Source organism: Aythya marila (genome assembly GCF_965140915.1).
Source record: "Aythya marila genome assembly, chromosome: 3".
NCBI lineage: Eukaryota > Metazoa > Chordata > Aves > Anseriformes > Anatidae > Aythya > Aythya marila.
Window position 1 is genome coordinate 102,339,274 of NC_139044.1, and position 144,179 is coordinate 102,483,452.

General features: G+C 40.4%; 3 protein-coding genes across 6 annotated transcripts; 2 read left to right on the plus strand and 1 right to left on the minus strand.

Moving 5' to 3' along the window:
- Positions 1 to 22,002: 22,002 nt before the first annotated feature.
- CMPK2 (cytidine/uridine monophosphate kinase 2) lies at positions 22,003 to 28,198 on the minus strand (the record flags this gene model as incomplete). The annotated part of the gene is made up of 5 exons (XM_082756194.1): positions 22,003 to 23,224; positions 24,999 to 25,232; positions 26,879 to 27,080; positions 27,857 to 27,971; positions 28,109 to 28,198. The coding sequence occupies 5 exons, from the start codon at positions 28,196 to 28,198 to the stop codon at positions 23,104 to 23,106; spliced, it is 762 nt and encodes a 253-aa protein (XP_082612320.1). The 3' UTR covers positions 22,003 to 23,103.
- A 5,842-nt stretch (positions 28,199 to 34,040) lies between these two features.
- RSAD2 (radical S-adenosyl methionine domain containing 2) lies at positions 34,041 to 42,430 on the plus strand. Its single transcript, XM_082755718.1, has 6 exons — positions 34,041 to 34,494; positions 34,687 to 34,848; positions 35,293 to 35,522; positions 36,502 to 36,651; positions 38,636 to 38,668; positions 39,199 to 42,430. The coding sequence occupies exons 1-6, from the start codon at positions 34,125 to 34,127 to the stop codon at positions 39,361 to 39,363; spliced, it is 1,110 nt and encodes a 369-aa protein (XP_082611844.1). The 5' UTR covers positions 34,041 to 34,124; the 3' UTR covers positions 39,364 to 42,430.
- Positions 42,431 to 43,697: 1,267 nt separating this feature from the next.
- RNF144A (ring finger protein 144A) lies at positions 43,698 to 106,374 on the plus strand. 4 transcript variants are annotated; one of them, XM_082756143.1, is made up of 10 exons: positions 43,698 to 43,877; positions 59,269 to 59,358; positions 63,212 to 63,293; positions 79,793 to 79,938; positions 97,701 to 97,805; positions 98,006 to 98,066; positions 99,059 to 99,266; positions 100,976 to 101,123; positions 102,349 to 102,438; positions 104,952 to 106,374. In XM_082756143.1, exons 4-10 carry the CDS (start codon positions 79,804 to 79,806, stop codon positions 105,081 to 105,083), a joined length of 879 nt encoding a protein of 292 aa, XP_082612269.1. In that variant the 5' UTR covers positions 43,698 to 43,877; positions 59,269 to 59,358; positions 63,212 to 63,293; positions 79,793 to 79,803; the 3' UTR covers positions 105,084 to 106,374. The 4 variants fall into 4 exon arrangements, with proteins under 4 accessions (XP_082612269.1, XP_082612268.1, XP_082612270.1 ...); XM_082756142.1 differs by lacking the exon at positions 63,212 to 63,293 and having other exon boundaries at positions 43,699 to 43,877; XM_082756145.1 differs by lacking the exons at positions 43,698 to 43,877; positions 59,269 to 59,358 and adding an exon at positions 62,180 to 62,196.
- Positions 106,375 to 144,179: the final 37,805 nt, after the last annotated feature.

Genomic DNA, 144,179 nt, shown 5'->3' on the forward strand with positions numbered 1-144,179 from the left:
TTGCTTTCAAGGCTAACAACAAACAAGATGAGGGGAGAGATAAAGAGGACAAAGACTAAACTATCTTTTTCCTTAAGAGCTCGCCATGCAAGCAGCAAAATGTCAAGACGAATTGGATGAAATAGTAGAGTAAACTCCAATATGAACAATACATCTTTTGAAAAGAAAGGCTGCCAGATAGCCTGAAAATGTTCCTTGGCTAGATTACCTCTTCCCCAGCAAAACTCATGAAATCATCACACTAAGCAATCACAGATAAAAATGATAGGGTAATTATGAAGGTTTGAGCCATAATACTTGAACTTGGCAAAAAAGCAATATAAAAGCTCCCCATTCATTAGTGTTACTAGGTTTCAGTTTGTGCTGAAAATCTATGATATTTTAAGTAGCCTGGAAGCATAACTCAGCTTAGAGAGCAATTTCTGCAGGAGCATACAATGCCAGAAGAGGAGAGTGTGTGATAGCTTCTCTGCCAGTCTAACTGGAGCTGGGGGATGGGGGATGGGAGGGGGCTAGAAGAGGTATTACCACCTCAACGTTGTTAAGAAGGTTTTGGGGAATGTGTCCTGATAATCTGGAGAAAGAAAGCAAGTTTTATATGAAGGCGACCTTCAGAAAAATGTAAATAGAATATTATCACTGACCTCTGCCTACAAAAGCCAGAGAGAGCTGTGCTCCTGGGGGAAGGGAGAGGGGTCACAGCTACAGATCCAGGTGCTGCCCATATGTCTTAGTATTCTGATTTTAGTGAAACTATATAACACTGATGCCTTTTTTAACCCCCTGTGTTTTGCTTGGTTGTTTTGTTCTTGTTACCATTTTTTTGTTGATTTTTGGTTGACTGGTTTGCTTTGTTATATTTTTGCAAGGGCTTGCACAGGTGTGTACAGCTGCAGATGTCACCCAGCAGAGCATACGAACACACTCATGTATTCTGGTTGCAAATGAAATAAGTTTACCAGCCTCCTGGGTGAAAGATTCAGGAGCAGGGGGGAACTTCACACAGTAAAGTCTTTAGTCATCTGAACAGTAGTACACCAAAAGCTTCATGCTACAAGATGGGGAGAGGAAAAGTTCATTCACAGAGGGAGAGGCTGAAACATGCAAAACACAACCTCAGCTGCAAGATATCTTTAAAATATATTGGCAGTATATGGATGATATCAATGTGGGCACATGTAGAGTTAAACCCAACACCCAGAGCTATATAATGAATTTAACATCCTGTTCCTAAAACAAAGGGTCTCTAAGCATCACTTCCTCTGTAGCTGGAAACCAGTCCTTTGTAGGAGAGCAACCTGCAGGTTGGTGGGGTGGGGATCCCCTAACTTGCCTGGGTTTACAAAACACTATAAGACACCTCCACCGTTCCAAGGGGTTACAGACATATCTTCTCCCTAATCTCTCCACCCTACTCAAGACAATTCAATAATGCCATGCCTCAGAGGGCAGCAGAGAGGCAGCAGGATGATAATACTCCTGTCCTGTACTGCAGCAAGTGAAATACTCCAGACCCTCACAATTGAGGCTGTAATTCCATTGAGGGTTTCTGGTGACATTAGCCAACCCCTCAAGTCTTCCCCATGATGGAATTAGAGACCTGCTATGGTCTGTGGGATAGACATCAATGCTGATGTCATTAGCATCAGCTCTGGTTCTGCCTGAAAAGGCTGAAGCACTGAAAAGCAGCTTCTAAAACTAAGAGCTATATGAAATAATGTTTTAATAGCAAGCCAAAGAGCTTTGTAACACAGCTGAGCTGTAGCTTTCAAAACAGCAGTAGCTGAAAGATATAACAATATGCCAAGAAATCTGTTCTGTTGTTTACTTCGTATGTTACAACTTGCAACCTCCCTGCTTTTCACCTTGCTTGCACCAATAACTAAAGGAACCTCACTGAAGGCAGTGGAATGACATTGTATAAACCCAGCTGATGTGAAGTCAAGATCCACCTTTAAATATATTATTTAAATTATTTAATACATAGTTTAAAGATATTACTATTCATAGGGCAGCTACCAGACAATGGTGGAAGTCACCGTTACCCAAGGGGAGGCTCTGTGCTTGGAGCTGTGTTTGCACACAGCTTCGCCTTCCACAGAAGGCTGCCTAACTGGTTTCTGCACTTTGTCATCTTAAGTGGCCTAAAAATATGCTGACAATAAAAGCTTTTTTTTGACAGTTGTGTAGAGGCCTCTAGTGGGGAGATAAACAGAGGGTGGAGGTTGTCCAACCCCTCCTCCTCTGCCCAGCGCTATACTCCACCCAAACCAGCAGAGCCAAAAATGTGTCCACTGCAGAACCTTTCCCTTATTTTTGAAAGTTAATCTCCTCCAGAACTGGATTACCACTGGCTAATCCCTTTAACCACAGGCACATAATGTTGGAAATGGATAACTTGCTTAGAAACCTGCTCTGAGCACACACATTTAAGGCACATACACGGCCTTTTGGCTGCTCAGCTTCACGCCTGTCAGAGCAAACACTGCCTGCTACTATTTGCTGGCTCCTGCCTTGCTTAAGAGGCCTGTCATACCCTTCCTATATATATTATAGAGGTCTTTTTACAGAGCTGTTGTGCGCTACCCTCCACATTACGCTGGAGCTGTGCTATTCCACCTCCTGCCTGCTTGGAATGTGCTGTATGTTTTAGTTGGAGGGCTGTAGCAAAGGTTTTACATGAGCGGTTTCTGCTCATTACACAGGCCTGCCACCCTATTAAACAGATAGATGCTGCATTTTGCACTGCGCTGGGGTCTTCTGCAGCAGTCTGTCTGCTGTGTCCCACACGCCGCCGCCTTTTATTTACACTTCAAAACACCTGTCTGGTGTCATGCACGCTGCACAAAAATTAAAATTACAGCCTAGCACCAGAAATATGCTAAATATTTCTGCCTCGTTGATACTGCACAGGAATGAGTATGAGGGAGAAGGGAGAAAAAACATTATTATTTCATTTAGGAAGTATACAGAGAATCAGAGCTTTTTGATTAGTACAGTGAAGCATAAAGGTGACTTATAGGACAGGAGTAATAATGCATCTTGGCTGTTGAGTCAGCACCAAGCAGGGGGGCATCTATGCTGCTTTTTATTCTGAGCATCACCAGTGTTTGTTCCACAGTCAGACAGTATCTGGGATATTGATGAAGTATAGGTAGCAATACTAGTTATGGTCTAATCATGGAGCTGGAAGACAGCTTCTGAACATATAATTACTTTTACAGAAAATCATCCATGCATCCATGCTAAATTATCATATAAAAAGGAATATTATTAATATTCTGTAATAGCACAGAGAGCAGGGTGATAGTGAAATAGTATATCCCAATCCTCACATTAAAGACTAATCTCATGCTGCATTGTGATTCAGGAGGTGAAGTCAGAGGCAGTTAAAGGCAATCCTACCCACCTCAAAACCATGGCAGTTGAAACTTGCTTGATATAGGATGGAAGGGGCCTTTTAATTTTTCAGCAGAAGTAAACCTCAAATGTACAGATTCTTCTTGTAGAACAGCTATTGCATTTGCCTGCAGAGTCCCCACAATACCAAATTCTAATCATATATGTATTTTTAGTACCTATGATGCCTAGAAAATCATTCTGAGTTATCTATGATGACTGTAATGTTTGGAGCTGGTACACAAAGATTCCTTGTCATAACAGGGAATCAGCCCCTGTCTAAAAATCACTAATAATGTAGAGCAAAGGCATATTTCTTTTTGTTATTTTAATAATGACCAGAGCTGGCTTAATCAATTAGGAAGAGTTGTTAGATTCACAGCTTTCTATGACGTTGGAAATACAGAAGTGACAGTATGCCAGTATGCCATATGTGCATCACTTCTGTCTCCAAGGCATAACAGGGAAACAATTTATCACTATAGTGCACCCAACATGTCCCCATCTATCAGCCAGCCCCTTTATCATATGTTTGTGCCTCCATTTCAACAGCAGGTACGAAATGACATATTTGTATTTACTACTGCACGGTTCTGCTGAGGCAGCTTCTCAAAAGCCTTTGTACCATGAAACCTAATTTTTCATGAGAAAGGACTTAAAAAAATGCAAAAATGTCGTACCAAAGTAGAGGTCGGCCTCAGACTGGCTGCTGTCAGCAGAAAACCAAGGCCTAGGTAGACTGTTTTGGAAACAGTTCAGATGCTCAGCAACATCTAGCCTACAACCAGTGTGTGAGCCTCACCCGCTGCATTTCCAAGGAGACAGCTGGTGAGTGAGGAAATCCAACAGCCTGCAGAGCTTTGGAGATGTTGATGCTGCCCTTCTGTGCACATCAGCCAGAGTACCCTGAGGCTGGTCCCTGTCTTGGGACGGCTAACTACATGTAGCAGTGACATTGTTTTAGTCCTGTCAAACTGAGAAGTATTTTCCATGCTGAAGATTTGTTGTTTTATTTATGATGCTGTAATGCCTTACTGTCATGAAATGGCACAATATGGGCTGTAGATTCACTGGAGCAGAGAACAGAAGCTATCTTCACCTATTAAGATAAAGGCTTAAAGTATTGCTAATTCCTTAAAATAGTTCTTAACGAAGGTAACTGAATCTTTCCAAGACATTCTCTTCCAGTCTTTGAAACGGGGCTAAATCTCAATGCTGTAATGACTAGAAAGTAGTCAGATCTCTCTGATGACAGAAAGTGCATAGGTGTTTCAATTTAATCATGTAGAGAATCTTCTACATGTTTTAAATCTTCCCCCTCTCCATTTCCTATGAAATTCAAGTGCGCTTTCCGTAATTGAAAGACTTGACGGTGATGTCAGATTTATAAATCTGGATTTTAAATTAGACAAATTAGCTTGCCTAGGACAATACAAAGCACATTCTTAGTCCGCCTGGCACAGGATGTGTGAACACCCACCCTTTGTGTCCCAAAGTGTTGAATTCAGATCTCTTTCATAGGCCTTTTGGGATTAAACCTTGGGGCAGAGAGTACTACCACAGAATATGCTACAGGTCTCAGCTATACCTGCATGTTCAGCTGGTACCAGACAACCTATGCACTGTCCTGGAAATGTTGAAAGAACTAATACTGATGTCTCTGAGTCTAGGTGTGTACTCAGTTTCCACAATGAGAATGGATGACTCAAGAAGCTGTGAGTCCCAGTGTACCTTTCCAGAAACCAATATTTGTCATTTACAACCAGCAACTCACAGGCTTTGCAAAGGTTCCTAAACCATATCTGTTTGCTTGAGATATCAAAAGGCATAGACAGCTCTCATTTAAACGACAGCAACACCTGAATGAAGTCACTGCCTCAGCTCCTTCAGTAGTTGCATGTGCTCACTGCAAGCTGGACTGAACATGCATGGAGGGCCAAAATCTCTTGTATGAAGTTTCTCCTGGAGAAACGCTGCTTATCTATGCACAAACAATTTTCCTTCTTCAACTATAAATGATAACACTATATTACCCTTTAAGAGCTTTGAACCCAAGCGTGATGTCATCTTGCATTTAGCTTCATAATACATGAAAACTGAAGTGAAAGATTCATCACAAGCTTTTTTAATACAAGTGTGGTGGTTTTACCCAGCTGGGCAGCTGAGCTTCACCACAAGCACTCTCTCACTCCCCCTCCTCAAAGGAAAAGGGAGGGAAAATTCAATGAAAAGGGCTCAAGGATTGAGATAAGACAAACAAATATCGTCACAGGCAAAACAGACTCAGCATAAGGACATTAGAGAAATTCATTACCTGTTACTAACAAGCTAGAGAAATGAGAAGCAAAGAAAACAAACTAAAAACACCTTTCCCCCATCCACCCTCTTCCACTTCCTTCTCCCAAGCAGCACAGGGGAACGAGGAATGTGGGCTGCACTCAGTCCCTGATGCTTCATCTCCTCCATGCCTTCACAGTCATTCTCTGCCTCTGCTCCACGTGGGATCCCTCCCACGGGATGCTGTCCTTCCCCAACTGATCCTGTGGGGGCTGTCCACAGGCAGCAGCTCTTCAAGAACTGCTCCCACACGGCTCCGTACCACAGGGTCCATCCCCCAGGAGCAAACTGCTCCAGCACAGGTCCCCCACGGATGGCAGCTCCCCCCAGACCCCCTGCTCCTGCAGGGGCTCCTCTCCACGGGCTGCAGCTCCAACCCAGGGCCTGCTCCTGTGGGGGCTCTCCATGGGCCGCAGTCTCCTCCAGGCCACATCCACCTGCTCCACCAGGGGCTCCTCCATGGACTGCAGCATGGAGATCCGCTCCATGTGGGACCCATGGGCTGCAGGGGGACAGCCTGCTCCACCAAGGGCCTCTCCACAGGCCGCACAGGAACTGTTGCTATGTGTCTGGAGCATGTCCTTCCCTCCTGCACTGACCTTGGAGGCTGCAGGGCTGGTTCTCACTCCTCACTCTCCCAGCTGCAGTTGCACAGCAGTTGCTTTCCCTTCCTTCACTCTGCTGCTCCAGAGGCCCAGCCAGCTTTGTGCCCTGGCTCAGCTCTGGGCAGCGACAGATCCATTTTGGAGACGGCTGAAACTGGCCTTATCTAACACGGGGCAGCTTCTGGATTCCACACAGAGGCCACCCCTGCAGCCTCCCTGCTACCAAAACCTTGCCATGTAAATCCACTACAACAAGGAGTTCATGGTTTTAAATTAATGAATTTCAAATAAGTAGACCTGGAATTCCTGGTAAGGAATTGGAACATCATGCCATGTCTATTATATTTTCACTGTAACAAATCAAAATTATTTAAAATTACTATGGTGGCACAAGGAACAGCTGACTGAGAAAGGGAGGATACCACTGCTTAAGAGAAGTGTATGCTGCACAAAACTCAGGCTTTTGACACAGTCCTGCACAACATCCTAATCTCTAAACTGGAAAGATATGGATTTTAAAGGTGGACCATCTGGTGTGTAAGGAATTGGCTCAGTGGCCAGGCCCAGAGAGTAGTGGTCAATGGCTCTGTGTCCAGGTGGAGGACAATGATGAGTGGTGTCCCTCAGGGGTCTGTCTTGGGAACAATGCTTTTTTAATATCTTCATCAATGACATAGATGATGGGATTGAGTGTACTCTCAGCAAATTTGCAGATGACACCAAGCTGAGTGATGCAGTTGATACCAAAGAAGGAAGAGATGCCATTCAAAGGGACCTGGATAGGCTGGAGAAGTGAACCCACGTGAACTGCATGAGGTTCAACAAGTCCAAGTGCAAGGTGTTGCACCTGGGTCGGGGCAATCCCAGCCATGAGTATAGACTGAGAGAACACATTGAGAACAGCCATGCAGAGAAGGACATGGGGGTTCTGGTGAAGGAAAGGCTCAACATGAGCCAGCAGTGTGTGCTTGCAATCCAGAAAGCCAACTGCATCCTGGGATGCATCAACAGAGGAGTGGCCAGTAGGTTGAGGGAGGTCATTGTCCCCCTCTACTCTGCCCTTGTGAGGCCCCACATGGAGTGCTGCATCCAAGTCTGGGACCCCAGAACAAGAAAGATGTGGACCTTTTAAAGCAAGTCCAGAGGAGGGCCACAAAAATGATCAGAGGGCTGGAGTACCTCTCCTATGAAGAAAGGCTGAGAGAGCTGGGGATGTTCAGCCTGGAGAAGGGAAGGCTCCAGGGAGACCTCACTGCAGCTTTTCAATGCTTAAAGGGGTCTTATAAAGAAGAAGAGCTCTTTACTTGGGTAGATAGTGATAGGACAAGGGGGAATGATCTTAAACTAAATGAATAGGTTTAGATTAGACATTAGGAATAAATTATTCACAGTAAGAGTAGTGAGGCACTGGGACAGGTTGCCCAGAGAAGCTGTGGATGCCCCATCCCTGGAGTTGTTCAAGGTCAGATTGGATGAAGCCCTGGACAACCTGATCTAGTGGATGGTGGGGTTGGGGGGTGAGGGGTGTGTGTGTGTGGATCTCTAAGGTCCTTCCCAACCCAAGCCATTCTATGATTCCATGATTCTATGAACTCTGTCTCATTCACTTGTATTGGCCATCAGTTTTTTCTGTGGTGGAGCAGAAGACTGCCCAATTGAGAAAAGGGCATTTTAAAAGCAAACAAACAAACAAAAAAAATGTAAATCTTTTATTTAGAATATTTGATTATGCAGTCAGAGAGTGCATTGAAGGGAGCACACCATTGAGCATTCAGATGAAGTCAACCTGGCCAATCCAACTTTTTTTTTTTTTTTTTTTTTTTTTGCTTTTAAGTGAGACAAGTGAAAGAATATACAAGCGCAAGAGCAGCAGGATGAGAATGTGCGCTTTTTCTCTCTCAGAGCTTCCAGAATACACTCACACCAGAGAGTACTGGGGCTTTGTGATTAATTGTGCATTGACACATCAAACTGCTTGTTGCAGTGAGTTTGTAACAAAGGGACATTTCAGTTCTCAGGCCACTCCATGTTTCTCAAAAGTGAATTTCCTTGGGGCCAAATTGTGGTGCAACTTCCATAGCCACATAAGGGAACAACGGGAGTCAGACACCCCATAAAAATTATACTGTGAGTAGCTGCTAGAGCAGGGCATTTGGTGACTCAGCTTGCCTTGCAGTCTGCTGCTGGGGCAATGTAACATTATCCAGCCCTTTGCATGGGTCTCACAGCAAAGCCACAGTTTAGCCTTCAAAGAATAAATCTCCATCGTTATATTATGCCTGAACTGTCAGCATTGACATGCCGATGGTTAGTTTTAGAAGTTACGTTGTGTTGCTGGTTAGTATAATGGCCAAGCATGGGTAAAGTGGGAATTCAGCATACTGCAGCAGGATATTTATAATTTAACATAGTCTTTCAAGGCATCTCAGCCATATGGGCAAAATTCAGTGTTGCTGGTGGTGGCAGAGTGGTGGCAGAGCCTGGGGTGGGGTGGGGGAGAGGAGAAGTGGAAAAGAAGCCAGAAAGTTTGAAGCGGGAGAAGTTCCCATGAAGATTAGCTAAGAGGGTGTTGAAGGAAAAAGGGTGCAAGAAAAGGGAAGACAGAAAAGAGCTAGAGATGGAAATGCTTTCTTTTTCTGCTACTGCTGAGATGGGACCGGGGGCAGTAATTCTCTCTGGATGGGAGCAGCACATGCCTTGAAGTAGTAACCATCCCATATCCTTCTGCATGAAGTCTGGGCTTGAGGCAATTTTAATATGCTCTGCCTCATATTTCTAGCTGTCCCAAACAGCTTGAGCTTGGAGTACCACCTCATCCCTTTCCTCTGCCAGCCCCAGGAGCAACAGGGGCAAAGACACATTTCATATGCAACACAGTGCCAATGGGAATGGCCACTTAGGAGGTTTCAATCCATGTGTTTGTTGCAAAATTTCCATCTTGCTTAATGGTTGTGCTTACCTCAGCACAGCATTTGCTCTGTGTGTGAGCCTGCAAAGGCATGCAGCATTCCAGCAGGAACAAGGAAGGGTTAACAGCCTGACCAGGGGTATGCACAGTTGCAGGTTCAAACGAACCCTTGCAGACATTGTATTCCACTGTTTGCACAGGGCTCATTTTCCACTGCACTCATACCCCCGCTCACACATGCACAAGCATACATCTACACACACAAGGACTCCTCTAAGAAGATTACAGTAACCAGCAGTTATAATTTTACTTAAGCTTTTATGACGTTTTTAATTAAAAAGGCTTTAGTGCTTTTCTAGCATGACATTTGATTGCACTCAAGATAATGCACCCTTGCCGATTCTGGCAGCAAAAAGCTTTTAGAAAATATATGAAATATTTTTATAAGGAATTCTGCCTGATCTGTCTTCAATGAAAGATATAATGATTTCAAACCATATGTATTCTTTGGAGTAAAAACAACATATGCCAGAGCAAGATATCTGAAGAAAATCACCCTGTCCAAACTACTGTCCATTCAAAACTGTGTTTTCATTCACGTTGCCTAAGTTCAGGGTTAGGTTTCCTATGGGAATTTACTCAAATATATTGCACCATTTTAATGTACTGATTCAAATAAAACCTGCTCCAAGCTGCTTCTTGCCTGAGGAAAAAGCAGTGTCTGATGTGTTTGTTGTCTGTACCATTTTAATTTCTTTGAATTAATCCTGATTTTCAACTCAAGCAGAATCACAGATCAACACTCCAAAGAAGCTGTCAGATTATGCTTTATTATTACTTTTATCAATATTAATATTTGTATTCCTTTGATTTATTTGTATGTAGTCTGCTATCCAGTTTGGTCAGCAATAATCACACTTTGCTTAAACGTGGTACCTTGGTAATCTGTTACACTGAGCTCTCTTGCTACGCTCATCTCAAGACTTATGCAAATCTGAAAGCAGAACTGCTGTTACTAAGGACCACACACACTTTGATAAGACAGATGAATTTTGAAGATCAAAGAACAAAATTCTAGCCCCACTGAAGTCATTTGGAGGCAGCCATTGACAACAGCTCCCAGATCTTCCTCAAACTAAGTGATCTCTTAGACAAATAAATGATTTTTTTTTCCCCAACCCATCAAAGTTTGTAGTATTTCAAACTGTTTCTACTCCAACTGAAACTGATTTCTATTTTTGAGAGTTGAATCTGAAGGAGAAAAACAAATAAACAAACAAAAAACAACACCTTATTAGATCAAGCCAAGATGCCCATTTTGATTAAATTAAAACCATTTTTTCAGTTTTTATAAATAAATAAATAAATAAATAAATCTGTATATATTGTGCTGAAAGACGTTGACATTCTTTTATTGTCTTTTTCACAATAAAGTTTCAGCAGAACATTCCTGCAGGAATTTTCGGTCTTGAGAAACAATCACATCAATTTAAGGATGAATTTGTAAGTGGCTCCATCAGGATAGTATGCAAGTTCTTTCCAAATGGATTTTTCCTGGTAACATCCTTATGAAATAAATAGTTCTCACTGTTCTCCTCCCATGGATGATGGCACAAATATTTACATCACAAATTTTTCCTCATTTGTCAAATCCCAATTTGAAATGCCAAGCCTTATTTATTTATTTATTTATTTGGTCAGACAGTGTTGTTTTAAACACTTTATTTTTCATAGGGCACTTTATTTTTTCTGAGCATAATTTTCAGTGACTCTAATTGTCTGTGTCTTTGCAAGGGCTGGGGAGAGAATTTCTATCCTCCATCCAGGATTTTCAGTCAGAGGGCAAGATTGGGCATAATTTCCCCCTTTAACAACCCGACCAACCTTCCTATGGCTATAAGCTTTTGTTTTTTTATAGTGATTCAAGGGTCTTTTTCAATGAGGTTTGCTAAAACCCCATCTAGATACATTTTAAGAATACCATTATCTTGTGTTGTGAGTGAGGCAGGTGTGCAGAGAAGTGTTTCCTTGGACTGAAGGTGGTGAGTCCTGTCTCATACACCAGCAGCTTGGGCCTCCAGCAAAAACAAGTTCTTCCCCCTCACTCCATACAAAGACTGGCAACAGCCAAAAGTGGTCCTCTGTTGTGTGCATTTGAGTATATAGCTCCTTGATTTTGATCCTTACACTGGTATCATGGAGCTCTTCTTTTAACCACACAGTGATCCTGTTGGTGAGCTCTGCTCAGCTTCATCAGACCATGCTTACCATATAATCATAGAAACATTTAGGTTGGAAAAGAGTTCTAGGATCACCAAATCCAACTGTTAACCTAACACTGCCGATTCTACCACTAAACTATGTCCCTAAGCACCATGTCACCACTTTTTGAAATACCCCTGGGGATGGTGACTCATCTACTTCCCTGGGCAGCCTGTTTCAATACTGTTCAACCCTTTCAGTGGATAATTTTTTTCCCAATATCCAACCTAAACGTCCCCTGGTGAAACTTGAGGCCATTTTCTCTTGTCCTATCATTTGTTGCTTGGAAGAAGACCAGTCCCCACCTCTCTATCTCTACCACCTCTAAAGGAGGCTTTGAGGTAGTTGTAGAGAGCGATAAGGTCTCCCCAAGCCTCCTTTTCTCTAGGCTAATAAACTCCAGCTCCCTCAGAAGCTTCTCATAAGGCTTGTTCTCTAGACTCTTAACCAGCTTTGTTGCCCTTCTTTGGACAAGCATTGGGGACTTTTAGCACACTTCTCCTGATCTGCAGTGAATTGAAAGGCTCCATTGACTTAGAAAGAAGGAGCAAGGCTTATGATCTGTCCAGATGTTGATAGCTTTTGATTAGTGAAAGATATGGCATGTTTCTGACATCTGGTCAAGAGTGGCCAATGGCTCGGGTTTCCACTGTGTTGCAAATCCTGGAGATGTTGCAGTCCTTTAAAGAAATGGTGGCTGAAAATTTATAAGGGGGAAGCAGCCTGCCTTTTCCTGCTTGCCATGATAGGGTATCAGCACACTATATGCAGTGAAGCGGTGGTTTACCTGGATGCTTTGTTAACGAATTTCTGAAACCATTCACCCTGAAGCAAGCACTATGCAGAAGATACTTAAGTCAGGAACATTGGCAAGGTTATGAGAAACTAAAAATGGAGTCTTGACAGAATTCAGGCAGCTTTTGCTATAAGTATTGGTACTTATACTGTTTAGAAGAGGCATGGACCTACAGAGTAGGTACAATTTTTGAGGCATCACAACCAATTTTTCAACAGTAAATTTTTCCCCTCTGATTTTTCCCCTCAAATCAAAATTAAATACAGCAACGTGTGGCACTAACATGTTATGTCCACAATGCATTTTTCTGTAATTTGTTTAGCACTATTAGTTCATATGACTCCTTCCATTACTTGTGGCCTGAAATATATCAGGAGAAGAAGGGGGAGGAATTCCTACTGACTTGAAAGAGATTTTTAGGACCAGCATATTAAGGAGTGCAGTCCCCTTTTTCTTAATGGCTCAATTTGGTTCAAAGAATGCTTCAAGGCATTTAAAAATGCTTTAAAAGCAGCAGGTTCTCAACTACATATGTCAAGTTGCAGCCAGGAGTGAAATTTTATAGCCCATTGAAAAATAAGATTGTATTATGGAAAAATCTGGCACGCCCTTAATTATTGCAGCCTGAACAGACCCATTACAATAAAGCAAACTGATAAAATTCAGGAGGCACAGAAGACACTTCTGTAATAGGAAGCTGGATCAATGTGGTGTCTGCATTGCTGCAGAGCTCTGGAAATCTTGACTTTTTAATCAGAATCCCTGGCTTGTAACCTTGGTGGCACCCCTTCTGTACAGCTGCATGGGAAACCAGCCTGGGATTTATTTGATCAAAAAAATAGCATAATTTAAAATAATAATAATAATAAAAATATAGTTATTTTATGCTCATTATAACAAAGACAGTGAACTCCAGGTACTTTCAACACAGAAGCTTCTTACCCTCTTTAGTGGATTGAACATCTTCAGTTTCTCTGTGAGGGAAAGAAGTTGCAATGCATTTATTTCAGATGTACAGGGCGATTGGGGAATATGGGACAATGTATTGTCCCATAGACAATGTCCATAGACAATGGTATTATTTAGATGTTTCACTTCTGCAGTTTTTGTGAGTATTAGTTACATAATTATCTTTGGTTTTGGTGCCCACAGCTGCACAAGAGAATAGCGATAGAAAAGTCAAACTGCTTCAGCAGTTGTAAGGGTAAAGTATTGTGTTTATATCCTGTAAGATGAACTGACGGTTATCTTAATAACCTTATTTCATATTCCCTTTTTACTTTTGTCTTAGAGGGGTAGCAGAAAGGTACATATATAAGCCACATCTTTGTGTCATGTGGCAGCTTAGGCAGTTTAGCCAGTGTTCTCTATAAAAAGAAATCAAGAATTGAATATATATATATAACCACGTGTATCAAAATGGCTTTAAGCTGTCTTTTTGTTTTCTACATTTTAACACAACCTCATACCTTCTGAGCTAAATCCCCCTGTTCTTCTTTATGCTTCACGTGTTTATGTCACCCGAATGCTGACTCTGCTTACCCGGAGGTGTAACCTCCCCTTACATCCCAAATCTCTTTATTTAGTGCTCTCGCTCCCTCTCGTGGCTGTTTGTTATCTATACACCGCCTCTCAAGGATGGGTTGCGGGACAACTGCAAAAGACATCGAGACAGCATTCCTCTAATGCACTGCAGATTTCCCTTTATACGTGAGCATCTGATACACTGGGTTAATAGAAGAAGTAAAAGAAAGGAAACTTAAAAGAAAAGGAGCTGGCATCTCAGCAGCTTTAGGCATACAAACAGAGTAGGGTGGGTGGGTCAGAGCCAGCCTCCTGATCTGCAGCACTTCTCCTTTTGATGGAATTTCTGGCACAGTTCATTGTGAAATCAGCCCGCCTGCACCCCGCATGCTAGATCTGCTCCCTATGTGGGAAAATCTGGGCAAGCATCAGGAAGTTCTGCGAGGTTCCCTCAAGGCAGCTTCCAGCAGATTGTTTTGTCAGATGTTGGCCACCCTGCAGATAAGGCCCCAGGGCCTCCAGATCTCTAAGGGAGGCTGCCAAAAAAACAGAGTCACCTCCCCTGAGTCGCTGGGACTCTGCTTTGCCTTCCCATCTCGAGCTGCGCTGGGGGCACTCTGCTCCTTCATCTCCCTTTGGACCCCCAAAAGAGATTTCATGGTGCAGGGGTCTATCTTGGGTGAAATTCACTTCAAAAATTTAAACTAAAAATATTTTTTCCAGAGGTCAAAAAAAAAAAAAGAGGATCTTAATGTCAAGAGGCATAACTCTTTTCTGTACAAGACTCTGCACAGAGCACCAGGGACGTCAATAGGTCATGTGCACGGACAGACAGCACTTGGTGGAAAAAAACGTGCAACTTGAGATTTCTGCTTCTGTCTGGGATGAGCAAGCAGACCCTACAAAAGAAAATGCTTCACAAAATAAATGAGATCTGTCTAAAGTAAATGCTGCTCCTTCAATGACCTTTTATGCTCTGACACAGATTATAAGGACAGAGAGGTCTTTTGAAGTTCCTCCAAATAATTCACATACGACAATGTTGCTTTAGATATTTGATTCTTCTTACAGAAGCGCATGAAAATAATTATATCTGGAGGCTGTAAACCTCTTTCACCTCCTGAAGCAGGGTGAGCTACTTTTTCACCTCTGACCAATGTACAGGCCCCGCTGCTCTGTGCCTCAGGGTGCGTGCAGCTCCTGTGAAAGAGCAGGGGCTCAGTGCACAGGCTCTCCACATCTTAGTTTTAGATTCCAAATCCACCATGTGGATCCCATTAATCCCATGCTGAGAAAGAATAGCAAAGCTCAGAGTGGTAATCTGTAGTGGGCCTAAACCAAAATCCCCAGCTGAGGCTGCCACGAGCTCTGAAGGAGTTCAGACCCATTTCCAGGCTTCTGTGACTTACCCCAGTGCTGCATATTGAGCATGCAGCACTGATGCCATCTGCACCCCAGAGGATGAAAGCAAACCACAAAGTTGCTGATGCACCAGCTGTGCTGGATTTACTGAGGCTGGATTCAAGGCATTCCCTATCATAGGAGGCCATAACAATGGCATGGTTAGATGCAACAGGCATTATTTGATTTTCTCCTGCTAAGTGCAAGTGCCTGCCTATTTCCTCCTGGATCCTGTAAACCAAAGCAAAGTAAGGGTTCATATTTTCTAAGAAGCTGTTTCTGTGTGGGGTGGGAACTAGAATTCAGGGTTTGATGACAGAAAACCTTCAGTCAAACCTTCGCTTTGGCCATTTCTTTAGTCCTTTTTATGTCAGTACCTCCAGTTCTGCTGATATTTTCTGCTCCTTAACCTGGCAGTGGGAAATGCTAAAATCACTCACCCCTTCAATTTTCCCTGCAGGATATGAACCAACACCAATATACTCATTTCTCTCTTGATAAATACAGCTGCTGAGGAAGAGAACAAAACAAAAACAAACTCTCAAACAGAGAGGTGAAACAATGGTGAGAACAAGTCCCCCACAAAGATTTCAAGACTTCTGTGGTTTTATGGATACAGACCCTTTCTGACCCCCTCAGAACTTCACCCTTTATAGTCCTGGGTGAAGGCAGGGTGAAGCATATATGCATGACAAGTTGAGCTTCAGAAGCTTCTTGGACAGTTTCTTGGGCTTCTAGAAAGCTTAGTCTAAACACTCTCCCATCCCTACTGCTGATGTTTTCTAAAAATTGATCAATGCAGCGTGTTTTGCTATCTGTTTGCCACAGATGAAGTCAGAACTCTGAATGAGGTTCTTGTATTTTGCATGCATAGCATAAACTTTGATCAAGGAACTCGTTACAGCAGTTATGCACAGCATTAGGATTTCCAAAAGCACCAAAAAGGAAAGACTGAGCAGAAGACCCATGTCAAATCATGCTTCATATCAGATGCATTACTCGTGTCTGCCCAGGAGCACTTTGTCTCCCTTCATTGGAAGACTTCTGCTGTTGTCCTCTACCCTACCCCAGAGGCTTTCTGCAGCCTCCTGGGTTTGTGTTTGATCAGACTTCTGAGGCATGTGCAGCATCCCAGGGCTGTGCTCAGGGTGAACCAGGGACTGTTGCAGCTGGTGAATCTGAAGATTCAAGCAGCTGCACATCATTCTGCTCCCCTTCTCCAGGACAGTACTTCAGCTGCTCTTTTATTTTTCCCTGAAAAGAACTGCCTGAAGAACTTCTTTGGAACAGATGAGGGTAGCAGACGTTGTCCCACACATGGTCCCTTTTGAATGTTGTGAAGTCATCCTGAAAAAATACCCCACTGACACCCAGGCAATGCCTCTGGAGGCTTATGTGAATGACACGTTTTAACCCAGCAGACTCAGATTTATAGGAAAAACTTTGTCAAAAGCCAAGCAATTTCTTTTTAAGATCAAACACTTTGGGAAAGCGAGTCTATTTTGGATGATTGCTGGCAATACAACATATAGGTGCTTCCTCTGTATTGCAGCTGCAGATTAACAAGTTTTAATTTCCTATGCAGAGCCCACATTCAGATCATTTCCTAGCTGCCTGCTCAGTGAAACTCACGCACATAAAAAGGAGAGGCTGTTTACAGCACCTTGAGAGCAGTTTGTTGCCCACATGATACATCCTCCAAGGGAGGCAGCTGTGACTGTAAAGCAGATGAACTCTGGAGCTGAACTCCTTGCTGTGTTACAGGCATCATGTGGGAATGCTGCTGGGAGCTGAGGAGTTGTGCTGCTACAGGGAGGCTGAGTCAGACCCAGCTAAAGGACTCTGATCCCAAACACCACAGTTAAACCCAATGGCGCTGTAGAAGCTGAGAACTGCAAATTAAAGCTAACTGCAAAAGTGCTTTCTCTTCCCTAAAAGAGCTTGTATTCCACTTACCAAACAAATGTCATGTGGATAATGTAAAAGCAGAGAAAAATACCTATTGTTTGGACAATACACAGAAAAATAATATATGAACTATGTTATTAAGGCATGTCTATATTGCTCTTATGAGAACAGACACACTTACATAATCAGCTCCAATAAATATTATTGTAGAGTGAGAAAGCTCAGATGAAAATATTAGCACAGAGACATTTTCACCAACTTGGCACAAAAGCATTGCATACCATTTCTTTATTTGGAAGGTAGTGAGGCCCTGGAATAGGTCGCCCAGAGAAGCTGTGGATGCCCCATCGCTGCAAGTGATTGAAGCCAGGCTGGATGGGGCTTTGGGCAACCTGGTCTGGTGGGAGGTGTCCCTGTCCACCAAATCATTCTGTGATTGTACAATTCTATGATTCTAGAGTGAAAACTGAAAATAGCCTTAAGGAGTTTGAGCATTTCTTTTTTTTTTTTCTTTTTTTTTGGAGGGGCAAGATGGTTATCAAGGGTGTCTGAAGCCTATGTTGTGTGTCTTATGCCAGCACTTTGGATTGTGTGAAGGAATGGGAGATTTCTGGAAGCTGTAGTCAGGGACTGAAGCATTTACTCTGAAAGCTCACAACCTGGGAATGAGGGATACATGCACCTAAATACAGACCAAGCTGCACAAATAGCAGCAGCACAGTATTTTCTGTGTATCAGTACATCAAGATCTCTTTGAGGTGATGTTCATTAATGTTGTGTGTGGTTACTCAGCACTCCGACCTAACGCCAGCCTGACAAATACCATTAGAGTTAAGAAAGCTTTGTATTTGGAACTGCTCCTCTAGGAGAGTATTGTATCACTAACAAATGCCTCAGAGACGCTGGCCCAGAAGAATTCCAGCTGTGGGAGGAGGTCTAGGTCCTCTGCAGAAGTTCTACCTTTTTTTCCTCTTAAGAAAATATATGCCCACCTGATCACAGCATCTTTCACAAAATAAATAAATAAATAAATAAATAAACAAAATAAAAATAAAAATAAAAAACACCCTCAAAGATGAAGCAGATGTGCAGGCTGCACTAACTTGCACAGCACAGCTGGCCCTGAGCAGGGGCCAGGCTGCAGGAGGACTAAGTGACCCTGCTAGAGTTCATCCTGTACCTGCCGCGTGCTTAAATAAGGGCTTTATCTAGCTGTCACTTTTCATAAGCAATGAGTTTGCGGACACGGGAATATTTTTCTTCATATTTCCCCTGCTTCGGAGTACATGACATGCACTGTCTCTGTAGCTGAATGGAAGGTCACGACTGACCAGCTGGTAATACCAAATGCTGGTTTACACTAATGACAGGGTATTCTAGCTTTTGTTTCACATTACAATGACTGCATATTTACATAAACCCTACATCTGTTTAGTTAAATTAAGCCAGAGGGTGATGATCTTTGTCTTTACAAAAGAGCTGATTTAATTTTATTGAACATAGTTTTCCATTTAAAAGATCAAAGTCAGCACAGCCCCCTGCAGCAACAACTCCATCTTGTGCGCTTTTTCAAATATTCAGATTAAGAAAATAGGGGAACTGGGACTGGAAAAGCTAATGAATTTTAACAGACAGCTAGTGATGTTTCATTTCTTAAATAATAATAATAATAATAAAAATAAATAAATACTGTCTTTGAGGCTTTTGTATATCTTGGACTTGAAGTGAGACATTTTTCCTTCCATCAAAGTCCCCTGGAGTATGCTGACTCTCCTGCCTCCAGGAATTGATAGGGGAGGTGGCATGCACATTTTTAGGCAAATTTCTAGAAGCTGGTAATGAAATGGAGAGAACACACAAGATATGGAACAGAGAAGAAAACCTAGTGAAAAATTGGCCTTACATCTCACGGTTACCACCTGCAGAAACAGAAGAATATGGACCATGCTATAGCATGTTCAAAGTTAGCCCTCAGTCTGGAGACTTAAGAACAGGACCCAAACTCTGCTTTGGCTCCTAGGAAACCTGTCCGCTCCACTTGCAACATGCAAAGATGCATGTTGCAACTACATTGCTTTACGTAATGCCTCTATGTTAGCATTTCAGCTTGGATCAGGAACTTGCATTTTAAGCGTTTTTCCTGACCCCTTCTCACCACACTTTGCTTCATGCCATGTAAGAGTCCTTGTGTCTGTGAACTGGGCTCCATCCAGACAAAGCTAAACCAAAAGATCTGGTACAGGAGTATACTTACAATACTTTTTAATGTGAGATATGACCAGATTAGAGCTGTTCTGAAACAAATCCCTGAAATGCTTGTAGGGCACACACTAGATTTTCTGCACCAGCTCCTCTCCTACTTGTTCCATGCCACCTGCGCAGCCCAAACAGGCTGCATCGCCGCTTTCTAACCCTCACACTGCTTAAAAGGGTGAATAGTGCCATTTTAGGCACCATATGGTATCCCTGCAGGCCTCCAGCTGTCACTCTACAGATGAACAGCTCACCCTAGTGTCTTGTGTCTTATCTGGCAGCCCTCCACAGACATCTCAGATTCCTTAGGGAGACTAAACTGGCCCCGGCTGTCTGTGGTTAGGTAACTGAGTATCACTTTATCTGTGTATTTGATTGTTCCTAGACAGAAAAAAAAAAAAAAAAAAAGGTAAATGAGATAATGAGATTAAAAATGAAAAAAAAAAAAAAGTGCTTGAAATACTACAGTGAGTTCTACACAGCACAATACAATGTCTTGCAGAAATCTCTCATATAACACTCTTGGAGATTTTTTTAGTAACTAAGAAACACAAAAAGTTTAAGTTGGGTCAATGAAAGTATTGTTTTGTACTTCAGGAAACATCTGCACTTTGCAAATAGAGTTTATTTTTCAGTAAGAGCAGGATTCACTGACTTTAAAGCATTACTGAGTAGCCTGAAATTAAGTTTGTGCATGTGTGTTTTACAAGTCCAACACCCCAGATGCTCTGAGGTCTGTAGTATTGAGATATTTTTCAGTGTCATGTCTTAAATCTAGGTCTATACTAGTAAATTAACAAATTGTTAAATTTAAAAAATTGTTAAATTTACTAGTAATAAAACAAACAAGCCTCCCTAGCCCTAGGAATCACAGCCTTCTGTACTCAGAAATGCCTGGCCTCCAGAACAGTTTGGCCACAGGTAAATGGGGATGCTCGAGGGTGACAGAACAGGGGCCAGGGCTATGTCATGGGCTGATCTCCCAGTCTTATACATATCACACTCCAAAGATGCAGAAAAACCATTTTATCTATGAAGACTTAGCCTAAATTCCTTGTTCTTCATGGAATTATTTGGAGCCTCAGATCTTTAAGCACTGAAACCAAACTCCTGATCCCTCGTGGCCATTAAATTTCCTAGCAAAGCAGTTTGTTACTCATGAAGCAGATGAAACTCTTGCTTGGCATGATTGTCACGTTAAAGGAGACTTAGGGTCAAACACCTGCCTGTTTCAGAGCCCTGCTAAGGGCTATCACCAAGACAGTTTCACAAAATTGAAAGCATGTGCAGTCCAACACTTGTTTCAGAGCCCTGCTAAAGACTTTCACTGAGATGGTTTCACAAAGTCGAATGTATTTAATAAGGCGATAGACATAACAGATTCGGAACTGTCGTTGGTAAGTACACTTACTGCAACAACACCAATATATGATAACAGTGCTAGCAAAATGCTGTCCTGGATATTCCTCACCAAAGGGTGAAGGCATGGAGCTTACCAAGAAGGTGTCTCTGTCTTGGTGAAGGAGAAGGAGCACAGCCTGTCGATTGCCTCCTCTAGGTTTCAAATTATTTTTTTTCTTCCCCCCAGTCTTCTATTTTCCTCACACTATTTTTTTTTTTTTTTTTGCTAACACTAACTTTTTTTTCCTTTTTCTTTTTTACGCTAACTCTTAACACTCTTTTATATCCTAACCTTATCTATTCCCTTCCTGGGGTGATGTTTAGCATGATAGGGTGAAGATCAAGTACTATAGTCATATATGTTTAGCATGTATGCTAAACTTTAAGCTCATTATCATATTCAGATAAGTTAATTTTAATATTCTTTTTACACTTAATGAAGCAAAAGGTTTTACTAGAGGAGAGTAGCCCTTGAGAACAGAAGTTCTGCCACCAAAACATGGCAATCCAGCCAACACAAGACTCCTTCCTTGAGCAGCCTCTCACACCAAGCCTGAAGACTTCCATCCACAAACTTTGTGTCAGAGATAAACATAAACAAGCTGCTCAACTCCCCTTTGCCCAAGCCTAGAGGTTATCAGTGAGGCTAAGAAGCCCAGCTCCTCTCCATAACATTATGCTTGGCATTCCTCAGGCTAAGTGATCTCTTACCCGGAAAAGCTAAGGCTACAAAATGTTTAGGGCAGGCATCTTATTGGTACACTAGTCATCCATGTGTAGTGATGCCTTCTAGATGTGGATTTCCTCTAGATGTATATTTCCTTTATACAGAACTGAATAACTGTATGCTTCATAATATTTCTAAAATAAGTGTATCACCTACAACTATCACAGAATCACGGAATCATCTAGGTTGGAAGAGACCTCCAAGATCACCGAGTCCAACCTCTGACCTAACACTAACAAGTTCTCCACTAAACCATATCACCAAGCTCTAAATCTAAACTATGTATTTCTGTGTAAGCACATAAAATCCCAAAGCTATACAAATAACACACCAAATGCAGCAGCATATATTACCAGTATGTATAAATTTATATTAGCAGCATATACTCACAAATATCAAACACTGCATGAATAAAATGTATTTAAATTAAGATCATTGTTTTTTTAAGATTTTCTTTGTACCACCTTCCATATAGAGACTGGATATAGTGAATGAAATACTGAGATGGATTCATTGATAATTGCACTTGCTCAGTGGAAGAAAGTAAGCATAAACAGTGTTTTAAATCAAATTGCATTTTAGTTGTGTTCTTTCTGGAACTGCAGTTCATTTCTGACCTCCCAAAGGCTTATCCATATGTTTTGTTTTATACTTAGGAGCAATAGTGAAACAAATGTATATAAAAGTAAGCTTTTGCAGAGCTGAAGACTTGCTGGTATCTTGTTTTCACAGTCAACATGTGGGGAAAAAAATGGAGTGAAAAGGCACAATTGTTCTCATAGCTCCAATTCTCTGCATTTTTTCATTTAACATTCCCTCAAAAGAACAAAAACTCACCTTAATAAACCTCTTAATAGGATAGAGAAACTGTTTTGTTGAAAAAAAATATTTGAACAATCATTTATAAAGTGTTTTTAATCTGTTCCTAACATGTCAGAATGCTTTTTCCTTTCAAAATGAATTGATATTTCCTTTGCATATATTGAAAAGCTTGGACTTTATTCCTTTGAGTCCAAGATGCTTAGAAGCCCTTATTTATGAGACAATTTTTTCAGGATGACTACAGCAGCAGGTGCTCATCTGCTAGTCCAGTAAGTAGCACTGGAATGATCCTAGAAGTTGTGATCATTTTATTGCTTTACTGCTGGATTACCTTTCAGCCTCTACTTGAGCATCTACTGCTCCTGCTGCAATCCAATGAATCCTGGTATGCAGTGAAGGCAGGAGCAGGTTCTCATCGTGATGATGGTGCAACCCAATAGAACCTTGAAAAGCCAGTGTCAGAAAGCCCTCTCATGTACTTCCTACAAGACCATGATATTTTTGTGGCTTTACTGAGAATGTTTAACAATGTGTGAGTGCTACTTTGCTTTATGCAGAAAAGTACAGTAGATATCAGTGAAACAGATAATCTCCCCAGATTATTGTAGACAGAAGAAATAAAAGGTTCTGTGAAGAAGTAAAGATGGAAGAAATAAGAGGTCCTTCTGTGGAACAAAATATATCACAGTGCATTTTCAGCTAGCAGATGCAGAGAGGTAATAAAAAGTATCTTTTAGGTGCTAGGAGAGAAAAGTTACTTTCACAAGGCACAGTGTTTTTTAATTAGTTGCAGCACTGTCTTGAGAACCTCTTCCTTTGAGGGGTTGGCATCGACCTCTTGGCACGCAGGATTCATCATCCTTCTGTACGACTCTTCAATTCTAAAAACAAAACAGGAGAAATAAAACTACAAATTGCAGGGATTAGTCATCAGTCTCAGAAGTGTCAGCACTTCAGAGACATGGGGAAAAAAAAAAAAAAAAAAAAAAAAAAAAGAAAAGTGAAGCTAAGAATGAAATCTACTGCAAAGAGCAATAAACCATTAGCAACTGTAACAATGAGAATCCCAAAGTGTAAAGTTTCCTTGACAATGACCAGACCCCTATTGATATTCGTATGACATGACATTAAAGTATTTCTTTTTTTATGGCTTAGCACTGGAAACTGTCCACTATCACAGTACAGTGGGCAGCCTGCTTCTAACCCCTGAGTTAATTTATTTGGAGCCCTCTAAGGTGTCTTTGTACTATATGGCATTGCACTGTGTACACGTGCTCACTGACTGATCTCAGCTTTGAGTCACCAGAGAACAAGAGACAGATTACAGGGTTCACACATCATTTAACACTTTAGTCTGATTAACTCTGCTAACCAGATGAATACTGGGATGAAATACAGGATGAAATCCTCCTTGCTTAGACTAGAGGCCTTCTCATAATGCAGCACTCTTCCACTTTTAGTCTGAGGATGTGAATGGGGGTATGAATATCATTTTCTCTGTTCCCACAAGAATTAATAATGTCAAACATTCAGGCTGTAAGTCGTAAGACAAATCAAGCAAGACTCTGAATGTTCTCACATCCAGGTTGACATAATTAACAAAAAGAAATAACCAAAGGCTTTCTGGAGAGAATAAGCAATAGAATTAAAATGTGAAAGATCCTTAAATGTCAACGTGTTCACTTAGTTCACCCATCCTTATGCAGGTCCTACTGTGTGAACTGAATATCTGAACAGAGCTTCTGTCAAAATGAAGCCATAGATTTTTATTAAATATATCAACACCAGAAATGTTGAAGCCCTACAGGTAGGTCTCAGCTTTGAGATTTGTAGATATGGACACCTACATTCAGGCGTTTATATGGAGGTTTTTACTTGAGCACTAGGTATTCAAGATCCCACTGTAGATAATGGTGACCTCATTGATACATTTGGTGGTGCCTAGATAGCAATTCAGCTCACTGAAGTCGGATACCTAGGGCATAATTCAGATGCCTAAAAACATGTATTGAATACTGCTTGAGATGTCCTGGACTATGTCATTTAGCTTCCAGTTGCTGGTCCAGAAAGGGTCCACAGGTGGTGTGTCATACCTGTTAACCTCATGAAAATGCCTCAGAGTATCAAATGGCTCTAGTTATTTATGTTTAGATCACCAGGTGTCTAGCAGGTGTGCAGCTGAATCACTCTGACAGTTGCATTGACTGTGTTGTCTATACTGGGACCTGAGACACTTAGCATGACTAAGGATATCTACAACAGGAGACCTAAATTTTGTTCATTTAGCCTAGACCTGAATTCTGGGCTTTTCTGGAGTATATTGATTTCTTGTTTCTCAGTTCTAGAACTTCTAGGTCTCCATCCTTCACCCTTCATGGGTGAGAAAGGTGTTACAACACAAGCAAGTAGCAAAATACGAGTATTTGACTCTAATCTCCTTTGCAAAGTGAAATTATTCACATGTAGCTGTCAAATACTTTCAATCAGAAATGACAAAATTTACCCTTCTTGTCAGCTATGAATCTTTTTTTTTTTTTAAAAAAAAAAGTTAAACATAGGGGAATCCTTGTCACAGTAATGTAAGCAGAACATATTGCTGCAGATTCCACAGGAACCAAGGTTGCCTCTATCCTCTTATTCCTCGTTAATGTATACCTTTGGCGAAACAAGCTGTTAGCTTCCATCTCAGCCTCCTCCTTTGTTTTGTCCAGCCCTCGATGCTCAAGTCTCCGGGCTCGCTCCTCAGGGCTAACAGTCAGCAGAAGAACAAGATCAGGTTTAAGCAGATCTTCAGGCCACTGATACACCCCATCTTGAACTGGTGGAAGATTTTGGACATTCCCATTTATTTCAGTGGCTATTGTATAAGCAGCTGTGCTATGCCAGTATCTGCCAAGAAAATACAGAATGGAAAGAGACATTTTAGAAAGGACACTAATTCTTCAATAATACAGAAGGCAGGTAGCAATATAATCACAAGTGCAAAAGTGACTATGTAGGTGGAACTATGAGTTGAAGGCTATTGTCAGGACCAATTCTGTGCCAGCCATTACTTCTTAAAATAGCAATACTACTAATAATAGTCAGACTTACTGTGAATTAAGATTTAAAAGGTATGACAGGACTTACACGTTAGGCAAAGTGCTCCAGATACTCCCATCAAAAGAAAGTGTTCTTGTATAATGAGAGAGACCAAAAGGACAGTTGCATTATATGTCCAAATCCAGTACTCAGAGTCCACTTTTTTTGTGGTTCCCATCCTGCTTTATGCCACATATTTAGCAGAGAGCACGCAGTCTTTAACCACACGTGAATGAAGACATGTTTTATTAATGGCTACATATTTCACATGAAATTAACATTCCCGCCACTACAAGGCACTGTATTATATATACTGTAGTGGTTTTGAAGTGGGCTAAAAATAGCATTCACAGATACACAAACAAATTCTCTGTGTGTGCATGGGGCAGGGAGGTTATAGTACATCTATTGAAACAAGCCTGGAGTTTCAAAGTACATCTAGATATTCCTTATTAAGAGTAATACTGAAAGCTGTGTACACAGTGAACACAATAAAAGACACAAATAAAACAAAAAAGGGGGAAGTAGACTTCTGGCTTTACATCCACAAAAAGTAAGTCAACTTAAAATTTGGTCACTCTGAACCACTCAGACAAGATCAACAGCCCTCAAAGCCCAGCTGTGGTGCAGGTTGTACGGGCCATGACTCCATTCCTGACTGAATATACACTTGTCTTGTGTGCCAAAAACAGTTATGAGAATTGGGGTCCACAATATAAAAAGTTTGTAAAGATACCCAGAAGTGTCCAGAGGAGGACAACAGAGCTGGTAACTGGGCTGGAAGTGAGGCTGAGGACACTTGAAGAGTCTGGAGAAGAGGAGGCTGAGAGGTGGCCTCACTGCTCTCTGCAACTACCTGAGGAGGGGAAGCTCAGAGGGAGGTGCAGGTTCTCTGGGAACTGATGACAGGATGCATGGAAATGGCACAGAGCTGTGCCTGGAAAGGGTCAGAAAAGGTATTAAGAAAAATTTCTTTACAATGAGGGTGGTCAAACACCGGAACAAGCTTCCTAGAGAGGTGGTTGACACCCCATGCCCATCAGTTTTCAGAAGGCATTTGGACTATGCCCTCATTAATATGCTTTAACTTTTGTGTAGCCCTGAAGTGCTCAGGCAGTTGGACTTGATGGTTTTTGAAGGTTCCTTCCAACTGAACTATTGTATTGTATTGTATTGTATTGTATTGTATTGTATTGTATTGTATTCTATGCCATGCCATGCCATGCCATGCCATGCCATGGCATTCCTTCCCATTCCTTTCTATTCCATTCCCTTCCATTCCATTCCATTCCATTCCATTCCATTCCATTCCATTCCATTCCATTCCACTGACTTAAATTCCTCACGTCATTTAGTATACATATTATTCTTCAGAAGACTTAATATTTATACAACTAACTTTAAAAAACAACAACAACAAAGAAGATATAAGAGGTCTTCTTATATATACAAACCTGTCTACTATCACAGGTGCCTGAGTCGATGCTTTTGCTATTTCTGAAGCAAGGATGTAGTTGCCCGCAGCATAAAATGCCCTTCTAATGGGTGTTGGCTCATCATCAAATATCGTCCTCCACTGGCTGATGCAAGCTGGTGGAGACCTTAACAGAACAGCATCCAGGGCATCCTTAACAGCCTGGGTTACAGTGGTTTTGCCTGCATTTCATTTACAGAAGGAAACATTTGTTATATTATACATTAGATACAACTGGCTTTTAAAACTGAAAAGTGATCTGATTTTTTCACTTGGAGTATATGTTCTGACCCCCGGCCATGAAACCTGAGTATCTTGTGATAAGGTTTTCAGTGGAAAATGATTACAATGCTGGTTCAAAGATTATGACTCCACTTCCTACTCCTGGGTGTTCCTCCCCTCCCTCTTGCCAGTTCTCTATCTTCACTCCTTTAAATGAGTTATGAATAGCAATCTCTCTATATACACTTTTACAGTATTTTTCTAGGAGACAGTCGATGTGGATATTGCCAATACTTGCTTTTCAAAAGGTATTTTCTGTTCTCTTTAACTGAAAATGAAGAAAACAAAGTTATTCAGAGACAACTCGTATTTCTCCCAGAGACAAACTGCTGACACTTTCCCCGACTGCCATTATTTTAGTTCCACCAATTTAGTTTACTCACCAGTAAAAACATGCTTTATAATCTGCATGAGAAATAAATCTAATTTCCAGTATGACACACTTTGTGTTCTTTCATTATATATACAAGGAATTCAACCATCAAATGAAAATTAGTGCATATTGCTAAATACTTCACAAGTAAGAAAAGTCTGGTATCTATAACAACTAAGTACAGATGTCACGAGTTTCCAGGACTTTTTGACATTTTAAGCATTGGGGGGGGGTGAGAGTCACAGCAGTTGCTCTTCCCAACAACTTCTCAGCTATGTCTCTTCACTCCCACTGCTCTCCTACCTGTGGCATCCAGCCCTTCAAAAACCACGATGGGGAAATCTCCCTTGCACTGCTGCTTGGTGCACTTCTCCAGGATGGTGAGCACCTCTCTGGCCTCTGGGATCCGTGCAGCACACTGCAAGGAGAGACCAAAACCTTGGCACCCATACACCTATACACCGTGCCGGCTGCTCTAGCCGATCCCTGTGAAATCGGGGGGGGGGGGGGGGGGGGGGGGGGAACAATACCGCAGCCCCCCCAGTGGGTGCTCACCTCCCGCAGGCGGTCACAGACAGCAGGGAGAGCGGCAGGCAGGGCACAGCGGAGGGCATCCTGTGGTCCCCGGCCGCAGCTCCGCAGCATCACTGCTCACAGCCTGGGAGCAAAGCCAATGTGTTTGAGAGAAGGCAGAGAGAAACGAGAAACGAAACTTACTCCACCAACCGGGAAGGCACATGTCATTGGGGAAAAGCAAACACTGAGGCTCAGGGAGGCTGTTCCTCCGCTGCTCCCTCCCCCAGAAGTTGGAGAGTCACCGGAGCACTCCCCATGGGAAATCGCTCTGTGCAGGCTGTCCGTGGATGGGGTGAAAGTGAAAGGAAAAATAAACAAACAAACAAATAAATAAATAAGATGGTGACAAATAGTTGTTTATACATTTTGTGACAGCTGCTGTGAGTGATGCAGTCCAAAATGTGGATTTCACATTTTGCAAATGTGTAACTTGAAAAGCAGGAAAAGTTGCAGCTCTGCAGAATCCCACTTCTCCCTTTCAATAACTGGAAAAGTGCCACCTATGTGATAAGCATGTTATATGACCTTAAGCTTTTCATGCATCTCCTGAAAGAATACAGAAGAGATGCTCACTCTGCAAGAGATTCCTCAGAAACTCAACGTCTTCCTCTGGTCAGCTCAAAGCACATTGCACAAATATTTGTTTAGAATAGTTCTGCAGGGGAAGGGCTGGGCCAGCGGAGGAACTGGGAATACAGCTGTGGAGGTTCTTCAACTGTAGCAGTAGGTGCCTGAACTGGCTCTTGTCAAGGTGAAACGTGCCCTTTTTCACATAAGCAAACTCCTGTGTTGTTCCACGTCACGCAGATACACGGAAGCTGCTGGGCACAGATGCCAAAAGACACAGGGCAATGCAATAAACCAATAGATGGTAATTTTAATAACATAACAGTACGCACTACTGAGTCAGATTAGTGCTTGTTCTAGACCAATATTTTGTCTCCAGCATTGGTAGAATGACACGCTGCACATAACCCTGGCTTCTCTGTGGTCTGTCTCATGCTCCTCTAGCATCCACAGTCACCAGATAAGGAATGTTAGACAGCAAATCTTTACTTCTTCCTTTTAGCACCAATTTATGAACCCTCACTCTATAAATCTGTCTAAATACATTTGTGACACCACAATGGAGTCCACCTCCACAAAACCCTGTGGTCTCCAATTTCAGCAGTGTACATCCCATGGTGAAAAAAAAAAAAAAAAAAAACAACTTTCTCTTATCTGTTTAAAACTCATATCCCACTTGTTTCAGCAAGTGCCCCCTTCTGATGAAATTGCTGGCTTTGGTAAATAACAGTTCAACACTCTGGTCAACAGTTCAATGACCTTCATGATTTTGTAAGGCTCACTCAGATGTCCCCTTCAGCTTTAGCATGTCTGAAGTGAGAGCCCCCTGAGCTGCTCCATCCCCCTGATCATTTTGGTTACAAGGATAACTTCTTTAACACCATGAGGTCCTGCTGAGATGTGGAGACCTGACCTGTACCACTGCTCAAGTTATAGCTGATATATGTGCAAAGTTTTCACTGAACAGTGAAGTAAGGCCATCTCTCTTGTTCTCAGTACTTTTCCAGATAGTACTAAGTTTTTGTTGATTTTTTGAGCTGCTGCCTTCCACAGAGCCAATGATTTCAGAAGGCTAACTGCAGTGACTCTGAGATCTCTCTCTGGAAATCTAAGTGCCACTACTGAGCACAGCACTATGTAAATATGGTTTTGATTAGTTTTTCTTGCATGCATTGTGTTACATTTCTCTACACAGAAGATTATCTGCCCCAGTTTTGTTAATTCAGTTTTATGAGGGCTAGTTGGCTTGCAGCCAAGTTTCAGTTGAAAAGCTGACCTTATTACTCACTGACCTATCAGGTTTCTTATTCTTATGTTTTCCTGGTTTCCTGATGCCACTGTTGCCTTTCTCTAAGGAGTAAATGGGAAACGTTTACTATCGTTTTCTGTTTTCCCCTCCCACTGCCTTGCTCTGATCCTGTTTACAGGCATTCCTGAGCCAAGTAGCTGGAATTTCTTTTCTTATTTATAGCGTGCTTATGAGATCACCTGTAATAGGTGTGACTTCTGCCCTACTGGCTATTTACTTAAAACTTTACTTCGTGAAAGATTCTAGGCATTTCCCACCAAATTATGCAGAAACAGTTCAGGTAAAAATAGAGGAGAGCTGAGTTGCCTTTCATCTGCAAGACAGATCTTTGTATTAAAAGTGAGTGTAGAGAGTATAAATCTGTTCTGAAATTAAAATATATTAAGTACTTTTTGGTTTCTTCAAGAGGAATTTATCATTTTTGTCTTCTGTATAATAGGAAATGATGTTGCTGAAGAGCAAATGTGCTAAACATTTGTGAAAAGCACTGTTCTCCTGGAATCTCTTCACATCTTTGAGGGCCCAGAATGCTTACTTGTAGCTACAGCTGTTTTTGTGTAGAGCAACCTTTAAAGGGCTAATAAAGAGGGCAAATAAAGGGCATTAGGGCAAATAAAGCCCTATAAAGGGCTCTTCAGTAAAGCTAAAAGTCTGGGGATAAGATCTTAAGAGTACAGAAGTTAGTAAAGTGTCAGGCCAGAGACCCTGCTCTCCTGCCCATGACAATGGACAAGCCCAGATGTTCGGAGAAGAGTGTGGAAAGGACACAGAATGATCCTTCGCCTAGCTTCCTTTGCCGCTGTTAGAAGCCATCTGTTCTTGTACTTTCTGAGCTGTAGATCATGTACACACCATATTGTATTAAGGGCCTGTGGTGGACCTCTTACAAATGTTCCTGCTCTGTATCTATAATTATATGGTGTGTTTCATAACTTGATTGCATGTGGGCTATAACTTCTACTTGGTAATTTCAGTGGGAACCCCTCAGCTTCATGCACCCCAGGGACAGATGAGTCACTCTAAGTACAAGTCCTTGACCAAATCCCATTTATGGTATGGCAGATATAACATGGAGATCATTTCCAGCTGGGAGTGGAGCAGCAAGCAAAACAGTTACCAAGTGCTAAAAACTCCAGATGCCATTGCATGACTTGCCTGCTTGTCCTTGGATTATTTCTTGTCACGTCGTGCCTCACAGGTGACGTAGTAATGGCTCCTCCTTACATCAGGTGGAGAAGCCACATATTAAAATATTATTTATATTGCTGCTGCATGTCAGCAATTTGCTTTCCCTAAGAAGATACTCTTTTGCTAGAAATGTGAACTAGCCACACTGGAGAAAGAAATCACTGTGTTTGATTAAATAAAAAATAAACAAACAAATAAAAAAGATAAATAATAGGTTATTATTTTAAAGTTTTCTTTTCTAGCAAGTAGGGACTACTGTTGCATTATTCATGTTTATCCGGATGGAAAAGCCACTAATACGATCATTTCTGTAAAATTATATGTATGTTGAAAACATATTTTTGATGCAAATTCAATGAACTGAAACATTACAGTACTGGGATTGCAATCTCCCATGCCCCCCAGGAGGCATGTCCAGGTCTGGGCTTAGTTTGCAGTCACAATTACACATGGGCTTTACAGGTAGTGCAGAGAGTGTAATCTGAAAACATACTCAGCTGAGGAAAAAATAGAGCTTTTATAATTGCCATTGACTAAGAAAGCATAGAGAAAATTATGAAGAACAGGAAGTCTTAAGTATGCTTGAGTGTTAAGCTCTCCATACTTTTTGTTCCTTGAAACAGAGATCCTCTCTTTCAAAAAAACACACTGTTCAAAGATGGTCACATGTAAGTGTACTGGTTCAATGAGCAATACTCTGACATACTCTTGGAGTCATTTTGTATCAGGTTTAAGTCTTGGGTTGAGCCAAATTGGTAATCAGCAAGGATTTTAACAGATTTTGGAAATTAAATATCTTGAAGTTTATAAGTTTATTTGTCTATCCAGCTGAGGCAGTAGGCAACAAACCCAGGAGAAAGTCTGCAGTAGGTCTAAGTCACTCTGCCAGCTTCATGGCTATCCAGTCAATATTCTGTGCAGAAGGCCAAAGAAGTTTCTGAGACAAGTGATAATTTTCCACCTGCAATGAGATCTCTATCTGAAGCTAAACACAGAGAATAGGAATTCGGTGGCGTAATGTACAGATACACAAATACATGTATACACACAGACACAACACACAGAATATTTTCTGAGATGCACAACTGGAAGTCTTGTCTTTGAGATCTTATACCTACCACAAGTATTTTCAGTGAGATTTTCAACTCAAAGGGGGGAGAAAGTTATACTCCCTATAGCTGCATTGGCCCAACATGACATGAACAAAAGTTAGAAATGAGCGAGGAATTTGAATTGGGGACAGAGAAGATACAAAATGGGAGAAAGTTCCTAACATGAAGCAGAATGGATATATAAGTGATAGGGGAGCAGAAGGTACCAGAAAAGCCTGCTTTCATCCTTAAGCTTGTGCCTTACACAAACCTGAAGGACCCTGAAGGGCACATAGATCATTCCTCCTGTGGGTAACTCATGGAATTAGTCTCTACTGATAAACTCTGAGACAATTTTGGAAAGTCTCAGGAGTTGAGATGTTTCCCATCATGCTGCAACCATCCATTTGTGAGGTGGCATTTTTGAGTCTAGATGCAGCAAGAAGCCTCCCTTAGTGGCATGGTTTGGTTCAAGCAAGGATCAGCTGACAGAGAAACTGAATACTGGCTGAAGGGGAAAACCTGAAGCCATGTTATGGTCTGGACATTAATGGGATTGTAGATTAGCTCTAGGAAAGCAAAGGAAAGGTGATGAAAAATTATGGATAGTGTGTAACAGTACTCATTAACATACAGGAAACATTTTTATTCACAAGTAGGTATTGTTTCCCATTAGAAATGGGAAACAAGATTAAGCTAGTTCTTCAACCCTTTTCTCAAGAGGAAAAAAAAGAAGTCAATATAAATACAAGACTGTTGTGCTATGTTACTTTTCTGGCCAGTAAATGGACAGGGGATTGAAGCTCTAATTTAAGTTTGCTAGACCCATCATGGAGCTGGTAAATGCTGGGATTCAAGTGTGAATCAAGTGGGATTCAAGTGTACCTTGGCAGAACTGGTGACACTAAACTGGTGATGCAAAAAAAAAGGACAGCCTGACTGAGGGAGACACAGGGAGTGTTGTGTAGGGGCTGTGCTGTAGGATGCTGTTACATACAGGTGATGTGATGTAGGTTGCTCCTCTTTTGGTAATTAGCTGTTGTACCACCAAGGACTCAAAGAAGGTGGGAATTAGCTACTTGGCCCTGCTCTCTCCTGATCCTATTAATTTGGGGCACTTATTTGCCCCTAGACTGTGCTACCACAGGCAGCTGCCATGTTTTCTGCTACTAAAGCTAACCTTATATTCAACATGGTGTAGTAGCTTTCCTGGAGGTGCTTTAGGCAGTATAGGAGACCAAGAATTAAGTCACTTTCCAGTATTTTCTTTTCACGATTCTGCAGAAGTCATCGGACTCCCTAACCTTGACTGCTCTGCACTGCAAACCTCTTTAAGCCTCCCAGAGCTCACGGCCCTGGGCTGAGAAGGATGCGACACAGTTTGGCAAGCACAGCTTTCACCCTGCTTCCCAAGCCTCACATCCTGACCCACTGGAAGAGCACAGTGCTACTGAGAACACTCACATCAGGGGGTCCTTGGGCGCTAGAAGTGCCCCAACCTCCAACGGGGGGGCAGCTGCCACACCAGGGCAGGAGGTGCTTTCGGTGAAGCGGCTCTGGGCGGAGGGTTCGTGGGCTGGGAGAAGCAAAGCAAGAAGTGGCTCGGTGCCAAGTTTCCGTTCAGTGGGAAAGGAAAGCGAAACCCAGCGCTTCCCCGAGGCACGGCACGGTACGGCACGGCACTGCGGGGCGGGACAGGATGGGGCTTTTAAGAGAGGAGCTCCGGGCTCCTCGCTGCAGGTTGCGAGCCGAGGCAAACCGGGTCGAACCGAGCCTGATCGAGCCGAGCTGAGCCGTACTGAACCTACCCCAGCCGAGCCGAGCCGAGCTGAGCCGAGCCATGCATCTGGGCGTGCTGCTCCGCCTGCCGCTGGCGCTGTCACGGGCGGTGCTGGCGGCGCTGCGAGGACGGCTGGGCGCCCTGTGCTGGAGCCTGGCGCCTCTGTCCCTGCACCTGCCCCTGCCCCTATCCCTGCCCCTGTCCCTTCCAGGCTGGCGACGGGGACCGGTCCCCAGCCCCTCGGCCCCACCGGCCCCCCACCGGCAGCGGGAGCAGCGGGACGAGGCAGCCCCGACGCCCACCAGCGTCAATTACCACTTCACCAGGCAGTGCAACTATAAGTGCGGTTTCTGCTTCCACACCGCCAAGACCTCCTTCGTGCTGCCTCTGGAGGAGGCCAAGCGGGGGCTGGAGATGCTCAAGGAGGCTGGTGAGCCTTGGGGGGACAACTGGGACAGCTGGGGAGGGATGTGCAGTCACCGTAATCAGGACCAAGTGGTGTCCGAGAAGTTATCCCTGTAACTGTCATGCTCAGGGTCCCTCTTAATATCGGGCACCGTGTTGGAAGGGAGCACTCAACAGGCAGTCAGGCTCACAGCAACTTTCTTTGGTCCTTTTCTAGGAATGGAGAAAATCAATTTCTCAGGAGGAGAACCGTTTCTTCAGGACAGAGGTGAATTTGTAGGCCAGCTGGTCCAGTTCTGCAAGGAGGAGCTGAAGCTGCCAAGTGTCAGCATCGTTAGCAACGGCAGCCTGATTAGAGAGCGGTGGTTCAAGAAGTACGGTAAGAGAAAATCACTGCACAGGAGTGCTGGTGTGGTTTGGGAGCCTTGTTGGGGCAGCCTCATGGAAAGATGGGAGTCTTGATGTCAGTGCAAGCAGGAGATGGTTTGTTTGTAGTTCATTGACAGTACCTGCAAACCTAGAGTAACTACCAGTGAAATATTGTTAATTACATGATCTAAACAGATTCAGTCTGTTATATTGCCTCTCTGGTATAATACTGGAATAAAATAATAGCTCAGAACATCACCATAGTGCTGGAAAGGAGAGGGCATGCATTTTGAAGATGCCACTGCTGTGGCTTTTGCGGTTCATGTGATGATTTGACAGAACTGTACTTGGGTGGCACTTGGTGACAGATTACAAGGAAGTGAAAATGGGTAGACTCCTGACAACTTTCAGCTAAAGAACTGACTATTAATCCATTTTTAAAACTTGTTTTCAGGTAAATATTTGGACATTCTGGCAATTTCATGTGATAGTTTTAATGAGGAGGTCAATGTTTTAATTGGGCGTGGTCAAGGAAAGAAGAACCACGTGGAAAATCTGCATAAACTGAGACAGTGGTGCCGAGAGTATGCTGTTGCTTTCAAAATAAATTCTGTGATCAACAGATTTAATGTTGAGGAAGATATGAATGAGCAGATCACAGCTCTCAACCCTGTGCGCTGGAAGGTAAGAAAGTGGCATGTAGTGTAGGTTTCGTGTTCAGAGAAAGATAAGGAAGAAGTGAATTTCTGGAGTTCTCTGCACCTCTTACAACCTCAGGCAGATCTCCAGCTCCAGCTTGGGGTGGTGTTAGTGGACTTCTTCTCAGTATTGCATGGTGTTGAAATGGGTTATCACTCTTTCTGTACTTAAATGGGGTCCAATATGTCAAGAATATCTTCTGCTATGACATTTACACTTAGTTTCTCACTATTTGCTTCAGGGAAACAGGTGTACACATGATTTTCCAGGAAAACAAACAAACAAAGAAAAACATTGAAAGTGAAATTGTGGTCCTACTAAAGGACTGTAAAGAAAATATGGTATACATTTTAACATTCTATCAAGCTTCTGTCCTACATTTTTTTTCCCCTGGGGTTTCAGAGTGTGTTGATGGCTAAGGCACCTTTTTCTTCAAAGTCTCATCTGTATGACTTGTCATGTAGAAGGAAGCCATTCAGTAGACAAACTGTTTCATTTCTGGGGAGTTCTATATTTTCTGCAATTATCTGAAGATAGCTGAATTTACAGCACTCAATCAAGTTAAAGTCATAAAGGATACAGATTGACTTGATAGTCTGCAAGGCACATAGTACTTATGACATTTATGATATAGCCATACTAATTTAGGTTCAATCAGAAGTTTGTTTGGGCTTTGATTATCAGTGCCCTTATTAAGAGCAAAGCAGTTAAGATTTCTGGGGAAATCTGGTTAGAAGCCATGACTGTGTAATTACATTTAGAACTATGAGATGGTAATTTGCTAAAAATAAATCTGTGCTGTATCCTTTGCATAGGATTCACTTAATCACAGTTTCTATCAGTGTGGTTGCAGTTACAGAAAAATGAAAGACATTGATACTGATGGTATTTGTAATGATGGCAGTCTGTTATTCTCAAGGCAAGTAAAGTCCTAGAATCTTACCAAGGTACTCTTTGCCTTCAGGTGTTCCAGTGCCTGCTCATTGAAGGGGAGAACAGTGGTGATGATGCCCTGAGAGAAGCAGAGAAATTTGTTATCAGCGATGAAGACTTTGAGCAATTTCTGGATCGCCACAGAGATATCTCCTGTTTGGTACCAGAATCTAATCAGAAGGTAAAATTGAGACTGTCCTGTCATAACTTTATTTTGTGGTTAGCTAGAAAGATTTCATGGAAATTAACACTTTTCCTATTAGTATTGGGTTAGAAGAGGTACAATACAATGTAGCATCTGATTTTGTTACAGTGGAAGCCAAGATTTTTTATTTCCTTTAAGATTTTTTATTGAGCATGATGTTACTAATAGAAGAGTAAAAATTCTTTGATCCCAGTCCTGTGGAAGCCAATGAAAATTCTGTCACAGTGTCTTGTGGCCCTCTGAGTTAGGTGGATGTAGAAAGTATCAGCACAAAAACAGTAGAAACTTTATTTTCCACGACTGAGTTGTGAACTCTAAGCAATATCTAAAACCTCTGGAATCTTCCCCACCATGGCACATGAGTCTGATAAGGTTGAATGACAATGTAAACACAGTTTGTACCGTGTGCATATTTTCCTAATAGAGTTTCATCATGACGTTATGCAGTGTCATTGACCCACATGAAGTAAAGAGATCATCCCATTCAATGCTATATTGGGTATTGAGGAATGAGAACTGGTATTTTTGCCTGACATATCTTACTAGTAATTCTTTCCGCAATAAAGCTGCATTTATAACATTGTCTATCCGAATTCCTTTGGACTCTTTATTCACAAGGAAACTCCTTGCACTACTGCATTGCTCAGCATTCAGCTTGCTGAGCTGCCATCTAGGTTAAATCAGCTGCAGTAAAAGACTTCAGTGCCTAAGGGTGGATTCCAGAACCTTTTTTAGATGTCTACAGACCCTATACAAGGCAGGAGGAAAGTTAAAAATTCACTGTTCCAAAGGTTTATGAACTAAATAAATAGTAAGTTTAGCCAATTTAGGGAATGCCTTGAGTCTCCGATCTCTTTCCTTTTCCTCTCCAAAGATTAAGACTCTTCATACAGAGCTTGCTTCCTCATGTATAGAGAGCTCAAGCGAACAGTTTGGGTTGTCTTAGTACATAATACCCTTGTGGGTATTATGTACTCCTTTCAGAGGAAAGACATCTCTGCTGACCTTAGCCTCAGTGAATAACTTGAGCAGTAAGAAGGTGTCTGAACTGTAAGACTAGGCTGTCATGGGATACTTCTCCAGTCTTCCTGGTGAAGTGCCACTCAGCTGCAAAAAGTTCCAGATTAGCTGATTAGTCATAGAAGGTAAAAGTAAGAGAGAACTGGCGAAGGAGAAGCTGTTCAGACATAACCTAGAACTTTCTGCTTTTTAAAATGTATTTTCCATTTAAGAAGTCCTACAAAGAAAAAGTAGACATCCTTCAATAAGTTTGGCTCTCTTTTCATGTAGTAGAAGATTCTGTGCTTCTCATTTCCATCAATCCTGTGTAGAAGATAGACACCAAATTGATCAAACAGATTTCTTGCCTTGCACAACAACAAACTCCACTAATTCAGAGAATATTTTTTCTTGGGGTGGTAGGGGAAGCAAGTAGGAGATGCCCAGTTAGCTGAGCAAATATGTCTTATTTCTGCTCTTGGTCTATTTCCTGGTGCAAATCTGAGAGCTTTTTGATTTGGGAGATTACTACTAATACATGTTTGTCTGCTGGGTCGATAAATAAATACCCTCACTAAAATAGTCATGTCATTTGTTTGGCAAATAACTTAATCATTCCAGTATGCAAAATAATGTAATTACTGCTGACGTTGAAGTTAAGAGCAAACTTGAACATTATTTAGAACACCTTTATCTAGTTGGGCACCCACATTTAAATTTGATGTTTAAGACGTCATATTCAAATAATTGCTGTTTTGTTCCTGTGTTGAGACATGCTAGTAATCCTGTTACTTATTCTTGTAAATTTGATCCAGGCTCACTGAAATAAGTAGGAAGACACTACCTGGTTCAAAGATTTGGATCAGGCTTTGAAAGAGTAATTGTTTGTCTTGTCCTTGACTTTCTCAAGAGTGGAATTTTCATTTGTATATTAATTTGTTCTTATTTTGATATATTACAGATGAGGGATTCATACCTCATTTTGGACGAATACGTAAGTCTTTGTTTGATACTTGATATTTGCATGCTGACACATGCCCATGTGTACTACAGTTATAACCAATTTAATTTTCTCTGCATTTCGTAAAATAATGTTTACCATGTAGTACAAGGAATACATGTCATTTCTTCCCACAAACATATTGAGTACTGAATATAAGACTGACCTAAGGAGGAGCTGACATCAGGTTGCATGCATAATCTTGTGAATCTTAAAGTATAGATGTGTCATTGCTGCTTTCCTGTAATGTAAAATATAAAACTTGTCCTGAAAGTTAAGTTTCATAGAGCCTACTTATTTTACACGTAACTGAAGAACAAGCATTTAATCTTCAGGGTGTTTGGTATGGCTTTGTTCCCACTAAGATGTGTCAATGCATCTAACCATGAGCCTCTGAGCCGTCTAAGAACTGTTAATACGTTCACATTGGTTTTTGAGGGATTACAATGCAAGTTGTTTAATTCCATAGAAAAATTAAGCTTGTACAAATTAACTTTCTAACATCTTACCTATTGATTTTACAGATGCGTTTTCTAAACTGTAGAAATGGACGGAAAGAGCCTTCCAACTCTATCCTGGATGTTGGTGTAGAAGCAGCTATAAAATTCAGTGGATTTGATGAAAAGATGTTCCTAAAACGAGGAGGAAAGTATGTGTGGAGTAAAGCAGACATGAAACTGGACTGGTAACTCAATACACTGAGTTGTTACAGGTGCATTCTGTAATGAAAATATGTGTGTACATGTGTATATGTGTATATGTATATAATGTTATTAAGTACAATATGGTAAATTATACAGACTGATGTTCAGTGCAATCCTACATTTGAAAGTGTTAAATGTTTTTAGGATGTAGATTTTTTTCTTATCTATTGTTGGGTTGAACATTATCAACTACCTACAGTGTTTTCATATAAATAGATCTCTGAAATCTACTTACTGTTCCGTTGTATGAAGGACTTAAGGGCAAACTGTTAAGATACTGACACACAGGAAACAGTGTTAAGATAATAGATAAGGTGTGCTGGCAGGAAAACAAACCACAATTAAAACTTACAAAAATGTATAAAAATCTGCAGTTCATGATAAACAGCTGTAATGACTGGCAAGTGGAAACCCCTATCTGGAAATGTTTTCTGAGTAGGTCGTTATGGAAAGGTTGTTGCAGTTCCTCACTACCTCACAAGAGGGCTAACTGGTAGGCCTTTGGAAGCAGCCCTTTTTCAGAAGTAATAGAAGGTCAGAATCTAGTTACCATTTTCTATAATAAACAATATATTTAGAAGGAAATCAAGATTAAAAAAAATGACAGTTTTCATGCTTAAAGACTGAACTGTAAAAGCATCTGTTGTTTTTCTCCCTCTCCTCCATATACACATATGTTTTTTGCAAAAATGTTGGGAGATGTAATTTTCTCTGAAAACATTTTTTTTAGTCACGAGAGATTATTACATTTTTCCTAAAACTTGAAAGTCAATTTCACTCGATAACGAGCAACTTCTTATTTCACATTGGCAATGACCTTACTTCTAACAAATATTTACAGGGGAAAGGATGTTTGCATTTTATTCATAACTTCCTCCATTTTCCTTTTATCTGCAAATATTGATTTATTATTCTTTATCAGCCTCATACATACAGTTCTGTTGAAGACCTCCTCTGAAATGAATGAATAATATGTAAGATACTTCAGATGTATCTTCTCTTGAATACTGGCACTGTTACTCTCATGCTTTTTATTTTGCTAAGGCATGGTGTTGCAAACAACATATATCATGTACCTTTCTTTTAAAGGTTGCTTGGTTTTAACTGTTGGCTTGATTGCCAACACACAGATATTAAGTGAACCTAACTGGGCTTTCTGATAGCTATCTGTGATTTGAAGAGATGGCAGCACCAACATAAAATAGAATATAGTTTTAAAAACCTACACAGGCAATAATTAAATATGCTGCCTGATTTCTTGGTCTTCTGACAATTTTATAGCATTATAATTACAGTTTTTCAAATGTATCTTGTCCTACCCCTCTAGAGTTCTGTATGAAGGGCACAGGAATGAACATTGCAGAAAAGAGAAGTGAGCTGGAACTACTCATTCTTACTGTCTGCTGAACTTGATACCTAGACTCACATGTTTAAATATTTGCAGTTCAGCATGCATTTAATGTACAGTGTAGAGAAAATTACACTTTCTTTTCTTTTCCTGATTGTGTTGGTATTTTTAAAGGTTTTTTCAAGATAAATGTTTTGTATTCACCTAATACACCTTCAAAGTTGAAAGGGAAAGCACTTAAAATAGGAGCTGCTACTTCTGAGTAGAAAATGGTGCAATCTCTGAAAATGCAATGAAAATGTTTCAGTTTATAATTCCTTCAGTTTCTATTTTTACTGTCCTGACTGTAAATATACTATCTCAATGGTGCTCTTTTGTCTTTTTTGCATTTCACAAAATAATCACGACACTTCCAATACGTTTTAGTATTTTTTTTCTTGTATTAATACTAAGTGACATTTTAAATGTGGCCCACACACATTAACCCCACAGTCTTTTGGCAGCTGTTTCGCTGACCTCAGTTGGAGTTTTGCCTGAGTAGCAACTACAGGCAGCACAAATTTGTGTAACTGTGGTGGTTGACTTCCTCTGTGTTCCCATTGCTCAAACGTTAAGTCTAGCATCTTCCTCAGCACTAACGCTGCATGATAGAAAAGAAGTATTTTCCTTTGCTGCTGGCTCAGTTCCAGCCCAAGGAAAGATTTAGTGCATCAATGTAGCACTAAATCTACCAGCTTGCTGCTTCTGCAGAAAATGCCAGCTGTATCGCAGCACACAGATGCGAGGCGCACAAACTCCCATTCAGAGCCAGAAATCCTGCCATTCTTCCCTGTGCATTTTTCCCTGTAAATGGCTATTGTTGTGATGCAAGAGATCCTCTGTGCCTGAGGAGGAAGCTGCAAGATAAACAGAAAGGAGCTGAAAACGTGAAAATGCAGTGAATGGTTTAAATGTTAAGACGTTGAAGATGGCTTTTATCATAAGGCTCCTATTTCTTATTTCTTAAAATTTTAAGGATTTTACATTGCCTCTTGCTACCATGTGTAATTAAGGAAATGTTTCTGCTCTGTATGATACTGTTTTCCAAAGAAAATGCCAGTTGTGTACATTGCAAATGAAGAATTTGACTAAAACAATTTGACAACACATTGAACTTAATAGATAGCTATTGGTATTTTAATATGCAAAATTTGTTTTTGTGTAAAAATAAAAATAAAAAAATGGCTGCAGCTTGATTAACCTATATGTATATATTATAATCTGTAAACATAGTTCATGTTGGACTAAAAATTGATTTGAGGCTTTTATTCTGTACTTGGGCCTAACTTTCAGCACAGGACTAGAGGAATAATACTGAATTCAATAGGGCTACTCCCAGACTAAAAGATTACATACAGTGTGACCCTGAAGAGTCAGGATTTAAAGTTAAATCCTGTAAACACAGATATGCTTGATTGTATTTTCATGTGTAATCCCGTAGTACTAGCATTATGGAGCTGTTTATATTTTTAAAATTCGTAGAGATGAAAGTTTGGGAGAATGAATTGATTCAGTAAAGAAGTGAACGTATACATGTATATACCTTGAGTAATGAATAAAACTGTCATTTAAGATGCATTTTACAATGCCCACCTTTTCAATGTGAAAGAAGCTTAATGCATTTGAATGCTGATATGAATTTTTGAATTATACTGCCACATAACTTGTGCTAAGTATTTTATATGAATATGTTGCACATTGCAATAAATGTTTCTGTTTTCTTAAGTTTGTCTATAATTTCTTTCTTAAAAAAAAAAAAAAAATACAACCCAGAGCCACAATAGCTGAATGTATGACTGCATTCACACGAGAGCTGTAATTCAGGATGAAGCCTGTATTTAGCACTGGGGTCTGCTTGCACAGCGCCAATGGCAGCATCTAGGCCGCAGTGGAGAACAATGGTGGTGATTCTCCTCGTGATGAAAAGCATTCGTTATGTGCCTGAGTGGACTGTGCCGTGTTGGGGGAAGAGAATTAAAATACATTGTGCTGTTCAGACAACAGCCATTACAAAAGCCACAACTGTCCATAAATATCCTGGGAGAAACAGATTGTCTTCTCTCATGGTAAATAAGAGAGAAAACCTTGTCAGGATGGAGGAGTAAAGACAAGAGGCTTCTCAGGCTCATCTCCCTGTCTTTGGGTTGTGCTATGAACTGTTGTACCAGGCAACCCAAAAAGGCACTTTCAGCAGTAATTTATTGTGTGTGTGTTGGAAGCTTAGCATTTTTTCCATCTTGCTTTTGCCTTTTTTCTCCACATTCTAATGTCGGGCAGGTGCCTGGGCGTAGAGCCACAGCCAGATGCTGTTCCCCACCCCAATTCCTAACCCCAGGGGTGTCGTGCTGCTGCCCTCACCCCTCGCTCAGGGGAGGGTAAAGTCTGTGTGGCACTAAGTCAGCCAGACACCTGCAGACCATCTCTTCAGCTCAGTGCTTTTCCTTTGTGCCTCCATGCTTTACAGAAGAAAGCCGTGCTAAGTGCATAAACGAACGAACAGGAAAGCAGCTGTTCATTTATTTATTTATTTATTTTGGTAAATAATGCTTGCAAAAACAGCAGCTTGCCAACCATCCGTGACCATCATGGTTTCCTTCCTTTCCTCTCAAGCAAGGCTGAAACCTTTCCCTTGTAAACCCCGCGGAGGTTTGTACATCTCTCCTTGACGCGAGCTGGGACAATCTGAGCCGCGACCAAGGGGGCCATGAGGGAAGGGCATGAGGGAAGGACAGCGGCTCGGCACGGCCCGGCACGGCTCCCAACACCTCCGGGAACTCTCTGCCGGCTGCCAAGCGGGGAAACCCCCGGTATCCCCGCGGCCTCCGGGCCGGGAAGCGCCTGCCGGGGCCGCCAGGGGTCGCCGCAGCGGGGCGGCCGCTTCAAAGCGGGCGGGCGGCAGCAAATGGCGCCCGCCCCCGCCCCACCCCGCTCCACCTCACGCCGGAGAAAAGCCCGGGAGCGGCGCTCGCCTCACGCACCGAGGGGGAGACCATGCCTGGGGTGGCGGCGGTGGAGGAGGTGGTGGCGGCTCTGGTGGCGGTGCCCGGCCGCGGCTCCACGGGATAGCGCCGCGCACCTCGCCACCCTTCCCGGCCGAGGCTGGAGCGGCGCGGTAAGGGCGAGGCTGGGGGTGCTGCGGGGTGCCCCGCGTGGGTGTGTGGGGTCGGCGTGTGGGGTCCCCGCTCTTCCCACGTCCCTCACATCCCTTTATCTAGAGGGATCTGCCCGATCCTCCTCCGAGGCCTCCTCCGAGGGGGCGACGGGGACGCGGCGTCGCGGCCCTGCCCGGGTGCCCCGGTGTCGCCGGGGGCTGGCTGCGGGACGAGCGCTGCGATCCGGAGGCGGCAGCCGCCCGCTGGATAGTCGCGATAAATCGCGGGCTGCGACAGAGGGAGGGCTGCCGGCAGCGGTGCGGCTTCCAGGTGACGAAAGGAGTTCCTTGCACTTGTCTATTTTCTGTGCTGCGATTTACAGAAATGAGCTAAACCTCCGTGGGGCAGCCCGTGCCCTTGGGACGCGACAGCCGCTCTGGGAGAGGGTTTAAAAAAAAAAAAACAACAAAACACACCCCAAAACCAGCCAAGCAAAGCGGCACGTGGATTGACATCCACAGCCTGTGTTCTCAGGAGATGAAGTGTGCTATTTGGGGGAAGATTGTGGTGTTTGGGTCTCCGGGGTGAAGAAGTAGGAGTTGGAGGTGTCTTCTCTGGCTTGTAATTTTTCCTTCGTTCACTGCAATTAAGAGATGCTATTGATATAAATACATATTTTTGAGGTGTCAGAAGAAACAATATGCATGATAAGGGTGCTGTCCCTTCAGCCAGTTCTCAGTGTCCCTTGAAACCAGCATTATTTTCGTGAAATATCAGGCCCTGTATCACTTTCTTTTTATATCTTCTAAAGAAGTGGAACAGGGAGGGCAGGCTGGTGGGAGAAGATGCAAGCTGTTTGCGTTTCCCCCGTGTTCTTGGAAATGCTCTCATTCCTCCCCTAGAACAAATTATTCTGTGTTCTACAATAAGGGTGATTTATAAATAGATCCGTTTGTTTGTATTGTTCATGGTGTAGCCAAACAACTGTTTATGTTGTGAAATGGGATTGCTTCATTGCACATTAGTTTATCAGTGCTGACCCAGAAGTGGCTGCAGCTGAAGTTGCAACGTTCTTGTCCAGTGCTACTGGAAATTACATCAGTTCCAGCTGTCTGGTGATAAAACTTGTGGTTGCTGCCCTTTTCTTTGCCTTTGTGTATTTTCTTTGTGGATCTGACTTCTAGTGAAGGGTGTGGTGGGGAGAAGGAGGGAGTGTGGGGATGCTCAGGGCAGATTTGTGCCTTTAAAGAAAGTGCTTTGTTCGTACCTCGAAGGATCTTTACAGCATAGGAGAATTTGGATGACTATCTCGTGATAATGTTAGGCAGTCAGTCAAACTGGACTGACTTGAAGTTTGTTACATACAGAACAGAAGCAAGATTAAATGAAAAGGGTAGGGAGGGGAAAATTTCCTTTTGCTTATGAGGTACTTGAATAAGATACTATATTTTTCCCCTCGGGATGAAGTTCTGTTCTTTCACTCCTCCTTTCCCTGGCCATCATGTCTCATTATCCTCTCGTGCAATTGAAGTATTGGTCATGATGGGAAGAAACCATCTGTGCTTGAAATAAGAGTACGATGTTTCAATCTGATTTAACTTCTTTGATTGAGATGTCCTTTAGGTAGAATAGAGTTGATTTTTGTCCTTTCTGAATCACCTTGATTCCTATTCTAGGAGCTGCTAGAGCAAATCATGTGTTTATTGTGTACAAGCTATTGTAGACTTTTGCCCTTGAAGCATAGTCTAGTTTTGAGTAGTCTTCATTACAGTCTGGACTTCACACATTTTGGCATTTTAAAGTGATAGTTGGGGGAGGGGGGCAAGGGGAGAGGAAGAGGTGTCTGTTTAACTGTTTTTGTTTTTAACACTTTTTTCAAGAAATACATTCCATGTCTTTGTTACATTTTGTGTATTTTTTTTTTTAAATTTTATTTTTCAAATAACTTCTGACAACTTTCCTTTCAGTTAAGCCAAAAGGACAGGACTGCTGACTTAACCATGAGTTTTGGCTGCAGTGCCATACTGAGGGTATGAATGGCTTCAGTGTATCTGCTGTATTTACAAGAATGCTCTCATAGGCTGGCAGAAAACTGTTGTTTGCCCTTCCTGTGCTGATTCAGGGTAAAATAACAACTCCAGTCATCCTGTAGCTTGGTCTGTGTGTGTAGACCCTTTCTGCCCCAGAGAGCTGGTGTAGCAGGGGAGTCAGAACGTGTTAGTTTCTTGTCATGTTTCCTGTGGAGTTGTATTGATAGGCAGCTGTAAGTAGCCTGTGGTTTGATTACGAGATTTGCCTTTAACTGCATGTCTTTTCTTATATCTTGAGGTACAAAAAGGAAATGCAAAACTGTTACAAAGCAACTCACCACTCAGTTTGGTTTGGTAATTTTGCTATGCACAGCTTAGGCTGTGGTCAGCTCTTCTAAAAAGAAGACAAGATCCCTTCCTATTTGCCCCTGAGGAAAGGAGCTCATAACATTCATCTTTCATTTTCCTTTTGAAGGAGATGAGACAATAAGATAATAAAGATATATATTTTCTCCTAGTTCTGATGCCTGTGCAGAGCTGTTGGAAATACTTCTGCTTCTCTGTGGGAATGATTTTCTGTTTTTTAGCTTCTAGTGGGAATGATTTTCTCTTTTATGATCTACATTCTTTGCATCGCATCAGAAATGCTTACAGTTCTTCTGCATGTGCAGTCAGTAGATACTCGAGCTGACTGCTCTTAAAAGTTGGTTTTCAAATAGCTTGATTGTGTGCTGAGGGTGATATTTTGGGGTGGCACTGCAAGTGGACTTCCTCAAAAAAATGAAGAAAATGAGGAACAGAGAAAGTGAAACAATGCCTGGTACTTCCTATTTACTGTGAGAAAGCAAGTCTTAATCAGATGGTTCTAGTATTGCCAAGACAATGGTATTTCTTTTCTGTAGGATCACTTCCAGTGTTTCAAAGAATAGCAAGTGGGCAGCAGCTTGTTACATTGCGAGACTTGGCTATGTTATCTTCCAAGTACCAATATGTGAGTTTAATGACGCTACATCCTGTTCATGCCGAATGGAAACAATTCAAGGTGGAAGAGGTGGACTAAAGCTTACCTCATACTACCTTTACCCACCACATACATGTAATATCCAAAGGATCATCCAAAAGACTTGGGGGTGAAGATGGGCCTTTCAGGTTGTGTGGAAAATCAGATTCTGACTCTGTATACTCAGGCATGAGTTCTCTATTGCTGTACACAAGTGCTCAGTTTTGTTTGCACTGATCACAGCTTTGCTGCTGAGCACCTGGGTTTGGAGCCTTTGCATTTGCTTTTGAATTTCAGTTGAGAAATTCTGCTGATGATCCAGTTTCTGGAGTGTGTGTGTACATTTTTATATATATATATATATATATATATATACACTTTTCCCCTTGAATTTCTCTAAACAGTGTCTGGAAGGGGGCTGATCTGGCAGAGCTGTCAACGGCAACTGAACACTGTCCCGCCCCCTCTAGCTTTCCCAAATCACTGCTTATCCTGATCTCTGGTGCCTTTCTCTTGTGCAGCACTTTGCCCTTGAGGTATGTCCCCTCTAGATTTGGATATGCTGATCACAAAGCTTTAGTTTTGCTGACCAATGCAGGCTGGGAGCAGTCTCCTCCTGTGGCTGTTGTTGGTACATGCAAACCATGACAGCCCCCTGGTCCTGGTGGGGTGGCAGTTGTGGCGAGGTCAGCGAGGCTGTGCAGAGTACCTCTCCTTGCCCAAATGTCCCCTTTTGTTGGGGTGACAGACAGGGTTGTGAGGAGAGTGGCTGCCTCAGCAGGGTGGTGAGTGGAGATACCATAGTCTCCTTCATAGCTACCCCAATGTAGCTGCCAGGGCAGGGAACTGAACTGTACCTGAGCCAACACACCTTTGAGCTTGTTTGTGTATAGTTCCTAGGAACTGATGAAACAAATTCAATACAGCACTCTGTGAACTTGGTTACACTGCTATGAAGGTGTTCACATCTCAATTGCCTTAAGAAATATGGGCCTGATGTCTTAAGTAATGTTCATGCCCTCTTGGGAGGAAAATAAATGTTATTTAAATCTTTTTTTTTTTTTCTACTGCTACTTAAAGAAGGAGTTTTCTCTTAATTTCTTTAAACTGATGTTGAGAAATTCATGCATCCAGACAGAATCAGAGCAGTGCCCTGTGATTTGGGTGGCTAGGCTTACATCTTCAGTAAGAGCAATGAAAATTCAAGACCAAGCAATTATGCATTGACTGCAATATATTAGCCTGTCTTTCTAAGAAAATAGATATTATGTATAACTTCCTCTGTGAATGTCTGTCTTTCACTGTAGCTCTTAATAACTTTTTAAACCTTTTTACTAATTCCAGTTACATTTGCAAGACAGGTAGAAGCATATCTCCAGTGAAGCCACCAGTTGTCTGACAGTAGGCAGCTTGGGCAGATGGAGAGATCCCTGCAGAAGGAGAGGCTGCAGCCTGAACTCTTCCCACCACCTTGACACACGTGCCTAGGAAACTGGATTTTGCTGGCTCAGTTCCTTAGAAAATAACTTATGTTATACTGCTGCTTTATTTTTACTTTATCTCAAATCAAACTATTACTTCCTCTTTGGATATTTTAAATATGGAAGAAGAGCAGGAATTTAATTTCAGTGTTTAGCCCCAGATTACTTCATAATACTGCAGAAAGTGCATGATGGAGGGGATGGGACTACAACCCCACCTTTTTCTTAATTTTATTAAAATGTACTTCAGATATTGTGCTTCTCATAATGTTAATTCCTTTTTGTTAAAATAGCTATTTTAACTTGCTTCCTCCTTTTGTTAGTGTTTTTTTTTGTTTGTTTGTTTTGTTTTGTTTTTGTTTTTTTTTTCTTTTCAGTAATGATTCATTAGAGACCCAGAAGCTTCAAGGATTTTTGTAGCTGTTTTGTATAAGGACTGTTCCCAGAATGGAGCATGTTGTGTGACAGGACACAAACTGATATAGTTCAGCTTTATTTCCTTATTTCTCATTTGTATTTGTTTTGTGTAAATATGGTCTGTTTATGCTGATCTCTTTTGCTCACTGGTACCTGTTAAATACTTTTTCTTGTCTTCTGTTTCTTTCTTCGTGGTAGCTTGATTAATGTTATGTCATCTTCCTTCACATACAATGTATTTATTGCCATGTGTTTGGAACCTAGAGGAGAAAACATCTACACATGCTTTTTTCAGATTAATAATGCATTACTTCTACCTTTGTGTGCTGTCCTTTCTTAACTTTGTGGGGAAAAGTGCTGACCAAAATACACATTGAGGATATGTTTAAGACGTGTATGATTTGTCAAGAGCCAATCCATATTCAGTTTTTGGAGAGAGGAGAAAACTAACATGCATACACGCAAAAAATGCAACCCTTCTTTTAATAAACCTTTTTCATTTTTTTTATTCCTTATGCTCTTTGTATTTCTGCTGTATGTTGACATCTTAGATCTTGAAGTTTGCAGGTGATGTTTCGCTCTGCTGTAAATTAGTAGGTCATGTTTACGTCAGTGATTGTTCCGTATTTGTAGCTTTCTAGCAAAGATGTAGTGGGAATGTTCACTAGGTTTCACTCACAGCAGCAGGAAAGCTGGGAGTGGTAGGATGGCCACGGTCACTGCTGCAGGATGCTTGTGCCATCTCCTACGAGGTGTTTGCACTCACAGCATCCTGAGGTCTGGCCTGGGCTGATCCTCAGACCAGACTCACCATCTGTGCAGACAGGCACGCGTGCAGGACTGCCTGGGAAGGTATGGGAGGGCTCCTGATGGATCAGGGTGACACCAAGCAGCTTAGCCACTGGGGTAAGCAGGTCAGGAGCCTGCTGGGCTCCAGCTTGCTCCTGAGGCCGCCGCTGGGGTCAGAGCCTTCATGCCACGGGTAGGCTGCAGGTGGAATAAAGCAGGCAACTCTTCTTGCTGACTGCTGAGAGGTGAAACCTCCGAAAGGCATTAAGCACAGTATGATGGTGACCTTTGTAGTTACTGCATACCGACACCAACCACTTCCTAAGGGTGCGGCATGCGTTATCTCATCTCCAGCTCAGATTGTAAACAGTTACAAGCCTAGAAGTTCATGCTCTTCATCCGCTTATGTTCACCTGTAAGGTGTAAGTTTATCTCAGGGTTTCAAGCTAGCTTGTTTATCTTCTAAGTGACATGACAATCGGTGGCCTTGGGGAATGTTATGCTGGGCGTGTTTGTGCTGTGTTTCTTGCACTAAGCAATGCTGCTGAGCCTGGCAACTGTCCATGCTGTTGTTGGCTCCAGTATGTTTGTTTGGTCCTACCCTGTACTTTGGAGCTATATGACTGCGAGGGAGCCCATCTCCACCGTGTGATTTCGTCCTTGTCTCTGCTGCAGTTCCTCATCTCTGCTGCTTGCCTGAGCAAAAGGCACCAGGACTTGGCTGGCATCAAATGGCTGCACTTCCTGAGTATCAGACTTGGTGGTATTCTGAGTATGTAGTGCCCCACACTTACCTCCTTTCTTCCATGATGTGATATCCTGCTGGAACAGCAGTCTTAGACATGGGCTTTGTATAGATTTGTGTCTGAAAATCCATTCCCAAGTACTTCAATGGCTATTATTTGGGGTGAAGTATGTAATTCTTGCTTGTTTTCCCGTGCCCTCTGCATCTGTGCAGAGGCACGTTAGTAGGATGATAACCCACTTTTCTTTCATCTTTTGTTTCAGGTTGACATCGTTTGAAAAATCTGACTTGAGAGGGAGCAGCAATCTAGTTCTAGCTTCAGTTCACGTTGGATATTTAGTTTAAAATCAGGTTATGACAAATCCTTAGACGACTCATAAATCCGAAAAGTGTGATAGTCTTTTTAGCAAACTGTCAGTTAGTGCTAAATATTTTCACCAGTCATTTCACATTTCCATTAGCTCCTTAAACAGCTGAGGTTCACAGATTTGAATGGAATATAATGTTTATGGCTGTGTTCACTGCCTTTCAATTTAGACTACTGCTTTGAAGCTTTATTGTAGTTTGAGGTGGAAGTGTTTTCAGAAAGTTGATCATGTGTTTGATTTCTGTTGTCTGAAAAGATCTGCATGGCTTGTTTTTTCCCTCGTCCCCCTCCATAATTCTACTATACTGGTCTCCAGACCAACACTGGCCTGTTTGTTATCTTTCATTGGTGGAAATTGTCCCATTTGAATGGGATGGGTTGGTGTAGCTGTAAATATCAAAGGAACAGGAATTAAAGAATCATGGAGTATCCGGGGTTGGAAGAGGCCCTAAGGATCATCGAGTCCAACTCCTGGGTCTGCTCAGGACCACCCAAAATCAAACCACGTGTCTGAGAGCATTGTCCAAATGCTCCTTGAACTCTGTCAGGCTCAGTGCCGTGACCACTGCCCTAGGGAGCCTGTCTCAGTGCCCAACCACCCTCTGAGTGCAGACCCTTTCCCTAACACCATCCTGACCCTCCCCTGTCCCAGCTCCATGCCATTCCCTCGGGTCCTGTCGCTGTCCCCAGAGAGCAGAGCTCAGCGCCTGCCCCTCCGCTCCCCTCGTGAGGGAGCTGCAGGCCGCCATGAGGCCTCCCCTCAGCCTGCTCTGCTGTGGGATGAACAAACCCAGGGACCTAAGCTGCTCCTCTCTAGACCCTTCACCATCTTTGTAGCCTTTCTTTGGATGCTCTCTAATGGCTTTATGTCCCTCTGATACTGCGGTGCCTGAAACTGCACGCAGTGCTCGAGGTGAGGGCTCAGCAGTGCAGACTGGGAGAGTTGAGGCTGAGGAAGGGTTGAGCCATCACGTCCACTCATCGTGCCAATAAAAGCGTTATACTTTTTCTGGTAAGCAAACCTGCAGCTTCAGGAGGGATCACTGGAAGGCAGCAGGGGCACTTGGGATTCCTGCTTTTTCCTCTCACCTTTCCTCATACAGCTTCAGTTCTCACCCCTCGAGGCTGACCTGCTCTTTTCATTGAAATAACTGCGTATTTTTCAGTGTGATACCATAAAATTCTAATCTTCAAGTGTGAAAGAAGGACAAAGATGGTGCTCTTCTCTCGTCTTTCTGAGTAACAACTTTTGTGCTGCCCTAGACAGTGTTAACTAGAACTATCCCTCGGAGAGGGCCGGAGTAAACCAGTATGTGGATGTGCACATCTGTATGTTCTATCAAAGTCACCTTAATTAACATGAAAATCCACTTCTAAATATTTAGGGAGCTTTCATATGTGACTTCTTTAACGTGTGACATGGGAATTGTCCGCTACTATTGTTTGATGGTTTTGAAGAACTTGGAATATTCAGGGTTTGATGTGAAAGAGGAAATTCTGTCTCAAATTCTTTGCAGTGAAAGTAACTTAGGGGAAGTAGGCTTAGAAAAATGATGCAGTCCTGCCTGTGCAATCTTAAATGAGGACATGAGATATAGGCACATCATATTTTAATGCATGTACAAATGCTTAAGAGGGCTTCAATAGCTCTGTCTTCTGTGGTGCATCATGATATGCTTAGGGATTCTAAGTGTGTCAAGTTGACTTTTTCTTTAATTTAGGTGGCTTATGCCATTTATAATTAATATAGACCTACGATGTTGAGAACTCTGCAGGGATCAGAGATTGTTTTGTGATTTGCCTGAGATTTTTTTTCAAAATACAATGTTCTCATATTTCTCTAAAACTCTCTGTAAGTTTGCTTTTAATAATAGTAATAATAAACCACTTCAATTTCTTTTCTTCTAATCAGCACTCATTCAGTACATTGAAACAAATAAAAAGAGGATATATTTTAAATAAGGATAGTTTGCATGAATTATTTCCTAAAAGAAGTACTTGTTGGTTTTTAATGTTGCTATTTCCTATGGATGTTAACAGTTAACTAATTTAATGGAACTGTAAAAGAAAACAAGATGTGAGCTGCTCAGAAAAGAAGAATGCAAATACAGTTAAATAAAGTGGTTGTTCTCTGAATGCAGTATGCTTAGGCAGGTGTAATCTATTCTGGGTATGTACCACATATGCAAAGCACATAAATACAAAAAGTGGCTTCGGGGCAGTCTGTCTCAAAACAAACGAGTGTTGGGCATCTGGTGCTACACATTAAAAGTTCGTATACTTGAAGATGTAAAGACTTGAGTAGATGTAAATGAGTGAGCAGTGCTGTACGGCAGGCAAGACTGGAGTTAGTTCAGAGCCTTCTTGGATCGTCTGTTGTTAGCAGTGGAGCAGTCGGCCTGAATGAGGGCCTTTATTGCCATGGAGTTATGAATTACAGCATTGCATACCATGCTCAAAATGAGTAACAGCGTACACAGAGAAGGGGCTGTGTACTCTGTATACAGAGCTGTATTTTCCTTACCAGTGGTTCTTGTTCAGATCATTGCCATCTTCTTTTACACTCTCTCCCTTTCCCTGTGTTCTCTTGAGTCTTTGTCTGTGTAGGGGGGTTTAGCTTTTGTTTGCTTGGTTTTTAGGCTAAATATTAAATTTGAGACAGAAAATTAGAAGATAAATTCCATATCTAACTCCTTTTACCATCAAAGGACCATTATTCTCTCAACTGATACAGTGCCTCTAGTAAGTGTACTGATACAACAGACATGGGAAGAGCAACGACAGTCACTGTACAGTTTTCATCCTATAGCTGTGGGGGGAGTACCCCCAACAAAATACCACTGCTGTAGGGAATGTGTATTTGGGGATAACACTGTGCCACCAACTTCTTGCCTCCCTTGTTTTGGCAGTGCAGCTTCACTGCCAGTCCAGTTCTGTCCACATAGCTGTAGGCTACGTGGAATGCAGTTGTACTCCTGGTAAAATCCCATAGTATGTGAACAGTTTGAGATCCAAGAGAAATTACTTCATATATTTCTGTTCACCTAGTCAGTTTCGTGTGCTCAAGTTTTGAGACAGACTGTAAGTGCTTCAGGGCTGCAGAAATATGAATCTATGGTATTCAAAAATTTCCTTCATAAAGTATCCTACTGAATAACAGTAGTATTGTGTTATATATTTCAAAGTGTCTGAGATGAGTAGCAGTCCCTCAGTGACTGGTTGTCGAAATGAGGTTAGGTTAAATCTGTGCAGAATTTTAGGTCAGCTTGAGGCTGCCCTTAAACAGTGGTTTAAGTGAATAATAGCTTTGAGGAGTATTTGCAAATGGAGGAAGAAAAAAATTGCTTTATGTTCTCATACATGTCTGAAGGATGGTTAGAAATTTTCCAAAACTCAGCCTTTTTCTGCTTAATACCACTTGGTACTTCCATCCAGATCGTAGTCAAATTATTTTAATATTTATTCTTAAAAAGCTAGACTACCAAGCCATGTGGGAAATGCAAGTTTTTCACCACATTGTATTGCAAATGTTTAAAGTGACATGCCTGCATCTTCCTTTTTATAAGAATCTATACAATATCTCTTCAACTTAACTAAATTTAAAGAGCATTTGGAGGGATTACAAAACCTTCTACGGTACAATAAATATGCAATGCTGATTTCATTATGTTAACAGTAGCTTTTAAATGTTTGTTCTTCACTGGAGGGAAAAATAAATATAGGGGAGACATCTTCCGTTCCAACTTCTTAATGAGCAGGTGTGCAGGGGGAGTTGTCTTCTCATGAAGGCTTAATTGTGTGTGCTTTCCTATTGCACATATGGTAAACCTGGTAGTTAAATACAAGTTAAGACCACCTCTTCTTATGAGTCTAAAATGACAAGGCTTCTTTTGTAAGTGCATCCAGGAGTTAGCTGAGTACTAATAGCTGTCACATTCAAAGCAGACCTGGTAATTAAATCTTCTGGTCTATCATGTTGGAAATTTATTACTCTTCCCTGTTTTCAGCACACAATATCTCATGTATTGGTGTGAATAGATCTATTAAAACAGCTTCTTTCACTACTTTGAGCACTTCTATCTTCGTGAAATTACATCGCTGCTTTCTGGAAGAAGCTTGCTAAAAGCTTCCCACGTGGGCTCTGATAAGAAAGCATCTTATTGTCATGAATCAGCTAGATGAATAACTGTTCAGCTGTGGTAATCTGAGTGATATTTTCCAAGAGAGAATGATGTGGAATTTGTATGGGGTAAAACAGAAGGGAAGAAAGGGAGGATTGTAGCAGGTGGGTGGCTTCAGACGCTGCTCTTGGGAGGCCATGGGAATTTCACTTCTTGACTTGAAGGACACACTGACACTGAAAACTCCTATATTTTTTCTGTTTATTAAATTGTACAGTTGCATCCTGTTTACATGTTTCAAGATGTAACTCCTCTAGCACAGGGATCACAGGATTTGGGTTTGGTTGTGGCACTGTGCACAGCCGTGGTCACACCCTGTGACCAATGCATTGTTCCCCGGCTCCTCCACTGCCTAAGGGGGCGATTGCTGCCAAGGGGGTCTCATCTTCACCCTGCAATTCTTACCTTATTGACAGTATATGGCTGCACAAAAGCAGCCTCCTGACAACATTAAGGAAGCCAGTGAGGTTATTATGTTTTGCATAATCACACATTGTCCCCACCATAAGTAAAAGTGAGAATCGAAAGCTGAAATTGTGCATATAAACTGTCACATTTCATACTCTTTCCCACGTGTCCCTAAGCTTTTGTCCTTGGACCCTGCGGCTACCAGGCCATGAGCTGTATCATCAATTCTGACAGAGTGGAGTGGAGGGAGATGAGTTTCACGGCCGTTCATGCCTCCTGGCTACTCTTGGCTGACACAAAAAACAGATGAACCATGGGCTGTCACACAAATATAGAGCAGATCCCACAGCCTTTCTTTCTGCATCTGTCACTGGTCCTGTGCTGAGCCTGACACAGGTTTTCTAATTCTGCCTGTCAGCTTGTGGCTTTGTACAATGGAGCTTTCTTGTTAAGAGAGGCATTACAGCATGTCAGCGAAAACACACTGGGTGAATGGAGCAGCAGCTGACTGGGAAATATTAACAAGTAGATGTCTGCGGGAAATAAACTGGGAATGAAGATGCTCCAGAAGGACTGGGCCTAGACCAGACAGCATTTCACAATTTCATCTTTTTTAAGAAGAAGCCAATTATGCTGATTACCAGTCTGTTGTTCCCAGATTTCAAAGATAACTAAGCAGCCACAGAAACAGATTTATTTTTAATGAGTGAAACCAAATGTAGGTATGCAGGATGTTGCTGAATGCAGTCAAATTTCTTAGTGTAAAGTTTTCTGGACATCCATAGCACAGGAGACAGACGCTTGGAAGGCAGGAGCTCTGCAAAGATTCAAGGGAACACAGTGGACATGGAGCTCCATTTAAGTTACCAGTGCATTGTTAGAAGGAGTGGAGAGAGGGACAGGGATTAAATTGTCTTTGGCTGGGATTTGTAAAACAAGTATTTTTCTCTTTGCACAGCAATGACAGTAATACACAAATTCTGCATCTGGTCCTAGTATTCACATCTTTAAAAGGTCTTTTTAAAACTCATAGGAGGTATAGAAAAAGAGCCACAAGAATTACTAGTGCCAAAACAACTCTTGGTAGTGATTTAATGGGGAAAAGGATGAATTATTAACATCTTTTATTTACTCCTGCATTTCTATTTTATGGATCCATGTCCAGGTAATTTTTGACAGGCTTCCTGTCATCTGAAGATAGATGCCTAAAATAGGTCAGATGGGTTGCTGTGTCAGGTGCATCTCTGTGCAATAGGGTGTCCTCCAGCACCAACAGAGCAATGTCATGGGGAGGGCTGATCGGAAATAGGCAGCTGGTTCTTCAAACAGTAGTGAAAAATGATCAGAAGAAAATGGTCTGAGAAGATGATTGAAAGGAGTTTTTATTGTTGTTTTTGAGCAAATTAAAACACACTCAAAAAAAAAAAAAAGGAATTAAAGGGGTAAGGTGGCATGCAAGGAATATAATTTCTTTAGAAATACTTCTTAAAATCGTATTTCATTGGTTGAAGCCCAAGAAAAGGAGGAAGATTTTGAGTGTCTGAGTAAGTATTTTGTCTGTCTGACTGATCAGAAAGAAAAGACTTTTATGTATATTTATCCATGTTCTTTCTGCACGATTTAGGGAGGCTGGATCTCATTACATACATGCTCAGCCCACAGGCTGGGTGACTGGCAGGATGCTGGCTAATCAAGGAAGAGCCTCTTGGGAAAGCCTTGTGTGGGAGGGGAGATAAGAGCTTTGTCTTTCTCTGTGTAGAGATTAACCTAGTAGCTGGGTATCTCCAGGAAAATGCCAGAGAGGAAGACTGAAATTTCTCCGTGGATACAGAGAGAAAGGCCTGCAATAGGAGGCAAATCCATGAGATCCCTCTGTAGAGAGGCTAGCTGAATTTTTGGGGCAATAAGAAACAAACCCAGGAGGCTGTAAGAAACAGCAGAGCACTGACAAAAAGGAAATTGTTTCCTCGGGTTTCTCCTCCCTTTCAAAGACAGAAGTGAAGCACGTCCGAGGGAGGCAGTACTGGTGGAGCTGGTGAATACTGGTTCACAGTAATAGTGGTAAGTGGTAAATAAGGTGCTGGCAAGAGGAAGGTTTTAAGAAGAGAGAGGGTCAGGAGACACCTGAGTCAGACGAAGCTGACTGATGCAATGGCTGAGTGCTGGCTTGGACAGGTTTTGTGAGAAGGAAAAACAAGGGCTGGCAGAGGAGCTGGAAAGCATGTGGTTTGGAGCTGTAGGAGAGGAGCTCACAGGCATCCCTCACCCAACTATCAGAAGAGATCGAGCACCATAGTGCTGCTGCCTTGACCAAGAAATCTTATACTAACTTTTCTCTCCTACCTTCTTTTTTTTCCTCTTTCATTATTTCTCTTTCTTCCCATTTAGAGAGAAATATAACTTGACTCACTGACTGAAGCTGAAGTAACTCTAAATGAAAAGAAGCTATGGTTCCCCAAACCAGTAAATTGCTCTTCTCACCATTAGAGAAAGTAGCGGATCTCTTGAAGTGTCCAGACCTAGGCAGATCATGTGCCCTGGTAATATTTGTTAGCCATATACAAGTTACTGTCTTGTTTTTGGTCTAGCTGGGAAATGGGTAACCTGCAAAATTCGGGTCAACAAGCTAATGCATCCACTGGGCCTTCTGACCTTCAAATCCAGGAAGCCACTTTCCTATTTTATATGCAGACATACCACAATAAAAATAGATATTTTTGAAACTTTTTTTTTCCTCCTAAAATGTCAGGAGAACGTGGGAAGAGGGCAATAATGTGTTTTTGTCATATTTGCTAATTTTCAAGCAAAACTTGAGGCAAAGCAGCAAGTAGGAGGGGAAGGTTAAAAACAGTGTGGAGAATGTGCAGGAACGGAGGAGGGAACCTCCTTTTGGTGGCATAATGGTTATTTGAACAGCATGCTGGGTGGCTCTAAAATGCTATAATGCGTATACACACACACACATGAATATATAAAAGCTCCTTGAAATAAGCTTCTTGTTGCCTGAGCTCTCAGGTTGTTCCTTTAGCTATTGATGTTTTTTTTTCCTTTTTTCCAGAAGTATGGTAGAAAGTTTTTCCATATCACATCTGCCTCTAAGTGGAAAACAGTGTGGAAGATGAGAATATTGCAGAAATTAAATGCTCATTTTCAGAAATTCCAAATGTTAACCTACATCTTGATAATTGCAACTATTTTTAAATAACACATTGTTATTTAACATTATGTTATTGTTATTTACAATTGTTATTAACATTGTTATTTATAACATTATGTTATAAAACTGTTTTGATTATGAAATTAAGAATATCACAATCTTGTGTTTGACTATAAATTAATTCCCCAAAGCTGCTTTAAAAAAAAAAAAAGATAATAAAGGATGTTTTTAAGTTTAAAATTTACTTACTCTGAGCATATAGAGTAACATTTGGATAAATCTGAAAATTGGAAATAGCTTGAAGTGGAACTAGAACTGAATTCTGAATTCCTCCTCTTCGCTTGCATCTCATCATCTTTATTAAAATGCTCTGCCTACGGTCCACTTTTGCTCAAAGTAGTGGGCTTGTCTGTGTATGTGTATGTTGTCCTGGTACTGTTTCTTGGAATGCTTTGCTAAATGTGTGAAAATGTGACTTATTTCGTACACTATGAAGCCTGTGAATCTATTGCTGGATGCAGTCTGTGATCCTTCAGAGTACGTTTTCATGAAGTTCTGATCCAGAGGATTTAAGCTATGTGAGGGGTCATAACATGTATTTTTTACCTTCAGGTTTAAAAGTGCATTGTATTAAGCATCTCTCTCATACCAGTTTGAAACTAATCCCATCCCATATACTTATTGAGCCAGAAAGAGTTAAGAGGTGAATTTCTGCCTTCTCTAAGACCACTTGTGCCACCGCACGCTTTTAAAAGCTCATTGACAGAACAGAGCTGTTAGTTCCGGTTTTATACAGTCAATCTAAATAAAGTCTGACCCTTATTTTTGTTTTTCAGGCTTGTCTAACTCTACCTTGAGCCAAATTCCTAGACTGGTTGGTGCTTTCTCATGGGATCCCTGTGACTGACAAAGGAGAGCTTGTTGTGGTAGGCGTTTGCATTTAACTGTCTTGACAACACTTGGCCTGGGCACAGACAGATGCAGTTTCCAATGCAGCCACTCTTTCATAGGCCTCTTAAGCCAACAAGAGCTGGAAAAAAGCTCCTGAGAGAGGGGTTTTTGGAGTCTCTGGAATTACTGATGTGTTCCCCCATAAAAAATCAAAACCATGTAGTCCAAACTTCTACAGAGGACAGAATTCGTCAAAGTTAGTTTTTAGTTATGGAGCTCTAGAATAAAATGAGCTCATTTATTTACAAAATTAAATGTAGGAAAAACAAACAAACAAAAAGCTGCATTCCTATTTACCTTCTAGAGAAATGCATGGCATAGAGAGAAACTTGTTTTGGTGCAGTTTTACAGTTGTCCTCATAGTATAGTTTTACTGTACTACTTTAAATAGTCTCATAGTTTTTATTTTTATATTGAGCTCTATAGCAGAGCCTTATTTACTTTCATATGTGTTCCTTGATTTATTAGCTTAGTGTTCCACAATACTACACTTTCAATTTTAATGAACAGTAATACTCTAAATAAGGAAACAGGGTAATAAAAAAGTGATTCTCTTTTAGAGGTGGCTACAAATCTATATGTACTGATATCATGGCAAACTGTTGATTTATTTGATAAATGCATTTCCAATCAATGAAAAAAAGATGTAGCACACATGCTTATCTTGCCTACTAGAAGGCAATAAAAATTCTATTTCAATAATGAGTGTCCATTTTTTTTTTCTGATAGTGGATTGGAAAAAAATCATCTTGTAAATATCACCAGTGCCATAAGTGCTGCGTTATGCTTACCCTAGTATGTTGCTATATGTGGAAATTAATGACACTCTTAGATTCTTCATTTCCCTGAACTTGTAGTTAGCTATTAGTAATTTTCCATTTTCCTTAGCAATGCCACTTTTGCTTGCATTTATCTTTTGAAAATAGTATTTAACAGCCATATACTTACAGACTGGCAGACTTTCTTCTTTTTTTCCTTTGAAACTCATGTTCTTGGCTTAATCCTCAAACTGTAATAATGTTCTTGCATGACTTTTTCTGAGCACAAGAAGAACCTAGTGTGAAGAAAACATAACCATTTCCTCATTGGCTTGAGTTTAGCTATTGAGTTTTTATATAACAAGCTGAGTGTTCAGCTTGAGTAACATGTTTTAGTTTGAAGAAATGCTGTTTAAATGTAAAGCTTGCTGAAATATTTCACCTGGTGTTTTTTCCAGCTCACTTTTTTTAGTACTAACTGAAAAAGAAAAAGCTTTTTCTGTTTACCTTTTTACTAGCAGAAGAACAAAACAGGGGAAAAAAAAAAAAGAAAAAAGAAATTTGAAACTAGAATGTATTATTGTTTTCTGTACCTCTTGCTTAAAAAGGGGGGGGGGGGGGAAAAAGTCAAAATCAAACAATTCTACTACTTCATTGCTGGGTATTTTAAAGATTTGTTTTAAAACTTAAATGCAGAGAACTGGGATTAATTTCTTGTTTTCCCCTGCAGTTTGGACTGTAGATCATGTAACTTCATAAACTTTCATCTCAGAAGTAATCACTATTTCTGTTCCCCCTGCTTCTTTTGGAAAGCAGTAATAGAAGCATCTGGTGCATCTCTACCACTCTAGAAACTTTCTTCATGTTTTTATAATAAATGTATAATGACAAGTTTATACGTGTAAGTTCTTGTGGTCAATGATGAATTTTAGGTTGGATAATTCCTTTCCTACTTTGTTATGCAGGTAGACTGTGTCTCTTCTTGGTCCCCACATGCTAAGCTAAATAAGCTAAGCTCCCATGTCTCCTTCCTTGAGGTCAGCTCTCCATTCTTCTCCTGTGAGAGTTCCAATATTTCATACATGCTGGTCTGCCTATGCATTCGTTCCACATCACATTCTTATAAGCAGTTCAGTTTGTTCTCTTTATTTAATTTTCAGCTGAGGTCTTTCTAAAGACCCTTACAGCTCTCCAGGCATCTTACTGCCTTTTCTGAAATATAAGGGGCAAGTTTTCTTGAAGTACTCTTAGGATCTGTGTCCAATCTCTTGGAAAAAGCATGCAGAAAAGGGCTATTACTAATATTTTAAAGGAGTAGAAACTACATTTTAGTGTCATTGTTCTACCAAATGTGAAACAACTGAACTTCAACAGTCTCCTTTGGGCTTCTGTGATCATTCTGAGCAGCTCAGATCCATTGTGTTTTTCCATAGCTGAAGTGTGATTTGATTTTTGCATCTTTCTGCTCCCTGCCAACCCTGTTTGCACGGAAATGGCTCTGAAGGATTACTGAAATGGAGCATATTCTGGCAGAAGTCTGTATTGGAAAATATTTGTGGCATACGGATGATCATGAGGTATTTGTGTAATGAACAAGAACATACCATACATAGTTCAAGCTATAAATATGAAGCAGAGGAGTGCTGCCATCTGATTTTTCTTGTCTAGCAGGCAAAAGCTCACTGCTCTGTCAGTATGATAGTAAATGTATCGACAGAACCCACTGATCTTCTCTAAGTATTGATCTTCCTCCCTAGACATCTAGAGAAAAGCTGTGTATTTTGTCTTTGGAGATGCTTTCATAGATGGAGCTTTGTAGCTTGCTTCTGCTCATTAGTGGGGGGGGGGAGAAGGGAACAGATGGGGAAAATTAGTTTGCCAGTAAAAGGCAAAAGTCTTCCCTAATGATCTGGTGTTGACTTGAAATTGTGGAGCGTTCTTATGCAGTTGTTTATTTCTGTCTCATTGTCTATAGCCTTAAAATAGTTGTTTCATTTTACTGTGGAAGGAAGCAATCGCAATATTTTTGGCTTTGCCTCAGATGTCACAGCAAAGGTAAGATTTCCTCACTAGTTGTCTGCACCCCTTGTGGTATCTGAGATCTCTGTGCTGAGTGTACCATCATTTATTGGTGGGTGCAAAGTGTGGATGATTCAGCTCCAGTGACACATGCATAATTCGCATTATTATTATTATTTGCATCTTGTAGCCAAGCGGTGTATTTGGGTACTGCTGAATCCAGCTTGGAAATGTTGATAGGTAAAACAAAAGTTAGTGAAGATGTGACTGTAAAATGTCCACAAAAGCAAAGTAGTGGCTTTTCAGCCTGTGACAGGAAGAAAGAACTGCACTGCAGAGGTGACAAACCCATTCTGTGGCAACAGCCACGAGGGTGTCTGAATTACAGTTCACGAAACAGGATGTAAAAGAAATTTATTTATTTTTTTTGGCCTTAGTCCACAGAAAATCTCTTCTGATAGCAAAGAAAGGTTTGAAAGTGAGAAATGACTTATTTTGGTATGCAAAATTTTAGGAAGTATCTTAGATCATTTTAGAGCCATCTGTGTTTCTTTGTTTGCCTGGTTGTTTATATGTACAGGGTTGCGGTTTGTGCAAAGTGACAAGGAATGGTCCTAACCAGGCCAGGAGTTTGCTCTTCAAAATTAAACAAACAAACAAACAAAACCCTCTTAGTTCTTATTGTCACTATTACCACAGAAGAACTTAGCATCCTATTGAAATCAGTAGCTGTAGGTTGCATCTCTGAGGTTTTATTTCAAATACTGGAGGAGTTTGCTCTTCAAAATTAAACAAACAAACAAACAAAACCCTCTTAGTTCTTATTGTCACTATTACCACAGAAGAACTTAGCATCCTATTGAAATCAGTAGCTGTAGGTTGCATCTCTGAGGTTTTATTTCAAATACTGGAGGTTTTTCCCCTCTATTTTGTTGCTGTTTTTTGAAAACATAGTATTGGTTTATAGATGATACAAATTGAGTAAGTTGTTTTGGGGGTTCTACTGTACGATCATTACTAAATTGGAGTTTTCTCCTTTTGCATTTTGTAGAACTGAAATCTGGCTGCAAATGCTTGCTTTTGAACAGATGCTGTGTATGTTTGAAATTGTCTCACCGAATAGTTTGTTCCAGGTATGTGTAAATGGCCACTTCTCTATTAAGATTGGATTGGAAGAGTTGGTGGAGTCGGGAATTGACCACTTTTTTCCCCTAGTAGTGAATGAGAAGGGAGTAGGGGACACTGCTGCAGACACACAAAACAATCGGGAAAGCAGTAGGATTCCAATACTTAAATGTGCTGGAATGTACTGGCAGTGCATGAAGTGGAGAAAGAGGCACAAGTCAAGACACTTGTCTGTTGTTGTGTATTTTGACCTTCATAGGGAAGAGTTAAGCAACCACTGCATACCAGTCCTTGTAGCAATTGACTGTCTTATGCAGAAGGGTCTTGTTGCTCATAACAAAGTCAGTTCCTGAGCTTTCGTAACCAGAACTACCATTTTTTTCTTCTTTTAAATGAGATTCACTACAGCTGTGCTTGAGAAACTTTTTTGTCTCTTCCTAGATTCAGGGGTTACTCTAGGTCATCTAACTTTCTCTGACCAGTTTTTTGTTTGCTGCTAATGTATTGATACCATCTTTTTCCAAGTAAAACCAGTTCAAAAGCCCTCTGTGTTTTCTCTCAGCGTTACTGAATTTTCCTCCCATCCTGAATAGCTAGAAATTTTCTTCCTTCCTTTATGTTCAGTTGTGGCTTGCTTTTTGCATAACTCCATCCAGTTTCACTTCGCTACAAAATTTGAAGGTTGGGTTGAAACAGTCCCACAGGGTAAGAACTGCCCGGTGGGAAAGAAGCTGCTGAAGGGCTTCTGCATCTCAGAGAGAAAGGATCTGTCAGCTTCATCCCTTTCCTTTGCCACTAAGGTAAAAGGCTGATTTACAGCTTGCCGACTAACTTTTATATTATTCAGTGGTCCTTTTAATGCCTCTATCTAATTGAGGTGTTGGTTTCCAGTTCTATAAAGGCTGGAATTGAAGGCAGAGGAAGCAGGAGGTTGGTGTCTGGGTCTGTCACAGGAGCAAGCTGAGCTGTGCAAGAGAAAGAGCTTTCTCTGGGTCTGTGGAAGTAACTTGTCCATGAACTTGGAGCCCTCTCAAACCTCAACACTTGCTGTTCCAAACAGAGTACTCACTTTTCAACCATACTTTCTTGAAACAAAACACAAAGCCAATCTCCCCAGAACAAAACATTTCATTTCGAGTATTAGTAGAGAAGGCAGGAGAGTACAAATTGTCTGTGATACAGGATCATTATATTCCCTTAGGTACTACATACCACTTTGCCTGCTTTTTCCATCTGCTAAGCCTCTAAATGCTGCTGGTGTTCCAGCATCCCAGGCCTTCTGCTTATTTCATGTCATTAGCAGGTATTGGTGCAGTTTCCATCAACACAGCTCTTCTAACCATAGATTTAAATCAAGTCCAATTTGTTCCTGTGTCCAAATGTTGTGACCAGTGACTGGGGGGAAAGGTCTCTGCCCTTCAATCTGAATTCTGGTTTCACCACACTCTAGAACCCTTATTTTCCATCCATATTTTTTAATGTATTATGATATATATATATGTACTCTCTCTCTATATATATATATATTTTTTTTTAATTATGTCATTGTTACCAACATTTTATAAATGGCTAGTTAATTCCATTCATTTGATAACTGCTACTCATTCAGAACCTGCACGTGGTCAGTTTATGCTTTAAATGCCTTTTAAATCTTGTTATTTGGATGTCACCTGGTCTGCATATCCTCCTCTCTTCATTTTTATCTTCTGTAAGGTTTAGCTAGCAGGGTTTAGATTTTTTTTGTCGTTGTTCTTGTAGAGTACAGATTAGACTACAAATATGCCTGTAGTTAATCAGTTCTGACCTAGTTGCTTTGACAGTCACATTGAGACAACCCATTAATTCAACTGCATGACTTTAGCTATTAGACTTCAGGTGTTTGAAGCTTATGTAGCATTCCCTTGGCTTACAGCTGTAGTAGTAAGTCTGTTGCAAACACCTGTATGCTCTCCATTTAGAGCAGTGCTTGATATGGATGAAAGGAGCTCTGGGTTTCCCATCTTCTCTTGTGCTGTGGTCTTCCTGTGTTGGTCTGCTCAAGTCTTCATGCTTGAACGAGTTCTGAAACCCTCCGAGCACCCCTCTTTGAGATATGATGCTCTTGCTCCCATTTGTGCTGACTGCTGTAAGGGAGATGCACTGCCTTTCTCTCCCTTCACTTTTGAGACAAATAATTGCTCCAGCTTCTTTTGGAGAAGCAGCAGCCAGGTACTCTATTCCTCCCTCATAACTTGTTTTTAAAATAGCACTGTGTTGCTCTTGAATCTGTTTAATTGATTTCCTGCTGGAAAGAAGCTAAAGGGCTATCTTCCCCAGTTAAATGGGGGCAAAATACTGCATTAGTAGTCAATGAAGGTTAACCAGGAATTTCATAAAATTAAATATATGATACCTTTGAGACAGTTGCTCTTTTCACAAAATATAAAAATAGGAATTCAAAGACATTTTAGTGTTCAGTTCCTTCCTTCTAACAGCTTTTTTCCTTCCTCTCTAGTTTTAATATGGACAAACAATTTAATCCTAAAAGCATGTAGAGCTTTTAACTTCTAGCCAAGTACTTATTGTCCTTTGTGGGAGGGGGTGGGTGGGAAGAAGACAAAAACCTAGAGAATAATTTCAAGCCTGTGACAAAGCTTACTCATTTAATAAGCTATCTTTAGGAACATTAATAACCATATTTTTAAATGAAATTTCTATTATTGGCCTCCTAGATTGCTCTCTCTTGGTTGACTTTATTGTACCTAGCAATCAGATTGAATTTGCTACTAGGAATATCTAAAAACAAACCACAAAAGCTAATTTTAAACAGTGGGTTGCAACTCGTGTTGTTTGGTTTAGAACCTCTGGAGCAATTCCTCTCCAAATGCTTCTATTTTAAACTTGGTATGTCAGACAAATGTGGCTGCTCTTTCACCATCTCCTTAACATAAAACGCTATGGTGACCATTAAAGTAAATAGGAAAAAGCAACAATTACAGAACTTACCAAAAAAGATTTGTTTCTTAGTACAGTGGATTTACTTTAAATAGGGGATTATGTCTTGAGCTGGGTGGGTGGCGTGTGACTGTGTGCATACCATGGTACTCGGCTTGGACCATAGTGAACGACCTCATCTGTGATCTTCCCAGAATCTGAAAAGAGGGCAGGCTTCTGGGTTTTTTCTCCTGTTTGGTTTGGGAAAGCATGAGTTGAACTTGGAAAGCTTCCCACTATCTAAAATGCTCAACACGTGGCATCTGGAAAGCGTAGAATATCTTTAAATACCACTTTTGAATTCAGCTTTTTTTTTCCAGTGAAACTTTGCTGTACTAAGTTTTTTTTACTTTATTTTTAATATTAAAATATTGTGTTTGACATGATCACTTGCCTTTTTTATGCTGCATACGAAAGGAAAAACTACAAGAGTAAGACTGCTCAGACAAATCTGGTTTCAAAGATGTTTCCTGATACCCAAATAGATCTAGAAAAAAACACTTGTGCTTTAAATTCAACTACTCATCCATTTTTTGAGGTAGGGAATACAGTATCAAGGGTATTAATTAATTGAATTGTTTCATAACTTTAGATTGTTTTTAACTTTGGAAACCTGTGGTCCATTGTAGCATGCACTGTGCAAACATAATAAAAAAAATAAAACCTTTTCCCGCAGAGGAGTGTGCAGTTTGAGCACGATAATGACTATTCTGGCTATCCTGCAGTGTGGAGAGAGCCGACCTAGTGTTAAGGTAGCTTGATTCCTGTTAGTAAACTGTTTGTCAGAGTGCAGAGCAACCATCTATCAGTTAAAATCCTTTTTAGAAGGGTATCTTTCAGGCATAACTTATGTTCAGGATAAGAGGCTTGAGGTGGATGTTTTACGTAGGGAAGGGGATATCTCTAAAGAGCTATTAGCTGTTTCTGGGTGGTGTTTTCATGCAACAAAATTCTGTGACCTTTTATATAATGAACTGATCACTTGGATGTGTAGGAGGAGCTCATTTTTATAAAGTGGCTTAGGGAATGTATTTTCTTACGGATATCAATGCTTTGGATATCAATGCTTTAAATACCAATGTTGCTTCTTTTTTTGAATTAAAGAAGTTAACAGAATTAAGTCATTAAAAAAACAACACAATATCAAAAGCCTCCTGAAAAAGCTCTTCATCTGTTTGGTTGGTTTTAAAGCTCTTGTTTATAACCCCGTAGAATGATAAGCATAAAAAAAAAAAAAAAAAAAGCTGCCCTAGAAATATTTTTTCCTTCTTGTCAGAATAAATCCTATCAAATTTCCCTTGCTTTATGCTGCATGCCAGATCTCTCTAAGAATAAGTACGTTTTGTATCCCTGCACCCCGAGTACACTCTAGTGGTAAGCACTGCAACCTATAAGAAGGCTGCAGCAAGGGTGACATTTTGGTGCTCTTCTTGCCCAGAACCATGAGCTGGTAGAGGTCGTGGATCCAGTAAAATGCACATGGCATGCACAGAGCCACAACCCAACACTGCTGTTGTGAATATGCAGTGTGTGATACACATAACACACCAGAACTGAGTATCACAGGGTGGGTTAGGTTGAAAGTATATGTTTCAGAGTGTGTGTGAATTTGGAGAAGGGGCTGATACGTTCTAGAAGAGCTAACAGACATCACAAAACACTTGCAGGTAATTTCCATCTTTTGAGTAGGCTGTAATCTTCACTACATATCAAGCCTACAGTATAGTGAGTACTCTGCTCACATTAGGTGTTTTCATATGTATTAATCGTAACCTGAGATGTTCCCATGTGAGCAGATGAATTACATGGTATGTGGATACTGGAAGGGACTGACTGCAGTCCCTTCAGCTTTCCTTTTCCAACAATGCAGTCACATGTAAGGCAGCATACCTTTTTTTTTTTTTCTTTAACTGCAATTCAAATTAATTATGTGATTCAGATTGGTTATGCTGACATATCAGAAAAGTCCAACACCTATTTTTTTTTAAGAGCTGTGCTCAACCTTACAAAAACATGGAAAAAAAAAACACAATAGCATTCCTCTACACATGTTCTATAACTCAGAGGTTTGTTGTAACTCGTCAGTGCTTCTTGTCTAGACAAATCTATCTTGGGGGGCCCTGAAGAGAACACTTCTGCTGTGGTGAAACTGCAGTCTTTCATTTCTTTCTGTATGTTTTTGGCTGTCCCAATATGTCACTAGTTCGATCTCCTGGCCTTTCTGCTTTTGCTGTAGCAGATGTTATGCGTAGTTTCTGGTCCATGCAGATGGGGTGCTATAGTGCTTCTGATGTCTGCAGTAAACAGGTGCATGTGTTATGCTGTAAAAATTGTTAAATGTGGGGAAGAGGGAAATGGGTGGGGGGGGGGAGAACTCAACCAAGCAGCAAAGCAGGAAGAATTACTACATAACAGCAATATTACTGTGTAGGAGTAGATCTGGGGCTGGTGTTGTGAGGCTGATGCATTGCTCCTCTGAAAAGACAGCAAATACCGATTCTAATTCTGCAGAGGGAGTAGAGAATGGAAAATGTCTTATAGGCGGCTGGTGAACTGCTCATCCAACTCACAAGCCTACATGATGTGGTAGGTACTAGCTCATACATGTGCCTGCAATATAAGTAAACTGAGCTGCTCAGTTCTGCAGCAGGTTTGGGGCAGAAGGGGTTACCGATAGCTTTGTATTCAAGTAATGTTCTAGTAATCACTAGTTCATTTTTTTGTGTGTGTGTAGTTCACACTGGTTATAGGAACTTTATCTTGATTGTGTGTGTTGAAGGTCTTCCACAGCCTGTACTAAATGACTTGACTATCAGTAAGAAGGTAGGAGATTACCACATTAAACATCTGCCCTTAATCAGTGTTATTGCATAATAAGGATCTATCTATAGGTTCTATAGCTGTGCTGTCAGGGGCAATGTGAGTGACAGGTCTGTGTCCACCCATGTGCAGGCTGAGTGTTACGTCGGGACATGATTAGGAGAAATGAGTTGGAAGATGCAGTTCTGTAATGTGCAAATGTGATATTAAGTGGACACAATCTCTCTCTGAAGGCCTTCAAAATTGCCTACTTAAACAATGAAAGGCAAGCTGTGTAGGCAATTATTTTTGAAAACCTCCTTCCTCAGGCGCCAACAATGAAGTGACTGTCTTTAGACTGAGTCTCATCCTCCTCACGCTTAAGCCTAGTATGTCACGCTGACACGATAAAAGTTATGTATGCCATAACATCCAATTCAAATCCACTGCATTCTGTATCATCTGATGACTGAAAGTACAGTTCTGGGACACTGATATGGTACAGTGGAAGCTGTTAGTTCTACAAAGAAGCTGTCCAACTTCTAGCTATGGTTGGTGCTTTTAGATGTGGTTTTGAAAAAAGTAATTTTCCAGATAGCATTAAGTAATTATTGCATGGAATGTTTCCACGAAGATTTCCTCTTTCTATAAAGAATCATTCTCTTTTCTTGTATTTCAGCCATGTTTTCATATTAGCCCCATTGACTGTACGTGCTCTGTTGGGTCTTCTGCCACTTACTATTAGTGGAAGTGAGCTCTTCACAATATGGGAAAACTCCCCGCTAATCTCTAAGGGGCAGAACTGAGTCATGAGTCTGGGAACTTGCTGTCAGCACTGGGAGCTCTGGAAATGCTGTATCTTATGAATATCTAACTGGAACTTAGTTATTGTTCAGTCAGAAAAAAAAACAAGATAGTTGTAGGTAAGTTAACCAGACTCCATTCCACTCTGAATGCAGTTTTCAGCTACAGGCTTATCTGCTTTAAAGCACAATTGTAGTGTATGTGGGGATGGTACTTTGTATGTGTTGAGCTGTTGTTAAAACCCAAGTTCCACTGTTAATATACAAGTGACAGACAATAAGTGTTTTCAGTGTTCTTTTTTTCATTCCCAAGTAATTTGTTTCTTCATCTGAGACTTGTGCAGCACTGGGCAGTGCACCAAGCATGCATTTTGCCATAGTTACAAGAAAAAAGACAATTCTGATTTTCTGTTTTTGGTGGAAACAAGAGAATTGCTCAGCCAGTCTCACTGAGTGTCTCAACTAGGGCTCCACTCCCCTTGCTCATATTTGCATTTTCCCAGTAATTTCACACATCTTTAAATGTGGTTTCTAGCTTTAAGTTTCCAAGGCTTTTCTCTTCCCTTCCCTTCCATCCCCCGCCAACTGAGGAAGAAACCCACAGAGTTCAAGCTTGGTTTGATTCGGGCTTTGTGTAAACATAGCTGTTACTTTTCTAGGGGAGTCAGCTGTGGAGAAGAAAATCCTTGTGGTATGTTAAAGTTTCAACTGCTTCTTGCTGATTTATTGTTATTGTGGAGACAGCTCAAAGAAAGCACTAATTCATCAGTTCCTTGTAAGCAGAGGAGGGAAAGAATAGGAGGAAGTGAGAAAAGGGGTGGAGGGGGAAAGAGTTGGGGGGAACAGAAAAATGAAAACATGGGAAAATGATAGGGGTGGGAGGAAAGGCAAAGAGAAGCGGTTGGCTTTGACTGGGTGGTTTATGAGTTTCTGGAAAATAATAAAATGAGATGTAACCCTAGAAAGCAGTAGAATAGTCTGTACTCTTGTTATTACTGTTGCCTTCAAAAGCTATAAAATAATTCAGATTTCTCACTGCCGGTTAGTGTCCTAAGGATTGTGCAATTGTGAGTTGCATGCCTAGGTTGCAATTGCTTTTGGTTAGAACTAGTCTTTTTTTCATCTTACCTCACTTCTAGACCTCTTGGAGGTGAAGTCTCATTGGTTTGCCCCAGACTCCTTTCATTTTGGGTGATTTCAGCCCAGCAACAGGGCAAGGCCTGTGGGTGAGAATTGTCCTAAGATTTAAAGTATTTTAAATGCAGGTGTCTACTGGGTTGCCTTCACTAGTAGTATAGTTGTAGCCAGTACAGCCAGCGGCACTGCTAACATAAGTCAGCACAGACAGAATCAGGCACCCACAGCCCGTGCCTATAATGGGAGCTTAGATAGCTGGAAAACATACTAGTATTTTCACTTCACTATGTTAATATGGAACAGGTCTTAACTGCATGCAGAGCTGCCTTTTGTGGCTGAGTGCTAGCTTCGTATACCTCCATGTACCCATGCATGAATTATGTTAACAAAAGTGGAGCCTACAAGATGCAGAATACTCTAAATCTAAACTTAGTAACCATCTGCTTTCTTTCAGTATAAGCAAGATCTGTAAGTATTCAGTCAGGAAAATGAGTTGAACTGTTTCTGATTTTGTCTTCTGATAAGCAAAAAAGTCAACAGGATGTTGGTCTTACACTCTGAATGTCTCCTGGTTGTTGCCAGCATCTGTTGAAATGATTATATATATCGCAATTCCTTTAAACAATGATACTGCTTTAGTTCTTGTCAACTGTCAGCGGGGAGGGAGTTTTTATTCTGAATTCCCATCTTTCTCTGGTCACGATGCTTATAAATTGTTCCAATCTGTTTGATCTCAGTCAGACTATCTCAATCATGTAGCCTTTGTTCAGGTTTGTTGAAACCTGGGGAGAAGGTGAACAACAGTGTGTATAGCACCACTATCAATACGGAGAAAATCTTTCTTATTTCCTAGATTCTCTGTGCAGTGATTTTTCTAACCCTAGAATCGTTAAGGTTGGAAAAGACCTCCAAGAACATCTGGTCCAACCATCCCCCTACCACCAATGTCACCTACTAAACTATGTCCCTAAGCACCACGTCCAACCTTTCCTTAAATAGCCCCAGGCACGATGACTCCACAACGTCCCTGGGCAACACCTTCCAGTGCCTAACTATGCTTTCTGAGGAGAAATTTCTCCTAATTGCCAATTTAAATACCAAATACTAAATTTAGGTAAATACTCAAAGAATTTAGGCACTTCAGCCGTTAATGATTTAATGACTGGTCTTCCATGCCTTTGACATAAGACTTGGTTGTTGCCACAACAATTTATAGGTTGTAACTTGATCTTGGCTGTAGTATTCAAAGGCAGCGGCTCATGGCATTAAAGTGGTATTAGAAAACAGATGGGAGTTCTTAATGAGGGCCTAATGGGTCCGTGACTTAAAGCAAACAAATGAGATGGCCAGGCTCATTTTCTCCAGAGCAAAATGTTTGTTGCCAGTTTCAGATCCAGGTGACGTACCTATGCTACTGTGTCAAGGCTTTCCCTTTCTATTAGGGGGAGATTTTCCTCCTCAGGGTGGAGGAAGACACTTAAAATACACATTGTCTTTGCTTAGCTGTTTCAAATGGTCTTGAGGCATTGTCTCTGCTGAGATAGTGCCCAGAGCAGAGGGTCTGTGACTTCCGTCCTGGGAGATGAGATGGTGCAAGGACATCCAAGCTCTGTCCTGAGGTGCTCTACTGCCCCAGGACTCCTATATGCTTTTGGATAGCAAACATCAACAAGATAAATGAATTCTGAGCAATGTTCCTTAATATTATGACCTCTCTGTCCTTTTGTTTATGTCATCTTTTTATAAAAGACATTTGGGATATTCAGTGTTGGGGACATATTACACTTCAGTTGTTATTGTACTGTGTATGACAAAGTACACTTCTGGGAACAGGGAGGGGAAAAGATCCTTTTATCTCTGTTTCTGCTGTCTTTCTTCTCACCCCTTTTTTCTTTTCATAAAATACAGTTTTTTTTTTTCCCCACACCTTTGAATTTTGCAGCTCATCCCCTTCTTTTCCCTGACCACAATTTCTTTCAGATGGAATCCAGTGATTTTTTTTCCTTTGAAATATTTTCACCACTGTGTATGGGGTCTGAATAACAGACACACCCAGTTTATTTCAGGTTGTTGCTGCTTGGTAGTGCTTTGAGAAGCCACAGCAACACCAGAGCTGGTGACAAACAGAGGAAGATGCAAGGTCAGAAAATTCTTTGCCTCTATCACATGCAGAAGCTGTATTTTTCAAGATAGATGTTAGGCTCTTGCACTCTGAGGCACTTCTGTGTCTCAGCTTGCACGTGGCTATCTTTTAGACAGAAGATGAAGTTCTGGGATGTCTATTTGTAGTATTCTCTAGAAGTCAAAGCTTATAAAGATTTGTTTTCTTTGTTTGTCTTTATAATGTCTATTTCTCTACACCCACACATGCATTTGATAGGCAACACTTGATATACATCCGTAGATCTACAAGTTGTCTGATACCTTTATAATACTTAAAACTTTTTATGGTCTGTGGCATAATCAAACGCAGTTGTTAATTTTTTCATTGTTTTATGCCTTACAATATGACATCTAATTAGTCAGTAAAAGCAGGGGAAAAAAAAAGTCAGCTGGTTGAGCAAAGATTATTTTTTTTGAATTGCCCGCTAACTCAGTGACATTTTCCAGGAGTAGTTCAGTATATTTTTGCACTCTTGGTGCTATTGTTCAATAGTATTTTTCACTAGTGACAACCATCCTGGTCTTTGTCATTTTTCTTGGACATTGGCGTGTCTGGAATATTTATTTTTATATTTTATGTATATACTGTAGTATGCATATACATATATAAGAATGTAAAATATGTTTTATGTTTGTCAGAAAGGTAAAACAAACACACTCAGTTGCTATTTGTGCGGTGGATCTCAGTCCCTAGAAAAGTTCACTTCAGTTACAACTTGATCCAGAAGGTTTCCCACATGCTCTGTTGGCTGGGAAACTGAAATTGCCGACAGTGCTCTAAGGTTTTACATAGTCTGTCTTTTCTGGGCTCAGGCCATAGCGTAGCTTGAAGATGAGAATAGAGATGGTAAGCTTAAAGTTGATAGGTAGCCAGTGTAAGGAATAGAGGCCATAAAATCATAGAATATCCTGAATTGGAAGGGACCCACAAGGATCATTGAGTCCAATTCCTGACTACACAGAGGACCACCCCAAAATTAGGCTTTGTGCAAATACTTCTCGAACTCCAGCAGGCTTGCTGCTGTGACCACTGCTCTGGGGAGCATGTTGCAGTGCATGACCACTCTCTCAGTGAAGAAACTTTCCTAACATCCAACTTGAACCTTCCATCACAGCTCTATGCCATTTTCCTGGGTCCTGTCGCTGTCCCCAGAGGGCAGAGCTCCGCGCCTGCCCCTCCACTCCCCTTGTGCTGCAGGCCGCTATGAGGCCTCCCCTCGGCCTGCTTTGCTCTGGGCTGAGCAAACCAAGTGATTTCAGCTGCCCCTCATGTGTCTTGCTCTCTGGACCCTTCCCAGTCTTTGTAGCTCTTCTTTGAACACTCTAATAGTTTTCTTTCTTATATTGAGGTAAAACTGTTAAGAGTGTCCAAAGGTCAGGTTTGAGGATTTCACAATACACTATGCATTGACAAGATGTTCTGTACAAGTTGGGGCTTCTTACGTGTTGAAAAGTTATGTCATAGTGTATCACTAAAAGGACAAAAGATATCCATGGGATGTGCCCAGTAAATTGTGGATCAGATTTAAGAGTGAACCTTAAGAGTTAAGAAGGCATTTGGCAGGACCTAAGAGTTCAAGGAATGTAGGCAACAAACCTCTGGAAGCTGGTCATCTCTAAACATCTGTGCAATTCTTCTGTGTGTTGGTTTGCCTGACATCAGGTGGAGAGAATTATTCTCTACCTCCTGTGCTCTTTATTAGGATTAAGATTTAGAGGCAGACAGTTAATGCAGTGGTAGACACCAGTAAGTAACTGGAATTGATAAGAGGGCCACTAATTCGTCCTGTTTACTTTTATTATCATAAAATCATAGTGGGTGAATTTGGCCTTATCAGAAAGCCATTATTCAGTTTCTTTATGTAACTGTCAACATTAACAAAAAATATTTAGTAATTAGTTGATTCTGTCATGAGGGTTTCCTCCGTATTTTCCTAGCTATATAATCCTACTGAGTATCCTTGGAAAAGGGAAGGAACAGAAAATAAGAAGCTCAAAGCCTGTGAGGAAGAAACAACTCCAACTTGCAGGACCCTTGCTCGACACCCTCAGCCACCAACCTCTCTCATGTCAACTAGTTTCTGCTCCCTTGTAGGCATTCATGGGCAGTGAGGTATAGTTGTGGCTACGTCGGGAGGCTCAGAATTATTTAGGTCCCAGAGTCAAAATATTCACTTAACAGATGTGGCTTCAGTGCTGGTTCCAGACTGCCTTGCTACAGATGGTTTCACGTCAGAAATGAGTGTTTTTTTTCCACCGAAGTAAAATATTCAGAGAAACTGTACTATAGCAGATGTTTGATTCTTCCTAGCAAGAAGTATAGCCTGGATTATGTTAACTGGAGTTATTTTGTTTTGACAAAGAAGGGCAATAGGAATGAGATCCATTTTTAAATCCTATTTAAATCCTTTCCTTTGACTTCTGAAAGAGCTGTTTTTCATCATGCTGCCAGTAAATTCAGTTAAGATTAAGATAAAACCTAAAAGCAGGTGACTTTAAGTGTACATGACTAACTGTCTTAATTTAGAAATTAAGCCCATCCCTGATCTAAAGCTTAAACTTAAATTCTGTTGAAAGCTCTATTTTGAGTCTTGCTAGGTGAAAAAGACCCACCAACTAAAGCACACAGTGGATGACTATTTTATTCATCTGTATTCTCTAGTCAGTTTTTTTCTCACCTAGCCGGTCATGTATCTGTGAAGTGTTAACTTGATGCAATTGCAACTTAACTCTACAGTGCCATGAAATATTTGACTCAACAGTGCAATAAAAATCCATATGGTTTTATAACTTGTCAAATAACTTGCATGGAAGAAAATGTTGTATTGTCTTTGCTTTCACAAAATTTTTCACAGAAATTTATACATTATTTCTGTTTCACAGTTTTCATTAACTTTTTTTTTTTTTTTTTTTTTTTACTCTTGGAAAGAATAAATTGTTCTGCTCTTGGCTTATCAAAGATCAAATCTTTAATTTGTTCTCACTTAACAGTGTAGTCCGTAGGTGGCCAAAACCTAAGGAATTTCAGGTCAGGAATCCAGTTTATCTTCACTTAAGTCATTCATTATTTTTCTGCACAATAATTAAACAATTGTTTCCCTTCTGTACACATCTTACAGATGGAACAACAGACACTTCAAATAAGCTAATGTGTTACAGCAACAAGATTGAAGTTGTTTCTATATTTTTATGCAATGATTCCCCTTTCCTGTGGACGTATGCATGGCTGCAGAATAAAATTGTCATTATACAGGTTGCTGTCTATTTATGAAAAGAAAGCTCTGAACAAAAGATTACATCAGCTGTTTCCTGTGACTACTGTTCCCTGCTTTTTGGGATGCTGTTGTAGAAAATCCCACTCATTCAGGAGTGGGATTGGATTGTAGCTATACCTTTATTAGCTATATTTTCAAAGGCCTACTAGCAGATGCTCAAAACTTTCTAATGGCTGGTGCTGGAACTGGTGTTCTTAAGCATGAAGGCACTCCAGTGTATATTTTTCAACGTCTTGTTCCTCTATAGCTCCTTTCAGTTGCTCTCTCTTTCTCCTTGCTGTTACTTTACATCATTCTCCTGAAACACTGCACATCACTAGAAAGCATGAGAATACAACCTAAAGCTATAAAAAACATGGGTATGGAACATTAGGAGTCTTTATCTTTTATCAAAATTATCTATTTTGACTGGAGATGATTTCTCTTCTGTGAATTTTTTTTTTTTACCTAAAATATATGAATTATCCCTAATATAGACACATCTATATTAGTCATCATGATGTAAACACAGAAGCTTGTTACTTAGTTATGACAGTAAGCCAGATGATCATGAAGCAAGATAAAATCTCTTGCTTTGGAAAACTTAGTGTTTGGAAAGTCTTAGTGTTCCTTTACAGGGATGTCCAACAAAGATGCTCTGCTGGAACGTGATAGCTTTGCATGTCTTTTCCAATGCTAAGTGGCAGATCTCTTGACCCTCACTCTAATGTTACCAGTGACAGTAATTTCCCTCTCCCCCCCAGCCTTGCAAATGAATGTAAGATTTCATTATTAAAAGCAAAGACTATTTTTAATGTAGATTTAGCAAATCTAAAAGCCTGTGCTCTGCTCCCGTTTGATGCTGTGGTCATGTTTTGCTTTATCACCATGGCTGAGTTGAAGTCATGGATTACATGCCAACTCTATCGGGTAGCCAATTTCTGCTGGCCCACAGGATGCCACCTTGAAAGAAGTTGCACTTTGCTTCATTCTTGCCTTGCCAGAGAAGACAAAAAAAGAAATGTTTCCCATTGGGATGTAATTGCACTGTAGATGTGCTGCAAAAAAATGAATTACCACAGTGATACCGGTAAGCTTCTGTCAGAAGTCCTAGGGAACAGGGAACAAGTGTAAGACTTGGAACCAAAAGGTTAATACTTTCCCCTATATCATCACCTAATTACAGATATTAAATAAGCATAAAGCTTCTTTTGGATGGATTTCATTGTATATTTGGAAAGCGTTTAGTCTGAATTGTGTTAGATTTTACATCCTTGCCATAATGCTTGCTAGTAGTTTGGTCTGCCTGACACTTCTAAGTGCACCTGTAACTTATATTTATCTCTCTTCATTGTTCATCTGCTGGTTTCATCTACTTGCTGCAATAAGCAACAGATGTGCAATAAACTGGGCAGGATGAGCAAAGGACACTCGAGCTAATAGAAAACAGTCGGGTTGGGTGTGTTTGATCATTGCTTCTCAAATACTTCATAAGTCTTTCTGTAAATGTCAGATATACCAGAGCTGGGAAGAATAAAAAAAAATTAGCTGGTATTTTGTGTTAAATTAAAAAGTAGTGGGAATTGACAATAAAGCAGCAGTCTAATAGCCTCCAAAAGCTTAGGCTTTAATTTGTATCATGTTGGACTTTCATGTTAAAGTCTCAGAAAAGGCTGCACAGCGCTATTCTTATTTTGTGACCTGGAGCCATTATTCGTGTGCTGTTCTGCAGGACTATTTTATCTGTTTCCTTCAAAACTGGGGATTTTATGGGTGTTTTCAGAGAAAGGGATCCAGAGCATCCCTGGATATAGAGTTGTTTAATTTTTCATCTATTTCCCTTTCTTCCCCGATGGCTGCGCTAGAAAGAAATGCAGTTAGGCTCTGATTTTCTGGTGTCCTTGATGTACTTTTTAAGGGGCATATTCCAGTGGGTTAGACTGAATGGAGGGCTATTGTAAAATCTCCCCTTTGTTTCAGAGAATTTAGAGATCTTGGTGGAGTGATGTCCACAATGAATTAAATAACAAAGACTCAGACTTCACAACACTTCTTTGAACTCTCCATGTGATTTGTTTGGGGACAAGCAGCCATCTTCTACTGAATATCTACCTAAACCTCATCTACAAGACAAGTCATATTTGTTGCAATTCTGGAAGACTTAGGAAGTTCACAGATAATAAGGCTTAGATATTGCAGCTCATGTCAGTGCCAAAGGTGGGGGTGGGAGCTGTGGTGGGGGAAGGGAAAGCAAACGTCGGGGAGGGAAAGGTGTGATCATAGTTGGGCTGCTGTAACCTCCTGTGTGGGGAAAGGTAAGAAAACAGCCAATTGGGGAAAGGGGGTGGTGAGGTAATGTGGACCTCATAGCAGTCTTTGGATGTGAATTTCCCACTTCTGGAAGGTCAATGTCACTGTGACAATTACAATACTAGTAAATAATCACATTAAGATTGGATATGCTACATAAGTTACCCTAGTTGTTTGTGGGAGTGTTTTTTGTTTTGCTTTTTCTCCCCCACATGTGTAACTTATAAATTATCTTTCTTTGTGATAATACATTTGGTATGTGTGAGGTTATTTTCCTTCTCCTTAGTCATTTGACAACTCTCCATCTGGACCCAGAAGCCTAGGATAAAGATGCTCTGCTTAGTCCTATCCTATTGCTGTCTTGAGGGTGATATAAAAGTATTATAGCCTTTTTTTATAGCACATTTTTGTGTTATTTGTCCCGGTTGTTTGTTGCTGCAACAAAGCTGTGCATTCGGCATAGAGCAAGCATTGAGAGAGGAATGCAGGCAAAGAAATGCTGAGGATGCTCAGAATATCCATCGTTCTTTCTAAAATTAACTTAGCAAACTGATCAATCTGTCATGCTCTTAGGAGCAAAAATATCTGGCTCTGTGAGCTGCAATACCATCAGACTGGAAAAGGGTCATAATGGATGCTTGGCTTATGGAAGACACCTAACAAATCTTGCCTGGGTAGCTAGAAGGGGGGAGATTAAGGAATGTATTTTAAGCAATGGGTAATCAATGTCAGTGAAAGCAAGCTAGAGCTGAAAATAACAAGAATTGGGTATGAAATTTTATGTACGTAATGTCAGAGACAAGTCTGTGACCTAAGGATGTGTCCTGATGTCTCCTGATATTTTGTCAGTGCATAGCACAGCTTTTTCCTTCTGCTTGCTGCATGTGTGCTCTGTTAGGCAGGAGATATATAGCCTATTTTAAGTGCCAACACTGCCCAATTAACCATCACTACTCTATATTTTTTTTATTTTTACCAAATAGCTAGCAGGCAGCAACTGATGATGGGGTTTGCAGTGGCAGAAAAGTGGAACTGATGAAGTATCTTGACTTTTGCTCTGTTTTTCAGACTGCTCTGCAATGACTACAGCAAGATATAGGCCTACCTGGGACTTGGTACTTGACCCACTAGTGTCCTGTAAGCTCTGCCTTGGTGAATATCCCGTGGAGCAGATGACAACAATAGCACAATGCCAATGCATCTTCTGTACCCTGGTGAGTTTGCTAATTTTATTTATTTATTTATTAGGCATAGCAAACAATGCACAATTCTTAACTGCAGAAATTATATGTGTTTCTGCTGAGTCAGTTTCACCCAAGTGTTGATGCGGCACTGGACATGAATACTGTTGCTATGTGCTTGACATAAATACCAGTGAATTGACTTTTCTGTTTTCCTGTTTTTTTGCTTTTGTTTAAAACAAACAAAAAAAGACTCAGCAATTTAGTATACCGCTGTTTACAGCTATGTTCTTATGCTCACGTTTCCTTTGCCTGTTTATCTGTCTGCAACTTGGATTTTTTCAAGCCATGAACTTGCTTGTTACTAGAAAAATAATATATTAATGATTTTAAATTCATTGCATAATGTTATAATTTCATAACATTATTTTTTACTACTATGTTGCACAAGTACATGCAACTGTACTTGTCAGGAGTTGGCAGGGCTGATAGATAGGGCTTTAAACTAGAGTCGAAGGGGGAAGGGGCTAAAACCAGGCACGCCGGTGAAGACCTAAGGGATGGTACGCTAGAATCAGAGGGGCTGTGTGCCAGTGAGGTCCTTCGGTCAGATCCACAAGGTGCTGAGTGTAATGAGACGCACCTGAAGTGCTTCTACACGAACGCACGCAATATGAGGAATAAAATGGATGAGCTAGAAGTCCTGGCCCAGTCCCGCAACTACGACATCATCGGCATAAGTGAAACCTGGTGGGATGAGTCCTGTGACTGGGGTGTTGCGATAGATGGTTACAAGCTCTTCAGGAGGGACAGGCAGGGTAGGCAAGGTGGTGGGGTGGCGATGTATGTGAAGCAGGGGCTGGACTGTGTGGAACTTCAGGTCGGCAATGGCAAAGTTGAGAGCCTCTGGGTAAGGATCAAGGGACGAACGAATAAAGGGGATGTCATTGTGGGAGTCTATTACAGACCGCCTGGCCAGGACGATAGCGCCGATAAATTATTCTTTACAGAACTAAGAGAGGCCTCGAGATTAACTCCCCTTGTCCTTATGGGGGACTTCAACTTGCCAGACGTTAACTGGGAGTGCCACACGGCTGGCACGAGCAAGTCCAGGAGGTTCATGAAGCACCTAGATGATAACTTCTTGGTGCAGGTGCTAACGGAGCCAACTAGGAAAGGTGCCCTCCTAGACCTGTTGCTAGAAAACAGAGAGGGTCTGGTGGGAGATGTGGTGATTGGTGGCCGCCTCGGTCATAGCGACCATGAAGTGGTTGAGTTCAAAATTTATGGTGACAGAAGGAAAAGTGCCACCAAAACCTCATCCCTAGATATGGGGAAAGCGGACTTCAGGCTGCTCAGGGAACTAGTCAGCAAGGTCCCCTGGGAAACTGCTCTTGAAGGCCTCGATGTCCACCAGTGCTGGTCACTCTTTAAGCGATGCCTCCTAGAAGCACAAGATCAGGCAATTCCTAAATATCGCAAGTCAGGCAGGCGGGGCAGGAGGCCGGCGTGGCTGACCAGGAACATTCTAATGGAGATTAGGCGGAAATAGAGAGTGTTTCGCTGCTGGAAGGAGGGCCAGGCGTCATGGAAAGAATACAGGGATGCTGTTCGTGTTTGTAGGGAGAAAGTTCGAGTGGCCAAAGCACAGCTAGAGTTGAAGCTGGCTGTGTCTGTGAGAGAAAATAAAAAGGGTTTTTTTAGATATGTAAATGGAAAAAGGAGAACTAAAGAATACATAGGGCCGCTCCTTGATAGGGAAGGTCTCCTCACAGACGATGACATAGGCAAAGCAGAGACGCTTAACGCCTTCTTTGCCTCTGTCTTCAATGCCGATGATGGGCTTCGGGACCCAGGGTGCCCTGAGCTGGAGGACCGGGACGGTGGGGATGACAAACTCCCAACTGACCCTGAACGTGTGCGGGATTTTCTACTCCACCTGGACCCCTACAAGTCCATGGGTCCGGATGGGATTCATCCCCAGGTGCTGAAAGAGCTGGCGGACGTCATCGCGGAACCTCTTTCAATTATTTTTCAACGATCCTGGGAATTTGGAGAGGTCCCGGTAGACTAGAAGCTGGCAAATGTTGTGCCGATTTTCAAGAAGGGTCAGAAAGAAGACCCTAGCAATTACAGGCCTGTCAGTCTCACGTCAGTGCCTGGTAAAATCATGGAGAAGTTGGTTCTCGAACTTATTGAGGCGCACCTGGGGGACAAAGCAGTCATTGGTCCCAGCCAGCATGGGTTTGTGAAGGGTAGGTCCTGCCTAACTAACCTGATTTCCTTTTACGATAAGATCACCCGTATGGTGGACCAAGGGAAACCAGCTGATGTGATTTTTTTGGACTTCAGCAAGGCTTTTGACACGGTTTCCCATAGGATCCTACTGGACAAAATGTCCACCATACAGCTAAATAAAAACATCATACGATGGGTGAGCAATTGGCTAACGGGCAGGGCCCAAAGGGTTATGGTAAATGGGGCTGTGTCAGGCTGGCGGGCGGTCACCAGTGGGGTCCCTCAAGGCTCCATTTTAGGGCCGGTACTTTTCAATATTTTTATAAACGATCTGGATGTAGGAATAGAGGGTATTTTGAGCAAGTTTGCTGATGACACCAAACTTGGAGGAGTTGTGGACTCAAATGAGGGCGTAAAAGGATCTGGACAGGTTGGAGAGCTGGGCGATCACCAACCGCATGAAGTTCAATAAGAGCAAGTGCCGGGTCCTGCACCTGGGACGGGGAAACCCTGGCTGCACGTACAGACTGGGCGATGAGACGCTGGAGAGCAGCCTAGAAGAGAGGGATCTGGGGGTCGTGGTAGACAGCAAGTTGAATATGAGCCAGCTGTGTGCCCTGGCAGCCAGGAGGGCCAACCGTGTCCTGGGGTGCATCGAGCACGGCATCGCTAGTAGGTCAAGGGAGGTGATTGTCCCGCTCTACTCTGCGCTGGTGCGGCCTCACCTCGAGTACTGTGTGCAGTTCTGGGCACCACAGTATAAAAAGGACATGAAACTGTTGGAGAGTGTCCAGAGGAGGGCTACGAAGATGGTGAAAGGCCTGGAGGGGAAGACGTACGAGTAACGGCTGAGGTCACTGGGCCTGTTCAGCCTGGAGAAGAGGAGGCTGAGGGGAGACCTCATCGCAGTCTACAACTTCCTCGTAAGGGGGTGTCGAGAGGCAGGAGACCTTTTCTCCATTAACAGCAGTGACAGGACCCTCGGGAACGGGGTTAAGCTGAGGCAGGGGAAATTTAGGCTGGACATCAGGAGGGGATTCTTCACAGAGAGGGTGGTTGCACACTGGAACAGGCTCCCCAGGGAAGTGGTCACTGCACCGAGCCTGTCTGAATTTAAGAAGAGATTGGACTGTGCACTTAGTCACATGGTCTGAACTTTTGGGTAGACCTGTGCGGTGTCAAGAGTTGGACTTGATGATCCTTAAGGGTCCCTTCCAACTCAGGATATTCTATGATTCTATGCCTGGAATAGCATGAACCTTGGCTTTTGAGTAGAAAACAAATGTGAACACAAGTGTAGTGTACAATAAGGGTCATCCTTATGGTAAATTGGTATTGCTAGTTAATGGACAGAGAAACAAAAGTAATAAGTAGTTTTATTTCCACTTATATTGGTTTGAAATGAAAATGGTAGATCCTTTAATTTTGCAATGGCTACAAGTACACCAAAAACCTTGTAACGATTCAGCAGTGGAAAGTAACTTCTAACAGCTTTTTTCTAATGTTGATGTAAGTGATAATACTTCTAAGTGATCTTTTTTCTTTTTTTCTTCTAGAAATATTACCTTTTTTTAAAATGCATTTTTTTTCTGATGGTTATTGAGAAGGAAGGTATAGGGGATTACCAACTAAATGGAGAGCTCCTTTTTGTTGCTGTGTGAAAATAACAAAAAAGATGCAATTCAAACAGCTTAGCTTCTAATACATGCAATATTCCAAGAAGTTCAACTTGTCACAAACAACTTTAATGTTCCATGGGAAAAGATACAGTGAATACACAGGCAGGTAAACAGTCTTGTTGCAAATGCTATCTGTCCAATTAAATAGTAAGCATTGCTTCATTATGCACTTTGAAAGGAGTGTTTACTCAAGCATGCAAAAGCATATAAAATAATAGGCTTCACGAAAAAAAAACAGAATAGCAGGCTTCATACTCTTTACTGCACAATGTAAGTTCTCATACTTAAAACTGGGTTTTCTGCATCTCTCCATGTTACCTGGATCTAGACGATATCTTAATTTCACTCTTTTAGTAACCCTTAAGTGATAGCAGCAATAACCCTTAAGCGATAGCAGTAAGACTGCATTACCAGATGCCTCTTCCTCCCCACTTTGTTGCTTCTAATGCTCCCTGCCATCCCTTACCTTCCATTTCTTTTTGGTGGAACCATGCTTACATCTTTCAAAATGGCAGTAAGAGTAACCTGTTACAGATACTAAAAACGATGTTGTAGCCTTCACTGATAACCTGTTATAAGTAAGCTTATCATGGTGGCAGTAGTTTCTTGTCTCCACCTTCTGTTCAGCTGGCATCATGAGTCCATTTTTTAACACCCATATTTGATTGTATTGAATAATTCATTTAGCTTTGACCTCCTTAAGAGAACCAACACATCTCTCTTGTCTCAGGATTTGTATGACATCTATGTTAGAGTGCCCTCAAAAGCTTACTTGCCCTGAAATTTTCTCGTGAAGTAACATGAAAGTAAAATTGCCTTTGCTTTCACTGACTGGAGGTAGGGAAGGAAATGAGAATCTGTCTCAGTCATTTGAAGGGGTAGACTATAAATCTGTGGTAGCCCAGGAATTCAGCATGACTGAACCTTAACTCCTCAATCTCTACCTTGTGGACAGGTTAATAAATTGCCTAAGGAAATACTCCCGAAATGAGTGAGGCTAAAGACTGTTTAACACATGGTGAAGGATGAGTTTGCTGGCTGTGCATGGATTCCTCCAGTGGTGATATTGCATGTTTTTGGAAACTTGATGTTTCTGGAAGTCATCATTGCAGTCTTCACTATGAATTGCTGTTTTGTAAACAGCCAAATCAGTTACCAAACGTGAAAAAAATCCTTTTGACTTGAGACTTTGGATGAAATCTACATACAGTGGATTCAATACATTATACTAATTCAAGTGAGAGAGATTTGACCTGCAGGGATTTGATTTTGATGGATCAACTTATTTTATGTAAATATATAAAACTTTATTCTAACTTATTGCTTTTCTGTAAAAGATTGGAGATAAATGGTGACCTCTGCAATGATATGAGAGAGGGAAAAAAGAAAAATGGATGTCAGTTAAAAGTATGAAAACTATTTTTGCTACAGCTCTTGCTCCTGGCTCTAGCCCTTCAGTCTAAATCTCAGCAAGCTGAGACAGTGTTAGTATGTATTACAAAGAGATCTTTCAAGTGCAGTGCTACTGGTATGCAGACAGAATTTAGATCACCTTGCAGATTTCTCAATCCTATAATATTTCTGTCTGCAATCCTTTGCTCCTTTATAACCATAGAAGTACTGTGGTAAAGATCTCATGAAGGATTGTCTCTTCCCAACATTTATACAATAACACAAAATTGCTATTCAGAAAGTTAGAATGGGGGCACTGTTTCCTTCTGCTGCCTGGCGGAGCTGTGCATGGATTGAATAGAGCTGACTGCCACTCCTCTGCTAAGGCATAGAAGCTACAATTTCCCATCGTATTATTTTGCCAGTTGTGGCTATTAGTACAATACTCCATTATGGTTTTATTGTTATGATTGTTAATGCATACACAATGCTGTGAGCTCTCTCAGGTTTTGTCCATCTCATCCATTAGAAATATACCTCTTGTTGGACTGCTCAGTGTACCAGAAGAACAAAAGTCTAGAGAACAGAAAGGAAAACAAGCTATATGCAGTTGGCTTTTGTTTGATTGTTTTCTGAGTATTATCAAGGGACAAACTAATATCTCTGTCCTCTTGGATTCATGTCAACAAAAAGGGGAATCTTAAGCATGCTTTTAAAATTTTGGTCCAAAATGCTTCAGTGTCTTGCTTTCTATTAAGTCACTTTTTCTTACTAAGAGTTAGCACACATTAGGTAGCCTTAAATTTCAATACAGTGTGTGTCTTGGTAGTTGCTTGCCCCAGGAGAAGTAATAGATTGTTGCAAGTTTTGCTCAGAAAGCTTTTATAATGACACTCATCTCCTTATGTAAGGAAATGGAGAGTAAAGCAAACAGAATCACTTCTTTCTTTTTGTTAGACTTGTATTAGATCCTGCATCAAAATCCTTGAGTTATTAGCCCTTTGCCTGCTTTCTCGGGGGAAGCAAGAAGACAACAAGTTCAGTCCATTTGCTGCCTGAGGTTGTGACCATTTTATAATCTGATGACATTCTCCTGTCCTAAAGGACAGGATGTTCCCTTGGTGTGTTACAGATTGTATATGTGCTAATGTTACAACAGGTTTTTGTTCCATTTAATCAATTAGCTACTTGAGATCTGTTCAGTTTCCAGATTGTGTGTGTGTGCATGTATTGTATACAATTTAAAAATAAAGCATACAGATAATGCTAAATGTGTTGCAAGTACAGTGATGCTACTACTTTCTCAAGCCTGGCTAAGCTCTTCTTGACTTGATGTCAGACTGTTCAGATTCACTCGAGACTTTATACTGTGCTGATCATTCCAGTACCAATGGTTTCATTGCTTTCCTTTCTTACATTAATAAATAAATAAAAATCAGTCAAGTAGACGGGGAAACAACTAGCTAAAATAAATATGAAGTCTTTGAGAGAACTTACCTTCATTGATAGAAGAATCTATTTTGGTCACTCGTGCAATTCACCTTGCTACCAATAGAAAGGAGTGTAATTCAGATGTGAGATAAAGTCCTTCAATTAGAAAATAAACCAGCAAATCTTATATTAAGACCTACCTTCTGCTGCCTGTTAATTACTTCTTTTTGGCCAGCTGTAGATATGTGTATTATAGAATCATAGAATCATAGAATATCCTGAGTTGGAAGGGACCCTTAAGGATCATCAAGTCCAACTCTTGACACCGCACAGGTCTACCCAAAAGTTCAGACCATGTACCTAAGTTCACAGTCCAATCTCTTCTTAAATTCAGACAGGCTCGGTGCAGTGACCGCTTCCCTGGGGAGCCTGTTCCAGTGTGCAACCACCCTCTCTGTGAAGAACCCCCTCCTGACGTCCAGCCTAAATTTCCCCTGCCTCAGCTTAACCCCGTTCCCGAGGGTCCTGTCACTGGTGTTAATGGAGAAAAGGTCTCCTGCCTCTCGACACCCCCTTACGAGGAAGTTGTAGACTGTGATGAGGTCTCCCCTCAGCCTCCTCTTCTCCAGGCTGAACAGGCCCAGTGACCTCAGCCGTTACTCGTACGTCTTCCCCTCCAGGCCTTTCACCATCTTCGTAGCCCTCCTCTGGACACTCTCCAACAGTTTCATGTCCTTTTTATACTGTGGTGCCCAGAACTGCACGCAGTACTCGAGGTGAGGCCGCACCAGCGCAGAGTAGAGCGGGACAATCACCTCCCTTGACCTACTAGCGATGCCGTGCTCGATGCACCCCAGGACACGGTTGGCCCTCCTGGCTGCCAGGGCACACAGCTGGCTCATATTCAACTTGCTGTCTACCACGACCCCCAGATCCCTCTCTTCTAGGCTGCTCTCCAGCGTCTCATCGCCCAGTCTGTACATGCAGCCAGGGTTTCCCCGTCCCAGGTGCAGGACCCGGCACTTGCTCTTATTGAACTTCATGCGGTTGGTGATCGCCCAGCTCTCCAACCTGTCCAGATCCCTCTGTAAGGCCTTTACGCCCTCATTTGAGTCCACAACTCCTCCAAGTTTGGTGTCATCAGCAAACTTGCTCAAAATACCCTCTATTCCTACATCCAGATCGTTTATAAAAATATTGAAAAGTACCGGCCCTAAAATGGAGCCTTGAGGGACCCCACTGGTGACCGCCCGCCAGCCTGACGCAGCCCCATTTACCATAACCCTTTGGGCCCTGCCCGTTAGCCAATTGCTCACCCAGCTTTGCTGTATTAGGAATTAGCATTGCTATGCCAATTTTATCTGTTAGTAGATACTGATTCTTATCCACAGGCTCTGCCTGAAGCCATTGAGGCAGCTGTCTCATCTTCCCTTGTTCTTTAGGTGACCCCCTGCGTTTGGTTTAACTGATTTGAGTCTTTATCTAAGTGTATTCTATCTCAAGGAGCATGTCAGTGGGATAGTGACAGACTGTCCTGTTGTCACTGGTCCCCTTTAACCAGGATTACTGTGTCTGCCTAATCTTGACTCTACACATCTGCTTAATTCTAGTCATTTCTCAAACTAAGCTTCCACATAGGATGAAGACCTGAATGAAAGGGAAGACAGTACAATCAACAAGGCAATGTTATTAACCCGTCTGTAACTGGTAGTAGGCTTTTTTTTTTCTTGCTGCAATTGACTGGAAGTTTATAGAGCTTTGCTGGAAAGACAATAAAAAGAAAGGTTTACTTAATGCTCTCCCTCACTCCAAACGAAGTAGCTTCTGCTTTCCCCAGGGCAAGACAGACCAGGAGCAGAGTGGATGGGAGCTTGGCTGCCTTCCCTTTCCAGCCACCAAGATCCGCACAACTCACTTTGATACAGGAGGGAGGGGAAAAACAAATGGCTTGTGAGTTTTCTGTAGAACTCTGAGTAGTTTTCTAGCAGCTGTAATGTTTTCCTGTTTCCCACCAGCTTTTGGCAAAGCTTAGAGCTTGCTGCTTGTTCTCACTTCCCCCAGCCCTTAGCAGAGAACTGCTACCAGTCTGGGCACGATGGTGTCAGAGGTCACTGGTCTTTGCATAGTGATTCACATGGCAGTACAGGTTCTCACTCACAGGTGTTATAGTGTCAAAAACTCCCTGCTTCAATAAGAAACTGGCCCATTTGCAGAGTAATTAACATACAGTTGGGAACTGAAGAACCCTGAGTGAAAGCTGGGCTTGATCCAGAGCCTTTAGTTCTCCACTCTCCCATGTGTTGTTACTAAATGAGAGAAGCGTTAGTTGTCTTCATTGAGATGTGAGAATTATTTCTTTATTGTTTGGTTAATGTTTTGCATGTGAAAGTCAAAGGTTCTTTGTGCTCCCACTCAAAGTTATCCATTCTGTTCTGAAATTAAAAAATAACAAACAAAACCACAGCTTTCCTCATACAACTATATAGGGGAAGACTTTTTTGTTGTGTTTATATGTTATATGTGTGTCTATGTAAGTAAGTGCATTCAAAAAAGCAGTTCAAAGCATAGACCAGCTGTAAGTCTTCATTTCATTCCCTTTCTCAATTAAGAAATTCAACTGGAAACACACACTTGCATTTTTGGTTTATTTTGTTACTGCTGCTTGGTCCTGCTGGTGATCTTTCCCAGTCATCAATTTCTATGTCTCAGATAATATTAGCCTTATTCTAACAACATTTCTTGTGCTGAAGAAGTCAGTAGGGCTTCTCTTTAATGGATATTTCTCACTGGAAATACCTACATCTTAATGATGCATACATTTTTATCTTTTTTTCTTGCCTTCCCTTCATTTGTTGACTGGCCATATGGCGGCAAATTCCTGTACTCAGACTGGCACAGTTGTACGTTGATGCGGAGGGGTGGTGCACCCGTTCCTAACATGAATAACCTTAGAGTTGCTTGCATCAGTTGAGAAGGGTGTTCAGTGACTGCTGTGATATTACAGTGAACTGTCAAAGTACTTGGATAGAGGCAGAGCCAAAGCAGAAAAGTCTGCCCTGCTGTCCACAGGAAAAATCAGCAGCACTAACCACAGTGATATCTGTACCAAGGGAGTCTCTGCTGTGGGCTGGCTGTTTCACAGCCTGAGATTCTGCCAGCTGATGGGAGCACAAAGACTTTTATAGCTGAGGGAAGGATGCTCAGATGGTTTGTCCAGAGATGTGGAAGCATCCAGGTTGTATGCATCTTCTACAGCTAAGCTGCTGCTTGGCCATCATCCATGGGCAAGAAGATGTGACTGGATTTACGCTGAGAATATAAGCTGTAGCAGGGCTGCAGAGCAGCTGGGGCAGTCTTTGAAAACTGAGAATGCTGAGGGAAGAACAGGTGTGTACCTTTTGCAATCTGAACAAAAAAAATGTGTTTAAAAAGAGGCCAAATGTGCAGCAAGTAGAGGCAGGAACCCTATCCTAAACAGTTTTTTCAAATTACTTTTTACTTTGGAGATAAACATTTGGTGCCTGTGATGTTACCCACCTCTGGCCCTGGCCAAAGTCCTTTTTGCAGTGCATGTTTTCTTCCTTGCTGCATAGCAGGACAAGGTTGGGTACTAGGTATCTCCTGAGTGAATTTTTGTGTGCCTGTGTAGCGTGATTTTCGCCGCAGAAGAAAAACAAAAGATATAAAGAATAGCCCTGTGTAAGAATACTGTTATTGCTTTCAGATAGTAGATTTGAAGTACTATATATCAAGATAAGTGACTGTTTTCTCATCTGATTTATTAAGGATGATGAGTCAGCTACAGGATTAATAAAAAATTGGGTTTTGATAGTCAAGATTTCTTTGAAAGTAAATTCTTGGCTCTGAGAAAATGTCTAGGTAAGTGGTAATGATCTACTGAAGTTCAAAGTAGAATCTCAAACATTAGACATCTGTCTAGTGTACATCTGTCTCAGATCTAGATGGTTTGTGAGGTTGTGTATAGTTTGTGTTCTTGGATTTGGTCAGTAATAGCTGACAGTATATCTAATAAATAGGGAAAAAAAAGACTCCAACCATTGAGTGTATGCCTCAGGTCTTTGTGATTTAGTGTGCGTAGATGTCTTCCAGTAAATCACTTATCAACCAAATGGGATTAAGGTGGTACTAAAAAGCCAGATTGTAGATTTGCAGTGGAGAATTGTGCACAGGGGAACAACAGTGCAAGAGTATTTTGAAGCTGAGCCTGTGATTAAATAGGAATAGAGCTGAGCAGGATTATAACTACTGCTTTACAGGAGGAAAAAAAAAAAAAAAAAAAAAGACTGCATAGTAGGTTGGGAAGAAGCTTAAAAGCTCTCCAAGAAACCTACCACTTTTTCTTCTCTCACATGTTTTCTTTTCTAAGTATACTACTGAAATTTGGTGAAGTGTTTTTCTCTTTCCATAAAACACTGATTGAAAGCACCAGATAACCATTCCTGTTCCTTTTAGAAGGATGTATACAAATACTAAGGAAAGTAGCATATAGCAGTAATGGATGGCTACAGGAATTCCTACTCTTCAGGAATATGAAAGCCTCAGGCTCAAAAACCCTAAGCTATCATCCTTTCTTCCTCTCCAGAGACTATCCCAGCTGTAGGCTGTTTATTTTAGAGGAGTTTTTCTTCTTGAAACCATTCAGCTTTGCTTTCTAGAAAGACTTTCCACTTAGACAGTTTCATTTGGGGTAAAGCTCTCCTGTCCAGAGTGCGTTTGCTGTTGAGATAAAGGGAATGGTAGTGATACTCCAAGGGTATTGGCTGCCATCTGAGATACAGATACCCAAATTCTTCTTGATTTTTTTTTTGTTTTTATTTTTTGTAGCAAGAGATACTCATTCACTCATATGCATGCTACCCCTTCCTGTCCCCAGTAGAGGTTATTTGCACGCTGCGTCTCTATTTACTAGTTTAGTCCAAAGCTAAAAACTAGTATTGCATCACATTACCCCTGAAGACTTGCTCTGTGTCTGCCAGTATAAATATCTGTTCACCAGACAGACTGCGGAATTAGCTTAGCGGAATTAGCACAGAGCAGTGAAATAACCTTGGTATTGTGCTGTCTTCCAACAAGAAAAGAGACAGCCTTCTCTGTATTCATTTATGATCAACATAAAGAAGAAATCCTGGAATGCAGAACATAAAAACATTATTAAATACTACCAAAAGTAGTTGTTGCAGTATACTTTCTCACATTTCTTATGCATCGTTGTACCTTCATCACATGGATTTTTAATTTTGGTTTAGTAGATTTTTAGCACAAAAATATTTGTAGCTACAAAACAGGGCTTTTCACTCAGTATTCTTTCACATTTCCTTCTTTCCTAGAATGTTAGACAAAAAGGAATGATCACATTCATCTAGCCTGATGTCATTTGTAATGTAAACCATAAAATACCAGCCAGCGTTTCCTGTCTCTTCCTGTGGTTGAATGCAAGTTTACATAAATATATAAATATGCGTGCATATATGTACATATATTTAGAGAAGTTCATCTAATCCTGTTTTAGAGATGATAAACAATTTGCTGAACTCTTAATAATTTTAGGAATTACTAACTCTACATGTTAATAATCATCTTACTTGGAAACATTTTCTTGTTCAGAATAAACTTTCTTCCCTGTATTATTTTCCATTTCCCGTCCTTGCATTGAAATTTAGGAAAACTAATCTTAGAATCAGAATTTCTACTTTAAAAAATACTAACCTTCAGTGTTAGAGAAAGCATGTCAGTCCTTTCTTGTGTCTCTGAAGTGGGATTGCAAAACTAGTGATTGTCAGCCCAAGATGAAGGATTATTTTCCTGGCTAATATCTGTGAAAAATAGTAAGTGCTTTTATCCAACTTAATATTAAACTTTTACCAAGTGTTTTGCAAGATTTTTTTTTTAAGGACATAGTACACTAGGTTTCTTTCCTTTTACTTTATTTTTATTATTTTATTTTTATTTCCCTTCAATTTTATCAGTAGATCTTGATTTTTGTTGTTGTTGTTTTTGTTTCTTTTAAATGTGTTACCAATATCAGCATACAGCATTTTTTGTGAAGTGCATGTTTCATTTTGGGATGGGCTGTCTTAGTGCCAGCACTAAAATACATTTAAAGCTTTAAGAAATAAATCAAATGATATGGTGATAATATATTTGGCTCTGCAGTCCTGTCATGCTTTTTGGCCTTTCCAAATCCATTGACTTATTTATAAAATTTCCCATATGACTTGGCACTTGCATCTGCAGCATTAGCGTAGTCAGAAATATGCATTTTGAGAAAATCCACCTAGCAGCTGTTAAGAAAATAATACAGGATAATCTTTTTGCCTGCCTAACTCTCAAATAAAAAATGACATCTCAAAAAGACATTTCTTGTTTCCTACGATATTAGCAATAACATGCTCTCGACAGCAAACTTGTTACAACTTTTCCAAAAAAAGTATATTCTTCTATTTCAAAAAAATGAAATTGTTCACCAAAAATATCTTCAATTTTTTCTAATTTCATGCATTCTGTATTGCAAACCAAGGCCTTCTCAGTGAACGTGTTTTTTCTGCCAAAGTAGATGGTGCACAAATGTTGCCCCATGTGGAAAAAAAATTGAAGTAAGATTCCTTATAATGAATTATGGTGTCTTGAGTTTGGTTTTTTGGGCGTCAAAAAAAAAATAAAGTTAAAGCATCTTCATCAGAAATAGACACAACTGTTTAGCAATTCTTCTAAAAGAAAATGAAAATCGAGACATTTTAATTCTTTACATTGAGATTTTGTTATCTTCTGCACAGGTTTGTTAGAGTTAAATACAGCAGAGTAAGATTATTTGTTGAGGTTTGGAAGTTAGGCAAAAAGTAATGATTTTGATTCTTGTAGGGTGCTTTGATCTTTCTAGCATTAGACAAAAAGATGTTCAGCTCTAAAGCAACAGCACATCAATTATGATTGTTTCTTTCTGAGCAGTGCAGTCCTTGATGTACAAAGGTTGTAAGGACAATTCATTGTGCACAGCTTTAAATATCAGGCTATATTGACAACTTTAGAAGGGAAGTTGTTCAATTAACCATCTATTGCTGAGGCAAATAAAAATAAGGAACACAAAAGGAGTGTGCAAGCATAGCGAAAAATACAGGTGTAATGCTGAGGGGAGCTAACCAGGCTGCTCTGACTGATCTTGAACTGTTTGGCAGCAACTGGGGCATGAGATAGGTCTTGATGTGCAAATACGTTGTGCAATGGCTTGCTTTCTTTTGCCTAAGGCATGTTGCAAAAGTTATATGGTAATGTAATGGTAATATTTTCATGAGAGTTTATTACTGTATTATAGCAGGGTTTCTCAGGGCTCCGTTTTAGGGCAAATTCTCTTAGAACCATAGAATCATTTAGGTTGGAAAAGAGCTCTAAGATTATTTGGTCCAGCCTTTTAACCTAGCACTGCCAAGTGCACCATTAAACCAAGCATTAAACCTAAGCACTATATCTACACATTTTTGAAGACCTCAAAAGATAGGTAGACTCAACTACTTCCCTGGGCAGCCTGTTGCAGTACTTGACAACCCCTTTCAGTGAATAATTTTTTTCGTAAACATCCCCTGGTGCAATTTAAGGCTATTTCCTCTTGTCTTGTCTCCCAAGCTTGGGAGAAGAGACTCGTCCCCACCTTGCTACAACCTCCTTTAAGGTAATTCTAGAGTGAGAAAACATCCTCAGTGTTTCCATAATTGTCTTGAGTGTAGGACTAGAAGGTGTTTTGAGTAAGTTTGCAGATGATACTAAATTGAGAGGAGCTGTTGACTCCATCAAGGATGGAGAGGCCTTGCAGAGAGATCAAGACAAATTAGGGAGCTGGGCAATCAGCAACAATTTGAAGAGTAACAGGAGCAAGTGCTGGATTCTGCACCTGGGAAGGGGCAACCCTGGCTGTAAGTACAGAATGGGGGATGAGGGGTTGGAGATCACCCCCACAGAAAGGGATTTGGGGGTTCTGTTTGACAGCAAGTTGAACATGAGTCAACAGTGTGCCGTGGCAGCCAGGAGAGCCTGCTGTACCATGGTGTGCATCAGGCACAGCATTGCTAGTGTGTCCATTAAAGAAAGGCTAAAGATATATATTAGGTTTATAACAGTCAATGTGCAAAATGAAGATATCTTGCTCTCTTTTTCCTACTTCACCCGTTGCATTTCTAATTTGAGCTCTTGTTTTCTACTAGGATATCTTCCCCTAATATGGGACCACTAAAAGCAGGGTAGAAAATGAACAACAGTTTGTCACCTTTTTATGTAAAATCTTTGTCTTTTAAAGAATTTTGCATTGTGCAACTGGGCACCTAATCTTATTGTGGTATTTTGCTTGCATACTGTAACATCTTGTGTCCAAGCCATGGACACAAGCCATGGGTAGCCTTCAAACTACCTTGCAAGCATTGTGGATTACTGCTTTTCAACAGACAGACACACACACACACACACACACACACACACACACACAGACACAGACACACACAGACACAGACACACAGACACACACAGACACACACACACAGACACACACACACACACAGACACACACACACAGACACAGACACAGACACAGACACACACACAGACACAGACACAGACACACACAGACACACACAAAAAAAAATCTCTGTAGTGGGGAGGTCTAGAGTGGACAGAATACTTAATCGTCTACATAATTTACATTGTTGTTTCATGGCCTCAAGACAGCATCTGTATTCCCAGAAAGCATAGCATCAGAAGTGCACTTAAGCTGGGTTTATTTTAAGCATACAAGGGCCAGTGCCACGTCAGTGGAAAGGGAAGGTATTGAGCACTGCTTGTGGCAGGGATGAACTGTATCATTCCTTGGAAGACTTGAGGAAAAAGAAACAAATCAAATGGGCTTTGGCAATGCTCCCAAACAGGCTGAGGAAGAGAATTAACCACATTAATGATTAATGATAGCAAAGCTCATTCAGCTTGAAAAGTACTTTCTATAAGTGCTAAGTGCTGGCATTAAAAATGTATGCACTTTCACTTTAATCTACACTTGGCTTGAAAATGGAGGGGAAAGGGAAGAGCCAGCAGTGTCATTATGGCAGTGCTAATAACCTTGCTACAGCTGAAATCACAGCCTGCCAAGGCACGCAACCTCCGGCCTAGTTCTTACAGAGCTCAGCCGGCTGTCGTTGCTGCTACTCATCCTCTTGAGCTGCTCCACCACCCACCCTGCGGGGCTCTCAGGGACAGGTTGGAAACCTTCTGCAAGATAAGCATCTGCTAAGTGAACTGTTATCTTTGTTAAATTCTTGCTGATAAAGAAGATGTATCCCATAATCCATCACGTAGGGATTTCTTTATGCATACAAAACATTTAAAGGTACTGATTATCCAGTCTATTTTTCTTTTCCAAGAAATAGTCCTGTCGTCTCTGGTGAGAGGGAGATGCGGGGAAGGGGAATCTGACAGAAATGATTTGGAGGCTATCAAGGCAGTGGCAGGTTGTCACCAGCAAAGCTGTGTACCACAGCAGCAGAAATTATGCAGGTAGAAAGTGAAGTTTTTGCTGCAATCAAGCTGTGAGAAGTAACATCCAAATTAAAGCATCAAGGTACGTTATAGGTTCTCAGAAAGAAGCAGAAAAGATGTAGTGAGAGGCAGAAGTGAAGATAAAGAGAATGAGTGAGCAGAGTGAAAGTCTGGACCATGGCAACTGCAAGCCACCTGCAAAGGGTTAGGCTGGAAGTGTGCTTGTTGGCAGGTCTGGTTGGTGGCATGGTTGGAGAAAGAGGTGACTTTGTGCTCTGGACGCTCATGAGGCACACTGGACTCAGTGAGGATGAAGCAGTCCTTTGACTTCCCAGGCTGATAGCAGGCTGCTGGCTGCATTTCTTTTAAAAGAGTAGTCTGGAGATGCTATTTGAAGTCCCCGTTCTTCCTGCTTGCTGCAAATGTGCAATTCCTCTCGCCTCCCACCCATCTGTATGCTGAGCTTGTTTTGTTTCTTCATTTTGCTTTGCTGTTGGTATATCTTTAGTGCATATCCCACAAATCTGTTAACAGGGAGTTGAGGATCTGCTTTCTGTATTTGTCCGTAGTTTGCCATTGCTGACTGAGCTCGTGAGGTCACCAACGTAGGGCAGCCCACCCGATGGGAGCAGACCCTCATTTGCTCTTTCTGTGTAATGTCAGGCTGGTCGAAGTTGTGGGGCATCTGCAGAGGAAAGCGTTTCTCTCTGTACATCTTTCCCCTTTCCTCTCCAGCAGACACCTGCGTGGTAACTCTCAACTTGATGTGGGAAGTATGGAGGTGGAGAGGGGTGGTGTTAAATCTTCAGGACTGTTTTTCTAAAATATCCACTTGCCCTCTCTCTTGTCAGCGTTCATGCTGCGTGCCACTGTGTCAAGATGCCACGTTTTCACTTATTAGGTGAAATACTGTGGTTGCTAGGGGAGAGAAGTATTAGTATTACCAATAGTTATTATTCAGTCCCCATGGAAACTGTAGTTCTTCTGGGAGTCCTAATTCTCACATCCCTGCTTCCTATGGAAAAGATACATCTTTAACCATGAAGTTTGGATAGTTATTTTCTAGAAATAGAAAGCAAGATACACTCCCTTTTGCTCTCTGGTATGCTTGACAGATGTCTGTCTCTGGGTAGTTTCTGCTTACTAAGCTGTGTTGTGGTTTCCAGTCACATATGAAGATTTTCAGAATGTGGTTTTTCCTTTTTTTTCCTTTTTTTTTTTTTTTTTTTTTTTCCTAGATCCCTCTTTTATTTGTCCTTCTCACCATTATTGCTATTTTTCTTTTATATACTGCATATTTTAAATCGAGGAAGTGTTATTTGATGAGGAAGTGAACTTGTTATTTTCTATTTGAGAGTATAACCACAGCACAGTCTGTGTGCACAGACCATGGTAGTAAAAGGGGCACAGCAGTATGTTTTGCAAAAAAGTTTGAATTCTTCAGATTTCCAGAGGAAAAGTGTTAAAACATTGAGTGATTTATTCTTGATGGAATAGTTAAGTCAGTCTTTGGCTCTCCTACAGTGCCTAAAACAGTATGTGGAACTTCTGATCAAAGAAGGTCTAGAAACAGCAATCAGCTGCCCTGATGCTGCTTGCCCAAAGCGAGGTCATCTGCAAGAAAATGAGGTACGTTTTTACTTTAAATTGTTCGGTTTTTATTTTCCTTTCCATAACGTTTAAATGTGTCTTGCTCTGTATGTTACAAATGTCATTGTTGCCAGCATGCCTTTTTAATAGTTCTATAAAGGTCAAACATTCTGTCTCCATTTGCTGAAAATACCCTTGCTGTTCTTAATTGGAAATTTGTTTTTTCCTTTCTTCAACAGATTGAGTGTATGGTTGCCTCAGAAATAATGCAGAGGTATAAGAAGCTACAGTTTGAAAGAGGTAATGTATGTAACACTATCCACTACGAGGCTGTGGGAATGGTATCACTCTTCAGTGATCCCAGAATCAGAATCTGGTTCTGTACAACTTCATGCAGTAGTATTGTGCATTAATTGGTCATCAGAAAACATAAATAAATAAATAGTTTCTGCTTTTGTTGGCACGATACCCATTGCAACATTCTGGGAATAAACTAAGGAAAGAAAATTACTATGTATTATATTGCTCTATAACTAAGGGAGGGAGTGACTTCTATTTAGGGCATTACTGTCTGCGTTGAGTCTCAGTACTGTAGGGGCTGGCAAGGTAGAGTGGCCTTTTTTATTGAGCCACCAATATCTCTCGTGCTAGAATCTAGTGTAGAATTATTAGGCAGTTGTGTATGTAACAATAACATGAACCTTATTTTTCATGAGCATGTAAGCTGACTGGGTGCCTCGGGTTATATGAAACTGCATGGAGTTCTGTAAAGAAGGCACAGTATGTGTGGCCATAGAGAACTTAGAGTAAGGCTTTTGCTGAAGGAAGGACCTAGCCAAGAGACCACTAAAGTCAGTGGTAGGTTTCTGTTGACTGTGGTGGACTTTGAAATATGAATTGACATACCAGTAAGCAGTCTCCAAGAGAGGAATGAAACTGGGTAACAGTTTAACACTGTTGGTAATCATGTGGTTGCAGTAGCGCAGAGAACACCTTGAAATACTGGGCAAGGCACTGCAAAAAAATGCCATGTCTCATTCTCAGAACAACATTCTTTAGCTCAGTGAATGGAAGTGAATAATGAATCCAGATGCTATAAAGTCACTTTACTTTGGTTCCTGTTTGCAAAGCAGGCCAGGTTTATGTCTAAGTGGGTAGCATAAATTAAAAGGGTTCCTTTGGAAATGTGCATCTTCAAATGCCCTGCCAGTCAACCTCAGCTAGAATACATTGTTATGGAAGTTTGGTCTTGTAACTGCCTTTGAGTGTTGTTCTTTTATATCCCTTTACAGAAGTGCTTTTGGATCCATGTCGGACTTGGTGTCCATCCTCTACTTGCCAGGCAGTTTGCCAGCTCCAGGAATCAAGCCCACAGGACCCCCAGCTGGTCCAGTGCAAAGCCTGCGACATTGAGTTCTGCTCTGCTTGCAAATCTAATTGGCATCCAGGTCAAGGCTGTCAGGAGAACATGCCAATCTCTTTTCTTCCAGGAGAAACAAGGTAGAGTATTTCAAAACATCAGGTATTTAGAAACAAAACACTGAGTATTTGAACAAATATGAATATGAATAGTAAAGAAGCACTTTCCAGACACTTTGTTTTTAAGCAGTTTTCTTCACCTAATCATTCTCCTTCCTGTAATGCTGTATTCCAAAAATGGATAGCCCTCAGCAGCCTCACCCACCTGTCACCATTCCCAGCAAAGCACAAAATAGCTGCTCTATCAGCAGTCCTTTTGCCCTAGTGGGAAAAATTTGATATCTACCCAGCTCATGATCTTCACAGTTCTCATTGTTGCTGCTGTTCTGAACAGTAATGAGTGTTGGTAGCATCATGACAGACAGTGACTTTTAGGATACCCTGTCAATCATCTGAATTGGTGTACATCAGGACAGTGATCTTAAGTTCTTTTTAAGGCCACAATGAAAGAACTGTGAGCCATTTGCACCAGCATACTGCAGAAAGGCCATTGTGCAGATTTTCCACCTAATGTTTGGTCTTCATCAAAGATTGTATAGCAGTTCAAGGTATCATTAAAGTCCTGGTCAACCTTGGACTTAGCAGTTCATTTCAACTTTTGCTGTAACAGATGACTAGCTAGGATGCTATGAGTTCCCACTTAAATATTTTAATTTTTGTATGTGCTTTTTGTGTGTGCTTGATCAGAACTGAATCTAACTGAACTACATTGAAAGATAGAAGACTCAATCTATTTTCGTTAGTGTTTCTTTGCTTTTAGTTCATGCTTTGGTTTTTATTTTGAGGGTTTTTCCTAGTATTCTTGAGCAAAATGTTCCAGTAGCTGTTTGTGCTGCATGCATTTGGAGTTTCATCTGTGGTTTATGTATTCAAAGCATTTTTCTGTGATATGGTTTCCCCTAGTGTGACTAACAAGAGTATGTCTTTTTATCCAGCCATTGGGTAAACATGGTAATCAGTCGAGGGTCAGTCCTGTTTTTCAGCAAATTGTCGATACCCTACCAGTCACTCTTGTATCTCCCGCTGGCAGTGGCTGCAGGAAGCAGCACATTTTAGTTGTTGCCATACATAAAGGCTCTGCAGGTTAGAAAGACACTGAAGTGAAATAATTATTTTTCCACTGTTTCCTCTGTGTTTTTTCCACTATTTGAAGGGACATCCTACAGTTTTGCGTAGTGCTACAAGACAACAAGAGGTGGTGCTGACCCTAACTCGTGAACTGTGATTCATTAGGGCAGTTTTAGAGATGAAGAGAGAAGCTTTGAAACAGCATCATGTCTCAAAAACTTCATGTTTCTTTCTCAAGAAAGCAGAGACATGAGATACCAAGTTTTTTTGAAACACCTTTTAGCACTTAAAGAGGGGTTATAAAAACTATGGAGAGTGACTTTGTATATGGGCAGGTAGTGATAGGACAAGGGGTGGTGTTTTTAAACTAAAAGAGATTAGATTTAGATTAAATGTTAGGAGGAAATTCTTTACCCAGAGGGTGGTGGTGAACACCACCCCTGGAGGTGTTCAAAGCCAGGCTGGATGGGGCTTTGAGCAACCTCATCTAGTGGAAGGTGTCCCTGCCCATGCATGGCAGGGTTATCATTAAGGTCACTTCCAACTGAAACCATTCTATGATATTAATGAAAAACTAGGCATATTGTCAGCGCAGTCCTTAAAAATTCTTCTCTAAACTGACATGGCCGCACATCCTGTGAATTCTCCACTCTCTCCCACAGTTCAGTTTTTAAAATGGAAGAAGATGATGCTCCAATCAAGCGCTGTCCAAAGTGTAAAGTTTACATTGAACGAGATGAAGGTTGTGCCCAAATGATGTGTAAGAACTGCAAGCATGCCTTTTGCTGGTACTGTCTGGAATCTCTCGATGTGAGTAAATGCAGTACACTGGGTTTCAGAAGTTTAGAAGTTTGTGGTTTTGCTATCCAACTGTCTCATCAATTAATACTAGGATTTCTATATTCCATTTTATTTGGCCTGTGTGATCTTAGCGTTTTTACCTACATGAGCCAGAAAATAATTATTATAAAGCAAAATTTTGTGAAAATGTTTTGTTTTCAGTCTTTACATAGCATCTATCATGATGTTTTATTTTGCTTTTTTTTTTTTTTTTTTTTTTTTTTTTTAATAATACCTACTTTGTACTGACTTTTCAGTGTTTCCCTTCTTGAAGGAGTTACAGAATGAGTATAGCAATGTTCTCAGTTCCATGGAAGTTTGAGACAAAAACTAGATTTGGTGCATCACCATGCAGGGGGCTAACAGTCAGATTTTATACTACTCATTGTTTCTATGGGACAAGAAATAGATCTTATGTATCAAAAAGAATGCAATGTTTTCCTAACACCAGAAATTTGTCAGTGTATAAGCCACAATTGTCATGTGTTTATAATTTTTTAAATCTGCCAGTTATTGTGCTCAAGAATCAGAGTATATACAATATATAACATCTGTTTCCATGTCATCCGTTTTATTTTGTAGCATTGTTAACAATAACAAAGGAAATGTTTTAGGTTCCCCAAAGCTACTCAGAGTATTCAGCTCCTGTGGTTGTCCCATTTGAATGCTTTACAATCCTAAACAATGCTTAACAATCCTAAAGTTACAATCTTCTCACGTGCTCAGCTAAAAGGTAGTGTTCCCTTGGTACATGGCCTGCTATCTTGGCTGTTTTTTTTTTTTTTCTGGAGGATGGCAGGACAGATTGGGGAATGATTTCTCAAAAATCTATATTAACTGTACGTATATTTTTCAACTAATAAAATTAACCAAGTTTGGAAAGCCTGTGATAGAAATATTATCCTTCGCTCTTTCTATTTGTGTGTGTAGTATATGCTGTGGGCAGTTTATCTTCTTGGACCCTCTTGCTCACCTCCATGCTACCATTTAAATATTCACGTTCAGAGCCTTTGAGAGAAGAGATTCCTTATAGACATATAACACTTCTTAAACAAACCTGTTTGTGAAGACACTTAACTGTAAACAAAGCACTTTGGGAAGGTTGGATCTGGCCATATCCACTTTACCAATGTTTTGTTTTCCTGATTGTTTTTACTTCTCTTTATTGTCTACCTTTCCGTTTAATATTTTGTAGGATGACTTTCTCCTCATACATTATGACAAAGGACCTTGTCGAAATAAGCTGGGACACTCCAGGGCATCTGTTATCTGGCACAGAACACAGGTAAAGCTCATATCTCTAAAAGCTCTGTGTGAGTTGACAGAGAAACAATACTGTGATAATGCCTTCCTTTGCCTTACTCATTTTAACAATGAGTAAAGTTTTGTGCTGAATGGTAGCTAAAGTCTGTAGCAGGTTTAAAGAGGACCATAGCTTGGACAAAAAGTTTTGTAGTGAGAAGACTCACTCATGTGGGTCTGGACAAACAGGAAAAATGAAGTGAAATTAGAAGGATCATAGCCCTGTCTCTCTACATACACGCCTGGATGCCTGTGCTGTGGGCTGGGTGTTGCTTGGCTTAGGCAATAGTATGGTAGAAAGTGTATGGGTGCGTAAGCTTTCTTTGTAATATGAATTACAAAGTACCTGTGATATGAAGGGATTCATCTGATTTTGGAATCAGTTCTTGGCCACAGTAGTTGATACAAATATGTTTGATAGACAGAATGCATGTTATTCTGGTCATTGTTGAGAAAGAAAGTGATAATTCTCTTCCAACAAGGGTATAATTCTGCTAAACCTACTAAAGCCAATTCAACATTACATTCATTTTCCTAAGTTAAATTTTTGAGTACTTATGCAAGGCAAGTTGAGATTAGCCTTTGGTTTGTTGTTTGTGGATTAAAAACATATGTATAATATTATTTTATATAATAGATACGTATTATTTATATTTGTTTGGGCCAGAAGGAATGGCTTGATGCTGCATAGAGCTGCAACTTTTTTAGAAACAACTAAACCAAGTGGAAAATGAGTAACACTCAGCAAATAACCTACTGTTAAAGCAAACAAACAACAAGAAGACCACAAAACAAACAAACAAACAACAACAAAAAAAAAAGTAAAGTGAAACCTAGTTAAGTCTTTAGTGCCATTTTGAGGTTGAAATTGAAGGTGTACATGTAAATAGGCATTTTATAAACATTAGCAGTTGCCAGTCCGGCCCACTGAATTGGTATATAAGAGTGTACTGTCTCCAAAGAGTAGCATGAGGACAGTTACAGCTCTCAGTTTGTAAAGGAGATGAGAGTTCAGCTTCATTTTACGTCTATAGCAAATGAATGCAGAGATTAGTAAGTGGAAGTTGCATCAGATTGTCAGCACCTCCAAAAGAAGAATGAGTAATGCATGCCACTGAAGCTGGAAAAGAAATTGCTCTTGGCAAGAGATAAAATTGTTAGGGCAAGGAAGTTTGACCTCTTTATCCCTAGACAGAGAAAAGCCAAAAGCAAAAATTTGGCATAACTGAGGCAGTCTAAATGCAAGAGCTCCCCTCTTCGCTGTGACTGCTGTCCCACAGCGCCATCTCCTGCAGCCAGCGCTTCATGTCAGGTCCCCGCTCCAAAAATCCTCGGCTAGTGGAATTGCAAAAGAAATACGTGGTAATCATAAAGAGAAATGGTCCGTGGCAGACAAAAGTACTCGCAAATCATTCCTTCTATTCCAAGGCAAATTACACATTTGCCAGCTAGTTGAAGTGGTATATCTAGCACTGGCTAGAAGAATTTTTAATGAGTGCTGTGCTCTAATTTCATTTTGCCTTCTGTTGTGAGGTTTTGCTGGCAGATTAGCATTCCACTCCTGCATCCATTATTAAAAATTATTCACAGAAACTCTTATGTGAATAAATCTAAGTGATTTTTTTCAAATAATTTGCAGACATATTATTATGAAATTACTACTACAGCTGCCTATGGCAAATGGGAAAACTTCTTCAGGCAATGACCCTCAACTTGAATTTTTGTGAACAATTTTCCAAATTAAGCCCTGTAGAAACTAACAGTTTGGCACACTATCAGGATGGGTAGATCTGAGGTCCTCTGCCCCTCCTGGGAGGAAGGTGATCAATAAATGTAGGTGAAAAAACAAATGCTTTTAGATAGAGTTAGTCATATCCCCTTAAACAGCAGGATTAGCTCAAGGCTGAATATAAAATAAAATAAAAAAAAAAATTGCTATATGCAAAGTTTTCCTTTAGTCCATAGTTTTTGTAATCTCTGGCTGAGATTCCCAAGCTTCTGTTTTTTGTTGGTGGGAAGAAGATTGTGGGAATCTTCATGGGTTCTCTGTGAACAATGCCAGAACATGGGCAGCTGCTTTTTGGAGCTTTCTCCAGCAGAATGGAAAGCACCTGAAGTGGGAGTCTGCCTTATAGTCTTGATCCTGATATTTAATATTTAGGTTTGATCAAGAAAGAAGTACCTAGTGAACTCTTTCATCAGTTGTTCCAGATACAACAAAACTCAAAATGGCAATAGCTATTTGCCTCATGTTGTATGATGGAACTGAGTTGTACAGCACAGTTCTGATTAGAGCAATGAAACAGGAACATCTCCACACCAATCTCACTCATGCTTGCTGATTTTGGCAGTTGACTGTAGCATATGCACAGGGGGACGTCCTGGCTCTGGTGAGGCCAGTGGCAGTTGCTGAGATCCTTTTGAAGGACATTGATGATGTGCTGATTTCAGCAGGATCTAGACCTTCTCTAACAGTTCTATTCCTTTCTCTTTCAGGTGGTTGGAATTTTTGCAGGATTTGGTCTTCTGCTTTTGGTGGCCTCCCCTTTCCTTCTACTTGCTACACCATTTGTTCTGTGCTGCAAGTGCAAATGTAATAAAGGAGATGATGATCCTCTACCTACCTAGACTGAGAGAAGACTGGACTCATCACAACAGACGTTTTGATTTTATTATTGCTGTTGATGTTTCCCTCTTGCACTTCCGTTGCTGTAGCCTTACTTGCCCCGTTCTGCTTTCTGTTGACTCACAGTCTTGGTTCCAGGAACTGTTGCGTAGATCAAATGATAATAGACAAGGAGGGTAATGGAAGGCAAGTTTGGTGCTTCACGGAGACCATGGACCCAGATAGCTAGCTGAAATGAAAAAGTGATACTGCTAAAAGTAATACAAAAGGTTTCTCTAGCCCTCTTGGTGGACTGGGAACTGTGCTGAATGACATCAGCAACACAAGCTAAAAATGCACACCAATCTAAACTTTCTGCATATTTGTTTGCTTCAAAATTCAGTGTCTTATTCCTGTATGTATTTTAAGTTGCCTGTCATTTAAATCAGTTAGTCAGTTTTGTATGACTTTACCATGTTTATTACTCACATTTTTGTTGATACCATCACACCATGTTTTTTAATGCATATTTTTCCAAGTATAACAAAGTCAATAAGGTGCATATAGGCCATCCTATGCCTTTCTTGAAGTTTAAGGAGGGACAGAGGGACAAAGTTGGTCCTGTTGCCTTCCAGGAATTTTTTGAAGTCTTATTAGAAATTTGATTGAAAGTACATTTTTAAAACAATTTGAAGAATCTGTAAGGTTAAGTGGTGACACAAACCTGCTATCTAATCAAGGTTCTTTTAAAAATGCATTGATGGTATTGATTACTGCTGGACCACTAGTTTCTCTGAATTGTTGTTTTTTGCTGTTGTTTATGGTTCTGCTACACTTACAGGGCTACATAACTTCTAATCCAGGTATCTTAATCTTTTTATATATATATATATATAACCCTATTTAAACCAAATGTGTAAATAGCTGCGCTATTGAAATATTTTGGAAGTTCAGGATAGCTTGCTTATGTCTTTAGGGCACTTATTTAAAAATACAGGATTAATTTTACTATTTAGAAGATGCTTGGGTTATCAGTGAATCTTTCCTTCTAAGTATAAAATATATCAAGATCATCGTTGTAGTTAATAATAAAAAATGCCTGGAATATTTGTGGACGTTGTACTTAACATTTAAACTACTTAGGCCATTTTCAGAGTTAATATATGGTGTATGCTGTTAATAACAATACTGTGATGAAACAAGTTTTCATTTGACAAGTAATCAGACTTGATATGATAGTTTTGCAGAATTCAGTGCTGTGTTTCTCCAGGGTTGTAAAGTGTGCTAGTCAACATACTGTTAATCATTGTAGTTTCTCTTTAGAAATATTTTGTTGGAAATCATTTTGCTCTGATTTTAAAGCTGGCAGAAATTTGACTAATAACATCTCTCCACAAAATATGAAGCACCTGAATTAATGTGTATGTCTGTGTGTAATACCGGAGGAAAACCTTCTGAATGGCATGTAGATGGAAGTTTGACTGCATTTTTATCACCATTTATTTCTTTGCTTTATCAAGGTACTGAGGTTGATGAATACACTGAAGCCAGGATAACTTTGCACTGAAAATGCATTAAGACCTTTAAATGCAACTGTTTCTGGCTACTGTTACAGGCTGGGAATTTGTTTTCATATCTTAAGCATAAGGAAATTACTACTTTTTTTTTTCATTATCTTTTATTTTACACTGTCCATCTGTTAAATAAAAAGACTGTAGGGTGTAATTCTGAAACAGGCCACTGTCTTTTTATGAAACTACACTTGAATTTCTTCTCCCTTTCTTCCAAGTTTAATGGTATCCAAATTCAAAGTATATCTAAGCACAGATCGTAGCTGCAGGAGCTGGAGATCACCTGCAATGCACTTATTTGGCTTGATTTTAATGAGTTCAGCCATTATATTGTGAAGGAAAAGGATAGCATGTTACCAGCAAGTCTGAACTCCTTGGGATGTGTTCAGATTGTTTATGGCAGTGGTTCAAATCTTTACTTGTAACATCTACTTTTTGTTATCATAGTATTTTGAGTATGTCTTCATTATTAAAAATTGCATAGCTGTTCCAAAATATCTGTAGGAAAGTCTTGGTAATGCATTTGGTTGTTGGTTGCAAAGTATTGTGTAAGCCTGGGCTGCCCTGAGTCCCAGCTTCCATCCGTTGCAAAAGCAATGGAACAAATGCCTTTTTGTGAAGGACAACTTCCTGCAAGTAAGCTCGTATGACAGGGTGGGAAAACTTGAGTTACAGTCTTTCATCCTTGGTCCTGTAATTCTGTTTAAATGCAGAAAAAGAAATGGGCAAAGGGACATAAGATTTCCTAGGTTGTTAATGTTCTGTAATTGGGAGCAGGAAGGAATTTCCCCGTATGTGGCAGTGGCTCTAATGACCAGTTTTACTGGGATGATAGCTGAGGTGCAGCAGGCTGCTAGCAGTACCTGGAGTGTCCTGGTTTGAGGTTTGTTTTCTACTGTGCCTTTCTTAGAGACAGCCTCTCTGTGGCAATATAGCAAGGCTGAAAATTTCCACAGTATTGTGTGGCCAGTTAATAATCAATGTCAGAAATAATGCATTTCCAGATTTTAAAAAGGGAAAGACAAAAATGTGGACATTTAAAGTTGTATACAATTGATGCTTGCAGTTAACATAATGTGTAATCAGAAAACTGTATTTCTGTTAGCATCTCTCTGTCTCTGATCTCAACATACTTGAATTGCTGGAGATTTTTATGATCTATCTTTTGGTTCATCATATCCTGTCTGTTGGGATAGACTATATGCCTACATATATTTACCAAATACCTAGACTTTTCAGGTATGCTAAATATCATTCCGTCTGTGTTCTCGGGGATTTTTTTTTTTTTATTGTTTTGTTTCCAAAGTAGCATACTTCTGTCAGTGATGCATTGAGTTTGGGGTGTTTTTATGTTACAGCTTTTGTTGACAGTGTGACATTTAATACCCTGAAGTTGAATTGTAAATACATTATTATAAACTCTGACATTTAAACCCCCTGACATGGAGAAGTGAATGTTTGTTTGCTTTTCAGCTGAAACTGTTACAACAGCTTTGTCTTTTTAGATTTACACCTGAAAAATAAGATTTACTGCATGATTTTTGTTGCATTTTTATAGCTATATGCTATTGTTTAGTTTGTTTGCATTGTCTTAAATGCTGTTTTTAATGTAGTTTGTGACAGTACATCATTTGCACGTTCCGTTGGGGTGAAATAGCATCTTGTCTAGTGAGCATGGGACTGGGTGTGGGGTCCAGACTCCAGAAACTTTTAATCTCCCAGACTTGCCATTAGTTGGGCTGAAGTCAGTTAGAAGAGGGATCAGCAGCACAGCCCTCACTGACTTCAGTGGCAGTAGCATTGGGTCTTCCCTACGTGACATTGGGCAAGTCACTTAACTCTTTTTCTCTCGGTGTAGTCATCCTTTAAATGGATGGACCAATGTTCACCTACCTCACAGGAGGGTTGTGAGGACTAATTCATTGGTTTTGAGACCCTTCAAGGTTCTCTGACAAAAGACTATATTTAAATGCTTACAGCAGCTTTATGTTAATATTTCAATTTTATTCACATTGGCTTTCATTCTAAAACCTCCTACTACTGACCTTAGCATGCCAAGAATTTGGGATGCTTTTCCTCCACATACCAAGCAGCATGATCTTTCCTCAAATACTCTGGCTTACGAATTAGACAAAATCCCAAATAAGTACTGAATGGTATAGCTCTCAACTTACAATTGATGTCCTGACATGCAGGAAACACAATCAAAACTAGAGAAAAGCTCTTTTGTTTATGGACAAAACAAAAATATTCATAAATGAGAAAAAGATGAAGAGCTTTCAATTTAACATTGTTATGGACAGGAAAATAGAAATGAAGTTTTATGCATTTCATCTTTAGTCTTTTTACTGTAGAGGGATAAATATATTTAATACAGGCAGTTTTCATCCCTGTAAGGTGCAGCATGCATAAAGCTTTGTGCAGGTTTATTTTGGACATTTCACATATAATCTGCAGTCCTGAAGGAAACAGGCAGAATATGGTGGTTGTTGATGACAGTAATATTAAGAACATCAAAAAAGCCTGCATCAGTGCTTAATTGCTAATGCACTTATACTAAGTAAGGCATGCTGTTTGTGTTTAGAGCCCTGTGGTCTTCATTATTGCTTTGATTTGTGTATCTCTCTTATAAGAATTCCAGGAACATTAGGTACAGGTACGTGGTACAAAACTGAACCTTTCTTGATCATTTTATCATGGATGTATTTTAAACACACATAGGGTAAGCATGAAGGAGTCATGCATATGTATAAATAATGTATTCGACCAGTGTAAAAATAGTTCTGTTGATGTAATGAAATGTAAGTACATTTTGTGCCACTAACACTGTGATGTATAAAAGAGCTGTTGAATGCCTTTTAATGTTGTGTTTTGTACTTTGAATCATATTGAAGAGTTTAATTTGTAATTTGAATAGATATTTTAAATGAATGTGTCTCCTGTGATTCTTCATAGTGACTTGTCACTGATGTCCCCTAAAGAAAAGTGTTTTTATTATGGTAAGACTGTTTATTCTTATCTGCCTCTCCTTCCTACAGAGCAAGCACAGCCTGGGAGACCTCCTACCTCACCTCTGGGCATAACTGAAGTTCTGACACATAGTTGCACACATTAGCCAAGAGAATGAATCTGGGTATCTCTAGAGCTAACTTAACCCACAGCTAAGTCTTTCTTTGGTCCAGCTCCTGTTGCAGGGAGTTAGTATAGGTTATACCTGGGTGGATTTCATAGAATCACAAAATGGTTTGGGTTGGAAGGGACCTTAAAGGTCATCTAATTCCAACTCCCCTGCCGTGGGCAGGGACTAGGCCACTAGACCAGGTTGTTAAAGCCCCAACCAGCTTGGCCTTCAAAACTTCCAGGGAAGGGGCATCCACAGCTTCTCTGGGCAACCCGTGCCAGTGCCTCACCACCCTCAGAGTAAAGAGTTTCTTCCTTATACCTAATCTAAATCTACCCTCTTTTATACCCTCTTTAAGTTTAAAGCCATTACCCCTTGTCCTATCACTACACTCCCTGACAAAGAGTCCCTCCCCAGCTTTCCTGTAGACCCCCTTTAGGTACTGGAAAGCCTCTATAAGGTGCTAGAAGCACCTTAGGTTTCCCCGGAGCCTTCTGTTCTCCAGGCTGAGCAATCCCAACTCCCTCAGCCTGTCTTTGTAAGAGAGGTGCTGTATCCCCTTAATCATCTTTGTAGCCCTCCTCTGGAGTCATTCTAATAGGTCAACATCCTTCTTGTGCTGGGGGCCCCAGAGCTAAAGGCAGGATTCCAGGTGGAGTCTCATGAGGGGTAGAATCACCTACCTCCATTGACCTGTTGGCCACGCTGCTTTTGACACAGCCCTGAATATGGTTGGCTTTCTGGATTGCAGGTGCACATTGACTGCTCATATTGAGCTTCTCATCAACCAGCATCCCCAGGGCCTTCTCATCAGGGCTGCTCTCAATCCGTTCTCCGTCCAGCCTGTATTTGTGCTTAGGATTCTGGCCCAGATGTTCTGGGCCAAACTACCTTGCACTTGGCCTTGTAGAACTTCAAGAGGTTCACACAGGCCCACTTCTCAAGCCTGTCCAGGTCCCTCTGGATGCCATCCCTTCCCTTTAGCATATTGATCACATCACACAGCTTGGTATCACAGGCAAACTTGCTGAGGGTGTGCTCGATCCCACTGTCCACATCATTGACAAAGATGTTAAACAGTGCTTGTCCCAGTACTGACCCCTGAGGATCACCACTTGTTACTGTTCTCCACTTGGGCTTGGAGCTATTGATGCAAGTCTTTGAGTGCAACCATCCAGGCAATCCCTTACCCACCAAGTGGTCCATCCATCAGATCCAGGAACAATAGAGCATACTTAACCCTGTAACAGTGGGAATTTGTCCTTGTGTTCTTGGTTCCATTGTAAGGCACTTCATGCTTTGCCTGAACTGCAGTTTAGGATGGAGTCATTACTTTGGTCCCCCTAGTTTCTTTCTCACTTGCTAAGAAACACCTTGTCCCATTTTTTATTTTATATTTTTATTTTATTTTTTTTTTAAGTTACAATTTCTTACAAAATAATAATAATGGTGTGCATAGCTAATATACATGTGTGCCCTGATAATTTAAGGAAAACCAAGGGCACTTAATAGCTGCACTTAATAGCTCCGTTCTTCCCTTTTCATTGAGTGTAATGATTTTTCAGTTGAGATATTTTGTTCAATTAACTGGGCAGAAAGCAGTCTGTAGATGCCAGGGCTTTTTGATCTATTCTAGGAGCACGTATTATTAACAAAGCAGGCTTTCTACTTTCTTCCTCTGTTCCCACAGCCTTGCTTCCAATTAGAGTTTGTTTTGCTTTGCAATTTTCTTGTAGAGGGGAGAGTTAGTTTTCAGTCACTTGCAATTTTCTTTCAGTTTGGTAATGTTCAGCCTCTTGGGCATTTCCTCAGTCTCTCTGCAAGGTTCAGCTTACCTTGCCATATCAGGATTTTCTGACCCATGCCTTCAGCTATGTGAATGGATTTCTGTGCAAAAGGTCCATAATCAGAGAAACAAGCACTGTAGAAACTGTATGTGGTGTTACAGATGTCAGGGCCTCAGCTGTCTAAAATTAGAGCATTTAGATTGGGTTTTTAAATGGAAAACTTCTAACCTACACGTGTTTTAGTAAATAGAGTTTCCATGTTTGTGCTATCACCCTGAAGCCAGCTGGCTTGCGGTAACCCACATCCATAGTAAGAATCTCTGTTAGGAATGGCTCCAGCTCCACAGAAACTCCTGAGCAGTACCTGGGCTTGGGTAGGAGAGTTTGGGTCAAAATCATACCAATAGCTGCCTTCTAGGAACTGAATGATTTAGACAATTGAATGTCACAGCACTAAAACTTGTCACTGTTAAAATGGTACGTGTAGAGATGTAACTGTAGGAATTGCACATAAAATTCATATGGTTAAAACTGAGTGAAGCACCTTTCGCTCTTAGAGAGCCTTACTGCAAGTGCTACTTTCAGATATCAGGACAGAATTTGCTCGTACAAATTAGAACCAGGTCAGTGTGCTCCCATATGGCATTCCCAGATGAGCGTGTGTGTAATGGCTGTAATTCAGATATGGCATATATACAAAATGTTTAGATGGTAGAAATCATACAAACCAAGTCACGCATGCAAACAACAGAAATGCACTAGAGAGACTGAATAGACAGTGAATAGATGGTGGATGTCTTTTTTTAATTTTCTATTTTTTATTTTTAAGCCGAAATTGAAATGAATGCTATAGTCAGTACATGAACGCTAAATTTAAACCTCATTCCCAAAGAAGTCAGCCTCTGAGAGTAAACTTTAGATGTCCTAACTCAGTGCTGTTTTCTAAATTCTGAATGTAAATATGTGTGTCTAGACAATGTGTGGTACTTTATTTTTATGCACAGCATATTCTTAAATGTCAAATGTGTCTTCTAGTTAGTGTAGCATATCTACGTCTCCAGGAAGGAGAAATTCTCCTGCATAAATTTGTAGAACAAGAAATCTGTTCCTGGAGCAATGCAGGTTGCCCATATTAAATAGACTGATAAAGGCTCTGGGATATTTTTGGCACTTTCAAGTGGAAGAAAGTGTATTAGAAGCAGAATTTAATCATTTCCTCCTTCAAAACACTGTCTTTTTCCCCTCAAGTAGTTGGAAAAATAAAAATAAAAACCTACAAGTGGTACTCCATGCGTGATATGAATTGGATTCTCAGAGCACATTAAAACGGATTATTCTTCCCATTACTTTTAGTGGGTTTGCATTTTCATTTGAGGTGAGCAATGGGCGCTTCTTCGTAGTCTTATTCACCTTCCTGTGAGAGAGAACATGTGCAAGAGGGAGCTGTGTTTATCTGGCAGGGTTTTCTCTGTCAGTGACTTGCTTCAATTGTCATGATGTGTTTTGTGTGACAGGATATGAGACTGATCTCAGCTGTGGACTAAAGGAAAAAAGTTGCACATCATTAAAAGAGAGTGAACATAACACATTAATTTGGCAGATTATGAGGGACTGACCTACTCATAAAAGACTAAATTAGAGTCAGTGGGCTCAGATGTTCCTGAAATCTGCACTGCTCTGTTTTATTCTTGAGAATGATTAAAAACAAGCACACATCTTATTTTTCATCTTCACTCTCTTGAGATGATGTTTTGGGTCTGGTGGGTGGCTGAAATGCTGCCTCAAGAAGCCTTAGGTCTCATATTCTGTGGAATTACCTGCAGAAGAAATACATAAAGATTGTGCAAAATTTCATCTTAAAATTGGCAGGCTAGAAAATGATGATGCAGCATTTATTTCCTCATATTCATGCCTCAGTAATAATTAGCGTACTCATTTCACTGGTGTATCGTGTAACTTCTTTTATGGGTATAGGTTGAATGAGGGATACCTGAGCTGGAATACGAATAGGCTTCTCTTTAGTACATTTTGAAAAGCACACCAAAAGAGTATTTCAAGCCCTCGTGCTGCTGCGAGCCAGCAGGGTGCAGTCTCTGAACACCATTGCAGGCAAGAAGGAATTGCAGTCTGAGAGTGCTGCACTGAAATCCATATGAACAAGATTTCTATCTCGAGACTTTAAAGTCTATGTTCAAAACCTGCACAGAGTTAATTGTGATGATATCATGGCTAAAAATAACAATGTTGTGTTGGGCCTGCACACTCTGCTGGGGCTGCTCTAGTCTCTAGATATTAACATATGTTATTGCTCCTCTTCTCTGAGAGTATATAAACCTTCTCTGAAAGTTAAAAAGCCCAAGTATTTGAACTTTCAGGAAACAGATCTAAGCACAGGGATGTTTCAATCCATAAATCTAAAATAAGAGGTGTAAACCAGAAGTTTCTTTCAAAATGCCACGTTCAGAGAGTAACAATTAGTCACACTGAGAAACCGAGGGGGGGGAACACTAAAAATCAGTTGGTTCCAAACATTATGCATTGGCTAGTAACATTGCATCTTCTTTATATTTTATAATTGACGGATGTTGTAACTGAGCCAAATTATTCTCTTCTCCCTTCCTACCCACGCCTGCTGTCGTATCTGTGTTCCTCAATACAGATGTTCAGCAGAAACAATGCAACTGTCCAAACAATAACTCCAACCACCCGTTCAGCAGTCAACATGTTTGGCAAAGGAGACGAGCTACAATGGGTGTTTGCTGCAAGTCCTTCTGCCTTTAGCTTGCTTTATTTATAGATGGCCAAATGTTTGTGTGTCTTCTTCCCCACCTCACAAATATCTGAGTAAAATGAAGTGAAAAGTTAGTTTCTTGCATTTGTTGTGGCCTGGAGGTGTGCTTTGGGATCCTGCCAACACTATCACAAACCCTGACAGAGAATAGATGAATGTGGTGTCCTGGCTGCCATTATCTTCCTACTAAACTTACAGGTATTCCTGGGAAGTTCATGCCAGTTCTAGCCTGTTTGTGATCTGTTTGGAGCATGGTTTTCAGCTGTATCCATTTTTCTTTTGCAAGACCTCACAGATATCTTATGGAAAGCAGTTCAGTTGGAGGATTGGTGTAGCTTAGAGTGTTTTACCAGACTGATAGCACTTTGCTCCCACCATGTCATTGCATGGGGTTCAACAGATTTCCACAGCCTTCAGCACTGGTTGGGTGATCACAGGCTAAGGACCTTCTCAAACACTGGACAACTCCAGCCTTTTGGTGCTGCTTGCAGCTGTCACTCACTTCCTGGAAGCAGGGTGTGCTTTCTGGGTGCAGAGCAGCGTTGTGTGTTGAAAAACAGCCCTTGGAAGATGCATGTCTACAGGGGCCGTCTCACTGCTTCCCACAGTGGGAAACAGAAAGCTAGGAGACCCTGAGCAGAGGAAGGGAGAATCATTGGGAAAAGGCACCTTTCTATCTGTCACCTCTAGCTAATCGGTGACAGAAAGTTTGGTACTTAGCTTACCCTTACAAGCAGTTTTTGTCCTTTCCTGTATGATCTGAGCATGTGCAGCACTGCAGGCTCTGCTGGAAAACAATGGCGTCTCTTGCATCTCTTTACAGCTAGGATTTGATGAGGGAAGTGGGGGTTGATGGGGGGTGGGGGGGTTGTTGCAACTGGGTTAAAATGTGAGAGGCAAGCCTCTGAGTCTGCTTCTCCTCTGGACTAAAACCAAGCCTGTTAACCCAGACGTTTCCTCTGCCAATTGTCTGTGGAAACAAAATGAATGCAAAAAACAAAAATGAATGCAAAAACCTTCAGTACCTTCAAGCAGTATCCTTGGTCCTTCTAGAGACAACCCAGGGCTCCCTTTAAACCCAAACAACTCTTGGGTGCAACCATCTCCCTTTGCTAGCTGCTACCATTATGGCCTGAAAAAACTCCTCTGAGCCACAGGGCTTGGCCAGAGGCCCTGGCTGAGAGGCAAAGAAAATGGAGAAATGCCTGAGGTTCCAGCTATGTCTGCTTTAAATCACAGGATACCTTAATAACCCTTCAGGACACTTAGTACTTATGGTCTTTAAAGCTTTTGATGGCAACCTCAAATGCGCAACTTGTCAGCACAATTCAATAAGATTTTAACACTTCTTTTGGCTGGCTGGACTATGGCTTTCCTTACTCCAGCTCGAATACAGAATCCACAGAGAAACTGCAGCTGCTATCCAGTGCTAGCAAAGCATCTGGAAGCTGCCTGCCTGCCCCTTCCCTGCAGATCCCAGTGCTGGGGAGCACTCAGTAGAAATGCCCGTGGTCATCTGTGCTCATGGGTGATAATCTCCAAATACATGGTTGGCAGCACTCCCCTGGAGGTAGCTTTGGTGTTGCTGGTGTCTTGCTTTAAGTAACAGTTGTTATCGGCCTCAGTTGGGAGGCTGTGTTACATAGGATTTGCCAATAAAACCACTAATGATGCTTCAGTAGAAGGCTCTTATAGGGCTTTATGTTTCTGAGAGTTCATCATCCACGTGTGAAACACTGTGAACTATAAAACCCCCTGGAAGCAAGGGGTGATCAGCATCTTGTTAGCAGGAGGAAAATGTTTTCTATTTACAATAAAATTAACATAATCTCTTTCAAGTCCATAAAACATGAGGTCCCAGAAAATCTCCCTTGCTCTTTAGTGAGTCCTATTTGTCCTTTATATAAAACAAGCATTTTCACCCTGAAGAACTTAATCTCTCCTAGCATCTCTGAAGAGCTACTGAAGACTCAGTACAAGGTTTGTGTGCTGGGTGTGTGGGTTGCATGCTGCACTCTGGCTGATTGCTGCTCCTGAGGCAGCTGAGAGTGGGTGGCTGCAGAGGAATATTAAGCGAGGGTAGTCTACAATAATTAGAAAAGGTGATAATCACTTGGTTTGCCGGGAGGAGGATCAGGCAAGCTAAGCAAACATCTCTGAGTCATTATTATTATTTCCTTAAATGAGAAAGATTTCAAAAGATATCTGGCCTCCTCTCCCACTGTATGGAGGAAAAACCTGTCTGGTGCTACTGCTTACTTTTGTTTCACTATCATGGAATTTTCTTGCTATTTTAAACATAAGAAGAAACAAAATTCTTACAAGCTCTTGAGCGGTGCACAATGCCTGGCTTATTTCTTTTCATGCCTGGTGTCATGGCAACAGGAAGAATTCAAAATTAATTATAATCCAGGCAAGATGGCCTCTACTCATAATAGACGTTGGTTTTAGCCTGGCCTTGTGATTTATTTCTGCCAAAATAATATCAATGACATTCTTCGCTACTATGGACTTTTCTTTCTCTGGTGAATAAATCTTGTGGTCACTAACTTGAACATGTAGCAAGCTGTAAATAAAAATTATGACTTTGAATTAATATGAAGATATGAGACAACACAAGATTCAAAAAGAAAAGCAGAAAAAACGCAGTAAATGATCAAGGGAAACAGATCTTGTTAAACTTTAGCAAACCCTGTGGGTAAAACAAAGCTTGCTCTTGATAATAGGAACAGCTCAACGAATGTTAACAATTTCTTTAAAAATATTTGATTTATGGGCTTAGTAATCAGATATGGGAATGTGTTTCATCTGAGAAATATTCTGTACCTGCCTTGATATGGTGATGCTTTAGCCTTAAACAAACTTTGATGGTACACAAAGAACTCAATGAAAATTCAATGAGGTTTTCCAGCCTAACAGGTGTTTCACTTGCTCATTCATATACAATGTCCCAACTTAATTTATCTCTTCTGTTCTGCATTGCTAAGAGTCATATATCGCATACATTTTCCAATGTAAAGGACTAGATTTAGATTTTTAACCATTAGGTAGCATTCTTACGCCTAGAAAGCCAGCTCTGCAAATCTGTACCAGTAAGGCTATTTTGCACTTTTATCTGCAGACATACCGTGCATCTTGTGAAGGGACAACAGCTGCCATGAGAGCTTGCAAAGGCTGAGATTTCCCTCAAGCGGATTTCACAGCCTCTGTTCTGTGTCACATAGAAATAAGCCTTATGTAGTGAATGAGTGGCTCATTTATGAGATAGCTTCCCAAAAATCATGAGAAATGTATAATTTTTTTATGTCCATCTATTGTCTTTTGAACCATGAGCATCTATATCTTCTTCTGTATGAAGAGCAGAATGATGTGTTTGAATAATAAATAAATAAATAAATAAATAAATAAATAAAGTAAATAAAATCTAAAAATGAAAGATCTGAGATTCAGCACAAGCTCCAAAAGCAGACTTTGTAAATAAATCTTAAATCAAGCCCCTCAGATACTAAGCGTGATGCTGTGGAATACAAGCACCTGGAGCAGGTTTCCCAGACAGGCTGTGAACTTGCTGTCATGGGGGAACATCCAAAACTCACTGGATGAGCTGCTGCACAACCTGCCTCCATTGGACCTGCCATGGGAATACAGAGCTAGTTATAGTGATCAGTTAATAAGGTACTCTGTAAGCAGCAGAACAATTGAAACTCACAACTCAGTGTCCTTGCGCTTCATGGTTAGATCCTCTGAACTAGCAGCCCTCTTGCACTAGAAGCATTAATAGAGCTCTCTTCCTCAGAGCCTTCACCTGTAGGACATTCATCTCTTCCAGACTGCATTCCATAGACAAATTTGGTTAGATTTGGTGTGGCCGTTTAAAAAATTATTAGGGTGATATTCTAAGAAGCATGCACAAGAACACACACATAGAGTATAAACACTAAAGTGGCATTCCTTCGAAATACATTAATATAATTTACTCAGCATTTGTTATTCACCAGGATGTTTCTCTGAATGTTTTGCCAAAGCTCAAAATCAGGTACCTCCTTGCTTCTGCCTCTCTGAGCCTTGATTCAACTTGAAAGGATGGTGGCTGGATGACCCACCGTCATGACAGAAGCCAGGCAAGGAGGGGTGTCACTCACCTCCTTATTCTCTCCAAGACTGGGAACAAAGGAGAAAATCAAACTGTTTTGCTGCACAATGTAGCTAAATTTAATCTGTGTGTACTTACTGCAAGAGCATTTTTATTTATGCATTTATTTATTTTCTCCCCATATTGTCCTCAGATTGCAGTTCATGTGTTTTATGGATGCAGGCCCGTGTGTATCGATGGCATGGAATGATCCTGTGTTGAAATACTTAGCAAAAAATTCTCCTGAATGTCTAATACTTTAAAATATGGATACAATAAGGGTTTAATTCCAGGGGTCAGGTTATTTTGATGCAGTTCTTTGACCTACATTGTCACTGAAACTGGTTAGCTTTAAAATGTTGGACATGAAAGCCTTACTTATAGTGTCTTTCTTACCTCTAGCTGAAGTGGATGAGCAAAGTTTGGGAGTAAAGTAGCAACCTGACTTCTGTGTAGAATTTTCTGTTGCAGACAAGCCATAAAGATTTTGTTAAATATTCAATGAAGCTTTCTCTAGAAAGCTTTAGATAATATTATTTTGTAGCCAGTCAACCTGTTGTTTGATTTTTAAGTATTGTATGAAAATTACTTCAATGTGCCCACTGCAAGTACAATCTACAGACAGCTCGATGTTGGGTAGTTTTCTCTTCTTTTCTCTTTTTTGCTTGTTTGTTTGTTTGTTTTGGGGTTAGTGGAAGTAGCTTGTGTGTTCTAACTTAGTTTCAAGATAGATCAGCACTACATGGAAAAAAACAGTCTTGCACAGTCTTGTTTACACAAGTTTGATTTTGAAACTGTTGGACATGGTGTCTGCTGAGTTTTCCTTCCTTTATTTATTTATTTATTTATTTGTTAAGTAAGCACACATTTTAATCTGAATTCTGTAAACTTTGAATTTTTGAACTCAAATTCATTATATTATATGTTTGAAATATCACTTTTAGCTTTGATATTGAGCTGGGCCCAGAACACTAAGATTGTGTTCTCATTCCAATGAGGTAAAAGCTCACACAGGCAAATTTGGGCAGGATTCACTTTGTCTATACCCTAACTAATTACCTAGTCCTACTTCAGTATCTTCCAAGAGAAGTAGCTCCTTTTAGGACCTGACTTACGTAACCAGGTCAGGATATCTATAGATTTGGATACAATGGGACATCAAATTAACAGGATGATAAAAATATCCTAAATCTTGAGCTTTACAGACAGTTTTAATAATCAGGAGACGATGAGCCCCAACAGAGTAAGGGCATTTCATAACACTGTATATAATTCAGCAGTGTTGCTGAGGCCAAAGAGTACATCAAGAAAGTCCTTGAACAATTCAAACACATAATCTGTATGAGATTCCATTGTTTCTATTATCTGTGTGTAAGCAGCTTTGGGGGGATCTACCTTCCATTTTGATGGACATGACAGGAAAGCCTGAGCTACTGTGCACCATAGTTTTGTACCAGTTTTTTGACATAAGTCAAAACTGCAGTGAGATGTTCAAATCAGCCATGAAGTATTCTAATAATTTGTAATTTGTGAGCTAAGGGTTATTAATAACTAAAATTAGCAACTGAACCTTATTTAATGGCAAGATGCATAGCCACTTAGGGAAAAATAAAATAAAATAAAATAAAATAAAATAAAATAAAATAAAATAAAATAAAATAAAATAAAATAAAATAAAATAAAATAAAATAAAATAAAAAACAGCTATATCCAGGTGCTACTTCACATTTATTTGTTGACTAAATGAAGGTAGAAAGAGAAGACTTTGTACTAAATTGATAATACTTCATGAGTTAGTCACCAGGCAGTTCTGAAGACTTGTAAACATCACTATTGTTCAAGCCCTTGCATGTAGTGCGTGTTATGTGAAGGGCATTTTAACCCTAAGTCTCTCCACTCTTGTTTGGTCTCAACAGAAATTCTAGAAGATATTGCACAAGATGTTCTGATGACAGCAGAATTTCCAGAAGATAATGCCATGCAAGACATGATACACTAAGCTGGCATTAGGGATCAGTGGTATTGCACAACTATTTTCTGGACAATGTGACTACGTCCTACGTCAGAACAACAGCTACGTTTGCAACAATTGACTAAGAACATGTGGGAAAAGTAGCAACAAGAACTGAAAAGCATATTAGTGCATTTCCTCCAGGCAGAGTGCTGGAGAACTGGTCTACTTACCAGATGTATGGGAGAAGTCCACCTTTCCCAATTCCTTGTGGAACAAAAAGAGACAAATAAAGACAGTGATAGATGTGTGATAGAAGGAGGAAAGTTGCTCACCCAGCTCTTCAATGGAATATTTAACAAGTGTAGATACATCCCCAAGATGGAGAATGAAGCCATTCTGAAATTTTTTCTGTACCAGACCTTGTGGATAGTCTAAGGATGCTGGGGAAAAAAAAAAAATAAAAATCATAATTGCCTTCACAGACTGGATAGATTCTGTAACATTGGCTTTCTGAAGAAACCTGGGACGCTAAAGGAGAGCAAGCAAAAGACAAGGAAGCAACCTAGTGTGTTTTCTATCCATACTGCCTGTAATCAGCATTGCTTATAGCCACAGATGATAGAGGAAGGTTTCTAGCATCTGAATTGTGCTAGAGTGTTTTCAGATAGTTCCACAAATGAGTATTGTCATTTATTTTGAATATTGTTTCCAGTGACATTTTTTTTTTTTTTTTTTTTATTGCATGAAAACAATTAGACCCATTTTTTTTCCATACAGAATGGCCAGCAAGCAGTGATTGAGAGCAGTGACATGCACCAATAAGCCCTCTCTGCCAGGATCATGCTTCTAAACTGCCACATTTACAATTCTGAAAAAGCTGGTCCCAGTTAGCAAAAACAGTAAGACTACATAGGTAGCTGAAGAGAATCTGTACGTTTAATTCACAGTCAAACAGGAGAGGGAAAGCAGTAGTTACCCTGTATCTTCTTGGGTATGAGCAATCCAATATCAGCTGAAAACTTGACAAGGTGGATTCATAAAAGGAGCAAGGACAAAAGGTGAGACAAAGAGCTAGGGGAGAGGTACCCTGGAGAGTACAAGAGGACATTGTATTTATTTAAAAAATAATAAAATAAAATAAAATAAAATAAAATAAAATAAAATAAAATAAAATAAAATAAAATAAAATAAAATAAAATAATAAAAATCCACAAATATCAGTATAATGAAAAAAAAAAAAAAAGCATGCATGCAAATACAAGTGAAAGGAAAAAGAAGCACCAAATGCAAATCAAACAGGTGTAAAATGTTTATGTGAAAAGCCATACATATGGTATTTCATACACCTGTGTAAAATACTATTCTTAATGTGTTTGATAAACCATCTGTGTAGAAAAGTGCATATCAAGGTTACTTTGCACCCACTGTGCAAACTTGCTGAAATAAGTACTGCCAGCAGGACATTTTCCCTCAGTGACAGCAGTATTCCTGCTCAGCTGAACCCAAATAGATTTGACTTCATTCAATGCTTGAGTCAGGGTCTATGAAGACGGGGCACTTTGCATTTGGAGACAGGGCAAGTTTAAGAACCAGGCCGTGTGATCTTGTAATTTTGGTATCTCATTGCTTAACATTCATTAAGAGTTATAAAGTGGTAAAGAATGATGAAGCAGTTCCAAAGATGCCCTTGGTAAACTATTCTCAACCACAGGGGATAAAATTGAATTAAATGAATTTGGAAATAGAGAATAGCCTAACTTTAACAGAAGGTGGTCTGAAATAAGGGACTGGCATCCTTTCAAAGATGTCATGCTAGTCACTATTTTTGTTTCCCCAAATTAGAGGTTAAGCATGCTGGTATGAAGTTAACAGGAGCCAGAGGTGCTGCTTCTCAGTCAGACAATGTGCCACTGATGGGAGGTTCAAAGCCATCAGCAGACAGGGCTAGGAACTGCTGCCTCTTGTAGGAGGTTGGGCAGTCCCAGCCACTTCTGTCCCCGCTGATATGGTCTTGATGTCTTTCCAATAATGTATGGCTGCATATCACTTTTCTGAAATCTCTAACCCTGACTTTCCCTTATTTGTTTTCTATTTTGTTATGTTAAGTTTTAGAAGCAAAAACTAATTAGAGATATAGACCCAAAAGTCAATCACAAAATGTCTTCTCATAGGACATCAAAATCACTTGACAAGCAGACAAGTCCTTAAATGTCTTGGAGAAATTTCAGAGACAGAAAAAAAAAAAATAATGCACAAAGCAGCAGTGACGATTCTAACACTGGTCAAATAACAATACCTTTCAGTAACACAGCAAGTTCCCAACCCACACCAGTCTTGACACTGGGATGCATATAGTGACAATGAAAAAGGTATCTAAAACTAACTGAGTTTTTCAAGAGAGCCTTATTTCTTGATATTTTTTTTTCCTCCCCCTCTTACACACAGACTCACAACATTTATGTTTGGTGTATTTCATTTCCACTGCTCAGAAGTCGTTCATTTGTTCTTTTCGCACAGCTGTGCTGAGGAGTTTGAAACTGATCTTCTCCCCCCTGATTTTCTTCCTATTTTATCTCATCCAAACTGGATGTGTACAAATCAGACAAATAGTAAAGTTACATTCAATTACATCCAATGGAAAGAAATAGTACCTCCAGAGCAGGCTTACTTCACAAGTGAGGTGAGATTTAGACTTGTCTCTAAATTAAGTGTGTAAAAGGGATGAGATGGGATGTACTTCTCACTGCTTCGGTCCACTGCTTATGAAGGAGCTTCAGGCTGGTTTCCCAGTAGCCTAAGCCAGATGGACTGCAGGCTGATATGGATGTTTACTCAAAAAGTCAGTTGCTTTTTCCCTTCCCTGACACTGATGACAGAGCTTGTGGAACCCCTCTGTGATCTTTTTCTGCATGCTGATTTAACAGGACATTATTGTGGTTAAAACTGTAATTTAGTCCAATGTGTCCCCAGGTCCAGTGAAAGTGGGAGAAAAAAATGCAAAGACTGAAATACAGCAGCCACTGGATGGAACAGTAAAGTTACTGTAAAATTGTAGTCTGAGATGAATAAATATTGTATGCTTAAAGTTGATGAGATTATATATTTATTTGCTTGTTTGCTTCTGTTGGGACTAGTTAGAGGGCTCCTGATAATTTATTATAGAGATTAGTTCTCATTCTGGTTTCTAAGCTGACAGGATAAACTTGTTGTTTTCAAGTGTTTATTTATTTATTTATTTTTATTTTTATTATTTTTTTTCCCTGTGAAATAATAATAATAACAGTAATAACAACAACAACAAAAACAATAATAATAAAAGTCTTGAAAACTTCTGGGGATATGAAAATGGAGTCTGGCACACACTGCATTTCAGCAACTGAATTCCTGAGGGAAGTACCCAATACTGGAGAAAGCGGAAACAGAGTTCATACAGCTGAAACACAAAGTGAGTTTGATTAAGAGTAAAAATGGCAAATGCTTGAGCCTTTGTGTCTTATATTCTCAACTCTGATTAGAAGCAGTCTGAAGTTCCCTGTGCAGCAAACTTGCCTTAACTCATCTTTGCCATCTTTGTAACTCCTATTTATTGTTGTTTATACCCATTAGGTATACAGGTGTAGATTTTACCAGTTCACCATTTCATATATCCACGTGTAGACTGTACGTTAAGAAGGTCCATTTCAGGACATTTACACCTTAAATTAATATCATTTAGGAATATCACAGTACTCCTTCTTTCCATTCTCTTTTAGTTGCTGTTTCTCTTCCCGCGTAACCACACATCACTAATGTCATAACCCATATGTTTTCACACTGAGTATTCATAAATAGTCTATAGTACCCTTTGTTTTATTGTTTCTGATTAATCTTTCTTTTTAGAGTAACTCATAATTTAAAAAGTAGATGGGTGTATTACAATCAAAAATCCCCATGAAGGATGAATGCTTTGATATATTTTCTTATTCAAAAAAATGCTAAATAATAATTCTTTATATGGTATGACTTTCTAGGACTGGCTTAACACAAGTATTTATCTGTGTCTGAGCAACTTATTGGGCCTAAATAGCCTTCATTTTGTTAATGAACAGGGAGGGAGTTTAAAAAAAAATGCAAGTCAAACTAAATTCTCTTACTGTTTTCATTAACATATTTTTGGCAAACCTTACCTCTCTAATATATTTTGTCTAAATTCAAGGCTCATACTCACATCTTCGATTCACTTAGATTCACTTTTGTTTGAAAATGCCTAAACCTGAAAATGCCTAATTTCTGGAGTATCATGGCCTAGGTTGAAACCCCTTTTTTCTTTTTCTTTCTGTTGTTGTTGTTGCTATTTTGAAGTTTAAATACCTCTCTAACCCAAAGTGATACAGTTCTGAGAAAGAGAATGAAAATAAATAATGCTTATTTTTGAGTCACATGAGTGATTTGGGGATTCTGCAGTTTGCTGCCTACCAGGCTGCCGAAGTATACGTTGCAGTTGAGGAAGGTTATTGCAACCCTCTGCATCAGAACTGAGTTCAATAAATGAAAACTTCTCTGGACGATGCCCCAGTTCCTGGCTGCTGGATGGGCTGTGGCCTGTAATCCCAGCTACACAGGGTGCTATGTTGGCTATATGAGAAAAGCAAGAGATTTCTTCAGCTCTCTTCAACTTATACAGTCTTCTAATGCCTGGGTAGGTGTTGAATGCTTCCTTCTGAAAACTTGTCACCTTCCAGTCAATTATTTGCATCTGCAACCATTCAGCTCTTGAAAACTTAAACTGTAGTCTTCTGAGTTATGAACCAAAATTTGGAGTAATTTGAAAATGTGTATTTTATATGGATAAACCAAAGATTATCTCAAAATTGGTTTGGCAGGACTCTGTGGTCATTTGCTCTCACCTTTTCCCACAATAACATCCTATCCCACAATATTTGAGCTTTCGGTTCCTCAGGGTGAGATGCTGAATGGCTGAGAAATGTTCTGTCTGTAGTGGGTGGGCAAATAGTGGATTCAACCTACAAAAAGAGACAATGAATCTAGAAACAAAATTTTCCAAATGGGTAAGATAACAGAGTTCCAAAACAGGTTAAGGATTTAGGGGGTTCCATGTGTTAGAGGTTTTACGAATAGGTTAGACAAATATTTCTCAGCAAGGGTGATGGACTGGGACCTCATGAACCCTCTCTGAACTCTGTTGTCTGAGAGTAGAGAGGCCTTGCAGAGAGATCTTGACAAATTAGAGGGCTGGGCAATCACAAACCTCATGAAGTTCAACAAGAGCGAGTGACAGATTCTGCACCTGGAATGGGGTAACTGTGGACATATGTACACACTGGGGAATAAGAGGTTGGAAAGCAGCCCCGTGGAAAAGGATCTGGGGGTTCTGGTTAACAGCAAGTTGAATCTGAGTCAACAATGTGACCTGACAGCCAAAAGGATCAACTGTACCCTGGAGTGCATCAGGCATGGCATTGCTAGCTAGTTGAGGGAAGGAGATTTTTCCCACCCTGCTCTACACTGTTGCAGTCACCTTGAGTGTTGTGTGCAGTTTGGGGCACCACAATATAGGAAGGACATAAAGCTGTTAGAGAGTGTCCAAAGGAGGGTTATAAGATGGTGAAGGGTCCGAAGGGCAAGACATATGAGGAGCAGCTGAAATCACTTGGATTGTTCAGCCCAGAGCACAGAAGACTGAGGAGAGGCCTCATAGCGGCCTGCAGCTCTCTCACAAGGGGAGCGGAGGGACAGGCGCTGAGCTCTGCTCTCTGGGGACAGCAACAGGACCCGAGGGAACAGCATGGAGCTGGGACAGGGGAGGGTCAGGCTGGGTGTTAAGCAAAGGTTCTTCACTGAGGGTGGTCAGGCACTGGGACAGGCTCATCAGGGCAATGATCATGGTACTGAGCTTGCCAGAGTTCAAAAAGTGTTTGGACTATGCTGTCAGACAGGGCCTGATTTTGGGGTAGTGCTGTGCAGACTGAGGAGCTGGATTCAATGATCTTGGTGGGTCCCTTCCAGCTGAGTCTATTCTATGATTCCATGATTCTATAAATTCTAAATCTGCAATGAGACTTGTTATCAATAGCCATTCAATTAGCATCCCATCCAAAAACTTCAGGAAAATTCAGAGATGTGTTCAAACTAACTGCTGCGGACACTTAGGTGAGTCATCATTGCCCCAGTGCTGTTTTATAACTCAGGAAGGCTATCCTGGAGACATATACTCAAGGTGGCATATGCAGCAAGCAGTCTGAGTCAGTGACAGAGCTGTCTCACATTATTAACAGCGTGTGTATTCACATAGTTAAGTGGCTATTTGTGAACAAAGGAGATAGAGTCTCACTTAACAAATGGAAAAGGCATTTTCTTGCACCTCTAATGTCCCACTGTAAAGGCAGCAAGAATAAAAGGATAGAGAGCCCATCTGCACCCTTCTCCTCCACAGCTACCCTGGCTAGATGCTTTCAGGAACTGCAGAAGTAAGGTAGATGTGCAGGGCCTCTCTGGGCAAGGCTGGCAGGATCTGTTTCATTGCCTTTGCCGGGGGCTCTGCTTTGAGAAAATATAATGAGAACAAAATATTTGGGGAAAAAAAAAATAAAGTCTCAGCAAATGCCTAGGAGTGAAAAGTACTCAGGAAATAAAAAGACAGTGAGAAAAGGCTATTGAGTTAAAAAAGCAGGTAAGGGAAAACTTTGTTTCAAGGCTCGAATCAAATCTGCAACAGAGGACAAGTTTATTTGCTCAAAAAGTAAGATCTGATGCACACACATTCAATAACCTTATTGCCTTTTTGATAACCAAACAGTGGGACAGTTTTGGATTCCAGCTGTGCCAGATCAACTAGATTTGAGGCAGAATGAAATACATCTATGCTTGGAAACAGGACTTGCTGTCTTTGCATAGTGGCTACTGTACTCGAGAAAAGCTTTTTATGAAGGGAAAGAAAAAGCAGTCAGTGCTGCTTGCCAAGTCAGACTTACTCGGGAAGTCGATAGACTAAAGCTTTACTTTCTTTCTCTTCTTATTGTTTTAGTGGAATAAAACCATCTCTCAAAAGCCTAACATACCACGGTGTTTCTGGATTCTAGAGACACTTTCTAAGCCTACACATTGACACCACCCAAAAATAAATTCTTCCTGCTCCTACTTTGTGTAGATCAAAGCACAGATAACATTCCCAGGGCAGATAACACCCCCAGGGACATAATGACAAGTTATTTTTTTCCAGATGTGTACAGTATTATTTCTTAGTCCCTTCGGGCTAGTTATGAGCTGGACAATTATAATGCAGAACAATACTTGCACTGAGGACCAGTAGTCAGGCTCAGAAATACTCATGAAAACCCTGCACAGACTGATCTCACACTCTATTGTACATGTTTGGAGGACCCCAGCTGGACCTTAACTCTCCCCTGCTCCTAAAGCAATGGAACAAAATCATATTAATGTGTTTTCCTGTGAGGTGAAAAGCAGAGAGGCAGCTGCACTTTCATTTTCCCTGACTACTTCTAAAATAAGATAGCAGCAGAATTTAAATATGGAGGAGTGGCAGGAAAAGAGGTGACACATAGTTTAATCTCATATGAGAAAAGAAGTGAGGCATTATTCCTTGAGCAGTCACAAAAACAATACTACAGTTTCCACCCTTCTTACCTGTATTTTACTGTGCAGAATGAAAAAAAAAAAAAAAAAAAAAAAAAAGCAATCTCAATGGTTACATGGAAACAACAAAACACTAGAGTAAAACAGAGTATAAAGTCTGAGTGGTCACATTCCAAAATAATGTTTCACATCTGATTGTATATGTTATTGCTTGAGTGAGAAAGAGAGAGAGAGAGAAATTAAAATAGGAAACAGAAAGGAGCCATGGGAAACAGATGAATGATGACATTCAAAGAATGGCATGAAAAACTGAAGAAATGCTGTACAAAGCCAGGAAATTGTCATTTTGCAGCAATGGCATCTATCTGTGATTGTCTCCAGTGCTGTTTCGCCACATCCATCAATGAAGGACGCACAGATGTCACCATGAGAAATTCACAATTTGATTCAAGCTCCACAGCAAGCAACGGAAAGGCTTTGATTGACTCCAGTGGGCTTTGGATTGGGCTCTTTCCATATCCTGGCTCGTTTTGGCTCAGGCCCTGAAACCACTGTTGTTCTTTTTAATAACAACACTTTCCACTTCTATAGGGACTTCCATCCAAAGAGCTCAGTGAAAGTTCAGAATATTTCCTCCTAGGAGTTCTATTAATATCAAGCAAGATAATGACCTTTCTGCTTGAAATACAGGTCTTCTTAGCCTCTACTCCTATCACAGCTCAGAACCAGCTGAAAATTGTAATTAATTTTGAATAAGAAATTGCAATATGTTGAAATGTGTTCTCATTCTGATTTGGAGCAATGCATTTCTTATCAAATGACTATTATAAAACAAAACAAGCTAATAAGTTACACAGGTTTTGAAATATCAAGAAGTTTTGTAATATCTATCATTAATTATTGGATGAAATGCAACATATTATAGCCTCAAACACAAAATGTAACAGAAGAATAGTTGAAAAATGAAGTTATTTTGTTTTTGAACTATCTCTTTTTTTTTTTTTTTTTTTTTTTTAAATCAATATCTTCTCTTTATGTTACAATGAAATCATTTGATCTTTTCAGACAGGACAACACACTAGGAAATATAAAAGCAATAAAGTCAAGAGGTCTCCCTTGAGCACAAAATCTAGTATGGAAGTTGTTCTGCTAAATGTTTAAGGAATGGAAAAAGTGTTTTTGCAGACCAATATGATGGAAATAGTGTTTGTGCGGAGCAATATGATAGTAGATACTTCTGGGAAATCTATCTTGGGTTATAAATAAGTAAAAAATTTGTTTTGCTTAGGGAACCCCTGACTTGTAGACAATGAAGATAAAATATATCTCTGCAGAAATATAGATGGCAATGAGCACACAAGACAGGTGTGCTGTGTGCGTGTGCGCATGCAGGTTGCACTCCTCTCCCTTGGAAGCGATTTTCAAATCCCAAAAGATAAGACCAATAAAAAGGAACAATAATACTGCTATTCCAGCAATAAGAAATGAGAAAAAGGCAGCTCCAGCAGGAGCAGCTTGATGCAAGAAAAGGGCTTTTATCTCCCCTTCCATCCTGATATCATAGCCAAGCATCATGATGAGACTTTCAGTTCCAGTGCAACAGTACACTCCATTTTTAAAGGCCAAAACGGATTCTGATGAGGCTGTCTTGATTCATTAAAAATAGCCTTGTGCTGAAGTGGAAGAGGGCTTGTTCCAAAGCCCACTGAAGTCAATAGGAGTCGACTTCAATTGCCTTTGGATCTAGGCCACAGTAATGACAGAGGCACCATGAGGTCATAGTTTAACAACTTTGTTCTGAAGGACAAAGCCTAAAATGTTCCAGCCCTTGTGAGTTTCTCACTTAGCTGCAGGAGGCTTCAATGGACAGTTTGCATTATGAACTGAATCCACTATCCTTTTACTGAGAGGATGCTACCGGGTGCTCAAGTCAGAAAAGCTTGTGGTTGCAGTGGTTAAGGCTGCCTTGAGAACAGTGAGGGCTCTCAGGGATCTCTGAAGCTTTCTCCATAAATTGCAACAGTGCATCTCAATTCCCTTCTTCAGCTGCCATCACAGATGGCCTGGACGGGTTCAGCAACTGCATGTCATCGTGGCTGTGATTGCAGAGATCATCTTAAGGGCTTACATCAGTAGTTTAGCATTCAGCCCTCTGCAGCAGCTTTGGAGATTATTTTTTATTTATTTTATTTTGCAATAAAAATGTAAACATGGTAAATCTATTGAACACTACTTTTTCCTTCTCTCTTGTTTGTAGAAGCCTTTCTCTTTTTCTCTCTCCTTCCTTCCCAGCACTGTTAATGCCCTTTGTTCCAGTTGGGCAGGTACAGCACATCACAGGTTTCTGGTATTCTGCCTTTGCACATTGGCCATGCAAGGGGAGCACATATTGGTTAGCTGAGTAATCCTGGGCTGGTAAGGTGTTACCTTTGCTTTCCTCCCACAGCTGTGTTGTAGGCTGTGTGTGCTTCAAAAATGCCCTTATGGGTGTGCTTTTCTGAAGGACAGGATTTGTCATTATATTGTGCAGAATGTCACTGAGCCAGCATGGGGCAGTGAAGGGTACAAAGTTTTCTCCAGTGACTCTCCCAAAAGAGCAGCCCAAATGTGTGGGAGGCTGGTGACAGGTTGGGGATGAGGCAGGAGAAGTGCAGGAATGGGGCCTCGCTTGAAAATAAATTCACAGAATTGTAGAATCACAGAATAGTTTGGGTTGGAAAGGACTTTAAAGATCACCAAGTTCCAACCCACCTGCCATGGGAGGGACACCTCCCACCAGACCAGGTTGCTCAACACCCCATTCAGTCTGGCCTTGAACACTTCCAGGGTTGGGGCATCTACAGCTTCTCTGGGCAACCTGTTCCAGTGCCTCACTACCCTGTAAGTGAAGAATTTCTTCCTAATACCTAATCTAAATCTCCCCTCTTTTAGTTTAAAACCATTTCTCCTTGAGCCATCACTACACTCCATGATAGAGTCTCTCACTATCATTCCTTTAGGCACCCCCTTTAAGGATTCTATAAAGTCTCCCCAGAGCCTTCTCTTCTTAGGCTGAAAAACAAAAACAAAGCAAAACAAAACAAAAAAAAAACACCTTTCTCAGCCTGTATTCATAGGAGAGGTGCCCTCTCATCATCCTTGTGGCACTCCTCTGTACCTGGTCTGACAGGTACGTCTTATGCTGGGGACCCAGAGCTGAACACATTACTCCAGGTGAGCCTTATGAGAGTGAAATAGAGGGGCAGAATCACCTCCCTCAAGTTGCTAGCTAAGTAACTGATTTTGAACCACTTTGGACCAACACACAGTTTCGCATACAAGCCATTTAAACTCTGTACCCTTTCCTTGAGTATTTTTTTGAGGTTTTATGCTTATGCTTAAATCTGTGTTTAAGCATAAGGAAATATATGATGAATTATTAGGAATGAAGCCACTACAAGCAAATGGGTCCCAGCTGCCCCTCTGAGTAAAATACTACCATGTTCTTTTCCTTCAACAACAGTTGAAAAATCCAAATAAATAAAATTAAAAAAGAAGAAAATATTGTGGCATTGGGCTGGATTTTCTTGTGCAAAATGGTCCCATAAAATTAACAGTATAATCCCGTGGTGGTGTGGCTTAGACAATTTAGCTGAAATATCAAAATCATAAATATGTTAAATAAAACTTTCTAAATGTATCAGGTTTTGAGAAATATTTAGTAACTTATACAAAGAGTTGTAAAATCAGGCCAGGTTTATTTCTGGGAAAGGGTGGCATGACCCTTTGGCATGATCAGAAGTTAATGAATTCAATGTCCTAACAGCAACAACAACAAAACACTCTATCTTAGTTGTATGCATTTCCCAGCATAAATGTTTGCTATCTGTTAGAATCTATAGATACAGTCCTCTACCTGGTTCCAGTAGTTTGAACTCTGGTATTTCTGATGAGATCTTCTATTAAGGATGCTGCTGGTTCTTATCCTTGATCAATGCTTATGTCAGTAAGTATTTCACACCAATATTATTGAAAAGGTAGCTTAACTATTAATATTAGCTAAATAAATCAAACAATTTTTATTTTCTGTATATGAAGAAATTCTTTCATGGACAGTAAAGTTCTTGTCCATACTCACTGAATAAGCAGTATTTTTAGTCTATTATCTCCCATCATTATTGTAATGTTACTCAATAAAACTAAATGCTTTATTTGTTCAGCAGGGTGACAGTGTATTTCCTTAACAACACAACATCATTGTGTGCTTTAGGAAACAGCTGCGCAAGCCAGTAAAGTGATGACACATACTTGGAATTTTCTCCATCGCTCAACCACATTTTGATGAATATCCCATGAAATGAATAAAAGCTATCTGCTGTAAATGTCAGGCAGGTGCTATGCAGCTGCACACCAAACACGGAAAGTCTATTTCATGAGAATCTAACTATCGGCTGTATCTATCTCTTCATCTCCCCATCTCTGCACTGTATCTACCCATCTACACATTTTCTGTCCAATTTGTCTAAATATCATCTCTAAATCTATTTCAGTCTAATCATCCACTTGCATCTATATAAATCCAGGTTTAACAGTCTACTATGGCTAAATCATTCAAACCCTTTTACTAATGATATTAAATACAGCATTTTTCAAGATTTAGTGTTCAGTGGAATGTTCAGTTAGGGTATATTCAAGAAACCCATGTCACCTTTAATCACCATTTAAATACAATTTTCACAAACTATGATTTTCTTCTGAATTTTGTTTATATCTTACCCTAATCACTTGCACAATATTTGAAGTGCAAAAATTTTTTAAAAAGGGATTTGCCTTCCCACTGCACAGGGTAGAGGCAAAGAAGAATCTTAATACCATCTTTCCTACAGTTTACTGTCAAGATAGGTGTATTTGAATCATCTGGCTGTCAAACAGTATGTGCTTGTTTCATTGAACCCTGACACAACATACAGCAATATACAGGCTTCATGAAGAACTGATAAGACCAGAGGAGTGTTGGTGTGTTCTGTCCCTGTGGCTTTGCTCAGCATAGGCTGATGATTTGTGTGTGGGGGGTGGACGGGACTAGCTGTCTGCAAACTTATATACATATTTTATATATATACATATATATATATTTGCATTTGTTCTATGTAATCTAGTAAATAGTATGCATGTTTGCATGTGCATTGAGGAGAACTGCCAATACTGCATATAAATCCGCAGCGTCAGCTTGTATACATGTGGCTACAAAATTGGGAGGAGTAGCTAATATACCAGATGCTTATGCTGAAGTTCAGAGGAACCTCAACTGGCTGTAGAAATGCTCCAGCTTACAAAGTTCAACAAAGGGAAATGCCAAGTCCTGCACCTGGGGAGGAATGACCCCATCCACCAGAACACACTGGAGGCCAGCTGGCTGCAAAGCAACTTTGGAGAGAAAGCCTTGGGAGTTCTGTCAGGCACTGAGTTGACCATAAGCCAGCAACGTGCCCTCACAGCTAAGGTCAAAAACATCCTGGTCTGCATTAGGGCCACATTGCCAGCAGGTCAAGGGAAGTGATGCTTCCTCTCTGTTCAGGCCTGCTGAGCTACATCTGGACTGCTGGGTCCAGTTCTGGGCTCTCCAATATGAGAGACACGTATATACTGGAGCAGATCCAGTGAAGGACCACAAAGATAATGAAGAGAGTGGAGCACCTGACTTATGAGGAAAGGCTGATTCAGCCTGGAGAAGAAAACCCTTGGGGGAAATTTTGTCAATGTGTATAAATACATGATGAGAAAATGGAGACAGACTCTTCTCAGTTGTGTTCAGTGACAGGACAAGAAGCAATGGTCACAAACTGTAATACAGGAAATTCTGTTTAAACATCAGAACCAAAAATATATATTTGTTATTTTTTATTTTTATTTTATTTATTTATTTTTATATATATATATATTTTATGTGAGGGTAGTTGAACACAGTAAGATTGCTCAGAGAAATTGTAGTGTCTCCATTCTTGGAGATATTTAAAACCTGGCAGGGCACAGCCCTGACACAGCCGTGGGCAACCTGCTCTAGATAACAATGCTTTGAGCAGGGTTTTGAACTAGATGATCTCCTGAGGTGCCTTCCAGCCTCAACAGTCCTATGATTATGTGAGTGTGTGTTTCTGTGGATAAAGGTTCCCAGCACTTCTTATTCGCTCGGCTTTTTGGCTTAATTTTGGGTCCATCACACTAGACACCTGGAAGCAGATATCTGCCTTAAATACACTCAACAGATTTCTAGAACCACTGATTTTGCCCATTCATTGTCTGAGAGATGTGTGGACTGCCTTCCTTGCTGCTCCACGCTGTTGCTGAAGTGCTCCACTAATACCTATCTTGCTCACTTTTTGGTATAGAGAATTTTATCAAGCAGTTATATTATGGAGATTGTATCATCTTCATACTTTCCTCTGCAATGTTACTGAAATAGAGCAAAAATAATGTAAAATAAGTGGTCTGTATCCAGATCTTTTTTACATTGCAAAGTGATATTAGTTTATTCATTCAAATTAATATTCATTCAAATGTAGTCTTTTCTATTTTGATGACCCTATGAGTAAAAAACAAACAAACAAACAAAAAACACCAAGCAAATAAATAAAAATTGCTCCCTATAAGCATAATTAGCTCTTTTTGTTTATACTGTTGATTATTTGCACTGAAAAGCCTTGCCAGGGAGAACAAGGGGTCTATTTTCTACCTTTCCAAAGGAAGAAAACATTTAACTGAACTAGCATCCCATTGTAGTACTTCCCACCCTCAAAAAACAAGACTTTCTCAGGTAAAATGAATAAAAAAAGGATAACTGTTCACCTGACATGATAGAAGCTGGATGATTATAGTCATTGCCTGATTAATCCTAGACTAAGCCCTATCTAAATTCATAGGAAAGACATATGAGAATCTTTCCCTTGGAAAGACTCCTAAAACCAGTTTCTTTAAGCTTTCAACACACATAACAAAACATGTACACAATAATAATTAAAGATATATAATAATTAACCTCTATATTTAATCTAACAGCTTTTCCTTTTTTTATTAGTTCCTGAATGTTAAATTTTCATTAGATAGAATTGATAATAATTGTTCAGCAATAAAAAACATGTAAAGACCTATAGTATTTTCCCATGCTTTACATTAAATTTAAAAAGTTAAACTAAATACAGGGACTGATGAAGACATATTTTTATTTGTGATTTCCCTTCTCAGCTAGTATATAAATGTAAAGGGAACAGGACAGTTAGGTGTCAGAAATAATTTTAATATAATAATAGATTCTATAAACACATAAAAATGTTTCCTCTGTGCTTTTTCTATTAATTATTTTAACTTTTTTTTTTTTTTTCATGGTGTACATAAATAAAATCATTGAAGCTCTTTCTGAAATACTAATTCTTCCTAACATGTGTCAGAAAGATGAAAATTACCCTTAGCAAGGATAAAATTTCAGGATTAATGTGTTTATTAAAAAAGGAGAGAGGTAAGACAGTTCCACAACAGTTAGAACTGAAACTTAATTTATATTTATTTGATAATATGCAAAAAGGATGCTATCTACATTTATTTGCTTTTCACCTAAAACAACCTTTTTTTAAAAGGTTGCTTTAAGGATGCAACTTAAGGGATGCAACTTTAAGGATGCATTTGTCTATCACACATACATTGTTCGTAAACACTTCAGTTTTAGGGGCCTAACATATACATTTTTCATTATAGTTTATGAGATAAAATCAAGTAAACAGAGGTTAAAGGAAGTGCATTCCTGTTGTGTCTATTTTTCTCCTGCACCCCCCTCCTTTTTTTTTTTTTTTTATTTTACTTGTATTTAAAACTGAATGTAGCTCTCTAATTTTCTTCACAGAGATGAAAAGGATTTTTGACTTATGCACAAAGATTTCAAGCAGAAGTGCTCGTGGGTAAACTTTCAGTCAGCTCCTGCTGATGAAAGAATGCTCTACCTGACAGACAAGGAAAAGGTACAGTTATTTATGTCGTTTTCTCTCCTGAAATGACTAAATTCATACCATATTCCAGAATATGAATCTGTCAGCAACCCAACTTGTCTTCCAAGCTCTACTCCAGTTTCAAAGCCTTTGAGACATGCTATAGACTGAACTGAGGATATCTAAAAATAACTCTTTAACTCTAGGCTCAGAGATAGCTCAGTTCCTTTGGAATAACTGCACACTTTACAGTTAAGTCTCACCTGCAAGTGACATGAAAGTTTCTCAAAGGAGAAGTAGTTACATCCATCACAGATCTTACACTATTCCAGAGCAAACTGTATTCCCAATGTCATGACTGCTTCTCAGAGTCTTTTCTCTACATTTGTTTTTCTTAAAATGGATAATATTTCCAGCAGCTGAAAATGGAACTGAAGCAACAAAAAAGATTAATCTTTCTCTGTATCATTCCTGAAAAATCAAAGAAAATATGTAGGGAAGAGTCTAAAGGACGTAATCCAAACCACTCCAAACCAAAGGTAAATTTCTAGAAACGTATCTACTTACCTACTCATACATGTATGCATAACAGCTTTTTACCTAACTTGGTCTACAAGCTGTTAGGATTCCATAATCATTGTTGGAAAGCTAATCTGACACTTCCCTCTCCTTACAGTAAGAAAATTTCAAGCAAATTTCCACTGTTGTACTTTAAACCCACAAGGATTTTTCTACCTCCAGTGTGTATGAAAAAAAGAAAGCAAATTAAAAACAAACAAACAAACAAACAAATCATCAAAAACACTACTACCAAGCATTTATTTTCCCTTTTCAGAAAACTTTTATATAGCTGAAAACTTCTTTTAAGTCACTACCTCATTTCCTTTATTAAAACAAAACAAAACAAAACCAGTGAATTCAAGACCTTCCTTGCTAGGTCTTTTTACACATGTAAAAAGCCAATTTCAGCTTTCTAAACAAACTTGTTGCTGACCTCTGAACACTCTCCTATTTTTCAGGAGCATGTGTGGAACTCTGCTATGACTTAAGTCACATTTTACTGTAAGTGGAAGGAGTTCTTGCTTGTCTTCCATACAATATGTCAGCTTAAGCCAATCACATAAGCCAATGTGATGTTAGCTCTTTTGAAATGTGTTACTATCAACTTATGTTTAGTGTGTGATCCACTGCAGATTCAAGTGCCATTTATGTAGAATTTCTCCAAAGTGTTGTTTTTCTGCTGTATTTGTACTCAATTTTTATTTCTTACAGTGCCGTGTTCTGCATAAATCCTTGTTGAGTTGTATCCTATTTATTGCATGTAATTTATTCAATTTCCCAGTGTAATTCTTGACATCAATGAATGAATTCAATTTATCAAGGTCATTTGAGTTCTAATCCTGCCCTCTAATATACTTGCAATTCCATGTTGGTAAAACCACTGCTTTCATAAATATACATGTATTTATGTTCTAATGGCCAAGTTTTATGTTTCTCACTGGGACAGAGTTAGTTTCTTCTGCAAGGCTTGTGTGGTTGCTATGTTTTGTATTTTTGATGAAAATAGTGGTGATACGACATGGATGGTTGAGCTGTGGCAGAGCAGTGTTCACACTGCCCAGGACTGTTCTGTTCCACATGCTGCCCCACCAGCGAGGTAACTGGGGATGCACCATGAGCTGGGGGGGACAAAGCCAAGACAAGTGGCCCAGGCTGGCCAAAGGGATGTCCCACACCACTTGGTGTCATGCTCAGCAGTAACAGCTGGGATAAAGGAGGGAAGAGGAATGTTTGGATTGATGCCATTTATCTTCCCAATAAAACCTTCTTTGAGATGAACCCTGCTTTCCTGAGAGTGGCTGAACATCTGCCTGTCAAGGGGAAACAGCGAATGGATTCCTTGGTTTGCCTTGTTTGTGCACGTAGCTTTTGCTTTACCTAATAAACCGTCCTTAACTCTACTCATGAGTTGCACTTTTACATTTCCAGTTCTCTCTCCCATCCCACCCTGGGAGAGTGAACAAGGAGCTGGGTGACATTTAGTAGCCTGCCAGAGTTTAGCCACAACACCAAGTTATTTAAAGTGTACACTGGAGAGTACCAGATCCACCACAGAATCCTGTAGATTTCATCGTTATGCATTTTCCCAGCTCAAAATTGTTTAATAATGGGATTAATTTCTCAATGAATACCATGTAAACAAATACTTTAACCACTTATTAATAACCTCTTTATGAAATTGGAATAGAAGACAAAATCAAAAGCTTAAAAAACAAAGATATAAAATGCTTTTTTTTTCCCCTACTTAGACAGCTTTTTATTCCAGTATCAAAGACACTTCAATGGAGTTGACAGTGTTTTTCTTTACAAATATAAAGTGTTGAATACATTTTTATTTATTTCTGTGTCACTCTGGAGCTGAAGTTAGGCTTTACTGGTCCATAAATTACTGATTATCCCTTTCCTTATATGTCATACTGTATTTTCTCTTTTCAGTCTTCTGGAGCCCAGCTATCCAACACAGTCACTCGATTTTCTACTATTACTCTAGACAGTGTTCTAAGTACTCTGAGGAGAATTTCAACAAGATATCAAATGATTTGAAAACATTAGGTTATTTAGATAGCCTCTGAGCTGCTATTTTTCTATGCCAACTGACTTCATATTTCTTCGACATTGATGTTAATTGTGTTAGCTATCTAATCATAGTCAGCAAAGACTAATGCCAAAAAAATATAAACCACTTCAGATTTGTTGGCAACATCTGTCATTAGCCTTCCCTCTCCATTAAGCAAAAGACTAGATCTTACTACTTAAAACATTACAGAATGCTTTCTTGTTACTCTTTTTCTTGTTACAATTTTATAACAACTGCATTAAAATTATTCTGTGCTTTGGTCTTTCTGACATTGCCACTTCATGTTTATATTATTCTTCATGCTTGTCAGTAGCAATTTGACCAGTTTATGTTTTATATTCATTCCTTTCTTGAGAGTGAGGTACTGAAGAACTAACTCAAGTTTAACCTCTTGCTGTTAAGATTGTACATTAGTTACCAAGGAGAATTTGAAGTGGAAGTCATAGCTAAGACTAATTTTCATTGTAACTAATGAGAAACAAAGAGATAAGGGAGGAAGAAACTTGTGAAGGAGTGAAAGGAGTTTCTTCTGGTCTGGTTTGTAAGGCTGTTGAACACATTCTAATTTAAAGGCAAATCCTTTAAATTAGAATGTTAAATGAGTCTTTTAGACTGCTCATCTTTCTTTTGCCTTTATTTGAGAAACTTCTAACTCCCTTATACTCTCTTCCCTATAGTTGTCTTTCCTATTTGTTGTTACTTATCATTTCTCTGAGTTATGAAAATTATGAAAGTTCAAAGACTTATCATTTCTACCACTTCAATGAACATTCTCCTTTAAGTTGCCTGCTACTTCCCATTTTCAGTCATTTTCTCCTTCTTGATCAGAATCAAATCTCAAAGCAGTTTGATTACCATTCAGCACAATTTAAAAACATTTACAGTATGAGGATCCTTTAATCTGACTTTATCTTAGGCACTTTGTACTCTAGGTTTCCTCCATTGACAATGTAGACAGACAGGTTCTTCCAGAGGCAATTCCTAAAATAGCAGTCTAAGACAGGTGAAAGGGACTGATTGCAATGTGAGCTTACCTGACTGGTTTAAATTAGATATGTAACTATGCAATTGCTAAATTTAAATAAAACATGCCCAGTTTTTCATTCTCCATGTCCTGCTGTGTTCTTTCCCAAAGATGCCCTTTCCTCCTTCTGTTATTACCCTGGAGAATTTCAACAGGTCTGTCTCCCACCAGATTCCAGATCTCAGAGTGAACATGTGCATCCTGCATCATATAAGGCAAAATACTTTACACATATCTACAACTGATTCAGTCATTTCCTTCTTGTCCCTCTTATGACCCTATTACGAATACCTCCTCCCCCCTTCAGGAAACTCAAGTCCTCTAAAGCTGCACCATCTGTATAGCCATATATTTATCTCCAGGATGTGCCTGTCCTTGCTCAGGCTTTTACCCTCTCCGATGGGATTGATAAGAACATCAGCTGAGGCTCCCGTTCTCTCATCAGTCCAGGAGCCTTGCTGTTTCTTATGGCTTTCTCTAGCTTGTTCCTAGAGTAGCAGCATTAACTCCCAAGTGAATGAGCCATACGGAGAACTGTCTGAATGAACCTTGGCAAATTCATGCAATAGCTCTGATTTGGGCAGAACCTCTCCATAAGCATTAGGTCACACCAACAAATGGATGTTTCTGTTACTGAGAGAAGTGAGTCACCAACCACTACCACCCTTCATTTTGCCTTGTGAGCAGCGGTCATGAACCACTCAGCTGCTAGAGCATGTGGTTTTTCTTCCCTCAGCATTGCTGTTGGTTTCCCACTCCTTGCCAAGAGTTTACTACGTTTTTTTAAAAACTTGATAGATTGCCAGCTGAGGCTGAAGCTCCATCTGCCAGCAATAGTAGATCACAGCCAGCTTTCTCCCTGTGGAGAAATGTGTTCTCTTTTCTTCACTGGGGCTTCTGCAGATCTCAGCTTCTTTGTTCTTGGAGACTCTACATCCACTATGTCTATGAAGTCTCTGTGTTCCCTCATGCTTCTCAGAACACCCTCCCTTCCTGTAATTCTTCCATTTGATTTCTAGGAAATTACACTTCCTGGCTCTCTGGATTTTGCTACAAACCACGTTCATTGAAAATCCAGACTGTGACCCAGATAAAAGCATCTACAGTTGGGATCCTGGTCTGGACATAGCTCCCCTGAGGGCAGGTAGAGGAAGAGCTGGTTGCTGAGTCAGCTCTAGCAAGGAGAAATTTCTCAAACTTTATACCCTATTTTCCATAGCCCCATAAACTCTCTGAATCCTGGTTTATACCAATTTCCTTATGAAGTTCCCTTTTGTTGCCATCTGTTGTTGGTTAACTGATTCCAAACCTTCTACAGGAAAGGGGTTTTCTAAGTCCCTGAGTTAACACTTCAAAGCTGAAACTGAATTTTAAATCAAAATGTGATACACTCTCAGCTGATGACCTGAAAATATTTTATTCACATTTTCACAGGTTGTAACTCTGAAGTCTGCCTCTGAGCCACCACAGTTAAGATCAGATGAACAGTCTGGGCTAAACCTCGTTCTTAAGGCCCCATTCATTTCTGGGACAGACTTGTCCATTGAGCTGAAACTCGTCTACATATCTCCAGGACTGAGCCTAAACTCCATACCTATACTTTGGCAGCTCCTAGGTTGGCAACTTTCATGAGGAAAATGAAGAAAAACAAGGTCAACAGTTTTTGGCAGGGGACAGCAAGAGGAATTTAAAGGAAAGTTGCAATTGAAAGAAGACATTGGGTTTAATGGTACTGGGATTCAGCTGAGGGTTACTGTGCACGCTGTAAGACTCAGACTGCTATTGTTTCATCCAGAAGCCTCAGCAAAGTAGTCTGAGAGGTTTCTAAAATCTCAAATTCTAAAAAAATCCACACTGGTCTTTCATCTATCATCTAAATGGTGGAGATGTGATGATGGAGGAAGATGTGGAGAAACTGCAAGAAAAAATAAGAGAATTGAAAACCTTATTTTTCTGGATTGCTGGGCAGTTATTTTTCTACATAAAATCTGAGGTTTTTTTCTGTGGTATGATAGATTTTCCAGAACAAGGTGCAGTAGACATTCTCCTACTATTTTCTTGCTCTCATATTTTTCATCCTGATGAACACTGTACATTTTCATTTGCTTAGGTCTGAATGAGGGTATTAAATGTTTTGGTTACTGCAGAGCTATCAGTGGTCTTAGTATACATGTGGGCAAAGGACCAGAATAGCTGTTGCTAAATGTTATTCATAAGCAGCAGGCAGAGAGAAAAGACAATATGCTATTTTAACTCCAGAAAAATTGTTAGTTTTGTTTTATTTTATTTTTAACTTTAGTGTTGCCACGTCCTCAATCTAATTCCTCTCATTCCTCCTCCAAACATGCATGTTTGTACTCTAAATAACAGACGCAACCACACTTTTCTTCTGTCTGTCCTATCACAGTCCTGGTTTTCCAATCAAGAGGAGAAAGAGACTATGAATTTTCCTGGATTTTCCTGGATCTGGTAAAATTGCAGGATTATTTCAGCTTTTAAAAGTCACTGTTCATGTACCTGTTGTCTGTCTTGTTTCAGTGTCTTTTTTTTTTTTCCCCTAAATTGTTTTTCTACTAAGCTTATTCAAAATCTCTAATATAGATTTAATTTAATTTAATTTATTCTTTTTCATTTGTGTCACTATGTGTCACTAATACATTTCAGGTTCTCTGAAACTATCACCAGTCCTAAAATAAGGCTGCTTTTAGTGTGGATACACTGTCCTTTTTTGGAATTTCACAAAATTTTGCCCTCTCTTGGATTACCTTCAGACATTTTGACACTTAATTTGTAATTTCCTTTAGCAAATCTTTTTCTTCCTCACTTTTCCTGTCACTAGATTATATACAATTCTCGCCTCCACCTTTCCTTGTTTTACTTTCTATCCCTTAGCAGTCAAGTCCATTCCCCCACATCTTCACGGCCAGTGACTCAAAACTGACTTTCCTGCTCATTCAGCCTGCATTTAGTGCTTATATAAATGGAAACTCCTCTTCCTTACCATCGTCTTTAGCACAATGGGTCTTCTTTGTCTTCCTCCCCTTCCTCAATCAAACTGCTCCTTCATTTCACTAGTGTCAGATCTAATACATTTTCCACATCACAGAAAGTTGCAGAGTTATGGGTTGCCTGGTCAAAAGGGGAGTGAGGAAGGACAAGCCAGCCTGGGGCACTTTCTCCAGGCTGGTGTGCTCTGCAGGGCTTCCCAGCATCTCTGCTCCTTTCAGCATATATTGCCTTGCCTGGAGGGTGAAATGTTCAGGTTCTTTCCAAACTCCAGTGCTTCGTCTTGTGTAACATTTCCTTTTGGTTCTGACAGGAACGATCTTTATCATCTTTCCTTTCATTAACTGCTCTGCCCTTTTCTCAGCATCCCTTCCCTTCCCTTCCCTTCCCTTCCCTTCCCTTCCCTTCCCTTCCCTTCCCTTCCCTTCCCTTCCCTTCCCTTCCCTTCCCTTCCCTTCCCTTCCCTTCCCTTCCCTTCCCTTCCCTTCCCTTCCCTTCCCTTCCCTTCCCTTCCCTGCCCTGCCCTGCCCTGCCCTGCCCTGCCCTGCCCTGCCCTGCCCTGCCCTGCCCTGCCATGCCCTTCCTTCTCCCACCTTCTGATCCTTCTGCTCCATGAGGCAGACTGCCCCATTGAGGAGGATTACATGATCCCTGCTGTTTGGCACAGTGATCTGCAGTATTTTTAACAAATCATCTCTGCACACACAATTTAAACAGGCACAACTTCTCCCTGTGACAGTCAGATGATGCAGCAGTGGTCATCTGTGGTTTTGTATCTTCCACTGCCAACAGGTCTACCCATGCTTTACAGTCTGCAAAGATTTCTGGTGTGGGAAGAGTGGTGTGCACGGATCTCATCACACCTGTCAGGATAAGAGGAGTAAATCCATGGAGTAATAATTTCAGGGCAAAAAGAAAAGGAGAAATAAATTACACATCTAATGATATGACATTTTTATTTTAATATTATTGTTCCCTGTATGTACAACTGACATTCATCCTAGTACCTTTCATGAGACAGCCCAAAACCCTGCTCTTTAGCAATCTGGTTTATATTTCAAGTTCCTTAAAACAGTTACAATACAATACGATACCTTCTCTGTTGTTCCTTGATCAGGTAAATAGAAGACTGTAAAGGAAATTGAGAATAATAATGAATCTCTTAGCTGTGAAGTTCATAGTAAAAACTCTCAGATATGACAGACCTATAAATCAATGCCATCACCATACCACTAAATCATTTATCTTTGAGAGTTTATTAGAAATGTTGTGGCTAAGTGCCACACATCCCTAAATCTGAAGGATTCCTCCAGACACCTTCTGTATCTTACACCTCAGTGTTACACACATTTAAAAATAATTGATGACCTTTGTGAAGGGTATTAGAGAGAGATTTATGCAATGCTATTCTGTTTATCATGATGTAATGTCAATAGTTGAAGCAACATCTGCCCAGGTGGTTTTAATATGTAAAATGTGAAGTGTTTCAAAATTCTTTCTCCTGGAATTTCACAAAAAAAATCATAAAAAATGTCAGCTGACATTTT

Coding starts and splice junctions, on each gene's coding strand:
- RNF144A (XM_082756143.1), top strand. CDS start 79,804: ATGACTACAGCAAGATATAGGCCTACCTGGGACTTGGTACTTGACCCA. Junction 79,939..97,700: donor AATGCATCTTCTGTACCCTG/GTGAGTTTGCTA, acceptor GCTCTCCTACAG/TGCCTAAAACAGTATGTGGA. Junction 102,439..104,951: donor TTATCTGGCACAGAACACAG/GTAAAGCTCATA, acceptor TTTCTCTTTCAG/GTGGTTGGAATTTTTGCAGG.
- RSAD2 (XM_082755718.1), top strand. CDS start 34,125: ATGCATCTGGGCGTGCTGCTCCGCCTGCCGCTGGCGCTGTCACGGGCG. Junction 34,849..35,292: donor GCGGTGGTTCAAGAAGTACG/GTAAGAGAAAAT, acceptor ACTTGTTTTCAG/GTAAATATTTGGACATTCTG. Junction 35,523..36,501: donor TCAACCCTGTGCGCTGGAAG/GTAAGAAAGTGG, acceptor CTTTGCCTTCAG/GTGTTCCAGTGCCTGCTCAT.